At 42.0% G+C, this 144,179-nt stretch overlaps 2 protein-coding genes across 2 annotated transcripts; both read left to right on the forward strand.

The window, feature by feature from the left end:
• The first annotated feature begins 15,669 nt into the window (after positions 1–15,669).
• On the forward strand, positions 15,670–63,112 carry MRPS6 (mitochondrial ribosomal protein S6). The gene is made up of 3 exons (XM_072338872.1): positions 15,670–16,506; positions 50,575–50,714; positions 61,581–63,112. Exons 1-3 carry the CDS (start codon positions 15,670–15,672, stop codon positions 61,759–61,761), a joined length of 1,158 nt encoding a protein of 385 aa, XP_072194973.1. The 3' UTR covers positions 61,762–63,112.
• On the forward strand, positions 16,372–38,451 carry SLC5A3 (solute carrier family 5 member 3). The gene is made up of 2 exons (XM_072352356.1): positions 16,372–16,506; positions 30,458–38,451. The coding sequence occupies exon 2, from the start codon at positions 30,760–30,762 to the stop codon at positions 32,899–32,901; it is 2,142 nt and encodes a 713-aa protein (XP_072208457.1). The 5' UTR covers positions 16,372–16,506; positions 30,458–30,759; the 3' UTR covers positions 32,902–38,451.
• Positions 63,113–144,179: the final 81,067 nt, after the last annotated feature.

Genomic DNA, 144,179 nt, shown 5'->3' on the forward strand with positions numbered 1-144,179 from the left:
TTGATAATGGGATTGCTCAGCTTCAAGACTTAGAAATGCTCAGAGCCTGGGAAGTTGAGGTTAAGGCAGCAAATTTTGCTTAAGGAGTGTATATCTGAGTGCAGCTTTCCTGTGCTTTCCAGTGCGGTTGTCAAAAAGTGCACCACAGATACTTGCAAAAACAAATACTTTGCTTCTTTCAAATGGTTGCTGTTTCTTACAGATAACTGAATTTCTGTTTTGTCACTTTCCATTCTTCATCATTTCTGTGTTGTGCATTCACCCCCAGTTCTGCAGCACAGTTCTGCAGCCCACGTTCACCTGGAGCGGTGCCTGAGCAGTATCCTGTGTGCATCTCTATGGCAGGTGGGTAGTCCAGTTCCCACAGCAGTTTAAGCCACCAAAAATACATGATTATAGTGATTCTAGAAGGGCAGCTCCACTGTATTATGCTAACACTGCCACCAGAAAGTGTGGTCCTACATTTCCTCTGTGGCTCTTTCCTCCCCACATGCTTATTCCTCCCACCTCTTCTTGACAAAGTTAGCAATTATTTGTTTGTTCAGACAAATCTTGAGTTTGATCTGGTTGAAAGTTAAACAGGTTCCGTAGTTCCCCCATGAACATGTATGTGTGTACTGTACACATGTGTATGGGTTTCTTTGGAGTTGCTGAAGAGTCAGCACCATGGGCAGCAGAGACACAGGCCAGCAACCTGTAAGTGGTTTGGGCATTGTGCCTGGCCCACACCAAACCCTGGACAAATATCATTTCCATGGAAATGGCTGCAGCCAGTAACAGCGATTGCTAGGATTTGTGTCTCATAAGGTTGAAGGAAACATGGAAAGATCGCTGTAGTTACCCCAGGTAAGTGCAAACATCGTGTCTCTTAACCATTGGCTACAGCTGAGACTTTAGCCTTTATGGCACATATTCTACTGGCAGAGAAACTAAAGGAATGTTGCTGCAGGGGGCTTTCTGCCTGCAATGGCAACCCCCAGTGTGAATGCTGCCTGGAGAACCCACCAGTGTCTGCAGTGGTCTGAGACACTGTGGAGAGGTTGTTCTCACCATTGGTACCTATTTGTGTTGTTGCAGTCTGTAGTGGGAGCACTGGACAGCACACTTGCTTTGTGCTTGGTTCCCTTTTTGTGCACAGGAGCGGTCGGCTCAGGCTCAGCTGAAACCACTGTCTAAATAGGTGAGCAAACAAAGGAGGGGAGGATGTGGTGTAACTGTTCTAATTTTACACCAAGGGATGTTGGCACAGCTCTGAGCGTGAGTAGTGGTGGTGCCAATGGAAGCATGCCAGAATTGTCAGCAACAGCATTGCCAGTATTGGAGGGGAAGAGGGTGAAAAGCACTGGATGTAATTATGTGTATTACTGCACTATTAATGTGAGGTAGGTGTTCGGTACCTCCTATCTTAAAATCTTGGTTTTCCATGAGAACTGGGAACAGGACGCGTTAAAGAAGTGCCAGCTGAAAGAAATGATCTTGAGAATTACTGATTGTATCATACCCTCTGCACAATTTTGTGCAGGGAGGGAACTGTGCAGCCTTTAATGCTAAAACATAAGGAAAGGAGTTGCTGTTATATCCTGAGTTATTCTGCTGAGAATAGCACGAGTTGTTCTGCCTAGCAGGCTTGTAACATCTTATAACACAATACAGACATTCCACATCCCACAAAGCAATGATACAGTTCACTGTTTCGCGGTGTCCATTTCTTTGTATCTAATTTCATCAACGGAAATGGGAATTGCTAGAATATTTTTCGTGCATCAGCATTCACAATATCACTGAGAGGGGCTATTTGATTTCCTACTTTTCTGCAGCTGTCATCTGTTTTGCTATTTCTTCTGCATGTTGTTTTTTTTCCCCATGCACATCAGCTGCAGAAATAGTCCTGCGACTACAGCCATAACCTCTTCAACCAGAGCCTCACATTTCAGATTCACCTTATTTCTGGTGGTGCTACCAACACCACAATTGCTCTGCACACATTGAAAGCCCCAGTAAAGGTGACAGTCGCATCACCTTCCACTGAAAAAAAAAAGCATGGCTTTTTCCCAGACCCCTGTAGCTGCTGGAGCAACCCTGGAAATCCTTGTTTTAATGGGATGCACTCTTGAAGATCACCGTGGCACCCCATAATGGCAGACCCATTTCATTCTCAGTAGCTGAACAATGAAGCGTGCGCGTGTGTACATTACCTCCCTCCCTTGGGAGGGCCGCGGGCACTTCTGCCAGGCTCCATGCTTGCCCCAACTTGCTGTGCTTAGTAACTCACGTTCAATGTACTCTTGCTCCTACCAGGCTCACTGTGTTGTTAAATCGTGTGTTAAATTGCAGAACAGACCGAGTAGGGCTATAAATAGAAAGAAATCCCACTGATTTTCTCAAAAGCTAAGATGAAGGCAGAGATTTTGGACATAGGTTGGTGTTGCTAAGAATGGACGCTGCACATTATTTCAGCTGTTGCTTGTATCGTTTTTGTCTCCTTCCTTTTTCAAGTTGCTGTCCTGAGAGAGGTTTCTGAGGTTTTATTCAGCCCATCTTCTGTTTTTACACATTCTGATATTCCTGCTTGCAGTGCTGTTTTTCAAGGCTTTTGTTTTGTTACTTTATTGTGAATAATATTAATAAGAGAGAAAAAGCCGGGGCTTTTTCTCTCTTGCAGATGAGGCAGAGCTCGTAGCTGCACTGCATTCAGTTAACTCTCTGTGAACTCACTGAATGTGACGGGATAGCCGCCATGCCCCTAAGAGCATAAAAAGGACAACAAACTTTACAACTGGAAATGATGCTTATGCTATTAAAAACCACCTGCGCTGAGCTGGTGAGGCCATGCCTTATTCAGGTCTGGAGGTCAGAGTATGCTATCATTTGTAGGCAGTATTCCTGAAAACATCACTGAGATAAAAATACAGAAGTCCTGATTCCTATTCTAGGCTTTTTTTCTTCCCTTCTTTTCTTCCTTTCTTCCCATTTATTTATTTATTTATTAATATTATGGTAGAATCACTTTTAAAACTCCAAACTAATTGAAAGTTTTGGGCTCAGAAATGCAGAACCAGCCTGTAATTTTCACTTGCATGGGGCTGTACAGTTGTGCCAATCTATTCACCAAGGAATGTGGAAGATATTATGCTAAAGTTGTATTACAAGATTCATCAACTTTTTCAAAGCCGTTAAGTTCTTAACATGGATTGCTTTCAATATAGCCATGATTTATATACAGTAGATCCATGCACTGGTTTTGTTTGATGGGAATTAGATACACCATGGAGTATATTTACTATGCAGATGTTGTATTTCTTGCTATAAATCATAGAATCATAGAATTGCTCAGGTTGGAAAAGACCTTAAAGATCATCAAGTCCAACCAAAACCTAACCATACTACCCTAACTAACTCTAAGTCATTTCTCAGAATCCAGTATTTTAATTAGAAGAAATCTTAAAAATAAACTAAAAAAGAAAGCCAGCAGGTTGCTAATTCAGTACATACATTCACTATACTATGTTCCATGAAAACATTTAGTAAACCTATATCTGCTGCTTGTCTTAAGAGAACATAAATTATAATAGTAGTTGAATCAGACAGGTAAAAACAAAGTGATACAAAACCCAGGAGAACGATCACTTTGTTGTACGCTCATTGTTTAGCTAGAAAGCATCACTAACCTTTTTAGAAGAAAGAAATGCATCTCGCTGAGCACAACATATCATTCAAAATCTATCAGTGCTGAAGACAGAAAGAATATTGCCTTACTTGATCTCTCCTTTTTTTTTCCTCATTGAGTTGGTGTTTCATATTGCAACAGTAACCCACCATGGTTTTCTCCAAATGTAGTTTTCCCCAGTATCCACTCAGATGATTTAACATCTGTAATACTTTGATTTCTAGCAATCATTTGTTTTTTTTTTCCCCACCTGCCCACTCCTTCCTATCTCATCTAGTGCTTTCTGTTCTTGATTAATGTAAGAGATGAAAACAAACAAAAAACAGGCACTTTTTTTTAAGATCTGGGGCAGTTGTTTTGTCAGGCTGGATCTGCAGGGTGGAGAAGGAAGGAGTAAAGGGCTTAGAAATCAGACAGAGTCTTAATTTTTAATGGTCATGGATGATCCTCTCTATCACCAGATGGCATCTCTGAAGTTTGTTCATTTTACTAGACACATAGAATCATAGAATCATAGAATTACTCAGGTTGGAAAAGACCTTGAAGATCATAAAGTCCAACCGCAAGATCATCAAGTCCAACCGCAACATATGGCAGAAAGACCCAAGCATGAAACACTTGTTTTGTGTATAGAAACACTTTCATGTTAGAGAGTATCTTCAGCTGAGTGCTTTCACCAGGGTTATGTTTTTTCTTGCGTGACTTGAGAAGTACAGAAAGAACAAAGTTAGACAAGGGCACAGCCCCACTTTCTGCTCTTGATTGCGTGATGTGAGATTATTCTAATGATGCATAGGTAAGTGTGTAAATTGAAATGTTTGCATATTCATTAGGAGGAAGTGGAACTGTTTGTGAAACTTGGAGAAAGCATCCTCAGTGGCATGTTGCAATAGGACAAGGAATAATGGCCACAACTTGAACGCAGGAAGTTCCATACTAACATGTAGAAGAACTTCTTTATGGTAAAGGTGACAGGGCATGGAACATGCTGTTCAGAGAGATGGTGGAGTCTCCTTCTAAGGAGATATTCAAGACCCCTCTGGACACCTACCTGTGTGACCTGCTTTAGCAGAGAGGCTGGACTTAGCGATCTCCTGAGGTCCCTTCCAGCCCGTGCTTCTGTGATCCCTCAGAAAACTCAGCAACAAAAGCGATTCCAGTGAGAGATTTCCTACTTCCTTGCATTGCTTTCCACAGCAGGAGGAGCTGGAGTGCCTGAACAGTTCTTGTCCCACCATCACCGTCTTTGTCCTGCCTAACTTCAGACTGAATTATTCAGTGCTCCCTTAAGTCAGCTGCTGACCTTTTATGAGCTACCTGCCATTTCTCTGTGACCCAATTGACTATGTTTGTTGAGAAAGGAAGAGTCAAGAGATTCTCAAGGTCATTCCAGTGCAGTGTATACCAGGCAGTCTATAAATTTCCAAGACCTGGGGTTATTTTCTGTGAAAAATAGGAAACTATTCAGACATGAATCTGTAATTTTATTCCAAATCCCCAAAATCCTGTGGGAGTTCAGACAGGTATTTAAGCTTTTGCTTTCAGTTTGGAAGTCCCATTGCTGTGTGGGGTTTTGAAGCATTACTAAGAAGGCATTTTGCTAATGAATTTGCATGCAGACAGAAACGTAAATTGCCAGAAATTTCACCATCAATTTAGAAAATCTCTTACTCTTAACTCACATAATCCCCAGGTGATCTGATTGGATATCAATAGCATAACGCGCCTCTAAGTGGCCTGACCTTTGTAAGGGGTAGTACGTTTTCACAACTGTTAATTGTACAATTTGAGTAACAGCCACATTAGTCATCTATATAAACAGCATACACATCAACCGAGGGGAATGATTGTATTATCTTAAAGACTTTATTAATTCTTTAATTAAAATCATTCATATGGTGCTGAATAGCTTTCCTAGATAGGAGTAAATTCCTCTGTGGTGTAACTACAGTGAACCGGAGTTAATACTGGGAAAAATACGGGATCCTCATTGTTACAGTCATTTATAAACTGTTGTCTCGTTACAAAGAAGCCCATCATAAAGACTCATAGCAAGGCCCATTTTTCCCCATGACAATCTTTCTCGGGCTGGCAGCATGAAACAGAGAGGCAGCCTAATGAATGCTCTCTCTGTCATGCAGGAGAGAATTCCTGAATCTTGTGGAATGAATGATGTAGGATATATAGCACATCTCAAAGTGGGAGTAAAGCGTGTCACAGCTAGCTTACGTGCAGCCTGGCAAGAGGTAGATTTGCTTCCTTACCTGCTAAACATATTTGGCAGAAACTGACCATTTTTTCCCAAGTATTCCTCTTTCTTCTCAACAGATTATTACCTGCTCTGCCCTCCTTTGAAAAACAAAACAACTCTAAATATTTCTCATTTCTTCAGTACTTCTATTATTTCCACAGGGGCCTATGGAGGATACTTTGTTTTCAGGGAGATTTCTCAAGACAGTAATATATTTGCATGATATGGATAACATGTGCACTACATCTGAGGCTTTTGAAAGCACCAGACTTGCTCTGCAAGGTGGTAAAGATGGTCTATGAATGCACAGTACATCCGAAGCATTTCTGCTGCACTGGAATTCCTACACAGATATGAATTGACTCCACAATACATGCACAACAGATCTCATGCATCTTAGAAGCATCAGCCTCACTGCGCATGAAGCACAGAGGCGATTTATGGATGTGTGATAGGTGAGTAGATGATAGTGACATCTACCAGCTATGCTCTGAGTCACAATTCCAGTCAGGCTGTCTGATACCTGAAGATGCTGAAGAAATGTTTGCAATCTGCATTTTCTGCCCAGACACAGTTTTTGAATGGAGAAAGAATAAATGTCCAGAGAAGCCTGGATAAATGGTAGCCTGGAGCACAACTTACTGTCTCCAGAAGAGCGGCAGGGATATGAATGCAGACTGAATCATAGAATCACAGAATAATAGAATGGCTTGGGTTGGAAGGGATGTCAACGATCATCAAGCTCCAACCCCCCTGCTGCAGGCAGGGCCACCAATATCCTTTGCTTCAATAAACTACAGTTTGGGAACAGAACAACCAGAAGCAAGGATGCAGGGCTTCCCCCCTGAGAAACAGGAGACAGGTGAGTTCCACTGAAATGAAAGAGAACTAGAATTGCTTCTTATTTTATTTTATTTTATTTTATTTTATTTTAATTTTGCTTTTCTCATGTTTGCAGGATGATGAGAATATGTACGCATGTCAGTACCGTTAGCAGCAAAACAATTGCACGTGTTCTGCTTGTGGGATTTATAAGAGCGACAGAATCAAACCTCATCACATATCTAAATTAATCTGGGTTAGGGATTCCTCTGAGAAAAAATGTAGGTTTAAACTAGATTAAATAATTGGATCATGCTAGATTTCCTTGTTCGGGTTATTATATTTCCCCAACGCAATTTATTATCAGCAAATACCCTCACTAAGAACATGGTAAACAGCTGTAAAACTAGGGAGAGGCACTGTACATGTAGGAAGTGGCATTTTAATTGCACAGAATTACATTATCGCTTTCACAGCACTAGAAAGATGCGTTAGCAATATACATAGTCTGCAGCCACTGCCAACACACAACGCAACCTTCAGACGGGTTCACTGTGAAGGAAACTTAACTGTTAAAACAAATATTGTTACAGTATGACAGCAGCGCTAGAGAATGGATGGTGCTGGTGTCAACACCACAAAGACCCGGGTTTTACTCCCACTCATGTCATAAAAGTTTTGTGCAACTCTTGCACCTCTGCAGCTTCTCACTCCTTTTTCTTGGCTTTGCTTTCCACAATAGCAGGCCCCCAGGACAAGGACAAGGACAGCTGCCTCCCAAATATTTGCAAAGTAATGCAACAAAACAGTCTTTCAGGTTGGTGACAAAACCTTTCATTCTACTCATAAAGGAGAAATGCTAGTGCTTGTTTATCTCCCAGGCGATGGGATTTCGAGCTCCTTTGGCCAGAAATGCACACGATGTAACTAGAAAAATTTTTCCGATAAGTAAGATAATTTTTCAAATAAGGCTTAATATTTGTTTTTCACACGTAATAGGAAGCCCTTGTAGCTGTAATTCAGACATTTTGGCACAAGCTGTGTTTATTTACAACTGTAGAAGGTAGTAAGAAGCCTCAAGAAATGCTCTAGGGGTCAGCAACCTTTCCAAGTTTGCATTTAAGATCCAGTTCCTTTTTCCTTGCTTTGAGGTTCCACATGCTGGACAAAACTTAGTGACAGCTGGGAGATGCTTTTCCCAGCAATGATACTCCCATGATGCCACAACGCCAGCTCCAGATGCAACATATGCCTTTCAAATATGTGTCTGCAAGTTATTACGCTGACAAGCTCTTGCCCTTCGTTCTAGCATCTCCCTTCCTATCCACACACAACGATCCTTTAGTTGAAGACATTTCAAATCACCAGTACTAAAAACTTAATGACCTCCCCTGGCACCAATGTTTTTGTAGCCTCCTAGCTAAGAAGTTTTTCCTTACAAAAACTGTAACTGTAGATACTACATAGGCTCACTGCTTTCTTCTAAGGGTTGAGAGTTAGTGCCTTCCAGTGAGCATCTGCCTTTTACATGTTTGAAGTCTGTTATCATGTTTCTTCTCAGTCCTCTTTTCTCCAGACTAAACAAATCCAGTTCTTAGACACTGGCCTCCAAGGTCAGTCTTTTACGACTTTTGGTACTTCTTGTTGCTCCTAGGACTTTCCCTAGTTGCCTATGCTTCCCTTGAGTCCAGTGCCAAAAGCGAGTCCATTTTCTGCACTGAGACCTCACCAGTGCTGAGCAGGAATGGAGAATTTCTTTCACATCTCACCTAAACTACTTATACATTTCAGCACAAGTCTTGCTTCTCCACACAAGTATAGCACCGTTCTCAGTCAGCTCGAGATCTACCAAAACCCCCAACTTATTTTTGTGCAAATCTTTTGCCTTTCTGGCTGTTCTCCATTCAGGGGTTTACTCCTGTCTAAATGTAATCATGTTACAGCCAAACTTACCGAGCCCTTCTGTTTTCAGACCATTCCTGCAATCAGTTAAGATGCTAATCCTGCTCACAGAACTTTCTCAACAGATTTGATAACTGTACTCTCTACATCAACTTCCAAAACACAACAAAAATACTGAATGGAACAAGTCCCTAGCAGGGCATCTACAAAACTACTTTCCATAATCATTCCTTGTCAGCAATGAACAGATGATAATTCTTCTTTTTCTTTTTCTTCTAAGTAGCTGTGAGTCCACCCTATGATAATTTCGTTTTAATTCCCTTACAAGAAATCACAAGAGACTGGTGGTGCAAACCTTGTTCAAGACAAGATATGTAATATCTGTTGTCCATAAGACTTGCTACTTGTCAAAGAAGAAAATTAGCTTCATTCAGCATGATTTGTTCCTGGCAAATATTTGTTGGCCTCTACTTATCCTTTCATTACCTCCCATGTACAAAAGAAGTTTGTTGTATTTCTTGTTTCAGTTTATTTCCAGGAATTCAAGCTAGGCTGTTTTCTCTGCCTGTACTCCTCAAACTCCTTCTGTTTTTTTCTTACTATGGGTACTGTAACTGCCCATCCCCAGTCTTCTGATCTCCAGGTATTGTGGGAAATGGTCCCTAATGACTCTTGTTTTGCTTCAGCTGTTTTTTCACGGTCCCTCAGATGAAGTCTGTCCAGCTGGAAAATGACCAGCTCCAGTCTGTTCTATTCTTTCTGCTACTTAGCTTTAGGCATTATTAATAGTTACCTGACTGGTCATAGTTAATGCATTTAACTGAAAAGCCAGGGAAAAGACATTAAACACTTTGGATTCTTCTGTGTCGCCTCTTACTAGCTTTCAATCCTGGCTGAAGGGTGGATCATATTTCTGCCATTGTCTCACTCTAACTTCTAACGTATAGGAGTGCTTTCCTGTTAATCTCGCTATTTTTTGTTAATTACACTGCCTTTTTTTACCTTGGCCTTTCTGATATTATTCTTACAGGCTTCTGTTATTCTTTTATTCTTGTCCTTAGTGTGCTGCAGTGTATGACCACATCAGAGGGCTAATGAGCCACTTACTGAGATTTAAAGAAGCTGCTGCTCATATACTGGGGCACTGAAATGGATAGTATGTCTGCTGTGGCTCTGAAGCTTTCTTCCCAGGGTCTTTCCCTACCAGCTCATGCATTTATAGGTATTCCTTGTCATCTTGTCTTCCCCATTAACTACCATTTGCTGCAATTAACTTTGAACCCATATCACTGATCTGCCTAGCTTTTAATTCAAAACCTTTGCACAGTTAAGCTCCCCAAACCCATTTCTATTTTTCTTTTTTCCTGTCATTCAGCAATTCTTGAAAATTCACCTGAGCCTTCCTCACAAGTCTTCCTCCCCAGCTACACATAGATTTCCAGAGTGCCAGAGCTCCTGTCTGTTAGAAATGGTCCCTGCCAGAGCTCCTGACCCCTCCACCATAACTCGTCTCCACATAATTGTGTTTGACCTGCTCATGGTCCAGCCTGGCAGAACCATGAACACGCTTTCAGAGGAGTGGTAAAGGGTCTCTGTGTGAGGACTGGATGAGTCCCATCAGCCTTTCTGCACCTTATTGGACTTGGGCTTTTGGTAGGCAGGACACTTCCTGGGGCATCAGGCAGGACAGCAGAAAGATGCATCTTCCTCCCTTTTCTATAGAAAATAATCAGTACTACAAATTGTTACCTCTTGGGTATGATGGTTTTGGCATGGGTTAGAATTATCTGGAGTTTAATGTCTTGCAGATTCTGACAACTCAGTCTGAGACAGGTAATCAACTGATTATATCAAGGATATGTTCTGCATTCAGACCACTTTACACGCCTTGCACCAACTGAATTCAGTTTCAGCTGGGATCATTCAGGACTTCTGCAAATTAGACCACAAAAATCTCAATTCGGAGACCAAGAAAAGCAGGAGCATGAAATCTGTGGCCACCTGTGAAAAGTGTGGTTTAACTGACCTTATTCAGCACTGTACAAGAACTATGCAGCAAAGGAGGGATTGAATCCATCCCTAAGGCAGAGCTCAGCTATTCCAAGAGCTCATCCTTCTTCTTGATCCCATGGTGTCAATTAATGCATGTTTGTTCAGAAACAAACAGGGAAAAACACTTATGGACAGTGGTCTTTTCTACCATGTAGCTCCTGACACAGCTGCAGACCAGCTCCACTCTGAGAAGTAAATGTAGCATAGATCTCATGGAAAGCATAGTATGCAATTGTATTATTTGCAATTATTTGAAAATGCATATGCAAGTGAGAGGAAGGATAAAATAACCCTCATTATGTAGGGTTGATTTTGTAATCGAATCCTCATTTAAAGCAGATTTCATATGTGCAATTAGCTAGCTTTTAGAAAAAGCAAACAGTAAAAGGAAAAGAGAAACCTTTCCATTGTGTAGCATCATATTGTTGTACATGTCATAGGGGCTGGAGCCTCTAGATCTATGGCAGAGAGCCCCGCCACTCGAAACTAACAGGGAAACTGATGAGAGCAGTGTCTTTTCATCCATGGCTGGACAGGGGCAACATTAGAAATTACTTTATCAGAGACTCACAGGTATTTGCTGACCGGAGAGCATTTGCTGACCAGAGGTATTTGCTGTATGGGAGTATCCGGAGATCTGTGGTTCCATTTTAAGCTGTGAAATCCTTGATTCTCCCTGCTTTCTTATAGCACAGTTCATTCAGCTTCCTAATACCCCATCTTTCCCTGCCCTATTCTTCTTCAAGACTGCTTTCTTCTTCCTAGTCCTTTCCTATCCAGTCTTATATTTTCTTCCCCCTCCACTCTCCCTTCTGTATCACTTCATTAGATCCCACTCCCAGTTTGGGAGCATCCTATCCCAGCTTCCTCTGCATTCCTTCCTACATGTTTCAGTCATACCAGCTCTGGGATCTTTACCAAGGACTTTGTTCTTTTTCATCCTTCATTTTTCCTTCTTTCCCTTCTCAGCTGTTTCCTTTCTGTCTTCCTTGCAAGGATGACATTGCCCATGTGTCTAAGAGCCATATTGTCACAGCCACATCTGTTACTACAATCTCCTTGCCTTCAGCCTTGCTCGCTCACCTGCTCCCTTGGGATCAAACGATCTCTGGTCCAGCTCCACCCACCACCTGCTCGGGATCTGTCTGGAACACAACCACTGCCACAGCTGCAGGGCCATGCAGATATTCTCACAATAACTTCACACTAGCTAGTTCACCTCTTGCTGCCTCACGTGTACAGTGCTCAGCTGCAAACCCTACCATGAAGGTGAGTAGAGATTAAGGAGCACAGGAGTGTATCTGTATCTGTATCCCTGCCTATGTCTACAGACAAACACCAGTACAAGCAAATAAAAACAAGACACTTGTTAGTATATGAGTATATGGCAGCACTCTTTCCACAGCCTGTTTCTGTTTTCTTCTAACACTGAAAATCTGTCCAGATTTGAAAATGAAGATGTGCTACACCCTAGAACTAAACCTGTGCTAAATTCTGATTTTGGCTTGGCATTGTATGATGTATCACAGCTAGAAATTAAAGCTTTTACTAAGAGGAGAGTATTAGCTTTTCTGTGGTGCACAGAGCACTTATTAGAAAATGAAGTGTATTCCATCATAAGAAAGACCATAGAAACGCGGTATAGTTGTACTTAGAGAGGCTGTTAAAAATCATCTTGAGCTTTCAAAAGGAGAATATTTTTTTCTTCCTTTTTCCCCCCTCAATCCTATCATACAGGACTAGCTTCTTCATCAGAAGTCTATGGGACATTGCACAGCATTTTTTCACTCTCCAAAACACGTCCAAAAGCTTTTTCCCAAATTACTTTCTCATTTACATATGCACTCAGGATGCAGGAAGGCATATTTTTATCCTGTGCCCTACCAGAAACACAGAATCATGGGGCTGGAAGAGACCTCTGATAAACCAGTAAGTCCAACCCCATGCTAAAGCAGGCTCTCTACTGCAGGTCACACAGGAAAGCATCCAGATCGGTCTTCAGTATCTCCAGAGAAGGAGACTCTACCACCCTTCTGGGTGGCCTGTTCCAGAGCTCAGTCACCCTCAAAGTGAGGAAGTTCTTCCTTATGTTTAGATGGAACTTCCTATTTTCCAGTTTGTGCCCACTGCCCCTTGATTTGTCAGTGGGTACCACTGAAAAGAGCCTCATTCCAACCACTTGACTCCTATTCTTCAGATATTTAGAAGCATAGGTAAGATCCCCTCTTCTCAGTCTCCTCCATGCTGAACAGTCCCAGGTTTCTCAGCCTTTCCTCATGAGGGAGATGCTCCAGACTTCTCATCATCTTTGTGCCCCTAAGCTGGTCTCTCTCCAACAGTTCCACGTCTTTCTTGAACTGGGGAGCATAGAACTGGACACAGTTTCCAGAAGTGGTCTTACCAGAGCAGAATAGAGGAGGAGGATCACCTTCCTCAACCCGCTGGCCACACTCTTTTCAATGCATCTCAGGAAACCACTGGCCTTCTTGGCCACAAGGGCACACTGCTGGCGCAACCTGTTGTCCACCAGGATGCACAGGGCCTTCTATGCAGAGCTCCTTTCCAGAAAGGGCAAAATATACATTAGCGCTTTTTTGTGCTGCTCTCTTGTGTACGGATGGATGTGAAAGATGCTCAGATGTAGGACAGATTGCCTTTGTAGCTCCCTCCACCTCCACCATGTAAATGTCATGTCTCAGGCCTCTCAGGCCACACATTTCTGCTTACTGCTTTTTAAAAATAACGTATTAGAATGGCTTATATTTGTGAAAACAAGTTTTTAGGGCATGCTCACTACTGCTTCTCAGACCTTCCTCTACAATCCCCGTGCTTCTAAATGTTAGACTTTCCTACAGTCTTCGGATACGTCTGGGTAGTGCTTTGAGGAACAAACTTCAAGACGCAAAGTGGAAGTGAATACACTGACTTCATCAGCAATGAGAAAATCAGAAAGCATCAGGAACTCCCACAAAGATATGGGGTGTCACAGATGTGTACAGCAGCTGGCTCATGGAGTGTGCACAGCTATAGGTGGGCACTGCACACCGAACCAGAAGCCCATGTACATGCAGCATTCAGGTACAGTCATAGTCACTGTGTCTGTATTGTTGATGTGCATATCAAGAGATCCCTCAGTGCAATGATTTCACTCAGAGAATATACCCAGGAGCACAGTTGTCCTATCTCATACACAAATCTCCAGCACAGATATAACTGGACTCATGTTCAGTCTTGTTGGTGGGATCTTGAGATGAAGTACTGGAGGATGGAGATGTTTGGATGTGGTTCACAAATAAAGGAGTGGGAAGGCCTGTTGGACCCATGCAGCTATGTGTCTGTGGCAGCTGAGTGTGCCGTGTAGTTGAAAGTGCTTATGAATGGTGAATATAAATGCACACATAGCTGAGATCAAATATTAACATGTCACTAGTTCTAGAAATTTCAGTATATAGTCTTGGGGATTTGCAGGAAGTTCTGAGAAAGACTTCAGGAACTGGAACTGAATGTGCTGCTTTTGAGGGGGGAAGATGAATGTTTGAAGCAGGCACAGCAGCAGAGTGCAGTGGTTTCATTCTGTGGGATGAAAACAGTGTGGTTCATGCGCACTTACACCATCAGCAGCGGGGAGGGAAGTGCCATCCATTCCTGTCTATATGGCGGGGTTACCTGGCTTCTATCCTCTATAGGGACTGCCATTTGCAAACCACCTTGCTTTCCTCTGGAAGAACCCAGGCAGATGTTCAGAACAAGAAAGAAGCTCATTCTGCACAACGCTATACCAAAACCAAAACAAAACCAAAGCAAAACGACCAGGGAAGGTCTGCAAGAACAGGCAGTCACACCTGCCAGCTGGCAGATGGGCAATTACAGCAAGAGCACACCTGAGCTGGGGGACGTAGACTCGGAGTATACTTGTACATGGGCAATTAGTCCCGAACAGCTGACAGCTAACAGTGGGGCACAAAAAAATGGCTGCAGAAACAAAGCCTGTGTGGTTGCTGCCTCATACCACCTGCAGGGAATGACCTACAGCTCCACTTTGGCAAAGGCCTACAACATCACTACTGCTGGCTGTGCCGCAAGTTTGCTGCGGGAAGCGCTGGGGAAAGTTGTTAATTAGCAGTACTTGCATCTTGGATTCATTTTAGCAGCCACTGTATCAACACTATGCAAACAGAGAAAGCAAGCTGAGCTGATGGCAGGTTTTTTTTGTGGGTTTTTAGGTGTTTTTTTTTTGGTGGAAAAGGGTTTGGTTGTGGCTCCCGGATGAGCACTGAGGAACCTCTGGATGGAGCGGTGCTGTAGGCTGGCAGCTTGTGGTTTGAGATGAGCTCATGTTGATAAAGAGCGAGGTATGAATTCAGGTTCTGTTTTAAGGGGAGGTTAAGACTGTATGTAAAAGAGATGAAGGAGGAGGCTTTCTTTGCTGGAGGCTGTGTTGATGAGGAGACTAGAGGACTGTAGGACTTTCATCATTAAGAGCCTGTTGTGGGATGGAACAAGGGTATGCAGCAATAAATTGGGGTGCTGGGATCCTAGATATCTCATTAAAGTTCTTCAATTTTGAAGCCTACCTTCTTTCCTGCTTCCTCTTCACCCTGAGCCACAGCAAGGTGGCCCTGCCTTTCATCCCCACAGCTGCCTTTAGGCCCAAGCAAATCAGCATAGCTCGTCCACAGCAGCAACCGCATAGCAACAGCCTTTCCCAGGCAGCCTTTCCCAGGCAGTGGAGGACCCTCATGGCACCACAGCAGTGGGCTGTAGCCAGGATGGCTGGCAAGGCTCACGCTCTTGCGCTGCTGAGCTCCTGCCTCAGTGCACTGTGAGCACCTCAGGTACCACAAGAAGCCCAGGAGGTCTTCAAAACCCAGGGCAGAAACTCAGGACAAGATCAGTGTATAAATCCAGCTCCAGCACTGTATTTCTGGGACGTTGTTAGGTATGTACACCTGAGTGAAGGGTGCGCCCCACAGGGATGTGTCCATGCTGTGGAGAAATACGACCCCAACGACACGAGCAAGCCACGTCAGTGAGGCTGTCCCGGGTGAGATGCACTCCGGCCACACAATCGCCCCGGCGGGGCCGCGGAAAGTTCTGGAAGGGTGCCTGCGGGTGCCCACCTGCGGGCACCTCACCCGGCTGCGTGGGACCGGCGGCCCCGGGCAGGCGCGGGGGCTTCCCGGCACCGTCCTCTCCCCCGCCGCGTGCGGTCTCGGCTGCGCGCGTGTGCGCGGCGGGGGGGAGTAAGAGGCGGACACAGTGGAAATTTCCACTCCCTGCAGCAGCCACAGCAGCCACCACCACCGCGGCGGTGGAGAGGAGGAAGGCGGGCGCAGGCCCGGAGCCGCCGCAGGGGAGAGGCGGCTCCCTCCCCGCCGCTCGGCCTTCCCGGCTCGGAGCCCCCCTCCCCGGTGCCGGGCGTCCCCCATTCGGCCCCCCGGGGGCAGGGGCGGCGGGGCAGCCCCCGGGCGGGCGGTTGCTCGCGAGGCCGCGGCGGCGGAGGCGGTGCCTGCGGCGGGCAGGGGGCGGCGCGGCGGAGCGTGCGCAGCTGCCGGCGCCCTTTAAGCCGCGCCGCCCGCCCGCCCGCTCGGTGTGTGTGCAGCCCGGGAGTCGCGCGGGCGGGATCCGCCGCCAGCACAGCCGGAGACCCGCTTTCCTCCTTTCCTTCTCCGTTGCCCCCCCCACACCCTGTCCGGCACCGCCGCCCCCCTCTTCTTCCCTCGTGCCCCGCCAATCCCCGCTCCTCCCGCCACAGCCGAGCTCTGCGATGCCCCGCTATGAACTGGCTTTGATCCTGAAAGCCATGCAAAGGGTGAGTGAGGGAGGGGCGGAGGGCGGGAGGGGACCGGCCAGGTGGGACCGGCAGTCGGGGGGCTTTTCTCTTCCCCTACTCGACCTATCCAGCCCCTTCTCCGGGGCGAGCGGCGCCCGCCCGGCCCTCCCTCGCTTCTCGAGGCGGAGTTGCGCAGCGTGCTCCGGGCTGCCGTGTGCGCGGCTCTCGGCCCTATAGCCCTTTCCCCTTGTTTGAATCCTCCCCCGCCGGGAGCTGTCGCAGCGCGGCTCTCCCCGCAGGTAAGCAGCTGCCGGCTGAGCGCAGACTCGCCTTCGCTCTCCCGCGGCCCTCGCCGCCTCCCGGGGCTCTCTCCGCACCTGCCCCAAACGCCCCCCGCCCGCGGTGCCCCCGGGCCTCGCCTCGCAGCGCTCGGACACGGGCATCCCCGTTGCGGCCCTCTGGTGGGGGAAGGGGGGGTGGGGGGAGATCTCGGTGATAATTTTTCAATTGATTCCCTTTTCCGTTCCCACCCCCTCCCTGCCGTTGCTGCCACCAGTTGAGCCGCAGCGATATCGCCCCTTGGAAGGGCTGCCAACCGCTGCTGCTCTTCGGTGGCTCGGTGATAAAGCGGTGGTGTGAGCGAGCGGGGTGATGCGGTGCTCAGTGAGCCCCGTCGGGGCTGTGCGATACCTGCGTGTGGAAATAGCGATTAAATAACAGCATCCCGCAGTACCTGGGACCCTCTATTTGGGAAACAATAGCTCACAGCAGTCCATCCCCAGTGCCTCCTTTAGCCTTTATCTCTACCTTCAGTGCAACACGCAGGGCTGGGGTTGGCACGGAACAGCACCCATAGCCCATACCATCCCGGTTCTACCCCTTGCTGTCGCATTTCACCTTTGTTTCTATGAGCATATATATCTGCAGTAGGACACTGAGGAGCAAAGTGGCATTACTCTGTGCTTCCCGTAGTTGCGGGCGCACGTCTTCACGCATTGCATCTGCTATATATACTGGTATATTTCCATTCATTTTCCATGTAGCATCCACATGTCAGGGTTGGCTTTTTTCCTTTTTTTTTTTTAACTTGGCTTAACTGCAGGAGCTGTAGTAGACTTCTCAGGTGAGTCCCCTAGTGGAGAAGTGCAGCAAGTGGAACAAAGCTGGGGAGATCGCTGCACCCCCTCGCGGAGCAGCGCTCAGCCTGGTACCCGTGTGAGCCCTGGGTACGGGGATGGGATGCTTTATGTGACTGTGCTCTTACATGTGCCAGATGCCTCGTGCTGTGCAGGCACTGTAAAGGCAGGATGGGGCAGGAAGCATAGCAAACGTGGCGTAGTGAGGCATGGGGAAGTGCTGCTTTGAAAGGATGCTGTGTTGGGGAACAGCGTCTTTTGTACCTAGTGTTTGGCACTGAGACCCAGAGATAGGCTCTTAGTTGTAGGATGCTCCCAGTGTGCGTTAACGCACTGAAGATCTAACATCTGTAACCCTTCTCTCTTTGACCCTTGTATATTCTTTCCTAATAGATGCATCTTAATTTTTTTTCTTCTTATTTAAGCTGTGTCTGTACACCTAGTTTTAGTTCAGGAATGTTACTCTTTCTAACCTACCCATGTCATAATCCTAAAATCTAGGTAGTTAATCTCTAGGTGCTGTTTTCTTGATTGGTTTTTAATAAGTATCTTATTACTGTTGCCTTTCATGTGCAGTGTACGTTTGAAGCAAATTTCAGTACATAGTGGTTATATGCTGCACAGTACTGCTGGATCCTTACGGGTTGCTCTAATAACTCCTTAATGATGCGTAATCTGAAGCATGATGCTAACTTAAATGGATCAAAATGTGGGCACCTGATTTTGGTCTGAAATTACACAGCCCTGCAGAAGTTGGAGCAGTTGTACTCAGTGCTGAGTCAATTTCACTTCCCCTTATCAAGAGCTCTCTGATGAAGACTGCCCGGGCAGATGCTCCCTGTGCAAGATTGTCAGTCCCTCTGTGCTGTGGCTGTGAGCTCTGTGCCTGTTTCTGGCTGAGACTTGAGTGAGTGCTGGCTTGTCTCCTGCTGTCCCTGATAGCCCTTCTCACCCAGCAGCTCTCCTGCCCCATCTTCCCTATGCTTCACTGTTTAACTCCTGTGGGCTCCCCTAGCAGCTTGAGTGCAAACCTCAGCGCTGCAATCTGGTGGATTTTCACAGCTCTCTTTGGAGGCAAGTGCTGTGGTTCTGCAGGGTTCCCCCCTGCCCACAGTTGTTTTTCATAGTTGCCTTGGCTTTTGCACGGACCTAGGTAGAAAAAACTCCCCTTAAATCAATTCTGTTCTTTTAGGTTCCTTTGCTTGCTAGTACTCCCGTGTTCATGTTGGTGGTCCTTCATTCTTCTCTTGCATGTGGCTTCTGTTCCAAGTGATAGAGTGTGTGGTGCAGCAAGGCTTCTTCGTATCCAGCTGACCTCTGTGTGGCTGCGGCACTCTGCTTGTTCAGTGTGGCCCCGTGGTCCCACTCTGTTCTTCTCTGTCACTTTTGTGCTTGGCAGATGTCCTCATTCTCTTCAGCATTCCTACTGTTGCTGTAAAAACACAGTACCTGAAAGCTAAGGGGAAGGAGGAAAAACTTGAACAACTCAAGCTTTGTCACCAGCTGATGCACTGTATTTATCTGAGGGACTGTGGCTTTATTCTGAAGTTAGAGCTGAGAAGCCATTTCCTTTCCTGTCCTGTAGGTGGTGTACGGTCATGTATCAGACTTGTGGCAAAAATCGAACTTCCCCACGGGCAGTGTCCTCAATCAGCAAAGACCCCACTCTGACTCTCTAGAAACCCTAATTAATAAAAATCCCCCCAAGGGCCCCCCGAGTATATTAATTTAGGGGAAACAAACAAAACCCAGTTATTTGTGATCTCACTGTATTTGAGAAGTAGCTGCAGTGGGAGCATTTGGGTAGCGCGAGGAGGAGGAGGAGATGTTCTTGCAAAGGCAGAGTGTGAGACTGTGGAAGTGAGGTAACAGTAACTTACAGTGGAAGTAGTTAACGTTGCATGTTTCTTTTGCTTTCTACATTCAAAGTGCTAGCGAAAAGTAGGATGATAGCAGACTTGTTGCCAGTTCTTAGCAGCACGGAGATGTGTGTGTGTGTGAAGGAACTCTGCTTATACTCTGGAGCCTGAGTCAAAGGCTGCAGTTGTGTGGAAGGTAAGGATGCAGAGTAAAGGCTTAGCTCTTCATATTTTGCTACAAATAGTCAAGTTTAGAGAGTGATTTTCTAATTATTTCTGCCTTTCTCCCAGGAGAGCATTCAGCAGGGGGGGTTCTGGCATCAGGAAGGGACAGCGACCCATTGTGGATGTGCTGGAGCTCTGGCCTCTGGAGAATGAGCTGTTCTGCAGGGAGCCTCCCTTTGGCTTCCCTCCTGGTCCTGCTGCTGCTTCCTTGGGAGACTGGGGAAGGAAGGAAGTGGGGCATGGGAAGGGGAAAGGGAAGGAAGAGCTGGAAATGGCTTCCTCTTGCTCTACTGCTGTTTTGCAGACCGACCGCAGGGCGGCAATACAAGACACCCCACGTGGGAGCCGGCAGCCTGGGGAGCGTAGGACAGACAGAGCAGGCGGAATCCCCGTGCTGTGCTTGCTGCTGCCCGACTGGCAAGTTGGGACAACCCTCTGCGAAAGGACAGCGTTGTGACTGCAGCTGCAGAGAATGGGCACTTGAAAAAACTTCTAGTAGAGGATCTTGCTGAAAATGAGAAAGCGTATCAGTATTTCTGTTAGCATCATAGGATCGTTTGAGTTGGAAGAGACCTTTTTGAAAATCTTTAGATCATCTGGTCTGACTCTCCCGCAGTGGACAGGGACACTTACAGCTAGATCAGGTGCTCAGAGCTCTGTCTGACCTGACTTTGAATGTCTCTAGGTATGGGACATCCACCACCTCTCTGAGCAACCTGCTCTTTTGCTCTCCCCTACTTCGTCTGTAATGAAGTCATCGTGATTTAACACTTGGTTACCTATGACAGCCATTCCCTGAGCTAGGGAACTTGTCCACCCACCTCAGTAGCCCTACAGCACACCTGGACTCACAGTTTGACCAGCATACTCGCACAGTGTAACTGCACAGTGTAACTGGTGTTCAGCACCTGTTTGCTGTCTTCTGAGCAGCTTGCTGCTTTTCAGAAACTGCCTACCTGCTGTGGACGTCATTCTTCTTTTTTAAGAAAGCTGAAGTAATGGGCAGTAGTGTTGCTTGACATCTTGACTATTATGCTGAATTGCTACGTAGGCAGCTGCAGCAATTGGGCTTCTTTTGATATTTTAGTTGCTAGGGAAAAGAGAGGGGAGCTGGGGGGGTGAGAAGTAAGCAGGCAGATATTGTTTTTATTTTCTTTCTTTTTTTGATGAACCCACCTATTCTTACCACTGAATTACACCTTTCCTGTACACTCTTGCACTGCCACCCCTGTTCGGTTGGTTGAAATTATGAGTTTTATTCTATTTCCTTTGACTTCTGTAGTAGGCTGAAGTAGGTTCTTCTTCACGATATTATGTGTAGCAGGGAAAGGACTTGTGGGGGAGGTGCTGGAATGAAGACCAAGTTTCTGGAACCAAAAGAGTAGACTAGAAAGCTACAGGGTCTGCAATTGACTCTCCTATAAAAGTCAGCTTTTTGTTTTCTGCCTTTAGCACTACTGTCAGAATTGCTGGATTTGAACTGTGTGATGCAGACAGTATTTGAGAATGATACCCTCCTGGCTGACACTTGCCATATTTCTTTCCTAGGACCTGAGAGTAGCAAGTTTCTGCCAAGTGTGTGATATTTGCCTGGATTGGATATGGGGGAGGTGAAGGATTATTATTTTCTGTGAAGTTGTTTAAACCTTTTTATAGCAGCTAGTTTTTAGCAAGATGCGTTTGGCAAAATTGTCTGAAGTTTGTACTAAGATGATGGCAGGAACCAAGATAGTCAAAAGTCTCTTGGTTTATACAGGCTTATTCAGTGATTGAATATGTGTAACAGGATGTGTTGGTTATTCTGCAGCTCTCGTTCCCTGAGTTTTTGAGCTGCCTGAGTGTAGACGCAGGGCTGTGGGCAGGCTGTTGGAGTCAATAGACTTCAGTGGGATTTGATAAGCTGCTCTTTAGTGGGTAGACATGGCAGCTTAACATTTTAAGATAAGAATTCCCTATTTTGCTCTTGTTACCTGTTCAGTGTGTGCTGTTCTGTCTTGGCTGTGTATCTTCCCACAGTTGTTCATAGTGTGTTTGCATTTATCTGTGCACACTGGATATATATGATCAGGGAGAGACCTGTAAACTTCAACATGGGAGTAGTTTGTGTTCTATCCTTCAAAAATGAGAACCTGTTGTATTGATAAAATCACACCATTGCTTTCCATTATAAAAACCCTTAAGAGTGACTGGCTTTCTAAGATGTTTTTTATATCAGCTAGACTTGTCTGCTGAGTTAATTCAAGTATGAATCTGTGTATACACTTGCTTTCTTCTAGCACATAATATGTATTTTGTAATAATGTAAGTTCTTGCTGTCTTACATATTCTTCCAGGAAATGATTTCCTCAGATTCTCTTGTTCCAGAGCCATAACACTGGTGCTTTGGGGATTGTTGATTATTGATCAAATCACTTGTCTTGTTTTTTGTCCGATTGCAGACTGAGCAGATTGTTAATTTGGTGACCCACAGCTGCTCACGCCTGCTTTACTGCAAATCTCTGACAGGGGAAGCATTGCTGAAGTGGAAACAGCAGTTAGCATTGCTTATACTGACCCCTGTGCTGCTCAGTTGAGAGCAGCAGGAGCCTCTGGGTTATTCACTTGGAAGCTTCCTGCCTTCTGGGATGTATCTCTGGTGTGCCTCCTGTAGGAGAGCCAATAATGAGGTGGAAGGGGCAGACAATGAAAAGGATGGCAGACGGTTAAAGTATAACTAGAAGTTGGACAGAAAAGATGAGCACGAAACATACAGAAAGCAAGGCAAGATCTGTGCAAGTTAAGGGTGTCTGCCGTAGGAGCATCAGTTCAAATTCTGGAGCTGAGATGCTATGGAAATGTATTGGCCTGGCTGAGGAGGGGGAACAGAAACAAGCATGGGGGTGGCAAACTGTCATGAATGCTAAAAATGTAGTTCTTCATGTTGACACAGGAACTGCTGTTTTGCTATTTCTCACATTTTCTTTCTTTTTTATTTTTATTTATTTGTTTATTTAATCTTGGCTTATGCACTTGCAATCTAGTCTTTGTGTTTTGGTCATGAAAGCATTTAAGGAATGATAAATATAAATTAAGGTACGTGCACAACATGGATGAAGGAGGGAAATATGTTCAGTGGAGTTTGTTGAGGCTACAAGTTGGGTAGTGTTAACTACAGGTAATTAGAAAGCTCAATTTAAAATTGCGCTAGTTTTTTTTACCAAGGTAACTTTATTTAATATTCATTTTGCTGCCTTGAAATGCCTTCAGAAATCTTGCAAGAGCATCATCAGGCTGAGAAGTTTGAGGGGCCTCAGAATTGGATTCTAGCGTTAAAATTGCCTCCGAAACTTCAGTCTCAACCAACAAAGAAACTTGTGATACTTTATGATGTTGGAAAGATTGTAGACAGCCATAAATGAGATAGGAACCTGGGAAGTCCTGGATAAGCTTCAAGTATATTTTATGTGTTGTTTTTTTTTTTTTCTAGCCAGCCCCCATTCCTTTATCCTTGAAATTCTGGGAAGCGTGACTTCCTTCTCTGCCCAGTTGTGTGGTGACTCACATTTATTGATCATTTCTTTCTCTGAGTAGCTTATGAAGGTCCTGCTCTCTTAGTCAAAATTGTCTTCAACTGAGGTGAACCAGCACATTTTTCTGAGTGAGGAGTTGTGCAAGTTGTTTTAATAAACTGCTGGATGATGGTAACCACCAACTAGATTGTGTCTTTGTGCCTTGCAGATGAAGAAAAATCATCTTCAGTAGTAGAGATATACAGTGCTTTCTGATGGCTTGTGTGCTTTTGATAGATTATTGACGTTTGTCATCTACATGCAGGAAGCTTTATTTTGTGATCCCAGGTCCTCTATGGAAGTCAAATACTTGCATGTTTATCCTTTCTATTGATCTTAAGCACGAGCTACTTAATTAAACAAATTTATCCACAGGGAAATAACGCAAGAAGCAATGAAAAAGATGGTGCTTCTGAACATTGATAGGCCACTACAAGAAGGAATTTGAGTCTTCGGGTTCAGTTTTACTCTGCAACTGCTAATGTAGTACATCAGCTGACATCTTTACAGACATACCTGGCATGGTGAATTCTGCATGATTCCAGAACCTTCTCCCTTTCTGCATTGTCTGGGGGAGGCATCCCTTCTCGCTTCCCTTTAAAATTACTTTCTTTACCTGTTTGTCCTGTTGTGCTCTTGATTTTGTTATTGTTGGCCACGTGCTTTCTCTGTACTTTTCTTCCTCTTCTGCTTCTAGTTCCCGTGTAAGGAAGGTCATCTGTCTATCTGCATTTGCAAGAAAAAGCATGATTTTCTTCCTGAGGGAAGGAGCTGCTTACGGTAACCTATCTGTGGGCAGCTGAGCTTCTGGTAGCTATCTGCTGGAATTTTGGTGAAGACGCAAATCACAAAATAATAGAATGGTTTTGTTTGGATAATCTAGTTCTGCTCCCTCTCACCTGCTGTGGTCAGGGCTGCCTGGAGTCCCATCCAACCTGGCCTTGAGTGCCTACAGGGATGGGGCAGCACAGCTTCTCTGTACTTGTGCCTCACCGAGTTCTGAGGAAAGAATTTCCTCCTGATCTCAATATTCTTCCATTTCCCACACCCCCCCCCCCCCCCACCAACATATTATCTGACTGTGTAAGAAGTTGGTTTCCCTGAAGCATATAAGCACACTTGGAGTACTGCAGGAGGCCTCAGTGCAATCTCCCTGGAGCCTTCTCTTTGCCAGACTGAGCAAGCCCATCTCCCTTAGCCTTTCATCACAGTAGAGCTGTTTCAGCCTTCTGATAATCTTTGTGGCTTCTTCTGGACCTGCTTCAACTCTGTGTTGTTCCTGTACTGGGGGCCCCAGGCTTGGATGCAGTGCTCCATATGGGGCCTCATGAGGGTGGAGTGGAGAAGGGCAACTGCTTCTGTCTCCCTGCTGGCTGTCCCTCTTTTGATGTACCTTATGTTGGCTGTCTTGGCTGCAAGTGTATGATGAGCTTTACATTCACTAGGCCTCCTAAGTCCTTTTCCCAGTCTCTCTGCATATGGAATTGCCTTGCCCCAGCTGCAGCACCTTGCACTTTAACTTGAAAATCCATTGATGTTAGCAAGAATACAAACCTGCAGGGGGGAGACTATTGAATTTAAAGTGCAATGCCTTACCCCTCAGCCATCACAACCCCCATAACCCCTACTGTGTATTTGCCAGGAAAGGTTGGCCCAGTCCTTCAGAGGTGCTGAGCAGCTGTACTTATCCATCTCAGCCCTGATGTCACCCATATAAACATAGGCCAGTTCTTTTGTCTGGCAAGGAGAAGAGAAAGGGCTTACCTACTAATTTTCTTTAAACTGGTAGTCTGTTAAAAACTTAAGTTGATGAACTGGAGTTAAGATTAGCAGACTGCAGCATGTATAGGCTGGCATGAAAAGATGGTCTTTCTGTAGGCTCTTATTTTAACAGATAAGAAGGAATTTTTTTCCATCTTTCTTAAAGTTCTTCCCTGTGGGTGTGTGAAGTTTGGGAAGAACAGTAGTAGCAAGTCATCCACTATGTCTGACATAGTGCAGGAGACTTAAGAGAAAGTAAGTTATCAGAATATGGAAGTGATGGGCAGCATGAAGAGGCTTGCTGAGACACTGCTAGTAATGTAGATTTTGGAAAATACATAATCTTCCTCTTGGTTTGCAGTTCTCTAATCTGTGCTGCATGATCACTGCAATAAGGCTATATCTTCTTTCCTTTGCTTGCTTTTTTTTCCCCCTTGTGACTTGGTGAAGGACCTGGAAACGTGTGCGTGCTTTGGGGCAGGGGGACCTGTTTTTTTTAATTGTTTTTAAAACCAAACGCAAATAATTTGATCTATGATGCTGGTGCTGTCAGTTATGCTGGCCTTCAGCTTCATATGGCCTCACATTTTTCCAGTTACTGCTTCTGTAAGAGACCGTAATAGCATAACATTTCTGATAGGCAAATGCAGTTCAGTTGTGTGTGGAGAGGTGTAATTCTCTTTCTACTGAACTGCATGCTGTGAGGGTACTTATTTCTCTTCTGTCTCCTTCATCAGTCCTTTAGAATCAAGAAGAACGTGCTACAGAGCAACCTTCTTTTTCTGATGCTACTATAAAATAATGAGCAGAATTGGAGTCATTCCTGAGATCCCAGACAAAGAAGTACATTACAGGCTTGTAATAACTCCTTTGAGTGACTGACTTGAGCTTTTCACCCTGAATCAGACTTCTATGGTGGTGATGGTTTACATGTACATCTGTGGCACCTGTGTTCTCCAAGGCTGGAGTAGTGTTAATGTGGTATCACTTTGGAGCAGTGGAGTCTGTGTGGCAAACAGGCTGAGCAAGGTAGCTGTCTATTCAGATAATTCCACCATGTTGAGCTGCTGGAAGTGACATTTCAGACTTATTTATTAAATGTTACAGGTTCACTTCTGCCTCTGAATTTGCCTGCTTCCTTTGCTGTACTGTGTTGGTTTTGGGTGCTGTACTAGTCCAGCCCCTCTGGCCCAGCTCATCGTTTATGAGGGCAAGACCTGAAAGTCAGTTTGTGGATGTTTAGGGTAGTGCTGGGTGGCCCTTGCCTTCTCGAGGACATGTTTGACATAAGAAGTTGAAATGTGTCATTTGATTCAGTTGATCTATGAAGAACAATTTTGTGTGTCCCGCTCCCCCCTTCTTTTAAAAAATAAAATAAAATAAAATCTGGCATTCCGCAATAAATGGAACAGAGCCTTTTCCACTTTTTGCTCTTCCCTTAGAGATAAGTATGCTTGAGGTAGCCTGTGTTTACCATGGAAGAGCGTCCAAGTAGGAACTCACTTGCATGTCTGTAGCAGGCAGCCCACAGTGTGAATAGGTAGACAGCATGCTCAGGAGGTTGTGCAGACCGGCTCAAAACATAAAATCTTCATTCTCTTTTTTTCCTTCCCCCATCCTGCCCTCCCCCACCCTGGAGAGGAAGTGTTAATATTTTTTTGTGCAGGTATTGAGTCTGGAAGTCTGGGTATGTTCCCCTTACACAGGTGAGTTGTTCAATAGGTAAGGCACTACTAGATTGTATTAACTTGTCCGTTTGAAGAAGATAGGAGTGAAGAAATCTTACTTTCAGGAAAGACCTTCAAAACTACCTTGCGAACAAAGCTCTGTACATAATTTGCTAACGAGTCAGAGTGTAGACTACTGTGTGTCTTATGTGGCTGTGTGTATCCTCAAATTAACCCTTAAAGCGTTGGTCACTGGGACTAGCTTTTTAAGTGCAGGGGAAAGAGGAAATGAAATGGGAAGCCTCCCATCTGCAATTAAGAGAAATAGACTAAGTGCAAACCAGATAGTTGCTTTAGGGCTGGAACAGTTTGATTCTGGCACTTTTGAAGGCCCATCTTATTAGAAGAGCACTGTGGAGAAAGTGTTCCTTTAAAACAATCGTACAAATTTCTCCTACAAATCCCACCCTAAATCTGCTTCACATTATCTAGCATCTTTTCAGGGATTTTTTTTCTCCTTACGACACAGGCTGCCTGTTGGAGACATGAGCATTGTTTCACCAGAGTTGTAACCTTCTATCTTCACACAAGAGGGAAAAACATTGTTTTGTGTCTCTGATATGATCCAGCCAGAAAACAGCTCTAGGGAAAAAAATAATCACGGTCCTTGGCAGCAGGGCTGTCTTTTTTTTTCCTGTCAGTGCCACAATGTGTGCTGCTCTAATAACTTGAGATTAAACTCGCATGGAATGTCTCAAAAGTCCTTCTTAAGACTTGAGGTCATAACTTGCTGAAAGTTCAGAGGGACGTGTCTCATTTTCATAATGAAAAAAAAATATTCCAGGGTTATTTTGGAATTAGGTCTAGAATGAAACTGGTACATGAGACTACTTTAGTGCAGTAATTTAGTGACAGTGCAGCAAATTTGTGGCAGCTACTGAAAACTTCACACCTTCCTGTTCAAGTAAGCTGAACCCTGTACGTTTCAGATGCTGATTACGAAGGTGATAGTTCAAGCCTCTGTAGGCTGCTTGTTTAAAATGGATAATTTGGCTGTACCTTCCAGTGGAAAACACTCAATAAACTTCACGTATTGTTTATTTTAGTTAGAGTGAGCCTGTAGTAGTTTGGCATGTATCCCAACTGAGAAATATCACAATTTATTCAAGGGCAGCTGCATCTTCTGCTTACGCTCTTTCTAGGGGGATTGAATATGCTTGTGTAATGGTCTTGTGAGCTGGGTACCTCTTCTATCATGTAGGGGTAGTTTCACTGTATATTGTCATGATTCATACGTGTTACTATGTAGCATAACTTTACAGAGTTGTTGATTAACCTACAGGGAAAATATTGGGAAGTGAACTGAAGTTTAAGTCCAACGTTTTACAGTAACGGAATAGGACAGTAGAAGAGGCATAATATAGATTCTTGCCATTTCTTTAGCTTGCCCATTATTCCGACTCTGTATAGTTCTTGTTCCCCAGAGTGTTTGTTCTTCCACTTCCCTTAAAATATTTATACTTTTGGTGTAAGCAATATAATGTCGTAGCCCTTGAAAACTTAGGGGAATATAGTAAAAGAAACAACAGTATCAACGTGTTGCTCAGAAATGCTTAAAGCTAAGAATACTGTGTTGTAACACTGGCATGTGATGGCATCCTGTGATCTGAAGTGTTGAGAATTTTGTGTTGGATTAAACTTTTGAAGGCGCATCTCATTTAACTTGTGCTGCATTTGTGAGTGGGGGTAAACATGAATTCTTCTATGGAAGAATTTCAAATACATTTGTGGCTTGAGGCTTATGAGCTTGATAAATTTAGCACAGTACTGTAATCAGTCCATTTTGTGCCACGTCTCCATAGTCTCTTATTATTGACTATAGCTCCCGCAGGATGAATGCGTATATTCTCATGTGGGTTTGTGGTGGTGGTGGGGAACCCTTATTATCTTGATCCGATCCTGAACTCCTCTTGGAAAACAGCCAGCTTGTACAAATAACATGATTGTGATTTTCTCCTTAAGGCTGAAGTCAACGGCTTCTTGTAAGCCTTTTTTAGGATACATTTGCCTTAATGAGAGAGAGGCATACATTCTTACATCAGCACCTTTGCTGCCTTCAGTAAGGCGGGCAGGGTATGTGTGTGTTTTTAACCTTAACTACAGCTTATTGTGGTCTATTTGAGAACTGTTAATGTTTTAGTTTTGTTTTTAAGAAGTAAAATGAGTATACTGTGAGGGTGCTAAAGGGGAAACCACCCAAATATTGGTATGTTATCCATGAGTTTGTGTTAACTGAAGTTGAATTAATAGGAAAATGTGTGTTTTCAGCATGGTACCCAAGCACTTTTGCAAAGGAAGTAAAAGGAAGAGTGATTAGAACTGATGTTTGTAGGCCTCCTAAGGCTGATAGACCTTACGTTCAGAACAGCAATCAGTGATTTGTGTGCTTGCCTTTATTTGTAGATGGGAACGAGGAATGGTGTCATTCCCTGTTCTTTACTTCTCTGTAATAAGCTTGAATTCCAAAGCTGTGCTTGTTTACTACAGGGAGCAGCTTAGCTTTGTGTCCAGTCCTTCCATAAGCCATTAAATGATTTTGGGCGGGTAGGCAAATGACACTTTCTATGGCAGAATCAGGAGGAAGGAGCATCCTGCCTCCGTAACAGAGATAGGAATCATTGTGCAGCTCTTTAATGCCCCCTTTCTTTCCCATCTTTTCAGTTACCTGGACAGCAAATCTTTTTTATTATCCCCTAGCTTCCACTTTGAGCGCTTCAATCCTGGGTGTTTAAATGAATTCTCATGTTCACTGGTGTGCTTTAGTAGAACAGGGTATGATCTGGGGGTTCAGGAATAGAACAGCAGGATATACTTTGCCTTCAAACCTGTCTCTGGTTTTAATGCGATCCTTTTCATGCTTGAGTACAGATGGGTGGTACTGGGAACTGGAAGCTACCAGAAGCCATCCAGTTTTTCCTCGCAGTATGTGGAATGCTTCCAGAGGATGTTGGAGCCGCATGGGTGCAGACGTCAAAAAGCACATGGAAGATAGAGATACCCTAAAGCTGGATGTGAAACGTAGTTTTGCTTTTGCCATCTGGATGAACGGGACTTTTTCTGCACTCAGAGGATGTGTGATACATATGAAGAGCTTTCAGGGTGAAATGTAACCCTATCGTAATCTGTACCTTAGGCAGGTGTAAGCTCTCTTAAAACCTGTGGAATAAACTTGATTCTCCAGGTGATGATAAACTTATATTGTTTCTTGACAGCATTATGTCTTTGTAGCTCTAGTATCCAGCTTGCGTCTTGAGTGCATGCATACGACATCTGAAGATTTGTAGGGCGCAGTGCTAGGGCAATATGGGAGATGACTAGCCAGGTTAAAGTTCCTTCGTGTTTTTTCTTTTTTTTTCTAAGATTGTCTGCAAGAGGAAGGCCTTTTTAGTGGTTTGAGAAATAGAATTGAGAGACTGTAAAGTAAAGATGAATGAAAATGTATTTCTGTTTCTTGCCTTGTTTGGGGAAACTTGGGTGACTTAATAGCCCAGAATTGTTGTGTATCTTAAGGTGCTTGTTAAAGCTGACTTACAAAAGGCATAACTTCTTAGTTTTACAAGTACAGAATTTGTGTGTATTATGGATTGCTTAAATACAATATGGATTGCAGGAAATGTAAGGGGGAAAGTCTGTGGTGTTCAGTTATTGTTTTACTAGACTTCAAATTTTTTCTCATTACTTCATGAAATTCTCCTCTAATTCAATCTTTGTCTTTTGTCTTTGCTGCCTTGCAGGGTTGGTACAGTAGGCCTCACTAAACTTAGCTGCAACTAAGAATTTCTCCTACATCAACTGAGTTAAGGCTGATGCTCTTGTGGAATGTGGATTAAAAGTGCGTGCTAAGTTCCAAATTTCCATTTGAGAAGCGGAGAAACTAAATGTACCACAACCACCAGCATCAGGACAGCAAACCAAGGGACAAAGAATTTGATCCGCAGTGTTGATACATGTTAACTGGTTCACGTGTTGCTTAAGAGACGTTTGCTGGGGGGCGAGAAGTGGACGTCAGCTGTGCGAAGTCATTTTGTTTACAAAAATGAGGGCTTCTTTGGAAACAGCAGACATTGCCATTGTGGCGCTGTACTTCGTGCTTGTAATGTGCATAGGTTTTTTTGCCATGTGGAAATACAATCGGAGCACCGTAAGTGGCTACTTCTTGGCAGGGCGTTCTATGACCTGGGTAGCGATTGGTGCATCTTTATTTGTGAGCAATATTGGAAGTGAACATTTCATTGGGCTCGCAGGATCTGGAGCGGCAAGTGGATTTGCAGTAGGTGCATGGGAATTCAACGCCTTAATGCTTTTGCAGCTTTTAGGATGGGTCTTTGTCCCCGTCTACATCCGGTCAGGAGTGTACACCATGCCGGAATACTTGTCCAAGCGTTTTGGAGGGCATAGAATCCAAATCTATTTTGCAGCATTGTCTCTAATTCTTTATATCTTCACCAAACTTTCAGTTGACTTGTATTCAGGGGCACTTTTTATTCAAGAATCGCTAGGTTGGAATCTCTATTTGTCAGTAATCCTCCTTATTGGAATGACTGCACTGTTGACTGTGACCGGAGGTCTTGTGGCTGTCATCTACACAGACACCCTTCAAGCTCTGCTTATGATTATTGGTGCCCTCACACTTATGATCATAAGTATTATGGAGGTTGGTGGGTTTGAAGAAGTTAAAAGAAGGTATATGTTAGCATCACCTAATATTACGTCTATCTTGTTAACCTACAACATTTCCAATACCAATTCCTGCAATGTGGACCCAAAGCCCGACGCTCTTAAAATGTTGCGTGAGCCAACAGATGAAGATATTCCCTGGCCTGGATTTCTGTTGGGACAGACTCCGGCATCTGTCTGGTACTGGTGTGCTGACCAAGTCATAGTGCAGAGAGTTTTAGCTGCAAAAAACATTGCTCATGCCAAAGGATCCACTCTGATGGCAGGCTTCTTAAAGTTACTGCCAATGTTTATTATAGTTGTCCCGGGGATGATTTCACGAATACTGTTTGCAGATGATATCGCCTGCATTAATCCAGAACACTGTTTTCAAGTCTGCGGGAGCAGAGCCGGATGCTCTAACATTGCCTACCCACGTTTGGTGATGAAACTTGTGCCGGTTGGTCTTCGGGGACTGATGATGGCTGTGATGATTGCTGCACTGATGAGTGACCTGGACTCTATATTCAACAGTGCCAGCACCATATTCACGCTTGATGTCTACAAACTCATTCGGAAGAGTGCAACATCTAGAGAACTGATGATTGTAGGAAGAGTCTTTGTGGCATTCATGGTAGTTATAAGCATTGCTTGGGTACCCATAATTGTTGAAATGCAAGGTGGTCAGATGTACCTTTATATACAAGAGGTAGCAGACTATCTGACCCCACCGGTGGCTGCTCTGTTTCTTATGGGTATATTTTGGAAGCGTTGCAATGAACAGGGAGCGTTCTATGGCGGAATGGCTGGGTTTATCCTTGGAGCGATACGGTTGATACTGGCATTTATCTATCGCGCTCCGGAGTGTAACCAGCCAGATACTAGGCCAAGCTTTATCAAAAACATCCATTACATGTATGTTGCTACAGCCCTGTTCTGGATCACTGGAATTGTGACTTTTATAGTGAGTCTTCTTACACCTCCACCTACGAAGGAACAGGTTCGAACAACCACTTTCTGGGCTGTGAGAAACAGGAATGTAAAAGAGAATACCGCAAAGGGGGAGCGGTACAAAATACAAGAAAAGAACATCTTGAGGTGCAATGAAAATGCTAATCATATCATTCCAAACGGCAAATCTGAAGAAAACATTAAAAATATTAAGCCTGAGGATATCAATCTTCTGGTTACTTGCAGAGATGACAGCAACCCGGTGATTTCTGTAAGTCACTCTGAAGTCGAGACACCGGTTGATTGCTATTCGAATGGACAAGCGGCTTTGATGGGTGAGAAAAAGCATGAGGAAGAAACTGATGATAGAGAGAGACATTTGAAATTCATAGATTGGTTCTGTGGCTTTAAAAGTAAAAACATGAACAAGAGAGCTGTTCGGGAGATGGAGGAAGAGACTGTTTGTTTACAAATGCTGGAAGAGACTCCAAAAGTTAAACTATTACTAAATACTGGACTGGTCTGTGTCTGTTCGCTCGGAATATTCATGTTTGTCTATTTCTCTTTGTGAGTGAATAGTGAACTTTTAAGGGTATGGCTATACATACAGAAGTTGATACAGGTCTCTGGAGATTTTTTTTTTCTTAATTATTTTTATTGTTTTTCCAAATAGCATAACTGCAACCCAGGCATTGTTTACGCTATAATTGTAAAATCAGCTCAACTTTAACCTATTTAGAGACCATTTGAGACATGTTGTCCTATCTGCTGAATGCAGGATGTGTTATGTGGTGTCTCTCTCCCTTTTTCTTCCCCCCTCTCCCCTCGTTTGCAGTACTAATCTTTTCTTTTTTTCCCCACGTACATATGTGTAAATATACCAAAGGCAGGCAGGTGGCTGTGTTTGAAGTCAGGCAGTTCTAGAGTTCAGTCAACATTAAGATGAAGATAACAAGTGATCATTTACCTTTGTGTAAAATCTAAAGTGATTAAAGCTATGTCGAAAGATTTTTTTTTAAATGCAGAGTTGTGATGCACATCGTTCTATCATTGTTCTCTGTAACATAGCTGTGTTTTCTTGGCCAACATAATACTTATGAATTTTGCTCATTACTTCCAGTGTTTTCAGCTTCTCAGTTCTCTTAGGGTAACAACAGAATGGTATTTTTCTTGTAGTAATTTATAATGTGATATCTGTTAGTAGCTTTCTGTCGTTCTTCCCTGTAAGGAAATGTTTATCTTTTGATCTTTATCCTTTGTAAATTGCAGTACTGAAAAGCTGTTATATTTAAGCAAAGAAACCCTGGAGATGACAAACTGGCAGTGGAAGAGAGAGGAAAGGGGGGGGGAGGGGGAGGGTGAAAAAGGGTTCTTTTCATTGTGATTTTATAGTATATTATATTATTGAAGTGGAAGAACATGCATTCAGTGTTGACAGTCCACAAAACTTTAGCCTTATATTGTCACTGACATAATTAGGGTTTACCTCTTTTTAGAGAAAAACCTATACATAGCCTCTACCAGATGGGAGAAAGTGAAATGTGAGACTTCACGTGTCTTAAGTTAAGTAAATGCACTAAAATATAACTCTTTATTTTTTTTTCCCCTTCGTGATGTGTGTCTAAAGGGAACGCTCCACAGCCTTACCGCTGCTGTACGCTGAGTCTGAAATGGGGGGGGGGGGGGGGAAGAGAGAGAGAGGAGGGAAAGAGGTGGAAGGTCCCTGTTTTCCAGAGACATATCCAGGCTGCCTTTGGACCTAACTCCTGCAGCAGTCTTTGCTCCTGAGCTTGTCTGGGGAGTTGTTTGGGAAACTCTAACTGGCCAGGCTGAGGCAGTGCGGTGCCATGCCGACAATATGCAGTGTGCTTTAAGGGTCCAGAAGTGTTTCCTCTACACAGTCAAATTTCTTAATAAACTTGAGAACAAATAGTTCTGTAGAAATTAATATTGGGTTAATCTTGCCATTGACTGTTGGAGACGGTTTGTTTTCCAGTACAGTGGTACTGCAGGCTGGTTAAATAGCTGTTAGCAATATGATATATGATGTGTATTTTCAGGTAAACCAATTAACGTTGGGTTTTGTGGAGGATTATTTGTTTGTTTTGAAATCAGTTGATTCCTGTTAGCTCTGAGACTACAGTCAGTGGGTGAGATGTCTCACCTTTCTCCGCTTTATTTAGTTGTTGCCACTGTGAAGTAGGATACTCTAATTGGCAATACGGTAGCGTCGGAACCCTGGTGGAATATATCTAAGACAGGAGAGTTACCATACCTGAGTCTTGGTGTAAATACACACTTTCTTGCAGTTTGTGGTTCACTTCATTTAGAAAAAAAAATATTTTAAATCTTTTTTAATGGTAAAATTCTAGTTGGTGAAGCATGTTAAAGGAATCTCAAGCTAGTTCATCAGGGGGATGAGTTGGGAATAATGATACTGTATGTAAAAGACATAAAACATCATCAGTTGTTTCTATGCGGGATAAAATAATCTAGGACTCGCCTGATGTTAGCAGAGTGAAAAATGTCTTGTAAGATGAGAATAAGCCTCAGACTATCAATATTTTCTTGAAAAGCCTAGGTTCTAGTGTGCCAGATTTGGCACAGGGGAAGAGAGATTCATGTGCCAGGCACTGTCCCTACTAACTTGGCTTGTCTTTCTATCAGCAGCTGGTACTTGGGTTTTCCAGAGCAGTCTTTTTGGCTCTGATACTAACAAATACATTACCACCTAACCTTTGCAGTTAGGTTAGCTCAGGGACCCTTCTGCTTGGCTGCCCTTGCTTCGTCCTTGCTTACTTTTTTTCCAGGGTGCCTTATGTAGTTATGAAGCTGAAGGCATGGCTTTTAGTGCCACCTAAATAGCAATTTGCTTATAATGTGTTTTCCCAGGTTGTTTTTCCCTCCTCTTTCCCCAAGTCATTTGCTGTTTAAACAGAACGGAGTTCTGTTTAAATAGTCAATACATGGGATGCATGTATCCTGGTTGGTATAACTGCAGTCAGATCCATAGTGAAATTGATCCTTTGAACATCATATGGAGTTAGAATCTTTCCCAAATGTACAGTGCAGCCTTTGACTGTTGAGTCTGAGATACTCAATATTCCAGTTAATACATTCTTACTTTTGTTGAACTAACAAGTTGCCAAATCAATATAATTGATAATTGGCAGGCAGTTAGAATCTTCATGAAGTAACACTCTCCCCAATTAAGCTGTCATTGTGAAGAAGCTTTTAAGCAAATCGTTTATCTGGTGTGTTTTTTTTTTTCTCTCAAGTAATTTACAAACATTTCTACGGTACTCTCTGCCTAATGTCAGCCTCTTCAGTCATGTTCTGTTTCCATGTCTTAGAGGTCATAGAACTTGCCCGATACTTTTAGCTACATGTAACCACTTAATAAAATCCCTTTATTAACCCTCCCCCCCTCCCCAATCAAATTTAAGGCTTCAAGCAATCTGTTGGTGAGCCTGACCCAGTGTTGGAGACTATAGTGTTAGAAGTTGCTTGAGGTTTGTTCATTTGTTTTTGTTTTGTTTTTTATAGCGTAAACATGCCTTTTGCTAAATCTTCTGGTTATGATCTACCTACAATCCTGGTTAATACGTTTAGGTCCAAACACCAACTTTATGGTCTGGTAGAACTGCAGTTCATTATGGAATGGACAGTTGGTTCCATATACTTTAATGACTGGCCTCCTCTGAGGTGGGACTGGCTAGCTGCACAGGGCAGAGCCAGAGCCAGAGCTTGGCTTCCTTCTCTGCAGCAAGGGGTTTATTTATTGCCTTGAACTTAGAATGACAGTCTTGAAGAAGTCGTTTTGGAACTACACCTTTTTTTTGTTGTTATTACCCTTAACTTATTTTTCTGTTAAGATATCTGAATCTTCTCCCAGAAATCCGTTAGACTAGCTAAGAAGGATGAGGCTTCCTGAGAGCTTAATAGTACATTCTGGGAGACTATTCTTATTTAATTTTTTTTGTTTGTTTTAATGAATGATTTGATACTGTTCTCTACCAAAGTTATTTTTTTAATAATTTTTTTTTTTTATTATTATTACTGTTATCGTGTCTTTTTTTTTTTTTTTTTTTTTTTTCTTGTTAGCTTTTGCTAATACCTGAAAGGAAATGGTGAGAGTTTTTGTTTCACTTCTCCAAATCTGTGCTTCATCCTTATCCCGGAAGGGCCAGCATGAGACTTCTGATGCGAATCATAAGAGTACTGTAACATAGTAGTGAAAAGGATTTCCCACAAGGTTACGGTGAATGGGCAGAGCCATCAGCGGATCTCTGCAGGAACACTTAAAGCAGAAGCTGCTTACAACTTTAAAACGTACAGCTTTATTTTTTTTAAATATATATTTTTTTAAATCCTGAGGTAAAGGAGGTGATGGGAAACGTTCCCTTTTAGAGAACAGGATGCACGAGAGAGGCTGGAGCTGATGTGCTCTAACACTTTTGAGGAAATCTTTGGATTTAGCATGTAGAGCAAAGCAAAAAAAAAAAAGCAGCAAGCTCACCTGTTAATTTGGTATTCTGTATGTTCTGTGCCCTTAAATGTAATTGTTTTGAAAATAAAACTAACCTTGTTACGTGATGTTAAAAAGCAAACTTGTGTGCAATGTTTTAATTTTTTTTTTTTTTTTTAAAGAAAATGTTTGTATATAATTAAATGGTTTAATGTGCTTTAATTGGCCTAAGGTAAAGAGTAGTCCTAGAATGTAAACATATATAATTAGAATTTCTGATTTCACTGTGAGATCTCTGAACTCTCTTGTTTTGCGAAGTGGTTTGTTTTGTTTACAAAACACTTTCAATTATTTCTTTTATGGTGTTGGTTCAAAGGCATTTGCTTCACTTCTGTTCTAATATTGAATTCATGGTATAGTGACATCTGGTGACACTTAGCATTATCAGTTTCACTGTGTAAAGTCAGACACTTTGAGCAAAAATGGTAATGATATGACAATTCTCTGTGTCTATGAATACACGTTTTTAAATGAGGTGGTTATAAAAATAGTTGCTGTGCAAAATGTTAGTAGTCTTCTTCAAGAAGAAAGCAAATTTTCTAATATCACTAGAGCAGTCTCTTCATTCGTCTTCTTATTTTTGAAGCACAGTGTCAAAGTGATGCTGCTTTACCTTGTATTTCTGATATCATGTGTTGGTTTATTTTTTTTTTAGATATCTGTGAGGTATTTTTGTTCTTTTGTTGCTATTGTATTTTTTCTGCAGATTTTATATAAAATACCAGTTTAATGAACTGCCTTTTTTTTTAAAAAAAAAACAAAACAAAAACAACAAGCTATTCAACTAAAATACATTTCAGACCAAAACCAAATGATATGATCTATAGCATTTGAAATCTGCCTTTTTCCTTGTCCCTTGGTTTTTTTTGTTTGTTTTTTTTTCTCTTTATTTTTTCATTTCTTTGTTTGTTTTGAAATAAGCCAAATGGGCATGTAGATAAGATCGCTATAACGGATCCAGGTCTCTTTTGGTAAAGTGTTATTTAAAGGTCTGTTAAGATCTTATAAGACAATATACTGATACAAATTATTGTAGTAGGAATATAGTTTTAGAAGTGTTAATGAGATTAATACAGCTTAATTATACTTGTAAGTTGCTACTGTCCATAATGACAAGCTTTTTGTCATAGAAACAATGTATGATAAATTAATTTTGGTCTAGTGTATAGAATTATCATATTGCTATAAATCTTTGAAGTAAATCTGATGCAAAATTTTCATAGTTAGCATTGCTGGCCCTGTGTATACTGTTCTTTGTATACTGTATGCATATTATTTTGCCTACTGCATTAGTCTTCAAACTAAAACTCTTATTAGAGAGTATTTGGATACTTCAGACTGTGTTTCTTGCAGTTTACATTCCTTTACCATGGCATTTTGTCCTGTCTAAAAGTATTGTATGGAAATGTTTAAAACTTCTGTACAAAGTTTCAATAAAAATAGAGGAAAAACAAGAATAGATATCTGTGAAGCTATTTTGGAGAATCTCTACGTAATTGTCTCATGTATTCTTGCTTGTAATGAGCCTTATGTCCCCGTATATAAAGAATACCTCCTATTTTGCACCTGTTAATAAAGGCAAATCTCTTGAAGCAGGGCATGGGCATTTTCTTAGCAGAGTTTTAAAAAAAAAACAACAAGATATTATCACCAACAAACAAAAGAACAAAGCAGAACTTTGAAACTGCAAGAAGAACTTAAGGATCCAAACTGTAGTTGCAGAGTTTGGCTGTGGAACTGAGGGCCAATTCATGGGGAGGTGGGCCTATGGGTGAGACCTATGGGTGGTGTGGGCTGCTCCTTCTACAACCTGAAGGTCAGGATGCCAGTAGGGGAAGGCTTAGCTACCAGATGTGCCCTGCAGAACAGCTGCTTGCTTAAAACAGAAGCCCTTAGTTAGCAATGCAGGCACCGTCTGAACGCGGTGTAAAACTGCATTTTTGTTTTCTTTTATATGTCAACTGCTGCTTCATTAACCAGTTTGTGAATGAGATGGGCATCTTCTTTCCTAATTCTGGAGTATCCCTAAATACCTGCAGTTGTGCTTTGGCATCCTTTTGGGACCATTGTAGCCTGTAAGCCTTGCAGTGTCTGCTGTTTAATTCTAGCTGCAGTCTGAAAATTGGTCCTAGTGCCCAAGTCCCACATGGAGCCCCTGTTTGTAGTCATGCTGTGGGAACGATGAGTGTGATGCTGTCTTCTGCCTCATAGGAAGCAGTTATGGCTTGGAATAGTCATTGCTAAGATCCTTGGCTGTAGAGTGGGAAGGAAACTTAGGATGCTTACTTGAAAAAGATTAAAATATCAACAGTTCTAGAAGAGGAGGTCAAATATGAGTCTTCACCTTCCTTCTATTCTTGTCTCCCATAAGGATGTATTGGAGCTAATAGCTATAGAAAGTGTGGTGTTAGTCATGGTTTCTTTGTTGGCCAGTGGAGAAAGTTGAACAAGGAGTGGGGCAGGTCTGTGGATTAGACACCTACGGAACTGTGACAGTAGAGTAGGAGCAAATTATGGGAAGGACATGAAACAGCTTTTCAGCTGAAGGAAAATGTTGTATTCATTAAATATTTTCTCGATATACTCTTGCTGCTGCGTTTCTAAAGCAGAGCAGAAGATTAGCTGATGTTTGAAGAAATGGGTCCAAAACATCTTTGGAGATAGAGGCTTGGACTCAGCATACAAAATAAGCAGACTTATTTTGTCATGCCTGCTGACTTAGCATGGATTTGTGACTTACGGGATGGAGGGGCACTCATGCTTTCATTAGCTGTTAATTAATTAGCTATCTAATTGTCTATAGGGTGATCACCTAGTGAGCAGCTTTCCATTTCACTGATTTTTAAAAGAAGATCAAGAAGTATTTTTGTCACCTACTGGTTCTGTTTGTGTTAATTAGCAAAGATTCCCAATACCCGCTTTTCTCAGACCTTCATGTTTCCCTGGGTGTGGATTCCTGGCCCAGGCAAGTTGTGGGCAGGCTCTGTAAATGCTGCAGCAGCATTTATTTTGAGGGTTCGCTGGAAAAACTCAAGGAGAGGGTGGTAATAAGTACTTCTGCCTACTGGCGCTAAAGTGAATTCTCCTTCCTTGGATGTGGTCGCCCTAGTTTGCGCTATGCCTATGTTGTGCCAGGAAAGTGAGCAAGCCAGAAAGTTTGAATTCTGGGCTTATTTAATTGGTTTGAGCTTTGTGATTTATTTCATGCTTTTTGAGGAGTACGTAGATGGATAAGAATAAGGTGGTGATTTGACTTCATGACTGTGATGCTTATAGCACTTGAACTAGCTAACTAGTCTTAATACTTGACTCGACCACTCGATCATGAAACTAGTTTTGTAAATTAGGTTTGAATATCCATGTGTATCTATGTGTGTAAATATAAATATATATGTACAAGGTCTGCTATGAAAGTAATGCCGCCTATTTTATTCGATTGGCTCATGACATCAGAGGCGGATGTTGCTGGTTTAGCAGTAGAGATTGAACCTTCCCACCAATATCCCGTCACATTTTGTTGTGGTATGACAGATGGCAGGAGAGGGGCAGTCTGAGAGAGTGGCATCTGATATAGAAGCTTGTATAAAGCAAAGGTGTGGAATTGAAATTGAATTCATCCATGAAGGAAAAAAAGGCACCCATTGATGTTCATCGATGCTTGCTGAACATTTCTGGAGACCAAACAGTGCATGGGAGCACAGTGAGGCTGTGAGTAGTTTATTTCAACAATAGCAACAGTGAAAGAAAAGAAAAACCATGTTCTGGGTAGCTGTGCACAGCTGTCACCACAAAATGAAGAGCATCTTGACCAGCACATTCATGCAAATAATTGGATACTACTAGGGAGCTGTGCATAGAGCTGAATATTGTGCCAGGGGTTCCCACATATATTCACACAGGAACGGAGGGAATACCATATGCAAGTTTGTCAGGACCTATTGAACAAATACCATGTGATCCAGGAAACTGTTAACTTCAGCCTCATTACCAGAGATGAGATGTGATGTCACCCTTATGAGCCAGAGTCAAAACAGCAGTCCATGGAGTGATGATGTGAATGAATTCACCGTGAAAGAAAAATGTTTGAGACGCAGAAGCTAAAGTGATGTGCATTGTGTTTTGAGATAGGAAAGGGTGATCATTCTGTGTTTCTTGGACAAACCATCAACTCTGACCACTACTTTGCAATACTGACTGAGCTGAAGGTACAAACTACCAGAGTCAGGCAAAGAAGATGACAGCCTTTCTCATGCAGCATGATAGTGCCAGGCCTCAAACCAGTTTGCATACCATGGAGCATGTTGCCAATCTTGGGTGGACGGTCCTATCACACTCACCGTATCATCCAGATTTGGCACCTTCTGACTTTCATCTGTTTGGCCAGTGAAAGATGAACTGTGTGGGCAGTGTTTTCCTAGCAATGAAGCTGTCATAGGAGCTGTGAAACAGTTGGTCACTTCCACTGGTGCAAATCATTATGAGCACGGCATGCAGACTTTTGTTCATTGCTGGCAAAAATGCATAGCTGATGGTGGTGACTATGCTGAAAGATAGCATTTTGCAGCTTGGAATTTGCTCTACCAAATAGTGTTATTGTGTTCTTTCTTGTCGTTTCCATGGAAATCAATAGGAGGCATTACTTTCAAGGTAACCTATGTATAGGAAAATTTGACCAAGAAGTTGTCAAGGTTCAGGTTCACTTCTGTATGCCAATATAATGAAAATAGTGTGATTTCCATCCTACATGCTCTTTTAGTTCAGAGTTGAGGTCAGTTAATCTTTTGCAAAAGCGGGAGGATTTTAAAATTATGACCACAGTCCTCACACAAAATCTTTGTGGTTTGTTACTTACTATGTTCATTTTTTTTGTGGTCCTGACTCTCGTTATTCAACACTAATGGTAACTGTGATGAGTATAACAGCTAATATTAGGAATTAGATCTCCAGTTCTAGTACTTTAAATATTTCTCTCATTCAGTGCCTTAGACTAGTCTAGTGCTAGTTGTACACTCGATGTCTGGATTATGCGGATCTTTGCTGGAATATGTTCCAAGACTCAGTGACTGCTGTGAATGTTTTTTTGGGGGGTGGATGTGCATTGTCCAAAGACTGGAACTCTTAGGGCCTGGGGAATGTTGAAATTAACATTCTATGCACTTTGCAGCTTGTGGCTCTCGACCAAAGTAGTGTTTGTCTTGTGGAAGACATGCAGTGCCAGCTTCCTTCCACACCTCACAGCTTTTCCCCAATCACAGAAGTGTGAAAGCTGACTTGAAAAATACCTAGCATGCAGAATGTGTCCAGAGTAATTACAGTGAAAGAATCTCTGCGGGTTTTGAGCTGCCAGTGTGTGTGCCCTGTCAGACAGCGATCTGTTCCCTGCAGGGAGAAGTACCAGACTTGCTATCACCTATTCAGGGTTGGACAGGGAGGCAGCTTGCATTTTAAATCCTTGTGATGCTGCGTGCTCTTTGCCAAACAGCAAAGCTCTTCTTTGTCTTAGTACTAATAGCTTTGTCCCTGAAGCATCTAGGAAGGCAAACAGTGTCAGTAACAGCGTAACAGTGTTTTGATTTGTGTCCCTTCCCCAACTTGTGCAGAAGCTAGTGAATTGAGGTGATAGGCGCCTGAAGGAGTAAGCTCTGCCTTTGGGCATCTTATTCCTTTAGAATGCTGACAGCAAGGGAAATGATTGGCTTTGGCTTCACGTGGAGCAGCAGCCATTACTTTTGGAGCCCTTCTGTCCATATGTTTTTTATAGTGATGTTAAATTTGTGGGTGAATATAGATGGGGAATTAAAATTGGGCTAGTCTTTGGTCATTGGATAATACAGGTGATGTTCTTAAGAGGTACTTAGGATTCAACTTAAGTCTATAGTTGAATGGTTCAGTCATATGAATTGCCAGTTGTTTTAGCAGCAGCAGCCTGTTTTCATAGGGGTTGCATCATACTAAACATCTTAATAGGTAAAAGTGCACCAGAGTTCCTCTTAATCCAGAGAAGCTATAAATAGCTTTCTCAAGAAACTAGTAAACTGTAGCTGCAGTGTGTGAAGATGGGGAAGAGAACAGAGCAAACTTTTGCTCTCTGTGGTGTTTAAGATCACCATTATATCTAAATACGTCATACATGGGATTTCTGTTATATACACATCTAGCGATGACTTGACTAAAATCTTGAGTAGGCTAGACTGCACGGTGTAGCGTGGTTTTACATCTTGTTCATCTTGTAGCTCTTTTTAAGGTGGGTCTTCAATGCTGGGCACTTCCAGATCAAATGCTTGAAGGAGAGGGAAAGTTCTTGAAGTCGAGAGAAGTTTCAGGGTTTTTTAATATTGTCAGCTGACTGCTTTGGGGGCAGTTGCTGACCTGATTTGGCAAACTGTACAGTCACTTATTCACTCTTTATATACACAGGTAGAAGTTTAGCAATGAGAAATGCTGAGATAGTAAAAGAAGCCTCTTAAATGTGGTTCCAGGCTTCTGTATGACAACACTGTCGAAAGTTTTCTTTGACTTCCCGATTTTCTGTTCTTCCTGTTATCTTTTTGTTCTGTTTGTTGGAATGCACTTTTTAATCTTAAACCTGACATATGTGGAGAGAATGAGAGTTAGGCAAGAGTAGGGAGTTGTAAGTGTGCATGTGATGCAAACATGGGGCAGAAAAGATGTTTGGAAATAACTCCCACTGTTGGTTGCTTTTTTTTCCTTCTTTTTTTTTTTTTTCTTTTCTATTTGAATCTGTTTGAGCTTAATAAATATATAAAGTAAGTTTGATAAAATGTACTGCCTACTTTTGTACTTGTGGTTTCTGGTAAGCTCTGTCTGAGTGTGTTTCTGGTAAGTAGACTTTATCTTACTATGGGTGTTAGATTTGAGTCCACGTAGTTCATTGGGGTCGAAAAGAAGATGGTAATTTTCGAAATGACATTTTAAGGAAGATGTTTAATTGTCTCTCAGGTAGTATCTACCTATTAACAGGTAGTATCTACCTATTAAATCAATTATTTCTAACAATAAACCACTGAAATGGCCTTGAATCACAGAAGATTTGGTTACAGTTGGTGGTGTTATTAAGCTGAGACGCAGAAGACAACGTCCAGAGTTCTTAGGTATTATCAGAGTTGATACTTTTTAAAATGAACTAAATGTAAGTAGGTTCATTGTTGAGATCAATGCTTTAAATGATCTGAAACCTGATATTTATCTGGTATTGGTATTGCTTGGGTTTAAATTCAGTTTTGTAGATTCAGTAATTTCCCTTGATCTTAAACACCGGGGTTAAAAAAGATGTTGTGGAATTTAGATTCTTTGAAGAAGAAAGGTGAATTTGGGGACAGAAAAGAGATTAGCAGTACTTTGACTTGAAATGTTGCTTCGTTTGCATACGGGCCTCCTGCTTCACATTCTCATTGGGTGAAGTTGCTAATTCCTTGGCTTAGCTTCCATTAAAATGCTAATTAAAGAGCTGTTCTGAGGATGTGGTGTTATATTAAATTCAGACTGAGTCAATTTTGATCACTCCCCCATACTTTATTTATAGTGACTTGCCATCTAAAACTTCATAACTATTTTCCAAAACCATTTCTAGCATAAGTGTCTTTTCATCTTGGCCAATAATTGTTTGATGGAAATACAAACTAAGATTCTGCCATTTGTTCCTTATTCCATACCTAGTAAATTATACTGCCACAGTTACAGAGAACTGTTCCTATCTGGTTCTGCTGTACGTCCAACTTTCCCTGGACAGTTATCTCCCATCCCCTGCCTGGCTTTGAACATCCAACCAGTTGTCCTGACTCCTCAAATTTTTGTTGCTTACTTTCCCGGAAGCCTTCTTACATTCAGAAGTCACATGCAATTGATTTTTTGTCACGGGTGCAGCATGGCTAGAACATTTACTTTTCACTTGATCTACACTTTTAGCTTTATTTTGATCTTTTCTGAGTACTGCATGTCTATCACTGGTTGTACTCAACAGCTACTGTTCCATGTTGTTTATGCTTTTATGGTGATTGCAGCTTCATGTTTTGCCCCAGGAGTTCAAGCTTGTTCCTTAGACAGATACAGGACAGCTAGGGACATCATTGCTCTTCATGCCTGGCTACAGTTTTTACTGATATTAACAATACTTTTTTTTTCTTTGTTCCCCATTCTTAATCTGCTGTTTGTTTTTTCATCTTGTATACTAAAGCAGGGTGTTACAGTTAAATGATTCTCTCCAGTTTCCTGTCATTTCTCATTGTAAAACTCATTTTCTTTCTTAAGCCAATACTGATCTTGACAAGTTTACCAATGTGTGTTTTTATCATTTTCAGTAATAAGTTTTTAGTGTTTAATTACATACGCAGTAATATTAAGGAGGGTTTTTCCTAGTTTTACTGCTTTTGAATTGCAGCTTTCTTCTCATCATATTTTTACATTTTTTGATTTCCACCTCAGTAGGGAATCCCAGGAGAATCTTTTGTAACTGCTCATCAGCCAAAAAAAGACATAACTTTATGCTACTGTTTCTACATTGAAGGGAATTTGAAGGCAGTCATGCTAATTATGATGAAATTCTTTTTGTTTAGGAGGGATGTCAACTGCTTTTGAATGCTTTGTATTAACTGATGAGTAGTTAGAAGAACTTGAATGTAGTCCTAACTAACCCTTAAAACTGAGTATTTGGTGTCCATTTTACTTTTTTTCTCCAGTCTCTTCTTGGACAAGAGTTTTGGTGGCTTGAGAGGGCTTCTTTTTCAGCCAGTTCTTTTTATTTCTGTTCTTTTGACTTTGTCATCTCATGAGCTCCTTCTGGCCAGCTAAATAGATGGAACATTGGATAGTGCACAGTCTTTTTAGATGGCTCTAATTTCAACCACAGAATTGCCCTTTCCTTTAAGACTGGGTGCATGTCTCCTTAGTTTTTCAGAGATGTCTGCTTTGCCCAGGCTCTCTTTCAAGCTCTTGCCAAGTTTCTGTCCTGTCTGAGGAATGCATACTGTAGCTTCAGCTCGTGAGCTCACATCCATTTAGCCTCCAGTAGGACAAAAGATACTTTGCCTTCTGCATGTTGCTAATTTTTTGAATACACTTGCTTGGTGCCATCTGAATTCTTTACAACTGATAAAAACTGTAATAGATAAAAACTTTACCCATGCTGGTGGTGTATCATTGATTCCCCTCACAAAGAGGTTGTTGGAGCTGTGTTTCAGTTCTTACTGGCTATTACTATGCATTTGTGGTTTTGTTCTTGCGCAACAATTGACTGTGTACCCCTCATCTGTTCCTATTTTTACAATCAGTTGAGATTCTGAAGAAGTCTGTGCATTAAATAACTCCCTGCTCACTCATATGGTATTTATGGTACACTGAAATGAGCCACAAAAGGACATATCCGCACTGTCACTTTAGGACTTCTACTGATCTTTGACTCAAGGAGGCTTTGGAGTGAAAGAAGGGGTACAGCATAGACAGGCCTGATTGAGTGATAAGCTCAAGTTTGCATGGAGGCTGTCTGCATTTGCAGGCTATGGTGGTAGTAGGCCCATAGGAATGGGTATTTGTGGAAAGGCACTTGGTTATCTTGACATATGTAGCTACTGCAGTGTTGGTGGCAGCAGCACGAAGTACTCTTTGCTAAATGTGACCACATTGTTCCTCATCCATGGAGAAAGCCAGCCATAGACAGAAAGTGTCTTTTGCGATGTACCTCTCTTCTGTTTGACAACAGGCTACACAGTTAACATGCTAATTAGCACATTTTCACTTAGGCAGCTGTAAGTTTCAAAAGCATGGAGTAGAGGATTGAGGAAGTTTGATCTGTAGATAACAGTCCATTGGTTTTCCCGAGGCAGTTTTCCAAGTACGCATTTTCCAAGCAAAAGCATTTGGAAAGTCTGCAGTGACTTCCCCCTCTTCCTTCTACAGCTATAATGGGGTCACTAGATCTGCATCTCCTGGAGAATGAGTTAAATACCTTATTCAGCCAAATGGTGAATGGAGTTCACTGATGAAGTTCACCAAGTTCACTAAGGGTGAACCCAGTTGAAAGGGTCCTGGCTTAATTATGCACCCAGGAGGATGAACAAAGGCTAGAATTGCATACCATGGCTTACATGTTCTTTCTAACGCTTCCTGATCTCCAGCGTGGGTATTCTGGCACTGGCTGCCATTTGCTCCTGTTTTTTTTTTTTTTTTTTTTTTTTTCTTCAGTTTATTTTATTTTATTTTTATTTTTTTTTCTTTTCCCTCCTTGCTTCCCCACAGTTGTGGTACTAGAATAACTGCTGGCTGTTTAGGAAAAAATGTTGTGGCTTCTGGGTTGGGAGCCAGGCAGTACCATTTCCTATGTCCTCAACTGGTCTGGCTCTGAGGCAAGCCAAGGAACCTGTGTCTGTGGATATTATGGTTAGCACAAGCTAGCCTATATATAGTTTGGTTGATGGCTTTAGGCAAGCTATGGTGAACCATGATCTTTTTTGGAGAGGAGGAATGAGAGGGATTGCAGTGACAAGCTTTCAAAACCAACAATTAGTTTATGTTTTCAAAGTACTTCCACAAATGGAGAGGTTGCACAAAAGCGTAACATTTTACAATTCTGAATGTAGAAATCTGTGGCTTTCTTTTCTTGTTCTTTTTGTTTTGTTTTGTCTTTAAATACATAGGACATAGTCTTAGATTTCATCGTGTTTGGAAACAGCACTTCATGTTGGACATGCTGCCACTCAAGGAAAATGCTGATTTGTTGGCAAGTATAAAAGATACAGAAAGCCAAAGTGTCGCTTGAGGGTACGAGGGATGCAGAAGAATAAGCTTATCCAATACATTTAACTTAAGTACGCATAGTTGTTATAGAAGGGTATATCATACATGTCCGCATCTGGACATGCTGCTGATTGTCTAAAGGTCTCAGTCAATCACGGTCTCTTTTTAACAGAGCTCTGTTTATGGATCAGAGTTTTTCGTCTGGCAAACCATATTTCTTTCTAAGTGTATGTTTTCCAGACTGGTGTTGGAAGCACTACAGGTGTGCTGCAGTGCACAAAATACTAAAGCTATTAGATTAACTACCCTTTCTTTCCTAAAGCAACTTATTTTTGTCATTATTAATACGAGTAAGTAAAATCCTAGTGGTCATTGTCATATTTTGAAGTCAGAAACTCGTAGGGAATGAAACTTATATCAGTGCTTTTGTTTCACAAAAGCAGTAGTTGTTATTTTTCTCTTCTTTCTTGAAGCCAGATTTCTGGTACGGTTCTTGCAGCATGAACTTATGGATGTTGTTAACAGTTTTGTCACCCTACTTTTCAGATTGTCTGTGCAACGCTGTGATGCAGCCACTGTTACAAAGGTGTTTCACCTGCAGCTCCTGATTTAGATGAGTTTTGAGTGCTGAGATCATGTGTTAATGGAAGTAGCATAAAAACGTATCTAGAGTTTGAGCCAGATTCTCACATCTTTGTGTCTTTTAAGTTGTGTCCAAGAGCTATACAGAGTTTGAGAAAATAGTTGTTCATGGAAAAAGTATTGAGAGGAGTCCCAGCTCTGCTCTTACTCCATTGTGTTAGAACATGGAGGATAGGATCAGGTAAAGCCAAGTTACCTTTCTCTGGATACTACTTACACTTCTCCAGTAGCAGAAATTTGAACAAATGTTTTTCATTATGATAAAAGAGCATGTGGGTGTGTTGGAGTTATTGTGAAAATGCCGCTTGGTCTACTTGGCTTTCCAGATGGCATGATTTATATGTGGACTTCTACTTCATGTGAGGGCTGTATAGTTTACCTGTCCGTCCACCAGTCTCTCATTCATAAGTTTTGAACACACTAGTTTTGTTGCAGGTAAGCTTGAAGGAAAAGACTGAAGTCAAATTTAGACACCTGAAATGTTTGTGAGAACAGCTTGATTTGTGGCAGAAAGGCAAAAAGACATCCTAAGTCAGCAGAAAAATAATTTTCCTATTTTTGAGTGAAAATATGATTTAAGTTAATATAGTGTTATCCATAAGCTCTTTTAACAATGCTTTCACCTTAATTTTTTGTACTGTGACAAGAGATACCTTTAGTATTTGTCTGTTGTGAGAAACGTTAGTTTTAATGCATGGGAGAACTTTGGCAAGGTAGTGACATTTCTTCATGTCTGGACTTACTCGTCTGGTTGCTGTGATGGTTTTACAACACAACCTAAACATACATTGAAAATAAATCCCAGTCATTTTTGCTTAGGCTTTTTGTGTTGGAAATAAATTTCCCAAACAGTTCATGTAGAGGGTGAGGAGGAAATAACATTTCTGACCAATGGTTAGGAGCAGTAGGTGCATACTCTTGACTTTCACAGGTCAGTTAACCCACAGAAACAAGAAATCATTTCAGAATATCTGTGCTCCAGGTTTTTCGAAGAGCAGTCAGCGTTGCAAAACATTCTGTGTCGAACACCTTTACTCTGCATTTGGAAGCTCCTTCTTATCACCCTTCATCCTCTGCAGAATGAAAGAGAAGTTCTGTATGCCAAGGCATGGACTATACCATATTCATACTATAACGTTATGGTACTACCTTCTTCACCAGTTTCCATTAAGAGATTCAGGTGCTAAACAGCTCTTCTTTCTAGAGTCACAAGACTTACTTTGAGTAATTTTCTTCATTAAATGATTAAGTATCATATAAGTTGTTGGGTTTGGTTTTTTTGCTGCCTGAGAAAGAGCAGTACTTTGAAAACCAGTTCTTTCATTACTTCATCATTTCCAGCTGTTGCCATTTCTACAGACAGGTAGACTTGAGAATATACATTGATGTTAAAGTTTGCAGAAAGCTGGGAATAACCCTTTGTGGTTCGTTTTGTGTTCAGTTTGATGTCCACTTATTTTCCTTTCCCTGCAGGCGATTGGTTTCTTAAAATACTTGTCACTGGGAGTGTACCAAATTTGCAGTTGTTTTCAAAACCTTATAATTTATACTTCATTAACATTTCCATAGATATTACTCAGCGTTGCTGCTGAAATCATTGCAGTAAGCAAGAAAGTGTTGCTTCTGTTTCACCTACTGTTTTTTGGCTGCCCATTCCTCATAGTTATTTTTCTGAGGAGTGAAATCTCTGCATGTTAGGCTAATTACTGCATGCCGGTTCTTTTATTCTTAAAAAGGCTTGGATGTCAGCTACACAAATGTAATGAGACACGCAGCAGTTTAGGCAAGGGTCCAGTTGTCTATTACACATGTGCTGTTGAAGTGATGGTGCAAAGTGAATGTAGTGCTAATTGTTATATCTGGCAAGCCACAGATTGGTGTTCCCCATGATGTTCACTTTAAATATTTTGATGAGTAGCATTAACTAGCATCAGTGGGCCAGAAGTCTTTCAAACTGTTGTCAGGTTGTAGTTGCTTTTTGCCATACGTATTTGCTTAGACCTCTGCAAGGATCTGCCAAGGTGATACCAGGTGAGTTAAATCCACTGACTGTTGCCTTTTTGATGGTGATGGTGCTGCCTGCCTCTGAAATCTGTAGAAACTTTACCATTGCCACAAATCACAGAGGAAATGGCTGTTGGTTGTGTAAGAAAAATTGTCTTTCTTAAAGGAAGTACTTCCATGTTATGTTCTCAGGTTACTACACATTGCCTTCCAGTACTTAGCCATACAAATGCATGTGTTGATTGTAATAACATAATAAGAATAACCAGATTTGTGTACATTTCCTGCTCTCTCTCTCTCTTTTTTTTTCTCTCTTAAAAGCCTGAGACTGCAGCTGTGCTGAAGCGCACTGTAGAGGCTCTCATGGAGAGAGGAGCCATTGTGAGGAACCTCGAAAACCTGGGAGAAAGGGCTTTGCCGTATAAAATCTCCAAGCACAACCATCGCCACAGAAGAGGAGGGTATGCATGTTGGTTTTTTTCTTAAATGTCTTTCAGAGCTCCTATAAAATATACATATGTAACTGTCATCATCTGGTCTTCCTTGTCCTTTTGGGGAGTAGATATGCGATGTCTGTCACCTCAGCAAGGCTTTGTGGGCCTCTTTGTGCATGTGTTGCCCTGTTATGTGCCTCTTTGTTTTGCATGGCGTTGGCTTCTTGTTCGTTTGTAGATGTCATGTTGTGTGTGGCCCAAGTTCAGGCCTTCAGAACTGCTTTCCCTAGTGTACACAATGTTATTTTGTTAGGGCGTTTTTACGTAACTGTTTTCCAAGCCAGTCAGGCTGTTTACTGATAAAAGTCTTACTTAATCTGCTGGTTGCTAATTGGCAAGATTGATTCTTTTTCTCTAATGCATCTGTACTAAATGTTAATCACCATATGTATCCCGTAGGACTTGTGTTTGTGGTACAATTGTTAAAGATGACCATGTAAGTACAGCTTGCCTAGAGAATAAATGGTTCCAGTTGTCCCCAGAGATGGTTCTCAGCTGGCCCATCAGGTGTCAGGCTTCTCTGGGGCTGGCTGGGTGGGTGCTGTGGGTTTCACCCCGATCACTCGTGTTGGTGTTTGTTGCTCCTTGGACTACCTCCGACATGGAAATGGAGGCTGGCTCCTCCACTAAGGTTGAGAAATGTTGCTAGGCAACCTGTGCTGTGTGGCGCCAGGCCTGCCTGCAGTAATCCAAATAACAATTAGCTGCACACTTTCCCCATCCTTCCAGTGCAGCCAGCTGTCATCAGGTGGCTGACCAGCACGTGTGCCACCTTCCTTGGTGGTCTTTTGGTACCAGAGAAAGTGAAGTGACTCCAGAGGTGAGCTTTTTATGAAGCCCTCCTTAGATCATTTCCTGGGGCAGGCTTCTGCTCCCTCTGCTGAAGACCTCTCCCTTCTCCTGTGAAGGGGAGCACAGCAGGCTGACAGAAAGGATTGGGAGGGAAACCTCCATGGTGTGCCAGTTCCTTACCCAAAAGCAATGGCACTGTGGCCATGGATTTCTTGCACTTTTGCTCCATGTTGCTGTGATGGTCTGCATTCAAAATGTGTCTTGATCCTGTATGTTTTGCATTTTAGTCTTGTTGTCTCCACACAGGAGCTAATCAAAGCCTTGTCTCAAGATAGAATTATTAATTACCTTATTCTTTTCAGAGTGATTAAGCAAAATGAGGATCTGGTATAACATATTTCATTATAGATGGGAACTAAGACTGTAGCTGAGACTTCCGTATTTTCTTTTAGGGTACTTAACACCTTGAAACACTTCACCACTTTGCATCACAGTTTTCCTTCGGCTTGAGAAGCAACACTTTGGAGATCAGATGTTGGTTTCTTTGTCAGGGAGACGGAAAGAGAAGAAGGAGAACACAGTAGCCAGACAGAATTGTGTAACAGAACTGAATAGAAAGCATATCACAGAATCACATGGGTTGGAAGGGACCTCAAGAGATCTTCAAGTCCAACCCCCTGCTAAAGCCAGTTCCCTATGATAGGTTGCATCAGTAAGCATTCAGATGGGTCTTTGATATTTCCATAGAAGGACAATCCACCATATCTCTGGGCAACCTGCTCCAGTGCTGTCATCCTTACCATAAAGTTCTTCCACATGTTCATCTTCCTGAACTTCCTGTGTTCAGGCTATTACTTTATTTTACCATGTTTATAGATTATTTTTCCTCGCCCTATTGCTATGCACCCACTGAGAAGAGCCTGGTCTCATCTGTTTGCCTCCCACCTCCTGTTAGATATTTATAAACATTAATCCTTTCTCCAAAGGATCTTTCAGATTATGTAAGCTAGTTTAACTTGTTTACTACAACATGTTATCTGTTTAATAGGGAGAAGGAGGAGATCAGTATACTGTAACCCTCTTCTTTGCAGTCCTTAGAGCAGATAGATTTTCTGTTTGAGGTTGGGTTTTAGTAACAAATAATTACCATGGTTTAAATCATGGTCATGAAGCTGTCAGATTAATATGACCGTTGCTGTTCTTCCTCCACCTCCCTGTTCAAGTATCTCTAAATAATTAGCCTTCATTCTGCTTGCTGTGGATTTGGACTCTCAGTATTTGAATATGGCAGTTCCCTGCTCTAAATTGTCTGGCTTCTTGAAAGGGAGAGGTGATTAAAAGTGTGTACTACATGAAAGAATAATGTTATTTGGATCATTTAAATTCAGGAGAAACAAGATATTATAATGGGAAGCAGCAGCAGTTTCTGGACCTAGTAATGTGAGAGAATGCATCTGTGTTATAGATGCCAGGGAGGTTGCAGTTTCCTGTACAAGGGTGGTGGTTTCTTAATACACTGATATTTTATATGGTCTGAAGGATAACTTACTCAGGATATTAAACATAGTATGAGAACAGAAAGTGAAAAGTCAGTTATTTGTTCAGCTCATAAAATCAGTCTGTTCTACTTTACAGCACCCATAATTTTAATTTTAATTTTATTTTTCCTAACGGGAAAGAGAACTTTTCTAGCTCAAGCTAAATATACATACCTGTACCCACTAAGAAATCTAAGATCTTTGTTCCTTAATAACAAGATAATTCTGCATGTATCCCATTCCATACAAAGTTGGTATTGAGCGCTAGATTAAACAGCATATTAATCAGTGTAGTTATTCTGGGCTTATTCTGAAGTGACTCAAAGGGCTTCTGTGGTAGTGCAAGTGATGCTGTGTTTCTGCAGGAAGAGTGGTGGAACTTTTGAAAGCTTTTCGTTTTTGAGGAGTAGAATTGTTTATTTAGTTTCGTGGTTTTCAGCAGAGCTCTTCAGGTAGCGTGTTTGCTGAGAGCATGTGGATGTCGTGGGCTCAGGATGCGCACCGAATCCATTACTTCCTTTGACCTCCTGCCTGGTTTTACTCTGTGAAAATTAGTGCGATACAATATTCATAGCATTGGTTGCAGCTTCATAGAGAGCGTATCTTAGAGACAGCCCTAGTGACCTCTGCACGAACCATCTTCCTGTCACTCAGAGTGGCACAGAGCCCCCTCAGCTGCATGGAGTATTTACTGGGAAGACAAAATGATTTTCCTCAACATCCCGGTTCCCTTATAAACAGCCATTGTTACCCAAGCTGTTCCCTTATCTTGACTCAAGGACCATCAGCATGGCACTGCCAGCTGCTCACAGCTCTGCTGAGACGTGCTCTGCAGCATGTCGAGAGGCCATCCTTCCCGCAGCCTTTTGCTGTATGAATGAAACCTAAAATGCATGGTCACTGGTCATGAGGTAGGTGTCGTGGGTTAGCCTAAAATCTACCTGCACCCATGACAGGGGGGCAGTCGGCCCGCAGGCCGCTGGCCCAGAAGGAAAAGAATCCTGAATTCTCAGTGCAGCTTTTTTCCCTCTCAGTTCTGCAATGCTTCAGCATCATCTATCTCAGCTATACAGCATTACAGGTGCATTACGAATTTAAGAATATCCAGGAGACTTTGTGGAGAGTGAGAATTTTGCTGCCAATTGATCTATAAAGCTGCAATTTTTCAAAGGTTGCCACAGGGGATAGTGGCCCACAGCTATCACTGGAATGAAAGGTTTTACTCCACTGGCAGCTTTGAAGACCTCAGATCACATGTATAACTGGCTTGTTTTTTTTCCCTCTGGAAACAATATTCACTGAGCAGGTGGTCCCTGTGCACTGAGTGTATATTAAAAGAAATTCTGGTCTTTCTGTTAAGTGCATCTCTTCTGACAGAAAACACCTTCTGTTTTTCAGAGACCTAATACTGACAGGCTTTGAATTTAAGGAATTACAAAAAGAATATCCTTCAGGAACTGTATGGGTACATCAGGAGAATAAGGCTTGTAGATTGTTAGTGTACGGGTATTTTAAAATGAAGTTAAGTTAAAGTGACTGCTAATTAATGGTGTTAATTGCTGTAGCAGAGCATTATTTTGTTTTTAAACTATTTAAGGGTATGATTCAAGTATATTCTGTAGGGTAACACAAAAATTGTTAACAAATACTGTTCACCTTACAGATGAATGAAGCGTGACACAGGCATGCTTTGGTTCCATTGTGGGTTAGGTGTATAAGTGTACTGGGCACTGAGCCTGAATGACTTGCCCATGGCCATCATGTCTCTGAAAAAAAACCAACAATGGGAGAGTGTAAATAAGGTTTCTTGACTGTATTTCCTAATGGATTATAGGTTTGTGCCAAGTATTTGTTCTGCTAGCTATGACTTAACCGCTTTTGATATATTGTACTTGAATTGCTTTTAGTAGAGTGGTATATATATATTTTTAATACTATATCATATATATCGGGATGTATTTATTTCTGGAACAAACAGAAGCAAACTGATTTAAATTAAGTGTATGAATTCGTGGAATGTTAAACTCTAGATGTGTGTTTGCTGTTTAAAATGATACAGGAACAATGAATCTCTCAAAGCTGCTTTCAAATGAAGGGTCTAGACTATGGCTTGCTGATGACACTACAGAGCCATTGCTGCCTATGTGGTCAGTGCTGAACTGAGGGATATTGCAACTGCTTGTAAAATGATAGATCTCAGTAGTACAGTCTGTGGGTTTGCACTTTGTGGCATACCTGTTTTCTTTGGCCTTGCCAGACTATGCCTTAATCATATGCTTGTGACACTTCATGCTTCAAGGCATCAGATTAAGGAGCTGGTTTGGGGGAGGTGGTTGGTATGCAGGATATTTTTACTTCAGGGAAGCTGGTACAAGGGAGGCTGCAAAACAGATCTTTAAAAAATAGGTTTGAGGCACTCCTTTGGGAAGGTAGTGGCTCAGACGTTTTGCAAACCAGGGTTCTGTTACACTGGAAGGAGCTATGGCAGGGGCTTTAGGGAAAAGAAAGTGGCCAGGCGTAATTGGAGTCTGCGTATTGCCGCCTTCTGGATATCTTGATATGCTCTAGAGATTTGTTGTTAAAGATTTTTATTTTTTTTTTTAAATGTTACTTCTATTTATATTTTTTGTTATTTCTGTTGTAGAAAACATGCTGTTCATCAGCCTAATCTGTGCTCAGATTTGGTACCATTTGTAAATCAGTACAGCACTGTGGTCTTTCCCTTCCGTTTTGCTCAGTGTCAGTGTGCTTCCCCTCACTTAATCTACCTCTAACATAGTAATGTTTTTAGACCTTTCTCACATCTTTTGCATTTTCATTCTCTTTATTTGTAAGCTGTCTAGCTAAACTGTGCATGATTCTGGTTTTTCATAACAACTTGCATGTTCTGTTTGCCAACCTTTTCATTTCTTTGGTTTGTTGTTTCTTTTCCCCCTTGAAAATCTGATTTTGAATAGATGGCAGTACTTGTTTGTTATTTGCTTACTTGTCTCTTGTTGTTTTTGTTTTGCTCTTCACTCCCCATTACCTCATCAACCCACTTGTTCTCTGAAATAGCAAGCTCAGGTCTTACTATTGTTCACGGCGAGTTGGGCTTTGCAAGGCTGTCTTAACACGTGCTTGGGTAATTGTCTTTTGGAGTTGCACAGGGAGACCCGAGTGGTGCTGGAATATGTTGAGTAGCACAGGTACCTTCCTTGGAGGCTGTCCTGGCTTTGTCACAAATTTCTCCCAGCTCCCCTTAGTGGTTTAGGATCTGAAGAAGTTTCTCCTTTTTGTGGAAGAACCTTGTGTTTTGCTTTTATGTGGCTCATGACTTCACGATTCACTGCCAAAACGTGGGCTTACGGAAGAAGAGGCATGTGAGTCTGCCTCATTTCTTAGTGCCATGGTAGCTAATATACAAGGAATAGATAATTATCAAGAGGAGTATTTCAGTAATTGGGTTTGATGTTCTTTAAGAGACTGAGTATTTTGTAAGCTTAGCTATGTGAATTATGTTACGTGTTTAAACTTCTTTCCTACAATATAGGAACTGTACTTACACAACTTATTTTTAAGCAAGCAGCTTGTGTGGAATATTGTTCCCTGAGGACAAGAGATGCTAAGTTGCCGTCCAGCAACCTGTGCTACCTGGATTTTTAAGGGTGAAATAATAGTTTTCCACCAGAGGTATCCTCAGGATTGTTTTCAGGTTTTCCCAGCCCCTTCTCATAAAATAGAAGCGATATGTGATTGAAGGACATCTTGCGGGTAATTCACCTTCTCGTTCCCTCAGGTAGATTCCCTTGATTTTTATGGCTTCCGAGGGCCAAATTGGAGAAAAGAAGAACAGATGAAAGACCTTGCAAACTTTCTTAGTACCACCAGATCGAATGTATAGTTAATGTACAGCCCGGGCTGTTTGGTTTGTTCAGATCTGAGAACATCTTACATCTCGGTCTGTTTCAGAAGAAAGGAGTTCTGAATCTGCATTGTACTGGGGTGAGAATGAAACCAGTTTGAATACTTGAGTATTAGGCACGTATGTAGTACTTTCTACAAAACTGATTGTCTTCTTCCACTAGATGGGGCTTTCTCCATTGATGAGTTGAACCATTACTTTCCCTTTAAATGCTTTTGTTCACGTGCATTGTGTAAGTGTTCACGTACCTCAGGTACCAAAGCCCCGAAATACTGTTTTCTTTCTCACCTTACCTTTGAGACTGCAGTTTGCAGTCTTCACAGTGCAATCATTTGAGATGTTGCTAGGCGTCATTTTTTGGTGCACTGAATTCTGTATCATCTTTGTGCGAGCATGCTGATTACAATGTAACGGCCACTCCCAAACAGTAATCCTTTCAGCTGTCTTCCTGACAAATTTGCTGACTTTTCAAATACTGCCCAGTGAGCATGGCTTCTAAAATACTCTGAATAGGTCAGGCATGTTTCTGTTTTGCAGAGAAATAGTATTGTTCTATTTCTCTTCAACACTGCAAAATATCTTTCCATTATTGCATTAGCTTAATAACAGGCATCTATGTATAGCTTTGGCAAATGAAATTTCTGAAGACTGCAGACAATTAAAAATTAATTAATTAGTTTTCCCCAGCATACTGGTTTATCATGGATTATTTGCATCCCTGCTATGGCACAGTTTTATTACTAAGATACCAGCTTTCGGTTTTGATATGGAATTTCCCAGTCGCTGTCCTAGTGATTTTAAAGGGACTCCCATCTATTCCATGCATGTTTGTTAAAAGCTAGAAGTAACAAGTGTGCTAATCCTTCCAGTTCCAAAATGATTATCCTTCTAAGCAGAAGCTCGCCTGCCTGCCCCACTGAGAACAAGTAGCTGCAAGAATCGAGGAAAAAAGCAAACTGTGGCTCTTCAAGAACAATTCAGTGGTTCCAGAGATGAAGTGGGCATTCATGTAGCAAAGCAATTTGGTTAGCAGGGGATCACCATGGTAAAAATGAATGTCCAGCTATTCTCATGAGAGTACCGCAGCTTGCTTTCCTCTTGACAGTTTCTTGTTCCTTTCTTGGGTGCTTCAGTTGTACGTTTTCTTGCCTTATCTTCCACTTTCCCATTAGGGAAGCTTACTTAGACTCACTGTTGCTGTGTAAAGGAAAATTTTAAAGGCAAGATAGCTAATGGAGCTTGAGCTTTAGGCATACAAATGTTTTTGGGCACAACTGTGGACCACGCAGCCTTTTCCAAGTCTACCGTATGTGTGCTTTTTCCATTGCTCCCTCGGCATATTGCACATAGCCTTGTAGTCACGTTCCAGGAGGATTTACAAGTGAGTTTTGATCCAGGTGTCATTCAGGGTTCTTTGAAACCATATACTGTCCATTTGAAAGCCAGATATTTGTGCATCTTTAGGACTCAATGTTCAAACCCTTTTTGGCTTGGATATATTAAAAAGGATAAATGGAACCTGGTGGGTTTCTTTCTTTTTTCTTCCTTTATTTTTTTTTTTTTTGTTCTTTTTTATTTATTTTAGTTTTTTTTTCAATTTAAGCATTGTTCAGTTATGTTTCACTGGGTACTCTGCTCTCCTGTATTTACATCATCCTTCTGTTTACAGTCGAGCAAGATGACAAAAATAACTGTGGTCTCGTATTGAATCAATGGAATTTTCCTGCATTTCTCCCCTGGTGACTCCTAGACAGCCTAAATGCTTTTGCATTTCTGCTTGCACGAATGAGGTAGTTCCTCTCCTGTATTTTTCCCCATCTTTAAGTCTCACTGGGATTTGCTCTCGCTTACTACACAAACAGCAGACAGCGTGGTGGATCGGGTCATAGATCGCTGGCTGAAATTGAGGCATGCCTTATTAGAGTGGGTGAAAAAAGCCCATAACCTCGTGACGGCTGATTTAAATGCTTGTATTTGGACGGAAGGTGTTCCAGATCTCTGCAGGAATTGCATTGTCAATTACATTTGCTTATTCTTTTTGCAGCTGTTATTTTCTTCTCTTCCTTTAATGAAAGAATAACATTTCTTACGCTGGCCCCTCCTTCGCTCTTTTTTACACAGGGATTCAGTTTGCTGCTTGTTACCTTGAAGACTGGTTGCTGTTCTTTACAAAGAAAAAAAAAGGCTTTGTCCCCAATTACTGCAGTTTTGTGTCCTCAGATAAAATACCTATTCTGCGAGGAGCCATAAAGATATGCTGCAACAGCTCATCCTCCCATCCCCCACTTCTCCTTCAGTTATCAACAGTGCGTCAGTGGAAATTTCCACCGTTTGCTAATGTGAGAGAAAGCACAAAGTTGCAAAGCAGCCTTTTGAAGGGAAAAAAAAAACCAACCACCCAACGCCGCAAAACCACCACCACCACCACCAAATCTACTGCCGTTTTAGAAGCACAATGAAAAGCAGCATACCACTTGCAAACAGAAATGAAATCAGCTTCGGGAGAAGTGGGATTAACACGGTGTGTCAGAGGGCACGGTTTGCAAAATGAATGAATGCTCATGCAAACCTAAAGCTAGGGGAATTGGGCATGGGAGTGATGGCATGGTGTCAGCTGAGATTTTTCAGCCCGTCCTCCCTTATGTTAGTCACAAGTGTGAGAGGACTGGGAAGGGTTCCTCCATTGGAGAAGATCTAGGTGGCATTTGTTAAATTTACCAATGACTTTTAATGGCTTTAACAGAAAAAAGACTTTCCCTTTTCAAGGGGGTGTGCATCCTTCAGGATTGTTATGCCACAATTCTAATGACTTCTCCAAGCTTCACACTCATTCTCTTCCCTAAACTTTTAACCAGGTGGCATCTCCCATTCTCTGATATTCAGAAAATTGGAGGCAGATCATTTTTCCAAACAAATTAAGCTGAAGCCCGTTCCCTTTGTGGAGATATGCAAGGAGGAATGAGCCACCCGTAACCCTCCAAGCCCTCTTTAAGGCGAGCTGTCCCTGCTGCAGTCACCATAGCTGACGTGAGCTGGCGCTGGTCCCCACTCCTCTGATGCGGAGCAAAGGCCTACACCAGCTGGGCACCTGTTCTGGAGGAGGGGCTTCTTCAGTGCAGGCTGCAAGGAGATTTCTTGCCATCAGGCTACTCACCTCGCCTGGGGGGAACTTGGTGCTTCCATCTGCTTTTTCTGAAAAAGTCTTCAGTCCTAAGTTGTGACTGTTAATACAGATGCCAGCGTAAGAGGTTCAGGATGAGGATGTCTGGCTGAGAAGAATCTTCTTTGCAGTGTTTTCTATGTATGAATTCCACCTCTCTGCAGCAGTCCAGCACATTTTTCTGGATTTCATTTCTGGCCTAACGGGTCTCCTGTGTGTGTACTGTTTCTTGGTGTTAATTGTGTGAGGCATTTAGTTAGGTATAAAGAGCTCTACTGCAGGACAGCAACATGGATGTGCATCTGTCTGTTTTTGGAGACTGCACCTGTATTTCCCATTCAGCCTCCAATTCCAGCTGCTGTTTTTGGGGTCTTATCCTCCAAAATTGTGTCTATGGAAGTGTTGTTCACCTTGATAAGAGCCCACATCTCCTGCAGAACGCAATCCTGTTAGGTAGTTTTAAAATCCAACTGGGATGTTTGATCCTGCTTTGGTGTGTGGTTCTTGACAAATGCATAGTATAACTTTGTTTAAGGGACACTACTTTCAGGGTATACTGATGCTTCATGGGGAGGTGCAGTCAAGGTATTTACTGTGCTAGTATGCGTGTTATATGTTATACTAATTCAAGATACTAACCAGAGGAGTGATGTTCTCCTTTCCGTAGGTAGGCAGCTGGGTTTGTTTTGCAGATGTCAAAGGTAGTTATGTGGTGGAGACAAAGTGCTTACCTGGAGCAGTGTATTTTGTACTTTATGTGCATGTGTGGAAGGATGGCCTTTTCACTGTTGCCAAGGTCAGCAAGTCAGCACGCTTCTCAAGTGCCGACTGTGCAAATTGGCATTTCCCGAATGCAGCTTCAGCTCCTGCCCCCACATTGATGATTTAAGCTCTCTTCACATTGGAGAGGCGCCTAATTTAGGATAAGTCCTTCTATTTGGGTTTACTTTATTGTTTGTGCTCGTTTCTTTTGTTTTTCCTTTTTGTTTGCTTTAGTTTTGTTTTTTTAAATTACGTTCAGCTCCAAAGCAGAACTTTGAAGAAATACGCTTATGTGTACGTAAGCTTGAGATGTTTTGCACTGACATCTGTTTCCCATTGAAACAATGCTGTGAATTCAAAGGAGTATGCATGTTGTAAGCAAATATGCAACCATGCCATTTCTTTTTAAGGAAAAAAACCCAACATACTATTCACATCAAGGTATGGAGACTAACAGAGCAGGTACAAGAAGATTAAAATCTCTTTAATGTGCTGTGCAACCAAGAAGAGTTTAGGCTGAGCCTGCCCAAGTTGAACTTTTCATATTTGAAATCAAAATAGCACTGAGCTTTTATTTAAAAGAGTTCTGGTAGGAAGTTTCATCTGAGATATCTCACTGTTATTTGAAGTTGTAGTACAGGTATTCTGTTTTATTGTATGTGTGTTTCTCATTGCAGGTATTTTTTGGTAGACTTAGAGGGCCCACCTTCAATTGTATCGACCATGATGGATCATTTAGGACGTGATATTGACGTAATTAGACGTGCTTTTATAAAGTATCCTGTGCCAAAGATGGAAGAATGCAGTGGCATGGTCCCTGTCAACTATGAAGACAAACTAATGCCCAAGAAGAAATGAATGCTCTAAATCACGTTTGAAACTTTTAAGAGATTTTTTTAGTCCTACTTTTGCATACAATTTTGATAAGTAATGTCCATCAAAAATCATCAGTTTTCGCAATGTTACGGTTATTGTCATGTTTGAGGTTTCTTTTGAAATTGTTTAAAATAACTTGAGTAGAATTAATCTGTATGCTTATCTTGATGTTTGACAGCTCTGAAAATGGATTTTCTTTTCTCTTAGAATATTACATTGATAAGATTTATCCATCATCACAACACTCAAAATAGCATTCTTTTCCAAAGACAGATTACTTCATAATATGCATATTTACATTAGAGGTTAAGAAGTCTATAGTGTAAATATAGCATAACAGTATGGGTTTTGTTTGAGGAATTTTTTTTTGCTTGATTTTGGAAAAAAAGGTAATAAAAGTGTGATTAAAAATAAAACTTGGCTCATTTTTTAAGACCAGAAAAGGTACAAGAAACGACTCACCCTGACAAAAGACGTGCCGAACTTTTCTTTGTGGTCATGTGAGAGCTGTGTTCAAAGTACAGGTAAAGAGTTACTCTGCATACGAAAGCCAAGTGGTGTTTGAGAGGATGACCATGATGTTGAGTGAAAGAAGAATAAATGATGTTTTGTTTTACTGTTGGCTAGACCCAGCCTGGATGTTGGAATGGAGGAAAATACTTGTAGGATGGACCTTTCTTCCACACAGGTGTGAGCTTAGCTGGGAGGAGCCGTGGGGTTGTAAGTCTGTGCTATGGGGTCGGATCCGTGTGCTGCCCTTTTTGCTGACCTGCTGAGAATTGAGGCTAATGGCACATGAAGCACAAAATACCAATAGGAAAATACATGAAAATGTGGTTTACTCAAGTTTCTCAGAAGTTTTTCTTAATGGAGCATGAGCAGAAACCTGTAGCCTAAAGAAACCAAGATTCCCATCATCTTTCGTGGTTTCAGCCTTCTGAGAAATGAGTGCTTGACTGTATTTGGTCACCTACCTATTCACAGAACAAATAGGCAGTCCATGTGTAAAACAAGGCAAGGTTCTCCCTTGTGTTACTACCCATGCAAGCTATTCACCTACACCATTTTTTTGTTGTTTTGCTTATGTGCACAAAAAGGGTATTTATTTGTTACTTGAGTTTGCTTATCTTTAAGAAAAAATGCTTTCAAATCTAGCTTAAAACAGTTATATTCTGGCTTGGAGATTTCATTTCAATAGAAAGGAGAATATATAAGCTTTCAGCTTCATTATAAATAAAGATTGAAAACAGACTGTATGTAACACAAATACTGTATGCTTGTCTTTATTCAGTTCTCTTTAGCATCATATTAAATCTGGCATTTAATTTGTTTCAGTTTTGATGTTGATGCCTGTGTTCGGAAGGAAAATTGTACATGTTCATTGAGGATGAGCTGTCAGCTTATTATCTGTGAAACACGTGATGGTATTTGTTATGAATCAGGACCTGAGGTGAGACGGACTGTCGTGTCCCTGTGTTCTGTGGGCCCTGTTTGAGCAGAGCATGGTGGATGCCAAGGATAGAGAACTTAGGCTCCTGAGTCTAGCTTATCCCAAGAGTGGATCAGCAGTAGTGAATCTCTCAGAGCCTCAGCTGATCCCAAACAAAAGTAGCAGCAGTACCAACTCTGAGAGATGGTGGTCTCCAGAAGGCCAGAAAACAAAGCGTGTAAGGAGATGCTACCGATCCAGTTTTCTCACGCTATGAAGCATTGTATGTGCACAGGGGAGGGACTGAAAATCTCTGCCTTTGGGACAGACATAGTGCCCACTGAAGCCAGTGGCCACAGGCACAGCAGCACTTGCAGGCCTGCTACGTGGTTACACAAGCACTCGTGCTTCCTCAGCAGCAGGATTTATTTATAAAAGGTCTGCTGAATAGCTGTCTCTTAACTGGATGTACTATTTTCTTCATAATTGATAGTTTCTAATATGAACATTTTATTTTATTTATTTATTTATTTTTCAATAGGGGTTGGGTGGGGGAGGATGAGGAAGGAGCCCTGGGTTGCAATTTGTTTAGCCCAGTCAGCCACTCAGACTGGTAGTTAGCTATTTCAGGAAAGTAATGCAGAACAGTGCTCACATTCTCTCAGCAGCTATAAATGCTGGAATGGGCATTGGATTATATCTGATGATTTGAGTGGTTCTGGTTTTGGGCAGCCTGAGCTGTGCTACGGAAGAAAGCTAGGAGCTATACCTTGGGCGGTCACAGATTCTTCCAACAGAGAGAAGGAAAATCTCAGCGTGTCTTTGCAGTGTGCTGGGGTTTTTTGTTAGTTAAGAGTTGATGTGTCCCACTGGATTCTTGATATCCATGAATAAAACTTCAGGATGCTGTATGGTGTCAGTGCAGAGCTGAAAGAGTCTGTGCAGTGGAAGTGTGGCCAAATAATCAAACGTCAGACTCCACAGGTATTCCCAGAGGCCTAAACACTTCGTGTACCAGTACTTCAAATATTGTTTACCAAGTAGTCTGACAATGAAGCTCTTCCTTAGATTATGTTAGGTGCTGTGGTGCTCCATCCCTGGAGGCACTCAAGGCCAGGTTGGATGGGGGCCTGGGCAGCCTGAGCTGGTGGGGGGCAGCCCTGCCCATGGCAGGGGTTGAGGCTGGGTGCGCCTTGAGGTCCTTTCCAACACAAAACGTTCTGTGATCCTATGTTCACTAGTATATGAAATAAATAATTTTACATTCCTACATACCCAATAGATCGTGGAGATGCACGGAGTTAGATAAGATTAACACCAACTGGCAGTTCTCCTGGCTCAGAAATGCTTTCTCTTCTCTATCCTACTTCTGGCGAACAAATAAACACAAGACATTTTGTTGTGAAGATCTAAGGTATGTTTTCAATCACACATTTTTCCCAACTTGATCTCTCTCACTCAGCTCAATACTGACTGTGCTGTGGTTTCTCAGCAGGCTGAGGGCAATGCACCCTCAGAGCACGTAGCACTGTGCTTGCAAAGCACTTGGTGTGGCCTGACCCAGGAAATTTGTGCACGCGGTGATGTGCTCCTACTGATCCAGTGGCTGTACACCTTCCGTACATCTCAATAGTCTGTTGATGGTGTGAACTTAAAGGAGTTCAGGATCCTCGGTGTCAGTAGAATATGTAAGTGTTTTAATGAGTCTCTCCAAAATTCACCTTTCCACTGGATTTTTTAGGAGTAGGTTGCTGGAGCAGAGGGCTGAGCCAGGTACAACAAACTCGTGGAGAGGCATCAATAATTACAAGGGCAGCTCTCCAATAACTCACGGGCTCTGACCGCAGAAACCCATCACTTTTCTCTTAATGAAATCAGTTTCTGTTTAGTAAGGTGCTGACTTGTTCGAAGCAGTTGGAGTCACGGCGTTTTTTTTCTTGGGCTTAATCAGTCTGCCACATATTATTCCTTCTCAAGAATAGCTTTTGGGATCTGAACAGCACTGCCAGTGTCTCCAGCAAGTGTTTGAGAATCACGAGAAACTCCTCAAGATAATCTGAACTCGTGGCATGTAATCATAGCTTAAAAATAATGAATACTGTTTAAAATGCGAGGTCCTTTTTATTGATCTTTCAGATTTTTGAGCTTTTGTGGTTTACTTTTTTCAGTCCTAGTTGGCTGGCATGGTTTCATGTAACGTCTGACTGAAGAGCTTTCAGAGAAACAGCCATAGCAAATGAGATTCTTGATAAACTCATCGGGACTGGCGCTGTGTCCCTACGCCCACTGAGACAGAACAAGGGAAATTAAAATGGAATTATTATTTTGGCCTTCCTAGAACTCTGAGCTTCAGATACCACATAAGTGAGAATTGATGCGGAGCCAAAACATGCATTTTCCCAAGTGCTGCACGAAGGGAAGATTAAAAATGTGTTATTTTCTGTGACCTGTGTGATGCGTTGCTTTCTTAGTGCTGCTTTGGCAGACCTTTAGAAACACACAGGCTGCAGCTGGTGGACTACCTTAGGCTAATGGTGCTCCTCTTTGCACTGCTATTCGTGCAGCGCTGCGGAGGAGTGGGAGAGTCACCGCTTATTGAATGCTGGTTAAGAGGGGGAGTGATGTATTGACAGGTTCCATTGCTGGAGTATTCAAGGTTGCCTTCCAAAAGCATTCTTAAGTGAAGGTAATGTTCACTGTAAACCTGGGAGAATTTTCATCCCTGTTATTTCTGCATTGTTCCTGGGCTGCCAAGTCAATCTCATTTGAAGAGTGCTAACTTGCACCCAAAATCTGGCTTACTACAGTCTTCAGTGTGTTGATGTCGGGGATACTTTTGGGGGAGTAGCTCAGTTCCACTGAATGAGTTTGGGGGCTCTCTCTGAGTTCTACAGGAACAGTTGCATCCTGACACTAAGATTTACTTCTCTGAAGGGCAAGCCAACTTGGCGGGGCTGGGAGAATCTAGGACATGATTACTGATTCCCAGAATTCATGAGAAACTTCTGTGCAAGGGTTCGTGGCTACACCTTGGAGAATGACTAACACTTGCTGGGCTCTCACAGAGCTGCTGGCTGTGTTAATGAAGTAAGTTCTGCCCAATTTTCTGCAGCGGGCTGACTTGAATGTTACACACAGAAGCCTTTAGTTTTGAATTTCCCTTCACGATTCACCTTGAACATAGCAGCTGGTGAGGCAGGGTGGAGAAAGCTTTTGTGGCGTATTCTGATCTCTCAGACTGTCTACTGCACCATTTTCTGTGTGTGACAGGAGGAAAGAAAATGTCATATATAATCTGTATCATATGTATGTGTTTGTACCTGAGAGAGATGACTGATGAAAATATAAAGAGCAGAATGTTTGCTATCTTATTAATGCATGAGCATCGTTCCCATTCTCTTACTCAGTGAGTGGGAATGTTGTGAAAGAAATAATCACTCCTCAAATGTCAAGTAACTTGGAAAAGCTATGATCCGTACTACTGGAATGGAGGGGTGAATGAGGTTGAATATCTCAGTCAAAAATAGGTGACACACCTGGTGAAAAGTGTGCTGGAGGAAGGTGGCAGTGGAGCAAAGGATCTGCATGGAGAAGATGAAGAAGGGTCACAGAATCATAGAATGAGTTGGGTTGTAAGGGACCTCAAAGCCCACCCAGTCCCAAATCCCTCCAATGGGTAGGGCTGCCACCCACCAGATCAGGCTGCCCAGGGCCCCATCCTCGGCTGAATGTAATCCAGCAAGGTGTACAAGTGGCCAAGAAGGACAGTGGCATTCTGGCTTTTGTCAGGAATAGCACATCCAGCAGGAACAGGGAGGTGATGGTTCTTCTGTACTTGGCATCGGTGAGGCTGCATCTTGAATACTGTGTTTGGTTTTGGGCCCCTCAATACAAGAAAGACTCTGTGGCACTGGAGTGTGGGCAGTGAAGCTGTGAGGGGTCTGGAGCACAGGTTTGATGGTGAGCTGCTGAGGGAGCTGGGGTTCTTCAGTCTGGAGAAAAGGATGCTCGGGAGATCTCATCACTCTACAGCCATCTGAAAGGAGGTTGAGATGGGGTGGGAATTGGCCTCTTCATCCAGGTTACAGTGATAGGATGAGAGGTAATGGCCACAAATTGTGCCAGGAAAAGTTCAATTTGGGCATTAGGAAACATTTCTTCTCAGCAAGAGCGATGAGGCAGTGGCAAGGCTGCCCAAGGGGGTATGAAGTCACCGTCCCTGGAGGTGTTCAAGAAAAGGGTAAGTGCAGTACTTAGGAACATGGTTTAGTATACAATATCAGTGGTAGATGGATGGTCAGACTCGGTAATAGACATCTTTTCTAGTCTTGATGGTTCTGTGATTCTATCCAACCTGGCCTTAAGCACCTCCAGGGATGGGGCACCACAGCTTCTCTGGGCAGCCATGCCAGCGCCTCACCACCCCCTCTGTGAAAAATTTATCTCTGACATCTAAACTAAATCTCTCCTCTTTTAATTTAAAGCCACCCCCCCTTGTCCTTTCACTATCAGACTGTGTAAAGTTTTTCCCCTTCCTGTAATGAAACCTTAACATACTGGGAAGTCTTCTCAGAGCCTTCTCATCTCCAGATTGAACAGGCCCAGCTCCCTCCGCCTGTCTTCACAGGAGAGGTGCTTCAGCCCTCTGATCATCTTTGTGCCCTTGTTTGGACCTGCCCCAGAAGCTTCATATCCCTCCAGTACTGCAGGCCCACCCCTCTTGTGATGCAGCCCAGAAGACCAAATGCGTTCTGGGCTGTGAGCACACATTGCTGGCTCATGTTTAGCTTTTTGTTCACCAGAATTTCCAAATCCTCTTCTGCATTGCTGTTCTCAGTGAGTTCTCCCAGTCTGTATATGTATCTGGGATTGCCACAACCAAAGGGCAGCACCTTGCCCTTGGCCTTGATGACCCCCTTAGTGGGTCTCTCACTAAGTACAGGCCACGAAGGAATGCAGGAATGCTGGGGGAAGAAAACACAAGCGCATCCCTCCCTCCTGCCCTGAAGTAGTCTGTATGTTTGCACAGAGGAGTGCTGGAAGCAGCTGGTGGGTATGGGCTTGTGTCCAGCTAGCTCAAAGTGTAGACACAAGATTTGTGCTGCATCAGCACACTGGAGGAGAATCAAACCAAAATTGTTTGATCCTCCAACTTGCTAACTATGAGGCAGGGTAGGATATTGCAAGTTGTACCAGCCACTGGAAAGTGCAAATGGTTTGCTTTAGTAATCCCTGTAATCTCCTATAAATAATGCCCTCCCCTATATTGATGAAAAAAATTACATAACAGCTACACCCAGCCAAAGGGAAAAAAACAAAACAAAAAATCATCCAGTACTCTCATGATGCTGGTCAGATTCATCTGAGCCGCATTAGCCGGGCTTAGTACTGCAGTCCGAGAAAGGAGGACTGCCATCCGGAAGGAATATCTGTGTAATCTTAGGCTCATAAAGTAGTTTTCAAGAAACTCCAGACCCTGAATCTTCGTTTGGGATTAAGGATGTAGGCTGAGATGGAAGGTGGGGGGTTGGTATGCTGGATCACATTCAAACTGCTCATTCATAGGGACTTTCCCCCTTCCAGTTCCCACTCTGGCCTTCAAGTCAGCAGTGGCTGCACAAGCTGTGGTGAGGTAGCTCTTCCATCTGAATAGAGGTGGATAGCACATGGAAAAGTCACTGCAGGCTTGCGCTGGCACCCTTGTTAAGTTTTGCTAAAGGGTGACTTGGTGGCTCAGGAAGCAGAGCTGCAAAGGGTTTCTCTCCCTGGGCTGTACTGTACTGTCAGAGCTGCTGGGAGATATGTGATGCGGTTGAAAGAAACTGTTCTTGGGTTAGAAAACTGCAAAGGGACTGTCAATTGCTGGCTGTTAAGCCCAAGATTTAGCTTTAAAAGGTGCATGCATATGTGAGCAAAGTACACTTAGAAGCACTGGGTTGTCCTGAGTTCTTACGTTGTTTCAGGCTATGGTTTAGGCTGCAGACCGCAGGAGTGGCCTGTGCTTGATAAGAGTTGATGGTCATGCCCATTTGATAGTCCTTAAATTTGCCAGAAGGAAATTTATGGAGTGCTTATAGAGACAGTGCCAGCAAGAGCTGGGGCTACACATGCCTTTCAGGTCTGGAGGCTAAGGAAAGGGACACCGATAAGGAGGTATAAATGCAGCACATCCTTCCAGCTGAGGAAGGCTGAGGAGTGTTTCTGTAAAGGCTTTATGTGCAAGGAGGGGTGAATCACTACTGAAGAGTGCAGCAGTCCTTGTGTAGGTCTGTGCTGCTGGCTGCGCCAGCACTGAGTAATCGCTGAGACGAGTGGGGCTGATGACTGTGAAGATGACTGTAAATCACAGCACCGTGATCGCTCCTGCACGTGACATTCCTCTCGACCTCTGGGAACTCTAAAAACAGCTGTGGTCTAAAACCCCCAGTAAATTGCACTGTGAAAATGACCTGGTAAGAGCAAGAGCCCCCTCTGAGTGTTATTATGATTTGAATTACATGGTCCTTAAATGCTGGCATTTGAAAAAGTACAATAGTGGTCTTCCTCATGTGAGAATCCACAGAAATGTTATGGGTTCTTTTAATGGTAAATGTGGGCAACCCGCTGAAGCCAGTTGGAGTCCATGGTATATGGCTCTACCAAAAGTATTTGCTAAGGTATTTTTGTGAGAATGAAAGTTAAGAAATCCGGATGGTCGGCAAGGTATCTCATTCCTGGAAACACATTCACGTGTTTCACTTTATTCTTATGTCATTGATTTTTTTTTTTTCTTGGATCTGGGGAGAACATCTATTTACTTTGTCTTCCACCATTGATTGCAGCCTGACTGCTTCCTTGCACAAAGCTAAGCATGTGCATCAATGTAAGATCAGCAACTGACTTTATGGCATGCAGGTCTGAAAATCAGAGCTTACTGAGGAGTTGATCCTAAAAGATTTCTAACAAGCATTTGTTGGAAAAGATATATTTTTACAGATTATTATTTTTTAATTTCAATCCTGGAGATGAAGTCTAGCAGTTCACTGCAGGCCAGTTAAATCCTCATTCAGATGTCAGTTTTTCCTTAGACCGAGATCAAAGTAAAAATCTTCGAAGATCTCACTGCGAGTTCATCTGTTTTGACATCAGTGCTTTCAGCGGAGTAGTTCTTTCGAAAAATAAAGAAAGAAACTTGGCATAGAGAAGACTCTCGGGGTGGGCCAATTAAGTTTAATGAGTTTCTCTTCTTTGCTATGAACGTCCATGATATGAAAATACCTTGTGGGGTTCATTTGAGAGCCTTCTGGCAGCTTTTGAAAGCCTGCTGGCTTCTCCGGGCTTGCGTTTTTGTAGACACACTTAAGGAAAAGATGAAGACTATTTCTGACATCTAGTAAACGGATACCGTTTGTTTCTGACGTCTTTCAAAGTTCTGTCCATTACTTGGGGGTCAGAATGAATTTCAGTTGGAAAGATCTGAATCCCGTTTTTTCCCCTCGTTTAGTTCTTTGTAGGTTTTCTACATTATTTTTTACCATAAATATGTTCATTTAATTTATGCTTCATTGTCAGGAAACAAACTGTTTCAAACAGGATATATCAGTCCTTTTACAGTTGTAGGAAACTCTGCGATTTAAAGTACTCACATTTACTTGATTTTCAAGCTGTTCCAGGTGCCTTTCTATAATTAGATTAATTTACACATATTCTTCTACACTTCCCTCATCTCTTCTTCAGTGCATTACTAAATCAATGTATTCTCTTCTGACTTCTTCTAATTGAGCTCTTCTATCATCATCCATGACCAGTGAACTGTTTGAGGAACTTTCTTTCTTTGGATTGCTAAAATGCGCCCTGTAGAAATAATGGAGAATCAGGTGAGGGGCACATTAAGTCTTGAAGCATTTCTTTAGAACTGTTCTCTACTGGCCTTACAGCATCATACACAGTTCAGGGGCCAGAAAATGCCTGAGATCATTTAGTTTAATTTACTGGTTATCACAGGATCTAGTTATTGCCATACTCCAAACAATTTTGAGTTGGCCTAACAAGTTCAGCTTGGCATAGATTTTCTCTCTGAAGGGCAGCCAGATTTGAAATGAAGATTTCAAGCTAAAGCTAATCTCTTCCCTCCCCTGGTGAGCCTCTTCCATTGGTTAATCACTCTCACTGTGAAACAGGAGAGTTGTTCCTGCTTAGCTTTCTACAACTTGCCATCTGTTTGAAAGAGACAGATTCTCACTTTTAGGTGCAGGGCTTTCCAGGTCTGCCCACTGTTTTCTAATACATTCCCTACCATCTCTGCTGTTGTTTTTGTAGACAAGCTTCACATCATCCTCTGGTAAGAGGAAGCATGAAGTGGCATGGCTAAGTCCATACATTCCAAGAGTCTTTCCTTGGAGTTTCAGTAGGAGACAAAATATCTCATTTAAGAAGAGAATATTTGGAAGTAAAAGAAAAAATACAAAGCATGGACTAAGGGAATCGACATTTTTCAATTAAAAACAAACAAACAAACAAAGAAAATAATGAAATATTTTGACTGAACAATTAACTAGAACTACCAAGTGATCTAAGCAAGGAAAAGAAAATTCAAGAGAGTCTGAGGAAAGAAAGAAATGATAGAAAACAATCATCCAAATTCTGGCCTTCATCACTCTTCAATTTGATTTCCTAAGGTGACTATACATTGTTTGGGATCAGAAAGCATAAAAATGTAACATCCAGTTACTTCAGGCCTTGTCTTTACTCATATTTGAGCCTGAACTCCCTGTTCACACTCTCTGTGTGTTGACTTTCTCTGTCCCTTCTGGCAGCAGTTTCCTCTCAAGGCAAAAAGGAGAGATGCAGGAGGGTGTAGCTTACACTCAGGCTCTGCTTCCACAGGCATTTCTCCAAGTTCAGGTCTGGACTTCAGGCCTGGCATGTTTACAGCATGGATGAAGTTGAGGTGACCAGAGATACACAGTGAGAGGTGTGCCTGAATAAGGGTATCCCTGTGTGATCCGCAACTTTCAGTTCACTGACAGAGAGCTTCGTCATCCTCAGGGGCTGAGGATTGTGTTTGGGCTGGTGTGGCCAAGAAAACCCCATCCTCTGCAGATGGAGATGTTGCAGGTTGGACTACAGAAGGTAAGAACCACCTAACATGGGGTTTTGTTTTTACTGCCAGACGTAGGCTCTGACCTCAGCCCACTGCAGAGTTTATCTGGAACAGGCTCTCTACATCCAATCTCCAGCACAGCAGGGAGCTGCTGCTTGTGATGAAGCTATTTTCTCTCCTCTGCACTTCATTAGAAGAATTTATTTTGTTTATGCAAATAGGCTTCCTACCATCTCAGGCTCTCTGAAAAAAGGAGAAGGAATGAAAATGAGCACCCAACCAACTCAAACTTGCTTACTGACAGCACCCTCCGCCATTTGTGTAAGAGTAAAGGACAGCAACAACCACATCTAAAAACTTCATGTTCTCTCTACAGCAGGGCTGGGCAGGATGGGGTCCTGGGCATGTGGTTGTTTCAGAGTGCACAGAGAGGCAGTGGAAAGGGGCCATGATGTGAGCAAGGCCTGGCTGTGGCAGGGCCTGAGGGCCAGGTGGGGCTTGGTGGTCCCTGGGGATAGAATGGCTGCTGTGTGCAACTGCCCATGCTGCAAATGGTGAATGCTGAGATCTTGCACAGAAACCTGGACCTATTTGAAGCCCAATTAACTCATCACAGAATCACAGAACAGTTTGCGTTGGAAGGGAGCTCAAAGCCCACCCAGCTCCAACCCCTGCTGTGTGGGGCTGCTCCCCATCAGCTCAGGCTGCCCAAGGCCCCATCCAACCTGGCCTTGAGCACCTCCAGGGATGGTGCACCACAGCTTCTATGGGCAGCTGTGCCAGCGCCTCACCGCCCTTTGAGTGGAAATATTCCCCCTGACATCTAACCTAAATATCCCCTTCTTTCAGTACAAAGCAATTCCCCCTTGTCCTATCATTTTGTGCATTTTAATGTGCAGGTGCAAATTACTCAGGCATTATCCCAGTATATTCCAGGTCACTTGAAAGTTATTAGTGAAAATGTAGAGATAAGGTGTGACTGTTAGCAGCAACACAAAAGTGGTGGGGTTTTTTTGTTTGTTTTTTTAAGAGAAAATTGATTTAAAACGTCTTTTTAAATTTCTTCCTTCTCTTAGAGAAAGACAATTTTTGAGCCAATATTTTTTGCTACTCTCATAGAAATGATCCTACTCAATTTCAGAGAAAAACGCTTTTATCAGTAAGATGGAGCCAGATCTGGTTTCACAAACTGCAGCATAATGAAATGGATTGCTACTTTCTTCCTCCCATTCCACATCTTGTTTTGTAAGATAACACAGTTCTGTATTATTTTAATGCTGTACATATATACACATGCATACATATATATTTAATTTTGAAGTGTTTTCATTCTGTTTCATTTTCTATTTGTCATTGTCTTAAACTATTTCTAGCTATGGTATGTGCTGTTAGCATTGATGTCTCACATACTTCATGACATGCAGCTCAGACATTCTATCACTTAAATTTTATTTTTTTGATTTTATTTTAAACGCAATTTAGTGTAGCTTCTCCTCGGTGCTGACTGAAATATTTTATCTTCTTTTCTTTCTGTGTCAAAGCATTACGCTATCCTGTGAGAGAAAAAAAAAAGGCTGTTTTGATCAGTACTAGGCAGCAACTTAGTGGTTTTAAAAATAACCCTTTTTGGTAGAAGGATATTGAAGTTGTGATATGTCATATTGTGACATGCCAGTATTAGTCAGTGCATAATTCTATTGATTAGTCATAGAGTATCAGGAAAACAAGAAGTGAGAAAACTTCCATTAAATAGAATGTGTTTTAAAATGAAAATTCCAAGTTGTGAAACTGGAAACAACATCTCACCCTTTCTTTTTCCTCTAGATTGACCATTTATTGAAAAATTATTGAAATATTTGGTTTCATACTTGGATTAAAACCAAATTTCAGAATGTCTCACTTCAGTGTGAAAGGGAGTTGCGAGTTTCTATCAGCTCTGAAATGAATGTGTTGTTGGAACTACAGTCATAATATAATCTCGAGTGAATTCCGTTTTCTTGTTTGCTTTTTATTACTCTATACTGCTACACAGGCATTGCATAATATTAATACACGGAGAATTTGACCTGTTGGAGACTTGGAGAGATTTTATGAGTACAGTTTCATTTACGGTAGAATTTAAAAACCACTACAAAGTTCTATTCAGCATCTGAGGTACCAAGTCACTTTTAAGCATATGTCTGGTTTCTTCAGACAGGGAGAGAGCTCAGACATGAGGCTACATACAAGAAGCCGATAATGTTGAAAGGACAACCACATCCCTCTGCCCTTTCCTTTCAGTTGAGATACTCATGATGTTATTGCCAGCATAGTTGCGCACTGTGCCAAGCTGATCAGTCTGAAAAACAACCTGACAAGAAGGAAGATCTGTTTGGACATAAGTCAGTTCCCTGATCCAGGTTGCTGTTTGGCTGCTTGCATTCTTGGTGCATGAAGGCACCGTGTAGAGAGAGCAGGAGTGTGCTGATGTGCTGTAGGTAAAGGCAAGAGCCAAGCCCCAGTCAGTGGCAGCATGGACTTGTATTAGATTAGAGTAACCATGTAAGCACAGCCTAAGCCTTCAAGCTTTGTTTACTTGTCTGCATAAGACTGTTTGGGCATACTGGTTCCTGGCTAAAAGAACAAGTACATACAACGCTGTGTGAGAGCGATGGTTACAGATAAACATATAAACATAACACCCATTTCCTCCACTCCCAAACAAACAATTCCAATGTACATATCCTTTTGTGGCCAAAAACTGAGAGCACTGAGAATGGAAGATTTGGGGTGTCATGTGATAGGACAGCCAATGTCTATCTACCTTTAACTCTTTCTCCATCTTTCTCCCGTGGCACTGCCTGGCGAATTAAAACTGCCCTGTGCCTGTATAATAGATAGTGCCTCGTGCAGCTTAAATGAATGGAGAACGCTGACATACCCAGGTGCTCTGTATACATGGGAAATGAGCTGTTAATCTGAACAGGTAACACCTTACAGCTGCTGAAGTAACCAGAAAGACTGCTTAGTTTCACCTCTGAGTACTGGGACCATTACCTGTCAACTGCAGATTGGTGAGGGGAAGAGAAAGTGAGTGTCATCTCAGTAGATGTTAACTTTGGCTGCATTTTGGAGTTTCTAGTGACTGCCAACATTTTACCCTCAGGTTATTTACAGCTGGGACAAGTCACAAATGTCTTGCAGAATGTCCAAGAAGAGATTTCAATGTGAACACTCTCTCAGTTTACTCTTCTGGATCCTCTTGGCTTAGCATTTACCACAGTAGGCCTGGAAATATTGTTTCATAAGACCAGAACTCAAAATATTTTGTCCACCATCACACTGGAATGCATTAAAGGCACTTAGAGTTATTGGTGTTAGATAACTGAGTAGCCATGCTGGAAATGGATTGCAGTTTTGGGTACAGTCAATCCATCCTGTTTCTGGTACTTCACCCCTCCCCACTCCTCCAGCCTTTTCCCCAGTTATTTCTCACAGCTTCACTAAGAAGTTATTCTGTCTCTGGTTTGATGCCATAATTGCCTGTGTGAATATTCCTTAACCTGTTCCAATCAAAATGAGTTTGCTGTGGCAGCAAAACTGGACTGTATAAACTGTTTAAATTAACTCAGTTTGTTTTGATTGAGTTTGGCAGATGGAAGAGGACAACAGGAGGGCAGTGACCACAGTGGCTTCTATGATGCTGACTTTGAAATGAGGTGATTAGAGCTTTTTCCCAGCTGTGCTCGTACCTCTGCTTAGGTAGGAAGCTGGAATTATAATGTGTCTATATTGTTTTGCAGGGCATTTCTTCTGCAGTCGGAGCATCTTAGTGTTTTGACTGCACTCAAGCCATGAGTCAGGGTAGTGTGGATGTGGTACGCATAACCTTTTTCTGAGCTGATGCAGTTCTGGCAGTGTTCTGCGATGAAGAAAGACAGTTATCCCTGCATTGTGCATTATTTATGAGCATTAACTTTTCTTGGCATCATATAGCTATTGTCCATCCTTTTGGAAAATGCCTGACTAATCTAGATGACTGTATATTGTTTGGAAATGTTGCTGCCTCCTTGCATAATTCTCTTTCCAGGTCACCAATGCTTATATTTAAAGACAGCACACTTAGTGTGGCACTGGAGGAGCCTCATTGCCAACTCTGACCTTGAGGAAAATTGACTATTGACTTTCATGTTATCGTTTCCTGACTTTCAGATATTTTTTGCTGCATGGGAGTACCTGGTCTTACAGCCTAGGATCATTTTCTGACTGCAGACCATAGACACCTGAGTGAAAATCATTGTTTCACAATGCAGCAAGGCCTCTTGGCAGGTCTGCTAAAGTACTACCTCATAGAGCTACAGTGACTCAACCACATCTGCCCGACACTGGTGGTGAGTTCAGCAGGACCTCTGTTGGTCAGTCGTTCAAATATCAGAAAAGCTTGTCAGGCAGTTCTGCAGTGTCTTTGCCTGGAAAGAGACAACAAATGATTTTTGTGGGACGGAAATAAATTTTGTTAGAAATGATCATGTCTGAGAGAGCTTCCTGCGGACATCTCGTTCTCTTTTTACATTACTTTAAGCTGTAAGACTTTGTGGTCTTTAACTCGGCTTAAAAGGTATAGTCCTGTGCTGTTTTTGCAGCTGTTGAAGGGATATTTTCAATGAGCTTACTAAGTTTCCCCTAGGCTTCCTCCAGAAGTTAAACATAAAAAGTGCATCCTTTTTAAACCCATTCTCGTGCCCTAGCACAAGTCACTGTTGTTGACACATTCATTGCCTTGTCACCTGGAACTGGAGTTGGAAAATGCAGATTTTACATAGGTGCCTATTTATCTCCTCAGCATCTCTAGAGCTAAAGATTTCTGCAAAGGAATCTCTTAGCTTTTTGGAAATGTAGCATCCATCTGGACTGTTTCCCTAAGGGCTCACCAATATAGCTAGTGCCAAGGTTACTTCACACATTTCTTGATTCAGATTTCATTCCAGAATCTCATTTCAAGATTCAGAGATACTATGGTAATATATATGTTAACGCAAAGTGATGCCCCAGAGGGAGCAGGCCTGCAAAACAGAACAGGTGATGCTGCTGAAAAAGCAGAATCCACAGCATTCAGGAGCATTTTATTTTGGATTTGATGTGGCCTGGTCCCATTAAGTGACCACCACCCAGTGACTGGAGCACATTAAGGGCACTGCTGGCGTATGTTTTCTGGTTTAGTTTCATTCAAGAAAAACCTTGTTTGTCTGCTCTGAGGTATGAATAAAACATATTGAGCAAAGACTATGAGATTTGCTTAAAAGGCATGCTCCTGATCTGAACTGAAGCACTAATGTAGGCAAAGCCTGGAAGGACCTCTAGCTGATTTGTTTTAATACCTCAGGCTATCTGTTTTTCAAATTCAGTTTTGGCTGTCCTGATTTCCCTCATTTTTTTTGCTCATAGTCATTTATCATTATGAGTGTTTCCAAATAAGAAACTGCATGTTGGTCAGGCCTGAAAAGCTTCTCGAATCTTCCCACTTAGCCATGTATTGTTTCCTTGGAACCTTTTATTAATGAACTACTCTTGGCAGCTATTCTGTGTTGTCTCCAGGTGGCTCGTTACTTTTCACTTTCTAATTCCAGTGATTTGTGAGTTTGAACACAGTACCTCTCCAGTTCCACCCCCACCCCCTTGTACTTCATGTAGCACTTATACATTTATGAATGCGTTTGTCATAGTTGGTTATCTAGGACTTACAACATGCTTGTTTCACAAGTGTCATTTCAATGGTATTGTTCCTTAGGTCCTTGTTCTCATTTGTTTGGAAGCAAGACAGAACAAGCAATTAATGTCAGCTGCTTTACAACTGAAATGAGGTGACTGGCTTTCTGAACTATTTGAGGAGATGAAGCAGAGCTAGAGTACTCACCTTGATGAAGAACCGTACTGAAGGTTTGCATTTTATATGTGGTATCACAACACTGTGAAGGATGCTTATAGGGAAGGCAATTTGGTAGCTAGGAAAAGTCACCTCAAAGTCAAATAGCCAGAAGTGGATTGAGAACTTTTTAACTGAGTGCCATTTATTCTAATAATAAGGTCATAGAAGAGATTTGGAACTAGACCTTACTGGCTCTCTGTCACCACAGCGCTTTTAAAGTTCACTTTAGAGATTGCACATATTCATTCTGTGGGTATGTTTGTATATTCTGGCCTGGCAGTTGCACACACAATTAGATGGATGATTGTATATGAACAACTCACTGAGTTACTGTCTCATTTGTGCTCAGAAAATAGGAAACAGCAGACAAGTAGTATTAAAAGAACTGGATTCTTTACTGAAAAATTATTTTAGTCCTGTCATCTTTTGTAGTCTGTGAAATCAAGAAGCACATCCGCTGTCTAAAAGAAGCCTAAATTTTTATTCCCATGTTCAGCCATGCTTAATATCAGATAAAACTGTTGAATTATTATGTCAGATTAACTTGCTCTAAAGAGTGGCTTAGCTGAAGTCCTTCTGGTGTACATGAAAACATCTGTGAGCGTGTGTGACTTGCTTCTCATGGATGCTGTGCTCCACTCAGAAAGAGTCCCTTCCTCAGATCTTTCCCCCACTCTGCGTGCTGTCACTGATGTCAGGGTGAAATGCTTTCTGCAGCTTTGTGGCAGAGCTGAGCCTTGCTCCTGTAGGGTTGTTTGTGTATCAAGCACAGGGGGCTGCAGGGTGAAGTGAGTAATTCAGGCTCCCTCTGTTCTTTCTTTGCCCTCTGTATGTACCAGTGCATCTTTTGATCTGATTCCTGGTAGTGCTGTCTGAGATAACTGATCCCAGCTTTGTTGAACATGCTCATCTGCTACTTATGGCTCAGCAGGCAGAGAGATATAGAGCAGATAAGGCGTGCCTTGTTTACTCCTTAACCAAATGGCTGTACCTAAAGGAAGTGATGCTACTTCAGGTTCTGCAAGCTGCTCCTCAGATCGTGAGCTTCACAGGGTCATCCATCTTGGCTGAACATTACAAGGGCTTCAATAGGAAACCTATGATGGCCTCAGATTTCCTTTACAACTGAGCTATTACTAAGGCAAAATTGAACGTCTGTTCATTGCTTCTTTATGTCCTGATAAATAGCTCTTGTGGCAAATGGATTATGGCTTGCTAATGTTGGATTATTTCTTTTCTTCTTATTATTCCTTTTTTTTTATTGTGTGAAATTTCAGGCCTTATATCCCCTCTGTTAGCTGGAGGGTTTCCTAAATGAATGAGGTATCACTCGAGGGTGAAACCTAAACTACTTCTCCCCTCCCTTACCCCCAAGGAGGGGGGACTAGCTGGATTAAGCTAATCCTCTTGACTTGAAACCTCATTGACTTGGATATTAAAGGACATTCCAGATGGGACCACACTAGGAGCTCTGTGTTCTGTTTTGGGCGTTTCAATACCAGAATGGGCCTCTTCTCACTTCAATTTTTTCTTGTAATGTGGGCTGTACAGTGCTGTAGGGCAATGTTTGACCTAAAAATGAAGGAATTATTTTCATATGTCCCCAAGAGTGGCACTTTCAGCCATTGGTGAAGTAGTGTCATCTTAAAACAATTGATTAGAAGAAGAGGTGGCATCTTTCCCAGAAACTGTACTCCCTGGCATGAAACCATAGGATGTTTCCTTGATGTAATAGTCTGCATGTGGGAACTGTGAGGGTACAGTGGGTAAGTTGAGTTTGGATGGCTTTCAACTATCTGAACCTAGGAAATTAGCTGGGAACTGCCCGCATCTGAGTCAATCAATGCCGACAGTGAGTAGAAATGAATGGAGGTGGACTACAAACGTGCTGTTTTACTATTATTATGACTATAATTTTTAATATTAATTATTTATTTATAATGCTTCCCTGAGCTAACTGAGTCATATGCTCTGGACATCCCTCCAACCAGGTGACTTACTCATCAGGTAGACAAGCAAGAAAGAGCTATGAGGGTTTTAGTTCTCTGGTTTGTTTGCATGGCCTAGGGCAACCTTAAGGCTGTAAAGTGTGAGGTGTGCAGGGCAGGGCTGTGGGCTGAAACTGCATCTACTGAACACCAGTAGTTCTATGGTTGAAACCAGCACTGTTCTGCTGCCTTGTGATGGGTTCTTCCTCCAACAGAGAAGCAGACCTTCCCTTGCTTCACAGAGTATTATCCACATTTATGTTGTCAGGCAAATAATGTAGAACAGCCCTTTGAGGTGTTTTCATGGACTTGTGAGTAATGGAAGAGCTGCAGGCGGACAACACAATTATTCTTCTCTCTGCACCCACCACAAGTTGGTATGAACTGATGCCAGTGTATCTGGGCCACCGTGAAGCAGGGGTGATGTTTTTTGGCTGGGACGACGTGGCATGTGTAATCTTATTTTAAGTTTTACTCTGCTAAACATTCAGATTCCCTTATTGGGACTGTTGAGAAAACAGAAGCTTAATCTCCAGGGAAGCACATTTCCACAAGGCTGAGCCACCTTCCTTCGCTCCCTCCTTCCCTCTTTGCTCCCTCCTCCCTCGTCTGCCTCGCAGCATGCAGCAGAGCAAGTTCAAAAGCACACACTGCGCAGAGAAAGTGAAACTGTCAGTGCTTCAAAACGGGTAGCCCAGTGTAGTAAAACGTGGTAAAGTCTAGCTGCAGGCAGCAAGGCAGGGAGTTAGCCTCGTGCTGCTGAGAAATAGATGTGTTTTCCAACAAAAAGAAAATTGTAAATCTCCGTGACATGACAAGAATCCTCTCTGGGATAGAAATACATTTATTAGGGCTGCACAGCATCTTTCCCTCTTTGGCCTCTGCTCGTGCTTACGTTGCAGTGATTGGATCAGGTTGTGAAAAGCATATGTGGAGTGGAAGTGCTGTTTGGTTCTGAGGGGTTGCAGCTGCCTTTCTGGGGGTACAGCTCCCCGCTGAGCTGTTTGTTTGCTTTGACTCCACATGGTGGGGCAGCTGAGAGAGGAGAGTTTGGGCATCTGTGTTTAGGGATCTGTGTTTGGGGAGTGAGGCTGACTTTGATATTCTGCCTGGATGCAGTGCTCAGTTTGGGGTTGGCACATCTCTGATGGTCTATACGGAGTGTGTTGTGGTAGTCATCTTGCAGGTGCTGAAGTGAAGGTGTGCAAATGCAACACTTTTTAACCTTCTCTTGCTCCTCCTTTTGCCTGGCCAAAGCTGGCCTTCTCTCCTAGATGAGCTGGGTTCAACCCTGCCCCTCCAGTCAGAGCAACATCAGTTATGAACAGCAATGTTGAACTGGCTGACGCTTCCTAATCCAGACTTGACTCATTGGATTTGGGGTAATACCGTGTTCAGAGGTTTTCTTTTAAAGCTGTTTTCATGCCATTACAGCCCAAGAAAGCACCAAGCTTACAAGATGGATGATTCCATAAGATTTAACATTGACTTGAACTCTCATCTGACTGCTTATGGGATTTGCAATCCCTGAACTCCATAAATACTTCATTCTGATTCACTTTTGACCTAAACCTTATCTAGAGGCCTGAATCCTCCCCTATGCGAGCTCTCTGCCAAACTCAAGCAATGGAAACTTTAGGTTACTTGGAGACATGGCTGTGGATTCACCATAGTAGCACTTTATTCCTGGATCTGCCTCTTTTCATTGAAGGCTGCAAACAAGACTGAAAAAATAAGGCTGTCCTTGGAAAGGATGTGTGTTTCTATTTATTTGTCCTTATCTTCACTAGCATAGCTGCCTGATGTCCAGAGAATGATCTCGTTCTTTTCAAAAAGATGCTTGTGCTTTCTTTCACAATGGCTTTCTGTTGCAGAAAATTCCCCAGACTGGCTCTGGAGCTCTTTGAGAATCACTTCCTTTTGCTAGTTCCAAATCTATGGAACTGTAATCTCATCAAGTGTGTGCTTGTTGCTCTTGTGTGGTATTACGGTGCTCGGTAACATGGGTATTAATGTGGGTATTATTGTCTTCTGATCAGCAACAAAGCACAAATCTGTTGAGTAGCGAATTATTTTCTCCATTTGAATGGAGTTTTTCAATCTTTCTGTAATCCCTGTTCTAAATCTCATCAACCAGAAAAACATTTTTTTTTTCATTTTATTTTTTATTTTTTATTTTATTTTTTATTTTATTTTTAATTATCATTTTTATCTCGAAAATTGAAACCTAGAAAATAACAGTTTTCTTCAGGAAAAGTGGTGACAAAAATGCCAACAAGCTGCAATAGTGAAGTGGGACCAATGTCATCTTACACACTTGTGCATACTCATGCCTCACTTCTCAAACAAAGTATCAGAATGGATGTCCTTAATTAATTTGCTCTTGATTAAAGTTGCAGCTAAATCTGTTTCTGATCAAACTGCATGGGCTAGAGGCAAGCTGCCTGGAATGCTTTGCACTTCAAAAAGGCCATAAAGAGCAAATCTCAATTTTTGATGCAATTGGATGTGAAATTAAACGGTAGGTTCAGCTCATTGCAATGTCATTTTAATGGGGAATAGGTCATCATAGTATCATAGTATCATAGTATCGTGCGAGTTGGAAGGGACCTTAGAGATCATCGAGTCCAACTCCCGGGTTTCGAGCCCTCCGTGTAGTGAAGCAGCACTTCTTCCCCCTGCGCCACAAGGTCAAACAAAGAAAGATCTTCTGAACCCAAAGGCTTAAGCTAGGTTTCTGTTCAGTCAGAGAGCTTGTTCTTCCCTGTTTGTACACTAGAATTGTTGGCTTAGATGTGTCACATAAAATAACTGTGAAAAAGCTATCCTGACATCTAGATCAGTTATGCACACGGCTCCTCTGCTGACTGAGAACAGCTCCTGGGTAATTTCAACCATGGTGTAAATTTCATGTCAGCAGTGAGTAGAAGCTGGCAAAACTGTCATAGTGAGCATGATCCACTGATTTTTCTTACCCTATTCTATGACCTTCCACTGGTCGTTTCTGTTTTAACTCAATCCTTTCATCTTTACAATACAGTAATTATAACCAGTTAGGGGTTATAGCATAAACTCCATCATATCTGTGGTCTCAGGCCCTGAAATCATGATGATGAGCTGCTTCAAGAGCTGGATCTAGGATTTATCAAAACAGTGCTCTCTTTAGCCTGGCATATTGCCTCTAGCAGCTCAGCAGCCATTGAAAATGCACGTAGGGATGGATTATTCATCAAACCTTCCATGTGCAATGACAGTGGCAGTGCCTGAATCTCAGATAGCTTCTTTCACCATAGTTCTCAAAATGCTTCACAAGTGATGTCAAAATTAATGTCCTTTTTCCTCAAAAATGGAAAGGGAGACTTGGGGGAGTAGACAGCTTATCTGCACTTGACATGATGGTATGGATGGCAACAGAACCAGGCTTCACTTCACTCAGAAGTTAGGCATGGCCTGATTCAGTGTTGCTGACATGCCTATCTTCTGCAAATATACAGTGCCATACAGCGGCATCCTGCAGAGTTTTTGAACAGAACATAGTCTGTAGGGTAGGATTAATTCTCCAGAGGTGAATCATGCTGTAGTGAAGGAGACTGCTGCATGGAATGGAATGGATTGGGCTGAAAGGGACCTCAAAGCCAACCCAGCCCCACCCCCTGCTGTGGGCAGGGCTGCCCCCCACCAGCTCGGGCTGCCCAGGGCTCCATCCAACCTGGCCTTGAGCACCTCCAGGGATGGGGCACCACAGCTTCTATGGGCAGCTGTGCCAGTGCCTCACCGCCCTCTGGGGAAAGACTTTCCTCAAAACACCTAACCTAAATTTCCCCTCTTTTAGTTTAAAATCATTCCTCCTTGTCCCATTGCTATCAGACCATTTTAAATGTCAGTCCCCCTCCTGTTTATAAGCTCCCTTTAAGTACTGGAAAGCCACAGTGAGGTCTCCCTGGAGTCTTCTCTTCTCCACACTGAACAAGCACAGCTCCCTCAGCCTATCTTTGTAGGAGAGATGCCCCAGCCCTCTGATCATCTTCATGGCTTCTCTGGATCATCTCCAACAGCTCCACATCTTTCTTGTTCCTTCGCTTGTTACTGTGTGGGAATACCAGGTGGTGGGCAGCTGCTTGTATAGAAAAGCCTCACAGTGGCGTGCCCTAGTGCATGCTGTTGCCTATGTTCCCTGCCACAGAGCCTCCATGTGATCCTGGGACAATCATTCATGCAGCAATAGGTGGTCATGAATGGCGCTTTCCTTATTTCCTGAATTACTGGCAAGCCTCGGGGCTCATTTGAGACGCATGCAGAACTGCTGCCAATAGTACGCTACAGAAAGCACATCCTGCCTATTTCAAATTGGGTACCCATTCTGACCAGACACTTTCATTACTTCAATTTCCTAACGAAGGAATAATATTGTCTGCCCTACCCTCCGGGAAGTGTTGTGAAAATAAATAAATTGATGTTGTGCAAGCACAGAAAGGCAATTTTTCAAAGGTGTTTATTCAAATACAGACAAATATTTAGGGCAGTATACCAAACACTCCCAGCAATACTGGTCCTAATTATTTAAAACTCTATTTAAGCATCTGTCTGCATTCTTGAGCTCCTGAAAAAGCTATGGAGTCTTTAGGCCTTGGAAATGCTAACACTGTGAGTGCCACAGAAAAGGAAATGAGTAAGGAAGTGAATGGGGATATGTTTAAGGATGTAAGCTGAAGGAAATTACAGTGAGATAATGACTTTTCGTAGGCAATTTGAATTGAGTGTAGTGGATAATGTCTGACAGTGCAGTTTCATGAAAACAAACTATTGAACAGATATATATATAGGTATAATTACATATGCACTAAGAAAGTGAAGTGAAGAAGTGAGAATAGCATGTGACTGTGTCATTAAAAGTTGTGTTCGGGCCCAGAGATGGAAGAAGGGTGAATGATGGTTCTGCAACAATGAGTTGCAGGTTCTAAACGTAGTAATTTCATCTACAAATACTGTGGTACCTTAGAAAAAAAAAAGAGGGAAAGTAATCTTGTTTCAAGTCCTCTGAATACTAGGACCAGGTATTTTTCCAGCATGAACACCTAGACTAACAAAGAGTAGAAGCCAGCTGCTGCTTCCCATAAAGGCCAACAACAATGTGCTTCACAGGTGCATGGAAAAGGCAGTTGTGAGCACCTTCAGTTCTGTTCAGTGCTCAGCTACGTGGCAGTCCTTTCATAGAATCTTTCAGAGAGTCATAGAATGGTTTGGATTGGAAAGGAGCTCAACCCTGGGCAGGGCTGCCCCCCACCAGCTCAGGCTGCCCAGGGCCCCATCCAACCTGGCCTTGAGCACTTTCAGGGATGGGGCACCACAGCTTCTTTCCTCCCCTTCAGCTGTTTCTCTGTCTTTCAGTGGCTCCAGCTCCTGCCCTTACCAGACCCAGCTCCTCTCCCTCTCAGCCTTGTGGCTGTATCACACACTCTTTGCCCTGTGGTCCCAGCTCTCTCCCTTCCCACCTTGTCTCCAGCACCTAATCCAAAGGAATTTGATTGATCTTTTCTTGATGTGCTTCAGTCCATCCATAGAATCATAGACTGCCAGAAACATCAGCTGGCCAAGTGGAGGAAGCCTCTCCTAGGAGTGTGTGAACTGCAGTTTCTCTTAAGATTGATGATTAGTCCAAATCCACTTGGACTTTTATGGCAGAAGGTGCAGCCATAACACAAATGGGCTACATTTTGTCTTCTGCTAAATTTTAACCTTCTCTCCAAAGAATAATAAATCTCTTCAGTGGGAAGTTTATTAGATTACTATTATTTTTTAGATTTTTATTATTTTTTCTTTAGGCAGTGAGATAGTTTACCACCTCTAAATCTCATCCTGGGAAGGAACACAATGATTTTAGCTCAGCATTTTAAATAGGCAGCAGACAGAATCTCACCTTTGCTTAGCGTTCGTTGTAGACAGTTCATTCCAACTTTTTAAAGTTGGTCTAAGTGTTCTGTATACAAAAGCAAGGTGTTCCCTTGGCTGTGTTTTGCTGAATCACTAGCTGGCAGTTCCTGCTAACCTCAGCTGAAAGCTGTTAATATTGTTTCATTTTTTAGCTTTCCCCTTTGCAAAACGAGTAACATTGGAATTGCATTTTAGAATTTGGCCTTCAAAAATCGTGGCACCAAATAGTACTGGCTGCCTACCAGGCGATGTGTGTGAGATTTTCTTTCTTTCTTTTTTTTTTTTTATCCTGTTTGGAATTTGGTAACTTTATAAGATCTCCCCACACCCTTTCTCTGCAGGAGTCACTTAATTTCTTTGTGAGCTTTGCTGCTAAACTGTGCATAATTTGGGGTTTTCATTGTTCTTACCCTGCTTTTGAAGTTGCTTTGTGATTTTTGAAAAGATGTTAATTTTCCTTTTGTTGTTTTCTGTTGGCCACTTAATCCTTTCCCATTCTAATTGTTATTCTTATTGGTCTCCTCAAACTTTTCTGTTGTTTGAAATGTCTGTCATCTAAAACTTGCCTTTGTTCTTCCAACAATGATTTTGGGAGCCTCCCTGCTGAGTTGCATTCCAAATGTGTGTGTGGCAATGGATGGGGGGATTTTGGCCTTCCTTGCTCTTTGACGCCTCTCTTTCCTATATCTGGGCTATCAACAAATGCAAGCGAATGCTCCAGTTCTGCTTCCTTGGACACTGATTTCCAGAGAGCACGGAATCACAGAAAGCCAAATGTCACTTTCCAACATCCGTTGCTATTGGGTTAGATTCTACTTTGGTGTATTTATCAGATCTGTCCATTTCAACATTTGAGAGCAGATGAGTCTGACTGCAACTTAACTCAGACAATCCTGTTAGAAAATGAATTTCTTTTTAAGCCTCTTGAGCCTCCCAGATGCTGCTCAGCAGCTCTGCAAACATTTAAGAGCAAAGCACTTATCCTTGCTATGAAGTGGAAGCAAATCAAAATTATGAATAATTTATTTCAAAAGTAGTTTAATGACATAGAATACCTGAAGATGTCCCTGGAGTTTGCTGAAGGGGTTAGTGTCTGGCTGGCTACTGGCCTAGGGCAATGTTTGCTGGGCTCAGTGAGCTTTACAGGACAGAAAATACTGTCATGATGGCCAGGTGGCATACACAATTGAAATTTCAGTCCAAAATGTTTTATCTCCTGAGCAGAAAGTCCTGGGATTGACTAGGAGGTTCTGTAAGTATATGTCTTTCAACCAAAACATCTTGGACAGGAAAAATCCTAACCCTGAAGGAATTCTGCAGAACATCAAACATTTCATTCGGGGTCACTCTGAATATGGCTTGATTTAATTGTATTGCTATGTATTAAATGAACAAGCTTCTCTCCCACACTAAGGGCAATCAATCTTGGGAGAAACCCAGGGTAATTATGTCAGCAGTTGGTCTTGCTGGGATATGGGAGTTCACATCTCCTGACCATTTCAACGGAACGATGGCATAGTCAACTTAGTCATACCCCAGCGCTTCCCACATCTTCACAACTAGCAGGTAAATGGAAATCTACCCCATCCTATCTGCCACAGAGAGAGGTCATCTTGTTCTCTGTAAGTGTGCCAGTTTTTTAATGAATTGCCCAGTCCCAGTTTGGGCAACGGTCTGCTTTCAGTTCCAGGTAAGGACTGAAGGTTTGTCTTCCCTATGTGATAGATAATCTGACATCTTTTTTAACATGATAGAGTCTCTTGAGCTGGTGACGAATGGTGCTTTCATGGAGACCAACTAGTAAATTCTCAGCAAAGCTGGTTTGATTGGAGCTGATTTGCCCAGAACATGTTGCTAGGAATCAGTAAACTGCTCTATTTCAGTAGTCCATCATTGTCAGATATGATCTTTACTTCAGTAAATTCATTAGCCTTACAGGGCTGCAATAACACAAAGACTCCTTTTTGACAATTAGGACCACAGGGGAGGGCTTGGGGAGATGATTGCTCCCTCCTGGGAAGAGATGAAAGACTACAGTTGCAAAGAGAAGAGATTTTTCATTATAGATCTTAAGATTAAACCTGAGGGACTGCTTGTACTGGAAGCCTGCCTTATGTTTTGTATCAATAAGTTAATTTCAAATGCTTGGCTCCTGGTCATGTTTTTAGGTAATGGTTTTCTAGTTTAGCTCACTCTGATTTCTTGGAGGTGGATTAGTACATAATTAAATATGTGGCACAGTGTAACGAAAAACATGATTCTATCAAAGCAAATTAATTGCCAGGTCTGGTTTTGAACTTAGAATCACTACAAACAGTGATCTTCTCCATCTTCCCTAAGTACTTTCCCACTGCTCTTTTTACTTTAGAGTCCTTGGTACTTACTGCAAGCAAACATACTAGTAATAAATTTCTTGGGGGGGTGGAGGGAAGAGAAGGGGTTGGGGGAGATCAGCCTCTAATGTGTATTAAAGCTTCTGTGTCATCTGACGGGTACAGGTTGGTTATAAATTATATTTAAGCCCCTGATAGGCAACTATGGAGGTATATAACGGAGCCTTCTTGGTCTTGAAAACCAAGTCATTTATCATCTGTTTCATTTATAAACAGAGGGGATTTTTTTTTTCTCAGATGGCAAAGAAACCACCAGGGCTGGTCTAATCATCACAGAATATTTGCTTTCATGATAAGTATTTCATGTGGAGATGGAAATTAAGCAGAAATCTCAGCCAGAGTATGAGTCTTTTTGGTCTGCAGTTCTATGGGCAACTTCGTGCTAAACCTGGCACTTTTCAGGCTTGCAAAAAGGGAAGGAAATGCTGCCACTTTTCAGTACAGGGCAGGGAAGGGTATCTGCTAAAGGCATAGTTTTAAACAGGAGAAAAGCTGAAACTTCAAGCAATGACTATATTTGGTTTTTATGCTAAGAGGCTGACTTGAAGGTAGGTGAGTCTCCATCTGATTGGTATTCTGATTGGTACATCTTACACAAAGGCTGAAGAATAAAGAGAACAGAAAAGAGGATCTGGCTTCTCTCTTCCTGTGATTGCTGGGATTATGTGTATACTTATGTACAGTTTTTAAGTGTGAGGTGTTTGTAATATATTAGTGCACTTCCTTGCATTTGGTTTAATTCTTGACTACAACAATGTGAGCCCTGTAACAGGTCTGTTTAATCCCCTATACCTTGTGCATCAGTGCTGTGAACAAGAAGGGGCAGTGAGCCATCCTCCTTGGTTGCTGCTGCTATTTGACAGTTCTTGGCATGGCTGGCTTTCCCAGAGGAGCAGCAGCCCAACTATTTACACTGTGGTTGAGTCTACAGTAGCATATTTGAGGAAATCTCCCATCGTTAGACTTCTGGCAAAGACAAGTAGCAGTGGGAGAGCTATCATTGGCAGGGTATTGGAGCTTTTAACCATATAACTGACTAATCCTCTGGCTATTCTTTATGCCTCTCTAAGTGAAAACTAGGGCAAGCAATCCAATCCAGTCCTGAATGTGGCTTTGCTTTTCTCGACTTGTTTGCTGGGTCCACTTCACAGGTTCAAAGTACATAAATCTTACTGAATTCTGAAGGTTTTCTGTTGCTTCATTCAAAAAGAGATTTTTCTCCTGAATTCTGTGAGAGCAGAATTAGACTTTGATATTGAAATATTAGCTATTTAGAAGGGCAGAATCGAATTCTATTGATTATTTGCCCTTTGGTATATCCTTCATGTATGCTAGAAGTGCAGACAGTTGTTTAACCCACTTTACAGAGCTATGTCCTCCAGCATGGAAAGGAGCAGTACTGCAGTGGTAACTTTTCAGCTTCTGGATGGAGTCTGTTGTTTTTCTGCTCTCTGAAAGGCTGAGGAAGTGAGGAGCTAAAAGCACGGCAACTTACGAGAGAGATTCAGACATTAAATCAGTCTTATTCGAGATGTTAAATCACAGCTTTTCCATTCATTTGTCTGATGTTTCTGGCTTGATGATATTTTCTTAATAGTTTATAAGTTTAGAAACCAACTTGTTCTTCAGTAATATCTGGAAGGAATTGAAAAGCTCCTTGGATGGAAATAAGAGCTCTTTGTCCCAGGATGTCTTAGTTTCAACTAACACGAGTCGCTTCAAAGCCTCTCAGTCTGAACTGCAGGTGCAGATGGGCACCTTTGGATACATACTCACCATCCTGCTCCTTTAGACCCCTTTGGAATGGTTGTGTTCATGCAGGCTGTATTCAGCACCATTTTTTTTAATATTTTCTGTAGTACATCTCTCTGTCTCAGTCTAGCCTTCCTTACTGTCTAGCTGTATCTAGGCCCTTCTTCCTCATCCTCCCTATCCCTGTCTATATCTAGACATCCACTTTCCAATGACTCCATCTGTGCTGTTCCTCCTTCCTGCCTCTCTTCAGAAGACATCTTCCTGGACAGCCATTTGCTGATCCTGATGCTTTATTCTACATTCAGCTGAGTGTCTGTAGAAAAGCCACGCAGATGAAAAAAGAACCCTCCTAAACACAGATTTCATCAGGCAGCCCACCTTGTGGAAGCATGATTTCTGGGGTCAGAGTCCCATGTGTCAGATTTTCTTCACAGTTTGTTGTATAAAATATATCTGGAATGATACCCTGCATTTGGAAGCCTTCCAGATTTGGTAAATGCCCCTGCAATATATTTCAAGAAATTTCTTCTATTCGATGCCAACCTCCTGGTTTTGATGGATTCTTTCTTTCTTTGCTTTTTCAAGGTTTCTTAATTCACCTATTTTACTGTGAGTGGATCTCTTCAGTCTAAATCTCAGATGTGGCTGGTATTTTTGGTCACCCCCCCTGAGGTACCTTCAAGTCTAATTTTCATAGAATCAGAGAATGATAGAATGGTTTAGGTTGGAAGGAACCTTAGAGATCAACTAGTTTCAATTCCTTGCCATGGTCATGGCCACCTTCCACTAGATCAGTTTGCCTGAGGACACATGTGGCCTGATCTTGAACATTGCTATGGATGGGGCAATCACAGCTTCTCTGGGCAGCTTGTGCCTCAGCACCTTGTCATGCTTTCATGATTTTTGGTTACTGGTATTCCACATCGTAACATGCAGTTCACTGGGAGTTAAAGTGTTAATGTTCCAGTTCCAGGTACCTGTCAGGAAGAGAAGAAGAACCTACATTACCCAAGGGGCTTTGCAGTCAGAGAGGAGATATAACTCCTGGCAAGGTCACCTGATGGGGCTTGATGAGTCTCACTAGAAAGGGAGAACTGTCCATAGATCTCTTGTTGAGAGCTCCATCTGTTCCTCATGGTGGTTGAGATGTCAATAGGACCCAATGCAAGAAAAAGATAATTTAGCCCTACTCTTTTGGAAGGAAAATACTGAGGTGCTTCAGTTCAGACGAATCAAGAGTGGAACAGCATGAAGGCAAGTACATCATACAGCCCAGAATAAGGCAGCTGAGCCTTGAGGTAGATGTAGGATGTGAATGTATGTCTTTGGCTCTTCCTCTGAGCCATCTAGAGCATCTGTTATCCATTGAATGAACTCTTGTGAATCCTTTTGTAAGGGAAGATCCTTAGGCACCCTCTAAAGAGCCTGGTTGCCTAGTTCAATGCTGGGAATCCTACTGTGGAGACTGGCACCCAAATATTAAACAGCTGCAGTATTGAGTGCTGTAGGTCCAGTTCCCTTTGTAATTAGACACCATGTTAGCAATCTAATTAAGAGAAGTGTAAGACTTCCATTGACATCAGGTTGATTTGGGAGTCTTCAGGATATCTTAGCTTACCAGATTATATACATCCACAGCCCTAACTACATTGTAATTGTATAGTTATATGGGATATGTTGCTGCCTAGGATTAAATGAGAATGCAACTGTCGTACATGGAAGATCTTTTTGCAACATCCTAAAACCTCTGTGCTAATTTTAACAAATTGCAGAGACCAGCTCTGAAATACTTTCTCCTCCAAGCTAGACTGCCTGTCATAGTCATACACTGTGTGATATACAACAAAACCGAGAATAGGGCTAACGTGTCTAAAATATACCTTAAACCAAGTAGTTACCCAGCTTTTATTATTTCAGAACTAATGTTACAGTTGCTGAAACTTTGCCTATTTACATGTGCATGATGTTCCTAGTAACTAAAAGCTAAAAGCTTAGTAGCTCTACTCAGACTCAAAACATCTTTACTGATGAAAATGATGTATGTTAGCCTAATTTGGTCTCCCATCGTGACAGAAGAATTATTTTCCACCAATGACTTGGTTATGAATACTCATTGCAAAGCAATTAATCTACCTTCTTAATGCTCTCCAAATGTTAGTTGCATTTGTCTATCCAGTAAACTAAACATGCATTTTTTACAGAAGGCTCCTCCTTCATTCAGCAGATTAATCTGTCTTGAGAAAGTGTGTCACTGAAAGATCACATAAATCTATGCTTATTGTTTTCTTAGGTCCTAAAAAAGATTCAGCATCTTAGATGAGCAACTAGCTGCCAGAAGAGCCAGCCTGAACATGTCAAATTGGCAGTTTCCAAGGACAACAAATGCAAAGGTGTTTCTGCCAGGACTTTTTACATTTTGATTTTCTAGTGTAACTACAATGTTCTGCAGTGTATGTTCTCTGCAGAACTGCTTGTATGGACAGAGTTTGCTATTGCTTAACTACATTGCCAAATCAAAGCATCTATTTATTCATCTCCTGTCCAGTCTAGGTGTTTGTACTGCACCACTGCCTGCAGCAGAAACCTCTTTAGAGTGTCTTTTCAGTGCAATTTTTAAGTTGAAAAGTTTTTTTATTTTTGTTTTTGTTTTTAATATGAAAACTGTCATGTTGGCCAAAATGGAAATTTCCTTGGTAAAAATATCTGGGTTTAATTATATTTTCGTGTCTTCCATTGGAATACTGAGAAATAAATTGTTCATGTGTCTGGCAACGTGAACTTAAAAAAATTGCCGAGCTGTCTTTTGACTAGATGAATTTTTGGAGCTATATTTTTGATTGCAGAAAACTGGAAAATATTTTGCTAAGTGGGGTGAAAGTCTGAAAAAAATTGTGGAAGAATGTAAATGAATTATGATATTTGTATTTAGCAAGTATAGACTTCTTTCTGCGTGAAACCCACCTGAACTTTCAGTGTGTTCTGAAAGCCATCACTTTCTTTGCTCTGTTGAACTAATGAACATAAATTCATACTTGCAATGATTTTATGTATATAATTCAAAAAGCTTGGTCCTAAGCTGTCTGTGTAACAAAGCGAGGAAACCTGCTCTGCCGTATGACTCCGGACATGTAAATTGGACTTTTGCTCTTAATTTCCTCTTGCAGGAACCTTTCTCTGCTCCTTGACCCTATGGTATGGCCAGGGAGAACAGTTTCAAAGTCGGGTGCTCTAAGATAACCTTTGTTGGTATCACCTTCTGACTAAAAATGGGTTTGATAAAGAACAGTCTTAATGTATTTTCTAGGAGTGTTGTGATTGGTGGAATTAGCTGCATGTTTTTATTAACATGATTAGACTGGATAAAATTGTTGTGTATGCACTATATATTTGTATATGTGTGTGTGTGAGAGAAAGAGTGAGAAACTGTGTGAATAGCTAAATAAGGTTTCTAAACATATTCCCTCCCCAGGAATGTATGTCTGTTGGCTGTCTTTCCCTACCCATCCTCTTGAACTCATTTCTGGAATTTTTGTCCCTCGCAAGCAATCCTCCCACAGCACCATCACTCCTCCTTTAGCCCCTCTTCCTTTTGTCTCAGAGCTCAGTGCATCCCTTGACATAGTCTGAATTTCTCCATCTCACTTTTATTGTGTCTTTCTCCACTTCTCTTCAAACCCTCATAGTGTCTTTCACCACTTCCCTTCTTTTTCACTTTCCCCCCTCCTTCTTTTCAAGACTTTTTTCACTAGTTCCCAGCATCCTTGCTGCAGAAACAAAGCTATGTAAGGACCTAAAAGGCTGTTTGTCTGCTAACTCAGCTGCTTACCTGGCCATGGTCTATTGCTGAGAGTAACCTGAGCCAGTGCAAAGTGAAGAGGGACAAAGATCATTCCATGTGGATGATAAAATAATTTGCTATAGAAAGTAAAAATGCCTCCATTGCAATAGAGAATAAAACAAAAGAATCATAGAAAAGGTGGGTATCTTGAACAGCATCTTGAGAGGTCTTTTAGCCTCTTCTCTGTCCTGAAACAGGGGATGTAAAAATAGTTGTATTCTCATCAGATCTTTCACATTCTGCCATCCTTCTAGAATGGGTCTTGTTCAATACAACCGTTGGATGGCCTGCAGCAAACAGTTCAAGCCCCTGTAGTATGTGGAGCCTGTTCCTAACTCTTAAGGAGCCCTCCTTTAATATTACCTCTGCTGTGCTTTCAGTTTAAAATAAAAGAATGTTTCCATGGGGTAAGAGTTGGGAAACTGTGGATTTCGAAAGCATCTCTTAGTGGGTTTGCTTTTAGCATTATAGCATGCAGCAGGCAGATTTCTCATGCTCTTTCACAGCCTGTGCCATGATAAGATTCAGAAGGGGCATGATGTTTCCTCTCCAGCAGACAGACCCAGAGTTGGACGTAATCCATACCATCTTTGCTTGGTATCCAGTGGCTAAACGATGCCTTTAATAAAAGACATAATGTCTCTGAATCCATTGGGTCTATTGTCCTTTCTAAGGAGAAATTACGTTAGTTTAACAGAATTTGTTCTCAACAAATAATTATTTGTTATCATCATCTAGGTACTTAAAAATGGTAGTTTTACTTACTAGGTTGTTCTTGATTTCAGAGAACCCTGTTTTGCTGACTGGCATATAATTAATACATCGTTTTTGGAGAGAAATACAGTGTTTTCCATCTACCAGTCATGCAAGGTGATCACAAAAGCTCTCAGATTACCACAGCTAGTTCCTTATTGTATGAGAGGAGAGTTCCTCAGACCTCAATGATTTGAATATGCTTAATTTGTCATTTTGAAAAATGTTTTCTATACTGTAATCCTCCTTGACATTTCCTTGTCAATACTAAATCACAGTTATAATTTTTATGATTACTGAAAGAAGGATTTAATCATATATTTTACTTCTTTGTGGGCTCTTCTCTTTTCCTGCTTGGAAAAACACTACTTTTTCTCTTCTGATTTGTTTCTTGTTGCCTTTATATCCTTTATAACTTGACATTCATTTTCATTCCTGTGTGCTTCATGCCGTTCCACTTCACTCATCTTCAGTTATGTGCTTTTACTTTCTTTATTTGTGCAAGATCTCTTTGATATTCTGGTAACTGAGGAACTCAGCACTACAGGCTCAGAGATGGGATCAAGGCATTGCTCTTGAATCTTGTGATTTGTCACAGCACATTCAGTACAGAATCCTTTGCTAACTCACAGATATCCTCAATTATCTTCCTTAGAAGTCTCTACCAGCCACCTTCTTGGATAGTGAGATCTGCTCTCCTGAGAGGTATGATTCATTTTTTGCTGCTCTCATGTTTCCTTCTCTTTTAAATACTGAACTCTGTCACTTCATTCAAGTTATCTCTCAGTTTGTCATGTGTTGGTCATAGAATCATCATGGAATGGCTTGGGTTGGAAGGGATCTCAAGGATCAGGGATACCTGTAGTTAGATCACGTTGCTCAGAGCCCTGTCCTGATCTTGGATGTCTCCAAGGACAGGACATCCATTTCTTCTAAGGGCCTCCTTAAGGATCAACAGGTGCAGTCAACTGTGGCAATTTTGCCATTGCTGCCAGAAGGAGCTGATTAGGATCTCTATTCATTTGGGAATAGAGACTCCTACAGTGGCAGGAATATTTAGATTCTTCACAACTTTTCCCTTCTTGGAGATATGAAGAGATGCCCCATGTATGTGCTTGAAATCTAAAGAGTGTAGGTGGATCTACCCGGAAGGAAGAGAAATACACATAATAGACAACATTGTCTACGGCATCATGAAGATTTCCTCTTTCAGTGTGGAGGCAGAGTTTGGTAACTGTATGTGTAAAAAAGAAGCATGATAGCTACCACTAATCCATGTAAGAACTAAGGTGAACAAAAAATTCCGAGTTCAGAAGGCCAGCACTCGCAAGTAATGAACTCAAAGCAAGATTGAAAGTTCTGACTTCACTCTGTGTCCTACTTAGGACCTTTCAAATGTAGTCCAATTTGGTATTCCTTGTTTCACATGCTCTTAAAGGAAATTTCAATTGTAAACATGGAGGCATTACCCGTGCTCTTTAGAGATAACCCAGCATCTGTCCTGGCAGGCTTTGGACATAATAATGGTTCTTGTTGAATGCTGTGTTGCGAGACTGTCTAGAGCTGGTGTGCTAGGCATCATACAAACACTTCAGAGGTAGTAGTCCCTCTCTGAAGGTAAACATGGTCCAAATTGCCTAGGCTATTTGGGGAATTATTTCCTCAGCTCTACAATTTGGTAGTCATGATGGGGACAGAGTGTTGTTCTACATGCTTTAGGAAGACTTGAGGTCTGTGCTGAAGAGTGGCAATGTTTTTGATCTACCAGCCTTTGGAGTAGCATATCTGGGAAAAAAACATCTGCAAAAGGAGAGTTTCCTCTTCCACCATTCTCCTGCATGCTCACAACAAGGAATCACAGCATAGCCTATTTAATACGTGGGTAATCTTCTGTAAAGATCATAGCAACACTGTAGTTCTTTACCTAGTGTAGACCTCATCATGTGGTGTTCTGTGGCTCCCCTATGTAGTGAGGCACACATTGTAAGTTGTGAGAATATTTCTACAATCAACAACAGTTTCATTGTATGCTAACAGTTATATATTCACACCAGTTTGCTAACACCCAGAAGGCTCCTTTCTTTGTAGTGGCTTGTATCTCATGAAGAATTCTGCTGTGAGCCATAAGACATCAAAGTTGGTTGTTTTTTTGATTCCTAGTTCTTTCCCAGAAACCATCTATGATGTAGACTTTCTTAAAATAGAGCTGCCTTCAGGGCCCTACACGTTCATTATAAAGTATTGGTAGATGAAAGAACAAAATATATTATCTGCTATATTATCTGATTATGCATCTATTTTTTTTTCCAATCTAAATTTTAAGGGGAAATAAGTAATGGTCAAACACAAATATGCTAAGGATTACTTGTTTCAATGCCCGTAGTTCTCTAGTCTTTTCACTCCTAGTCTGGTTCAGATCACTCTGTTTATATTCTGGAGCAAAGGTATCAACATGAGAAATTTTTCTTTGGTTTCTCTGGACTTTGGGCTGGGATACAGGTATCAAGCCTACAGAGGCCAAAACAAGTGGCAAAGCACTGCACCGTGATAGAGTTAAGAAAGTAGTCTTAAACCTTAAGCTACTTCTAGTTTCTGAAACCATGGGGGTATCCAGGGTTCAGAACATGATATTAAAAATGACTACTGCAGCTATATGGAACTATGCAACTATATGGTCTATGTCTGCATCTATATGAGAAAGATACAGATTTATTGTCTCAGCAAAGGCTAACAGAAAATATGGGAAGCTGCTGTCTGATAGACATTTGTAGAGAAAGAAGGGAGTATCCTTGAGACTGACTTGAGAAATCTTTCCCAGCTCTGCAGTTCCTAAGTGCAATCTTGATTCATGTCTGTGTGTATCTTGATGATGCTGTGGGCCCAAGACTTGTGTGCAGGCATAGCATGATGGTTTTTTGAGTTCTTTGGGGGTACGTGGAATTTTTAAACCAGACTATTGGAAAGAAAGTGAATAGGAAACTATCAAAATCATCTGGAGAAGAACCACTAAACAAAGAAAGAGCCGTATCCCTCATGGGCAGCAGTAAAATCCATTGTCAAACTTTATGATACAAGACAAACATTTTGCAAAGAACTAAATCCGTTTGTAATTCTCAGTGGGGTTTGCCTCAGTGTGCCATCGCAGCAGCTGTGTGGATGAGTGTTGGCCACCTGCAGCATGCATTGCCGCCATATTATGTGCTTCAGCAGCTAATGTAATGGCAGAGCTTCACTGCTTCTTCTTCTAGGGTCTCCAGGAGGATCAACAGTTGCAGCATGAGAAGGAGAAGATTAAGGCCTCTAAATGTGCACATTTTTATATATAGTATCCAGTGCTATTTGGTCTGGCAAACATTTGAAGCAAGTGTGGTTCCACGTGGCTCCTCCCACTGTGTCACAGAAGAGGGTTCTTCGTGTGCTTGTGAATATCGCAGATGTTGTGTGTTGGACAAATTTAGCACTCAAAATGGGTTGTGGCACCAGAGCACGTACACAGGGCTTTCCTGGAGGGGAATGGAGAAGCTTTGGCTATACTTGAAAGTGTAGGTTGCTACGTAATCCATTTCACTTGGTTTTGTGCTGTGAGAAATATTCCTTTTTGCATGACCTCCACAGTGGTCATGACAGTGAAGCAGGAGTACACAACATCTATATTTGGCAGAGCCCATAAAAACAAATTGCATTTTGTTTGACAGATGTCCACTGAGATGGGAAAGAACTTTTGCCTGCTCCTGAGGCTAGCTGGGGAATTCAGCAAGTCTCCTCCCAGGGAATCCTGGTGTTCTTCTCCACTACTAACCTCTGGTTGTTGTATTTTGATTCTGTGTTGAGAATTTGAGCAGTTTTTCCAAGCATTCAAGCAATGTCTTCATGCTTTCATCATCATCATCATTATTATTATTATTATTATTACTGTTATGTTTTTAATATGAGAGCTAATAATGGAGATCCTATCTTAGCAATCTACCAAACTCGTCCCTTTGAAGTTGCACCTGGCATTTTTGAGTCATTAAAGTAATGAAGGCTTAAGCTGGGAAAGAGCTGGAATGTAAATCTAATTAGATTAATGTGAATGTCTGTGTATACTGTGAAGAGGAATGGGCAGGAGACAGTGGAGAGATATCCTTTTGAGACCATGTGGGTAACCAACAGTGGAATCTGACTTAGAATCATTGTATTGTCTATGTTGGAAAAGACCTTCAAGATTATGAAGCAAGCTACCAACCTGAGCTTGGGAGTCCCACCACTGAATCATGTCTCTTAGTGTCTCATCCATGTATTTCTTAAATGCCTCTAGGGATGGAGGCTTCACCACTTCCCTGGACAGCCCATTACTGAGTTTCACCACTCTCTTTGTGAAGAAATTCTTTCTGATATCCGATCCAAACCTACCCTAGTGCAACTTGTGACCATTTCATCTTGTCAATTCACTTGTTACGAGACAAAAGATTCTGACACTCTCCTCATTGTAAACCTCTACTTGTTTCTGTATTAGTAAAGTAAGGACTAGAGGGGGCTTGATACAGGTGCTGTAACTTAATTGAACCTGATCTTGAATTATTAATAATAGATCCTAAGGTGGTAGTTGCAGGGGGCAGTCAGTGTTTGCCTAAACATTGCAGCACATGGAATTAGCTCCCTCAGTGCAAGGACCATTCCCTACAGAGAGTTAGAATGCATCCACCCTGATTTGTAGGCTATGATAATTTGATAGAACACGTGGCCAATCTGTTCCAGCTGACCTCTTGGTCAGTATGTGAATCCTGCCTGTATGCAGTTTACTAGTATGAGTGTAGCCAGAGATGCTGTGACAGTTTCTGTAGGTGACATCAAGATACTGAGCCTATCGGTTGCTGTAATCATGAGGCTTTTCAGGCTTTTTTCATGACTGCCTCCTCCATCCCAGTATGGTTGTCTACCCCTGCCTTCAGCTGACCAGCTTACCTGGCACTATAGAAAACACTGCTGGTGGTTACTACTGCATAAGATCCCTTTCTACCTCAGAGAACCAAGAATGTGCAGATTTTGCAGCATATGACTTTTCAGTTCAGCAAGACTTATTTTCCAAGCAGCATAGAGAGAGCTTTATACAGACAAGCCAGTTACTTCAGGGCTGCAATGGTACTTCCCCATCTTGGGTTATGCTTCTATACTCACTGAAAGCAACAATGACTTCAGCAGTTCATGACTGGACCTCACTTCTGGGATCGTCTAAGATGAAAGACACTCCACGTGAGTAGTTATTATTTGTTATTATCCTCTCACTGATCCACTTTGGAAGACAGATGTGCATTCTCTCTCCCCCTGAGAACCGATGAAACATGAAAATCACTTCTTAGATAAGAAACCCCCACAAAGTCAACACGATACATTGTGAGTTATTTGGTTTCTAATCTCTGAAATTGAGCCAGGTCAAACAGACACAGCTCCTCTGATAAATTGTTATTCTTAGAGATTTCATCCTTCCATGGAAAAGTACTGAGCTGGCTCTCTGATCTCCTCTTACACTGTCATCAGCATACAGCCGTGGGCCAGTGGAAAATTGGAGAAAACCAGCTGCATGTAGAGTGTTAAGGGCATTATTTTTAGATGCTTCGTTTCTTTCTGACTACACATACTTCCCTGTGGAAAACAAGGCTGTCTATCCTAGTGACTTATTGGCAGCTGCTACATTATGCACGTTGAAGATGCTCTTTAGAAATGGGATACTAAAAAAAAAATAAATGGAAGAAAAAAGAGATACGTACATTTGTGTACAGCATGAGAGTTGAGGGAGATTTGAGGGTGAATCCAGGGGAGTCTTTGGAAAGCATGCAAGTCCTCCTTTCAATGGAGAAACGAATTTGAGGGAGTAATTCTCTTTCAGTTTCCCTTTTTCTATGTCTGGGGAATTTCCTTTCTTATTTTCATGAGCTGTTTTGACATTTTAGCAAGTACCAACATTGAATACTGGCTTTCCTCACAAATACCGATCTGCTATCATAACAGAGTTGCTAAAAAGATGAATCTCCAGTCCATATCCACTGAAAACTGTGATAACCAAATGCACGAGGACCCCTGTACAGATGAAACACTTGCACATGGGTTGCTCCACTGCTTCTTGCTGGCTGTCTGCTCATTGTCCTGGAAAGGCAATTTGCCAGGTAAGCTGGATGCAGTTAGATATACAATTGTTCAGCATGCTGAAAGGCTCATTCTCACCCCTTCTTCTGGCCCTGTGTGATCTCAATTGTGTGCAAGAAAGAGGCATCTCAGGGAGTGCCACAGAACTTGCACATCCAAGCACCAGATCATCCTCTATATACCAAGATCAACACCTTGCATGAAAAAAGGGCAAATATGAATCTGCAGGAGGAGAGCAGCAGTGACAAGCTCTCTCCAAATCAAAGTGTATATCTTAACAACTCACACTAGTTGTACCTGTTATAAATCTTTGCTCTTTCAGATTCCTTAAGGGAAAAGGGAAAGAAGAGTGTAAAGTGGACTCCACAGGCATGCAGCTGTGGTGGCTACAGGGCTGGATTTGTGGGGCACCATACAGATTCTTGAGAGGAGTACAAAAAGCTCCGTGATTCTGTGATTTCACTTGTGCATATCTTGAACGTGGTTGGATACAGCTAAGATGATAGCTTGTCAGGGGCCTATTGTTAATTACGGTGCCCGGGAGATTTTTGGTACAAGGCAATGTGTTCCCTTTGCCCCAGAAACAGTTATTTGTCCTAGAGAAAAATGTAACATTTTTGTCTGACTTTAAAGAATGCCAACAGTGTGTTAAACCTCTTTGTTTCTTCAGACAGCCCTTCCTCCTACTGTTTGAGCTTCTTCATCTACTTCTAAATTGTGGGCATTGGCAGTTTGTCTTACCTCTGTTCACATATCTTTGTGAGCATCCTGACAGCAAGTGGACATGAAATCTGGATGTGCTCCAGCCTTTCTTGCTACCCCAGGAATCAGTTCTGATGTGAAACAAGCTAGAGGAAAAACCAAATTGGTGCCAGAGCAGAATGATACCTGTTACTGAAGAGTTAATTATTCTCTCCTGTGGTGCCTTGTGTGTGTGCATATCTATAGCACAGGTAGATCTCCTAGCATGTTCCAAAGTTTAGACCTACCTATGTTTCGCTTTGCTTTACCAGTCTTGAACCATTTTAGTAGGCATTTCCTGGGTCAAGTATACGCTTCAGGTTAATGAATTTGTGACAGACTTTTCTAGATAAACTCAGTCATTTCCAAAAAATAGAGATAGAGAACACTGTTGTTCTGTCCATGCTGCAGTAGAGAAAACGTCTTCCTGAGATTTTAGTAAGAAACTGGTTTTTCCATGCTTAAGATTTCGCAATGGAATGCCATAGTGTCAGGGGCATGCCTTCTCCTCTTTTTACAAGATAAATTGACTTTCTTTGGCCTGCTTAGCAACTCTTGAAATTTGACAGTCGCAAGTAGTCAGTAGAGATATTTAGAAAACTTGGCACTAAGGCGTGCTTAAGACTTGGACTCTAGAAGCAGTGCATAACATTATAGGTAACTGCTTGGTCATGCTGTAGTGCTAGGCACAGAGGCTGAGAGCAGCAAGACTGTTCTGTGGGCTCTTGGTGCTCCAGAAAACATGCCAAAGGACAAAATGGAGAAGTTTTTCTGTATTAGTACAAAGAGAATATGTGGGGTGGAGGAAAAGGAAGAGGCTGTATCAGTGAAGCTCACCAAATAGTGGAGATCTTTTTTCAAAGTATGTACAGACTACAATAAGCTACAATAGCCAGCCCCAGCATGGAAGATGGTGAGTATTAAAGATAAGAAGGCAACTTAAGTTTAATACCTTTATGGGAGCATTGCTGAGCACTTGTATTTATATGGGCTGTTCGAACATGCTCACCTTCCCCAGGACTCAGGCTCCTGGTTGAACAGGAGTTGTGCACAGACCAAGACTGGTTTTGGCTGCAGCTTTGCTTGGAGAGCTGGGGAGTTAGGGACATTCATTGCCAGTGATGCAAAGGGTAGGGGGCAAAGAAAAAACAGTCTGGATCTCACTAGATGAATGTTGGCTTGGCAATGTAAATTCTCTCCCTGCCTCTTGAGCAAAGTGGCCAACATCCACAAAATGATGCTTTTGGCTGGAAGAATGTAACACTGGAAGCATTTTAGTCTACTATCGGTCAAAGCCACTGACCTTGGTGACAGCAGCCAGCAGGACCCACTCATTATTTCCATCTCACTTTATGCGCAACAAACCCATTCTATGCCCAGCTCCCTTTCTCAACCTGCAGCAGGTGGAATCGATGAGTGGATAGAACTAGAATTCCAGTAGGGGGAGAATCTTGGAACTTAGGGCAGACTTGACCAAAACACACTGTGAGCAGAGTTTAATCACTCCACAGTTGATCACTCATTTGACACTCTAGGCCACACTGAACATACTGGGACGTGTGGAAGCAGTAAGCAGGAGGGGTAACAGATCCTATAAATTCATGGATAAACACAGATAATTCTTTTTTGTTTTGTTTTGTTTTGTTTTGTTTTGTTTTCCCGTTTCCTTCTTGTATGGGCCTTCTTTTATTCAATTTTTCATCTGTACATGGGTCTGGAATGGAAGTCTTTGCATGCACAAGGAAACATTACACACTTCTTGTCCCTCAGTGACTAAACAGTGACCTGGAAGTTATTCTCAAACCAGTTAAAAGCGTTCTTCCTCTACAGTGCCCTGTGGTCATCATCTTGAGCTTGGAGAGGACAAAAACTCCATTCAGATCTCTATGGGAAAAAAGTAAAAAGCATCTTATTTATTCAGATGTGATATCATGCCCTAGTATCTTAGATAGTGTTTTGTCCAACTAGAAAAAAGGTTTTGGAGCTCTCCACCTCTGAAGAAGATTCAAGAAGTTCAATACAAAGCAAATCAGTTAATGAAGCTGAGGGATAGAAGAGATTGGTTTTATTTTTGATCTTATAGTGTCAGAGAGATTAAGCCTGTGCAATGTTTTTGCAGTTGTATCTCCGTGATAAACACTGAGAACTGCTCTTGCTGATAGAATATCTGGAAGACACTTTATTGTTGAGGTGCCTTAGGTGTTCATTTCATTATTTATGGCTTTGCAAGTGGAATATGGAAAGGTGAGAACCTGAGAAAGATCAGGGAGGCCTGCATGCCTCAAGGTTGTTCTGATTTGTTTAGTCCTCAGTATTATACATACTGGGAACTGATCACATTTCCCTCCCCTTTTTGGCTATTTTTTTGTTCCTTCATCAAATCTCAGGAGCCTCTACCATTGTGTCCTAAGGGCAGCCTCCTGCCAAGAATCTGTTTATTGTGCATGTGTCATTATTTACAGGCCTAGTGTCTGCCTAATATGTCTAAGGCCTGATTTATACTTCCAACTAATGCAAATTTACAGCCCAGTCTTGTTTAATCTTCTCCTGCCAGGCTCACACGATTGTCTGTGTAGCCACAGAACAAATTTCTCTCTGTTTGATTACAATTTCTCTCCAAATTCAGAGCTCTGCAGTGTTCAGCACTTTCTAACTGCAAAAGCCAGAGAGCTGGTTGGATAGGTAGGTGCTAAACTGTTGGATCTCATGATTTGGAAACTTGTTTGGTTTATAATTCTGGGTCTGTCCAGCAGCCTGCTGAGTATAATCTCATGTGAAGCCTCTGCTAATCAACAGGCAGCAATGTGATTTAGCAATAGAGGGCACTGTACGTGGGAGAAAGTGATGGGTTGTGTCCTCTCAGGAGATGATATAACTTGGGAGCTCTGTTTAAATGTTCCCTTTCTTCCTGTGATGGAATTTTTGCCTGTACAGCCCAGACAGAGCTGCCATTACCGTATTTATGTTTCATTTCTCAAGATGTACTGGGAAGAACAAGCAATAATAATGCTTATTTGGTGTGAATTGCCTCTGCAGATCCTCACTCTTGGGAACATGCTTCAGCACAGTCTGGCGCAGTGGTGGGGATTGATTCATGCATATTTATCATGCACTTAGATATCTTTCAAGCAAAGGTGCGAGGCGTGCATTATGTTATTTTTAAAATCTGGTGAATACACTGCTGGTATCAGTGCACATTGCTAGGCTGGGCTTTGATAGCCCATGGACTCAAAGCAGGTGGTAACAGGCAGTGCTCAGAGGCTTTGGAAACTCACTAGGCAGAGCAGAGTCCTGGCCATGCACATGTGTAGGCCTCCACGTGCACATCCATCAGCAGAGTACTCTTGGTGTCACTCATCTCTAGTATTTGCAGGGTCACCTGAAAGGAAATATGTGGCTATTTCTCTTCCTTCCTTCCTTCACATTGTTAGGAAAATGCCATCTCAGTCACTGGGAAAGAGCTAGTAATGAATAACTTCCTCTGGACACAAGTGGTGACTGTGACCATATCTAGATCAGTGGCACTGTTTGTAAAGCTGGATGTGCGAATGGAGTTGGCCCTTCTCTGACTCTTGAGCTGTGGAAAACCTAAGCTCACCACTTGGTTGCTAGTGCTGACAGAAGAGGCTGGGAATTGAGACTCTGTGGGGAAGGGGAAAGACTTGGGCCTGGATTTAGATTGTATTGCTAAAGTTCTCCTACTGAATTTTTAGTGGGATACGGTCCAATAGTTCAAGTGGTATGCTCTAACTTTTCCCTCATTTGATCATAGAATGGCCTGGGTTGAAAAGGACCACAATGATCATTCAGTTTCAACCCCCTGCTATGTGCAGGGTCGCGAACTACCAGACCAGGCTGCCCAGAGCCACATCCAGCCTGGCCTTGAATGCCTCCAGGGATGGGGCATCCACAGCCTCCTTGGGCAACCTGTTCCAGTGCATCACCACCCTCTGAGTGAAAAACTTCCTCCTAATATCAAATCTAAACCTCTCCTATCAGTTTAAAACCATTCCCTCTTGTCCTATCACTATCAACCCTTGGAAACACTTGTTAAGCATGTTCTGTAATGTCTAACTAAGCAAACTGATGCTTAATTACCCCCACCTGGAATAAAATGAAAAAAAAAAACACCACAAAATCAAACACTGAAAATGATATGTCACTGCACAGATGATTTTTGCAAAATTATATATGTGAGTATATACAGATATATATGTATATAAATATGTATGTAGCATACGTATATATTTATGTACGCACAAACTTAAAAAAAGAAGTGGGATGGCGATTACAATTGTAAATTGCTTTCTTAGTTACATTTACTCTATATTTATAGTAGTACTGTTACAAGTACTTTTGGGTTTTAGTAACGGGAGGACACAATGTCTAGAAAATCTTTTCCAAGAATTTGGAAGCACGTGTTGGTGATATGTTGCTTGGTCTATCTAGGTCATGCACCACAGACCTGACAGCCACCCCATCTTTGCTGCTGTAGAGCGCCTCAAGCTTATGCTAAATTTAGGCAGCTGGAGGAAGAGTTAATACCTGGGCAGCTCATTTGCGCTTTGACACTGGTGAAGTTTGTCTGGTCTGTTGGTCTCTGAGTTTAGTGTTACTTGTTACTGCTTTTTGTTGCACTCTTTATACTGTTTTAGGACTAACAAGGAACTGAAGATAGGAAAATTCAGGGCAGTGCTTCAAGAAAAAGGTTTTGAGCAGAGAGCACAAGCACTTGTTTAGCTCAAGGGTCAAACTGGAATGCTGGTAGGCTACTTCTCCACCTCATGGTTTGACAAAGGTCCGTCTCTTTTTCTAGTTTTCCAAATGAAAGTACTCCAGAAGGCAGGGCTGTTCAGCTCAGTCCAGACCCCAGTCAACATCTCTGGGGTGATGTGCTGGTGATACTAAAGATACGGTTATGGGCAAGTAGTGAAAGAGGTGAAGAGACATGCTCTATGCTCCCATCTGAGCTTGCTCTGGCTAAGGCATGAGGCATAAACTTGCATTTGACTGTGTGCCTGATGAGAAGCTGTTGTACCAAATTGGTGATTAAGTGATAGTGGCAAAGCAATATTGTCACTCCTCATCGACACAGGAGTTTTACAAAGAAAGATATGGGGAGGACTGTACTTGTGCTTTGAAACAGGCACCGATGAAAGCAAATTGACTTATCTTATTAATGGAAAGCTAATATATTGGTGATATCACAGTTCTAGATACCTACATAAGTAAAACACCTGAAAACAGGAGTACCCTAATCAGAAGAGTGGCAAATTCACACTAGAAATAAGGTGCTCATTTTCTACAGTGACACTAGTGCTTCAGTTTTACTATCGTTTTACATTAACAAAAACAAGCAAGTGAAACAGCTGCACACTTGTACTATTTCACTGCTTATTTCAGTTCCCAGGCTACTCCTCTCTTGGAGACATTGGCCCAAGTATTTTCAAGGCCATAAAGGGAACAGTGCTGGAAATTGTTTTAAGCTTGTCTCTCTCTCAGAGAGGAAAGATGAGTGTGCTCATTTGATTCATCATGATATCTCAAGCACTTGGGATGATGGGAGGAAGTGAGCAGCATATGACAAGAAAGAGTAGCTGGAGGCTGAGGCAAGAATTCTTTTTTATGATCCATTTTGTCTGACACTCGTGGTAAAGCAACAGCATAATCCCATCCTGATTCCATCACTTCTCTTGAACTCAGAGGAAAATCTCTATGTCCTATCTCAACCTGGTTGGGCAAGCTGGTGGCAATCATTGTGTTTCTGCGGTATCCAATGACAAGACTCATACTTGTTTCAAAGAGGTGCCACTCCCAGTGGGTTGATGTGTGATTCCCAAGCAGAAAACCAACAGCTGACAGTGACAGTTTCCACCTCATCCCACGGAAGAGGCTTGCAGGTAAGAGATCACTTTTTCCCATGATGGATAGAGGAAGCCATTCTGGTATGAGACATTTAAAGTAATCCAAGGAAGGTGCCTGAGAATTTACCATCTTCTGCCAAACAGTGTAACAGGACATTAGCACTCCGTATTTCTCTGATAGTCTGAGGAATGACTTCTGACATATTTATTTGAAGATAAATGCAAATGCTCATGTAGTCTGGCTTTTACCCTCCTCCACCCCCCCCCCCCCTTTTTTTTTTTATTTTCCATTGGATTACTTTTTTAGGAACAGAGAAGGATATTGCTTACAAAACAAATACAAAACGAAGTTAAGCCCCTTAAACAAACAAACAAAAATGTAATCTTCTGCAAACTAGGAGTTTTTCAATAATACTTTTATGCTCACCAACAATGAACTAAGATTTTAAGAGGTTGGGAAATCGATGTTCTCTGTGCTTACTTGAGATGAAGTCAATTGTTAAAATAGAAAAAAAAAAAAAAAAAGAAGAAGAAGAAAGAAAGAGTGCTTGGGTAATGAATGGTAAGTTATTCATGACTTTTTTGAAGAAGAAATAACAATGTGCCTTCTGTGAATATTAAGTAAAAGTAACCTTAGGGGGATGGGTTGGGCAGTGTGAGTCATACTCAGGTTTTGAATTATTGATGTTCTGTGATTGTCAGCCTTTACAAGCTTGCACTCTTTATATCTTAATTCCTCTGAGGCAGGTGGAATAAGTTCCTGCAGATCCATATATGTTTCCACAATAAGGTACTATGACAGCACATGAAGGAATTTATAGTTGTGCTCAATTTTGAACTACCTCTCTGCAAAGCACAGCCTCTCTTGCAACACAGCATGTAACCATGCTTTTCCCAGGGGCAATGCGGGCATGCTTTGTGTGCTCCAGCCCAGTACATTTCCGTGAACTACTTCCCATGCGCCTATTTTGAAAACTGTGATTGCTTTAGAAGTGCAGTTTCATTAGCTGTTCCTGAGAGCTGAGTTTGATGAAGCTAATGTTGGTGGTTGACAAGTCTCTGCTCTATCACTTTATTGGTATTTTCAATCTAAGAAACCAAAAAATCTGAAGACTGGGACATGAAACACTCAAAAGTTATAAAGAGGAAGAATTAAATTGCTCATGTGTTATCCATTCCAGCTGCTTGTGTGTATGCAGTGTGATATGGCTTCCAATTATACACTTGTGTGCTCTATTTTCTGTGACACGATGTCCCCTTTTAGTGTGCTGGCTGTCTGGTGCACATTGATTGGGTTGCAATTCGTTATTACTGGTTCATTCTCAGCATTCATTGCGTGGCCACATGCCTTATTTACTGCAAACCATCTAAATCCTGCAGAGAGTTCACTGTAATGGATTTCCTCAGCTCCACTTTGACTTAATTTGTGCCACTATACAGTATGTAATCACTAGAGATAAAATTCAGCCTTTGCAATCAGTGGAAAAAGCTAATGTTCTCTCAATGGGAAAGAGCTCTCTAAAGGGAGATGGAGAGTAAGTCCAGTGGGCTATAGTCCTTGGCCAACTTCATCCCTGTGTTCTTTGGATTGCAGGATTGGGCTGGCATCATTGGGCTTTGGCCATTCTTGGGGGAATCAGTGGGACTGCCTGATGTGTGGTGGCAGAGGTCCTGGAGGTCGTTTTGGCCTTGTGGCTGGTGGTCAGAGAGGCCCATCCATTGCATGTCAAGTCCTCCAGCAGAAATGCTTCTGTTGCTGCCAGGGTCTGTGCTGGACATCAGCATCGGGACATGCAGGTGTGGATGGGGTGGAGGGAGAAAGCAGAGGAAGTTGTTATCCTACTGTGCATGCATGAGTCAATTTATACACAAATAGGTATGGTTTCATATAATTGTAATTGTCTTAGTAGTGAGGCTATATTCAGGATTTGGCATGAGGTGCTATAAGAAGTAACATGCTCATATAATTACAATTAGAGACAAATTAGGGTAAGAATAAGAGTAGTAATTTAGTGCAGATGAATAGCTAATACGGGCAGCATGTGTCAGCATAGCACTGGATATGCAAAGCAGAGGTTAGGTGATCAGGAAATATCAGAGGTACAGAAAAGGGCAATTGCTGGGCTCTTTTTGGTTGTGCTCAGTGGCAGGACAAGGTACAATGGGTACAAACTGGAACACAGGAATTTTTATCTCATCATGAGAAAGAACTTCTTTGAGAGTGACAGAAAACTGGAACAGGCTGCCCAGAGAGGTTGTGAAGTCTACTTCATTAGAGGTACTCAAGACCTCCTGGGTGCTTTCCTGTGTGACCTGCTGTAGGAAACCTGATTTAGCAGGGGGTTCTAACTGGTGTTCTCCGGAGGTCCCTTCCAAGCCCATATGATTCTGTCATTCTGTGATCAGATTGGGAGTAAGATGTTTCTGTAGCCCACCACCTCCCTCCAGAGTTCTGTAGCCAGGATCTTTCTGTTCTCTGCCTTGTTCCCCTCATCCTCTTGGTGACAAGCAGTGCTGATGCTCATCTGGGACCAACTGGAATGACTGGGAGACAGTGTGGCAGGCAGAGAAGCTCTTCCATCTCTTGTCCTCCTCAGCCAGGCTGCCAGCTACATGGAAACAGTGTGGGTATTCTGAGGAAGAAATTGTTCAGCATGCCACAGGAAATGACCTGAGAGGAGCTGGCGGTCAGTACTCCCCAGCTATTAGCAAGAGTGGAGACAGCTTCTAATAGTCTGGACACTCAAGAACATTGATAGTCCGCCTAAAATAGAGTGGCAGGGAGTTTTATGACAATCCTGTAGTCTCCTGGGAGACTCTCACGAAGCAAATGGTTCAATGCAAATCAAAACAGACAAGTCAGGAAGAAGCTTTTCAAGCATAAAATACCAGGCCCAGAAATATCAACAGAAAAATGTGCAAACTTTTTTTTTAATACAAAATCTGTACAAAATTGGCTTTGCCACTTGTAACCGTTTCCTCAGCCCCCACACAGTAGTATTTGCTGCTATGTTTTGTTTAGATTCAAAGCTTTAATGGACTGCAATATATCTGCTTTGTGTGTCTATAAAGCTACATATACATCTTGGGATTTGTTGTAACAGTAATATTAAGTAAAGTGTGGGTAATTTGGGCTGAAATGATGCCAAATGTATACTTCAGAGTCTTGTAAGGTGCTTAGTTAGGTACGCATTTGATTTGAGAATGCCTGTGTGTGTGAAATCAGATAACAAAGGTCCAGGTGGGATCCCAGAATGGAAGTCAGAGGTATTGTGAAGCTGGTTCTATTCCTATTAAACCCCTGGTGTGCTCTGAAGGGCTAATCTTTTCTAGACTTCTATGGTGCAAGCCTGGAGTTTTCAATAAAAGTACAGATCGAAGTGTCTACTTTTTGCTGAGGTCAATGACAGTTGTTGATAAACTGGGTCAGCTAAAAAATGTCTAGAGGTGGGATTCATGGTACTGAACTTTAGAAGTCTGGGGGTATATATCTACATTAAAGCTGCTCCCTAGGGCCTTTCTTGCCCTAATTTAGTTACCTGCTTGAGAGTGGGATGAATCATGCCCTGCAAAGCACCCCACCTGGCTGACTACAAAGGAAGCCATGCTCAGTGACTGGAAACTGCATTGGGGGAAGCCTATTTGGGGCAGATGAATCCCAAGTTGGAGGATTTTATGCACAATTTGATTGATATTGTAAAGGAAAGGTTTGTTTTCTTTTACCTTTCACAGCATGATGAAGGTGATTGCTGCTCTGAGAAATACAGTATCTTGTGTTTTCCTAGGATCCTTTTACCTTTCTGAGAAATCATAAGGAAAACTGCAACATATATATTTTTTTTTTTCAGGGTTATATTTGAGTTATCATAAAACTTGTCAGAAGAAATTTTTATATGGGCAGGTACAGGCTAACTTTTACCCAGAAGTCAAATAGTAAGCATGCCTAGACAAAAAGCCATCCTGGAGAGCACAGAAGACTCGAGGTCTGTCTGTACATGTTACGATATTTAGATTGACTTGTCTAGTGTTCTTTCTTTCATAAATACATGGAGCCATTAGATTTTTGAGTTGTGCTCATGGAAGTGATGGAGTTGTGGAGATGTTCTAGAGCCGTGTGGTTGTGTCAGTGACATGGTCAGTGGGCATGTTGGAGATGGGCTGACAGTTGGACTAGGTCATCTTAAAGGTCTTCTTCAGCCTTAATGAGATTCTTCAGTTCTATGATTCTGTGCTGACACATGCACAGTCTGAAGTGATTGTCTGAGAAGGACAGCAAAAACTTACCACTGCAACTGAGAAAGGTCTGGATCCAGCTTCTCTGAGGTACATACAATAGGTTACTCACAGTGAAATGCTGGGCAACTACAAGGGCCCTTCAGGTAGCCTGAGCAGTTATGTTACAGGAAGTAAGGGAGTAGTTAAGGATAAGAGAGCTGTGGAAATAGCAGAGAAGCAATCTTGGAGAAGCTGTCACGAGTTGTAATAGCTGGACATTACAGGGTAGCCAGAGTCAGGGCAGTCCAAAGAGGTGCAAAGCCAGCATCTAGCTCCCAGTCTCTCTGCTGGCATTTCACTGTCGTTGGAAAAAGCAAGTGGGGAGCTGAGCATGAAGCACTCTGGGACTCTCCTGGCAGCTTGTCTGTGGCACAAAATCACTGTTGTGTGATTGAGCTGACCGTTCAGAGCCTGCCCACACAACCAGGCATTCAGCTGTCTACGTGACCTGGCAGTGCAGAGCTTTCACATGACTGGGGGATGAACTATGGCCTCAGAAGATGCAAAGAGAATATAGCATGTGACATTGAGCTGTTTATAGCAAGGTGTTACTGGTTGCCTTAAAGCAAAACCTTTGCTCCACGATAAGGTCCTTGCACAGTGAGATGAGGAGAAAAATAGATGAGGCCGATTCAGAAGTGAAAAAAGGAGAGCTGAGATATTCTCTAATTGCTAAATGGAAGGTCTACAGTCACAGGCAGTCACTGAACACGTGAGAAAAAGAAAGCCAGCTGTTATGTGTGTCATCATGAGAAAAAGCAGAACTGACAGAAGAGGGAGACTTAGTAACTGTGAGCAAGAAAATATTCTGCTGTCCTTTGTTTTTACATTTTTTTTTTTTTTTTCTGGGAAACAAGACTTTGTGGGCATACTTTGTAAATAAGATCTCATCAAAGAATATCTCTGATTCTTTCTTTATTTTTTTCTTCCTTCCATAAACAATCCTAATAGAATCTAGCTCTGATAATATGGTAAAATGTGCCCTCAGGAAAAAAAAAAGACAAGTTGCTCGAAGAGAAAAATCTCAGAAATATGATTTGCAGCAGAGCTTTTATTTAGATCCGGATGTAGAATAAGATATATCCATATTTGGCTCAAATTCTTGACATGAGATTTAGAAAAGAAAAAAAAAGAGGCCCCATCTGAACCGAGGACCTGAGAAAACTTACGTTCCAGGCACAGCCACATGAGACTTTCCAAGATAAATTAGCAGTGGGCCAATTTGTAGATGTTCAGCTGGACTTAGCTCTACAGACTGAGATGTGAAAGGAGAAGAAGAACACTTCACACAGCTGTGGAATTTGCCAGGAAAACTGAACCTTCATTTGTAGCAGCCCAACAGAAGAAGACAAACAGAAAGGTAGAATTCAATTGCTAGAAACCCTCTTAGCCAAGACTTGCTTCTGGTAGACATCAAAGACAAAAAGCAATTGCAGCTCAGTCTATGAGATTTTTCATCCCTGGGAAACATTATTGAATTTAATTTAGAAAGCAGAAAATTCAGGGAGGCTGTTCATATAATTGCTGCTGTGGTGATCAAGACATACTGTCTCGAGGATAGTTGCTCTCACTCTAAAGCTGGCCAGGAGAGAGAATCACAGCAGCCTGGAACCAAGATGTTCCTTGGAACCAAGATGTTGAAGTTCATCAATTTTGTCTAGTTCATCACTCATGTCTAAAGATCATAGAATCTTAGAATGGCTTGGGTTGGAAGAGGCTTTGAAAATCACTGAACTCCACAACTCCCTCATTAGCAGGGCTGCCCCCCACCAGCTCAGGCTGCCCAGGGCCCCATCCAAATTGGCCTTGAGTGCCTCCAGGGATGGGGCACCACAGCTTCTCCAGGGACTGTATGCTTCTGCTTTGGGTCTGGGAGTAGCAAGAAAAGTTGGACGTTTGTCTATTGGATGGGCAGTAAGACTGTGAAATGCAGGGTGATGATAGACAACAATCAGATTGCAGTATTTTCTAGAGCTTTCCTAGAGTCCAAGAGAGCAATGTTCCTCAAGGCCTTGAGTTTCTGCTGTGTCTTAGACTGCAAGTGACAACACAGTCAGTGTGAAAGATGGGGAAAGGTGTTTAGACTTTCATGATAAAGCTTTAGGCTGCAAAAGCTTTTTATTGATCTATTATTCCCTGTGCTTGTTATAGGCACACTGTTGAAACACATAAGATTTGGTGGGGCAGGAGTAATCCTGAAAGCTCTGATTTCTCCAGGGTATGCAGATCATTTCTGCACATAATTGAAAATTGACCATGACATCTGCTGTATCTGTCAGACACCAGCACAGATACTGGCAATTAGCAAGCTTTCTTATGCAGTAGCTGAACACTCTGTCACCACAGAAGAGATTAGAACCAGGAACCACGTGCACTAGAGTAAGAAATCCACCACTGTATGATGTATGAAACAAGAGAAGTCTTCCTTCTAACCTTGCCAGTTCTCAGCTCGCAGAAGATAAACTTGAGCTATTTTCTCACATTCTGAAATCCTGATGTTCTTGTAGGAAGTGGGAGGTCTAGGCAAATGAAAGATTTTAGGCACTCCTATTTGGGGAACACCCGAGGGAAGGACTGTTAGAGTGATTTGTTTGCACAGTGCCTAAAATAAAGGGTCCCGATCCGTAGCGTTAGGGGAATAGGAATAACAACAACAGTAGTCTTTCCCTTTTCAGTGGGGACTCCTTACAGGATGGATGAAGAGCACAGTGGGCTGGGATCTGACCTATGGCAGACTTGTAATGTTTTGGGTATATTTTTTTTTTTTTGTAAAGTTCTGTGTGGATAGGCCTTTTTTGACATCTGAATATGACTCATGCTCTATCAATGTGACAAGTGATGAGGAGCTGCGAGAGTCAGCTCTGTCTTTGAGTATAGGCAGATAGGTTTCCATTGAAGATGAAGGGTTGGACATATGTGTCCAAGCATGGAATTTGGAGAAACAAAATTACATCTTGTAAATTCTGCACACATAGTGAGCTGTTAGGATCTTCTTCTTTTCCTTATTTTTTCTTTAATTTTTTACCCCAATGTAACTATATAGAAAAGTAAATGAGTGCTTTCAAACTGAGCATCCTCTCACTCCTCAGTAATGGTGATGCTGTTATGTGTGCTGAAGTCTTTTCCCCTTTCATCCATGCTATGGTGGAAGCTTCTCCCTGCTGAATTCCTCTTGACAGACAGCTGCTCTTCACGGGGGGGGGAGGGAGGGGTCACCAGAAGTAGAATCTGTCAAAGTGAGCCGGACCTATCAGGGTTACAAGTTGTTTTTGGCATGTAGTTCTGATCATATAATCATAGGATTATACAATCATTAGGGTTGGAAAAGACCTTTAAAGTCATCTGGTCCAACTGTCACCCATTACCACCATGCCCACTGACTGTGTCCCTCAGTTCCACATCTCCATCATCTCCTCATGCAACAGAGTTCCTGAGTAATGGTTTCATAAACACCTCACCTCGGGGTCTTACAGAGACCAGTCTCATCTCTTAAGGTAGGCAGTAGTAGTACTGTGGACTAATGCTGAGATAAGATGCTCAGCTAACAAGTTGGGAAGGTCAGTGCTGCCTTCAGCAAGGAAAAGTATCCTGATATTTGCTGTACTCTGATCCTTGCTGTTTTACCCTGCAGCTCACTGAGCACTAATTCCACAGAGGACATTTTTTGCCTCTTTTTTTTCTGATTGCTCTGTCACTGAATTATGTAATTAATGACTTTAATATGGCAATCAAAACGTGAGGCAGTAACAGAGACACTCTGGCAACCAAAACAAGTGAAAACCCCTGTAAGATTAATGCTCTTGTTCTTTCTCCCATGGTAAAATGTCAGTATTTTAGGAGAAAAAATGTTTTCAGCTGTGCACAGAAGGGTTTTTATTTAAGTGACCACAATTTCAGACGTTCCATTGTGTTCTCCTTCTCCCCCTCTCTTTCTTTATGAACAAACTAGTATCATTTATTTAAAATTCTCCCTGTTTTCATTGGAATGTAGTTAATTGACTTGGAAGGAGCATAATCTCTTGAAGAAAAACATGCTTACCATGTAAACAGCTCTTTCTCAAAAGGTTTGCAAAAAAGCAGATTATGTACAAATTCTTAGAATGCTCCTCTGTGCCAAATGCTGTTGAATTTTTCTTGTGTTGGTCAAGTCCTAGCATCAAAACATGACATCTGTATGATTATTTATCCTGTTTATTAACTTATGTATAGCTATGATAATCTGATTGCTAATGATCTTAGTATGGCCATATAAGCTGTTCACAGCAATAGCACAAACCGCATGCAATTTGGCTAGTTTTGAGTTTAAGCAGGAAAGTAAAAATTACTGGGTTTCATGCAAAACTGTTTGGCCCATGAACCTTTCATCAAATCTGCAAGAATAACTTATTTGTTTTTGGTTCCCTCCTGCCTCTTCTCTCTACACACACCCCTATATTATGGAAAAGCTTAAATGAATGTTGTGTTTTTGTTATGTAACTTCAGGCCAGTGTCTGAAAATCAGGCATATGATAGGTTTTCTGGTTACTGATCGACGAAAATTAGTGTCTTTGTGTATACATGGGCATACCAATGTATCTCACTGCTGTGGCCTGTTCTTAATGAAATGTTGATAAAATCCTTGATGCTATAAGCTTAACAACCAGACCAAGCTCAACTGGGCAGCCCAGGTGGAACACATCTGCCTGAATTTCAGTGTAAATGTTTGGATTCAAAATGTACCTCCCCTACTAAGTTGCCACATGGGCAGCTGAAGTCTTGAGTTCATCTGCATCTCTGATAAGAGAGCAGTTAAGATGCTATTTTTGAGAGTTATGGCAGTAATACTTACCTGCTGGGGCTTCTATCTCACACCCAGCCTCCCTGAAGTTCATGTTGTCACCAAGCTGGTTGTACTAAGCCAGACTCATGAGGCATTTCTGTGTTGGATAAGAGCTGTGTCGGCGGTAAGGAGACTTGCTCTACTCTTGGATGTGTGAGGGAGGACCAGTCCTGTGATCAGTGGTGGCATGGGGCTGAGACTTCTACAGGCTTGCACACTCCTGGCATAGGCAGAGTTGGCATACAGTCACTCACTATGTCTGACAGTACAGACACGCTGCAAGACCCTAGCTCAGCTCTTCAGGCAATAGTTAGAGGAGAGGAGCCTGACTACACACTGCAGCGTTATTACTATATGTATATTGAATAGGAAGACCAGGCACAGGCAGCTGTTGGAGGCATTTGGGGCAGCAGTGTATCTGGGAGGAAGGAAAGAGCAAAGTTGCCCCGCTGTTCTTTTTGTCAGCTTCAGAAAGACTGGGCAGGATGCTACTGCTCTTAGGAAGGAGTCTGATTGTCTGGGACTGCAACAATTCTGCCGGCAAGAAGCACTGCCCATTTTTCTTCCTCAATAGCAAGACCAGCAAATCCTGGATTTCCAGTCTCTGTACCTGATTCTCCATCTAGCACTGCCCCTTTGTCTGCCCCTTCCCTAATGCTCCTTAGCTTTGGGGCAGCAAATTTCAGTTTTGCTGACACAGCTGAGAAGGATTCAGCTGGCTTTGCCAGGGAGAGGGCTTTTCTGAAAACTGCTGATGGCATCTAAGTCCTGGAGAGGGTCAAGATTGAGACATACGCATGTTTTTGGCACTCCCGTGGCTGGCTCAGCAACCTGCACTTTGTGGCTCTTGCTTGAAGGCATGCTGCTCTCATGCCTCTTTGTGGGAACTGAGGCTCCCATATTTTGGATGCTGAGAAATCCCCATGGCAACCCAGCATCTGAAAATTAGGCATGGCCTTACAAAGTGTAGCAATACCCTGGAAAGACTCACTCTAAGTCAAAGAATAATGGACAAAAGCAAGTCGGGGGAAGAAATTCGTGATGTTGGACTTACTAGGCTTTGACAGATACATGGTCTTTCCAGTTTTTTGCTCTCTGTTCCTTCATAAAAGGTTTGCTCTACCATACTTAGGACATTTCATTACTTTTAAGGAGCAACGTGGCCTCAGGGAAATGAGTGGATGGCTCAGAAGGGGAAGTTCATTCAAAGAGATGTCTGAGGGGGGAAATGAGAGCATTTGTGCTTAGTTTCTCACAGATCAGAGATGTATTAAGCTGAATTCTGCAGCTCCGCTGTACAAAAGTACACAAACAAACATGTTTTATTCACACACAGAATAACTGAGTTTTGTTTTTTTTGTGCAGTTCGGGAGGGAGACGGGCAGGGAGTGGCTGGACAGAGAAGGGCTTTTTGTTCTCGTTTTGCCTTTGGCAAATGCTCTGACTCCAGCAGTGCTTGGAGAAGGGTTGAGATTCTCTGCTGAAAGGTGTGGAGGAGTGCTGGGCACTGCAGCCCGTTCTGCTGGCACAACACCCATACGTGTGCAGAGTGGTCCTAGCTGTACAACAGGCAGACTATCAGTGCTTTCTGCCTAAAGTGGGGCTGTCTGAAAAGAAAAACAGTGACATTTTTAAACAAATCAATTTTAACTGGCTCAAGATAAAGCAAATTAATTCTACATGTTCTCAGTCCATTGCTTTCTGCCATCCATCATTCAGGATAATGATAGATTTTCAGTTTATAACTCAGTCAGTGTTTGTTGACAATTTTCTCTAATTAGTTTGAAATACTTCCTGGATCTTTGATTCTTTGCAGTTGCTCAGCACAGGGGAAAGGAGGGCAGTGCAATTTGGAAGCTTAGGAGAGACAGAAAGCCATTGCAGATACATCTGGTAGCCATACAAACTTCTGCTTCAGAAGAGGTTTTATCCACCATTTACCAGCCATGGGTGCAAGCCACCTCCAGCCTCCTGTGCTGGAGTTTTCATGCTGTTCCAGTGTTTAGATCCCTGAAACTGCAATGGAATTGCCTATCTGCAAGTGTGGCATAGGGCATGTAAATCGTCCTTTAGCAGATCCCCTTTAAGATAGGGAGGAATGCTTCTTGTTCACTGACAAACCTTTCAACAGTGTCTGCAAAGCAAAGTTTGAGAGCTGCTGCCTGTGCCAGACCCACTCCAAAAGCTGTCAGAGTGCAGTGTGTCACAGAACGGCGTCATGTTTGGCCAAGTGGGCCATGAGCGTTCTCAATTTCTGCAGTATCAGGAGTTCAGTATGGTAAAAAGCACAGCAACAGGTTGTCCACAGTGATGGTGGATTCCCCATCCCTGGAGATACTCAAGATCAGGCTGGACAGGACTCTGAGCACCTGGGCTGAACCAGTTGGCATTTAAAGGTCCCTTCTAACTCAAATGATTCTGTGATTCTATGAAAAATACCCAGATTGTATGAGAAGGGGACAGCCATTGCTGGGACAGAGGAACAGAGAACAAACATAATACTTTTCAGGGAGAAGATTCCTTACTGACCTCAAGTCTAGGGACACAGAACAGATGTGCTAGGTACACCAACCAGGCTTCTCTGAGATGGATTGTGCCTGTCATGGTGCATGAGCAGGTCACTTTGAGGATGGGCTGAGTGGACAGAGGGGAGCATCTGAGATAGAAGCAAAAGGATAAATGGCGGAACAGAAGGAATTAGGGATTTAGGGTATAAGGATGTGTTCTATTAAAGAGCAGTGGGAAATAGTACCAGGGAGAAGGATGGAGATAGCTGAGCCAGCCAGGTTGTTATGAGGACTGTAAGGCTGCTATGGAGGAAGAGCTTGAGAGAACTCCTGGGACCTCAGTTTGAGTTCAGAAATATGCCTAAGATTATTTATTAGAAGTAATACAGGTGTGCCCTGGAGTCGTAGGCTGGGTCCGAGACTCCTGTGTGCTGGCTGCTGTCTTTTGCTTGCAGATTTAGCATATCATGAGGGCCGCCTTTTCTATTGCACACTGCCTCTCTCCCCTTCAAAATTCAGTTTATGTGTGAATCGTTTTGAATGTAACTAATGTTTTATTGTTAGGTATTTTGGAAACAGAAACAGCAAAATCTTGACTTGGCTTTTCTCTTAATGAGCAACTGAGAACTTGAATAATATTTGCTGTTGATGTACAGCAGTGTTCTGGGAGTCTGTGTTGTCTGACTAAATAAGTAATTTATTGTGAAGGTTCATGGCATGCTGGAGGAAGAGGAGGTCAGGCGGGAGGAAGAAGGACACTGGCCAGGCAACTGCCAGCAAGACCTGAGGTTTTCAGGAGAGGAAGTATGTTAGCATGAGTGCAGCTCCATCCTTGGACTGCGGATTCCTGGCTTTTGTAACAGGATCCTCTTGATAGGTGATAAAACACAGATTTTATTAGGAGTGTGAATGAACTTTCACAGCTGTGGTTTCCAGCTCACTGTGTGCTCTTCAGCTTCCTGACTTCTCCAGATGGTCCCCTCCCTGGGAGTCACCTGTGTGCTGCTGCATGGAGATGTGGGACCACCACCCCCAGTGGGAAAGCAATGGGCAGGCCAGACAGTGGAGAGTGCCTGATTTGTCCTTGTCCAGCAATAAATCTTTCTTGGGATGTCTTCTGCCAGCCACTCCTTGGTAAGAGCTTTTCTGTGGAAAGGAAGCAGTGGGTCTAGACAATTTATTCTGAATAAAGGACACAAAGTTCTCTAAGAAGTATAGGCAAGAGAAAGTATTTACCCTACAGCTTACACTACAAGGACAAAGTTGGGAATAGTGCTCTCTGAGAACATTCCAGGTGGACACTAATGAACAGCAAATGGAGATTGCATGCTGCCACAAGCCTTGACAGGCATCAGAAAGTGATGAAACAAATCGGTAAAAGAAAAACTTTTTGGGTCCATAAGGAATCACACAGAATCACACACAGAATCACAGAATCACCAAGGTTGGAAAAGACCTACAAGATCATCCGGTCCAACCACCCACCCATCACCAATAATTCTCACTAAAGCATGTTCCTCAACACAGTGTCCAAACGTTCCTTGAACACCTCCAGGGTCTGTGACTCCATCACCTCCCTGGGCAGCTCATTCCACTGACCACTCTTTCAGAGAAGTAGTACTTCCTAATGTCCAGCCTGGACCTCCCCTGGCGCAGCTTGAAGCCATTCCCTCTACTCCTATCGCCAGTTACATGAGAGAAGAGGCTGACCCCCAGCTCACTACAACCTCCCTTCAGGTAGTTATAGAGAGCAATAACAACAAAACTATCCCCTGCCTAACTCATGTGTAACTTGCTAAAGGCTGAAAGCACATCAAGGAATTATATAATATATACTTCTCTTGTTTTTGTAGTTCTGTCTGGATTTATCCTGTTGGATGTTTCCAGTGCAAGACATTAAAATAGATGGATTTGTGCTCTGAGCCGGTGTGGGCTGTTCTTTGGTTCTTTCATGATCTCAAATTTCTACTGCACTTTTAAGTACAGTACTGCATCAAATCTTTATTAATCGCATCAAATCTTTATGAATCATTAAAATAGAGTAGAAAAGCCTGTGAAAGAATCTAGTTATTACTATCATAGTGGCAGAGCTCTGAGACACCAGTGTCAGTCAGTTCCTGCTTTGCTAGCCTCTATTTGAGCATATATATGTGGCTTGCACTAAAAAAAAGAAAAAATAAAAAAAGAGAGAGAGAAAAACTCAACCAGATATTGTTTTTAGTGTGCAATGGATGCTGAGGGCAGCTTGATGACTAAGGATTGGGATAAGGCTGAAGTACTGAATGCCTTCTTTGCCTCAGTCTTTAACAGGAAGACTTGTTACTCCCTGGGAATGCAGGCCCCTGCACTGGTAGATAGGGATGGGCAATAGAATAGGCCTTGCATGGTCCACAATGAGATTGTTTCAGACCTGCTCTGAAAGCTGGATGCTCACAAGTCCATGGGACTGGATGGATTGTCCCCCACATCATCCTTGTGGAGAAGCTGGCTGCCCATGGTTTGGGTGTACATCTGCTGGGGAAAACTGGCTGGATGACTGGGCCCAAAGAGTTGTGGTCAATGGAGTTAAATTCAGTTGGCAGTCAGTCATGAGCGGTATCCCAGGGCTTGGTACTAGGGCTGCTTCTATTTAACATCTTTATTAATGATCTTGATGAGGGGATTGAGTGCACCCTCAGTAAGTTTGCAGACAACACCAAGCTGGGAGGGAGTGTTGATCTGCCTGAGGGGAGAAGAGCACTACAGAGGGGCCTGGATAGACTGGATGGATGGGCCAGGGCAAACTGTATGAGTTTCAGTAGGGCCAAGTGTTGGGTCCTGTATTTTGATCACAACAACCCCAGGCAACCCTATGGGATTGAGGAAGAGTGGCTGGAAGGCTGCCTGATGGAAATGGACCTTGGTGTGCTGATGGAAAGTCAGCTGAATATAAGTCAGCAGTGTGTCCAGGTGGCCAAGAAGACCAATGGCATTCTGGCTTGTATCAGGAATGGTGTGGTGAGCAGGACTAGGAAAGTCATCCTGCCCCTGTACTCGGCATTGGTGAGGTCTCCCCTCAAGTACTGTATTCAGTTTTGCTCACCTCAGTACAGAAAGAACACTGAGGTGCTGGAGCAGGTTGAAAGAAGGGCAAGGCTTGTGAAGGGCTAGGAAAACAGCCCTATGAGGAGAGACTGAAGGAACTGGGGCTGTTTAGTCTGGGGAAAAAGGAGGCTCAGGGGAGACCTTATTGCTCTCTTCTAATATCTGAAAGGTGCTTACAGCAAGAGCAGGATTGGTCTCTTTTCACTGGTGACAGGTGACAGGATGAGGGGAAATAGCTTTAAGCTGCACCACGGTAAGTTTAGTTTGGATATCAGGAAAAACTTCTTTACAGAAAGGGTTGTTAAGCACTGGAATGGGCTCCCCAAGAAGGTGGTTGAGTCACCATCCCAGGATGTGTTTAAAAACCATTTGGATGTGGTGCTTGGGGACATGATTTAGCAGAGGGTTGTTAGTTAGGGTAGTATAGTTGGGTCATGGTTAGACTTGATGATCTTTAAGATCTTTTCCAACTCGAGAAATTCTATGATTCTATGGAAATTTCATGTGATTCAAAACTTATGGATCTGGAAGTGGCTTCCCTTAGCTGCTCTGATGTTCAACTGGGTGAGAAGGATGGAGCATCTCACAGGGTTGCATGGATCCTCTAAGGACCCCAGGTTCACTGTGCTCCGATGCTTGCTTGGAAATAGACTGTCTTACTACTCCTGTGGAACCTCCTGTGGCCGCTTGGTCCTGGGGGAAAGCTTGCAGCCAGGAGCTGTGTGGGGCTGCTGCAAACTACTACAGCAGGTGGTGAGCAGCCACTGGAGAGTGTGCCTGGGCACTGGGGGGCTGCAGTGATGCCAGTATAGAGTTCCATAGGGATTAATTTAGTCAGCAGAGTAAGCAGCCACCTGGGTGGGTGAAGACAGATGGGTGAAGAAGCAGCAAAATGGCTATTTTCTGCTGTCTATGCCTGTACCAGAGCCCCAGGGAGGTGAGGCAGGAGCTGAGTTATGTGGAGGATGTGGGTCCTGCTGGAGAGCAGGAGGTGGAGAAACGGGGAGCATGTGAAGGCCCTCCTCTGGCAATGGCAGATCTCATCCCTTTGACAGCAGCAGGAAGAATTCATTGGAGATATAGAGCTCTCTTGTCCTTGCCAGGATTGCTAAGTCCTTATGCCTACAGCCTGAGTGTTTGTCCACCCTGTCACACAGGAAAGACAGAGGTTCTTCTTTCTCTCCTGAACAAGTCTGCATTCCAACAGGTGCAGCATACATTCACTTTTGCCTACTGCAGTGGGGGTCCTTGAGTATTTAATGACCAGAAGGGCATTTCTATATTGCAAAGAACTTGTTCTACCTGAGAACAGTTTGTGAGATCTGTAGACCTTCTGCTGAGCACTAATGCCATAAACGTATTGGTCAGGAAATGGCATTTTTTTTCTTGCAAGGTATGTGCTTTGTCCCTCGCAGTGTGAAGATTTAAAGCTCCATAATTTCTTGATTAGGACTAATGCAATAGGGCAGGCTGAGCTCTTGAAGCATGTATGTGATTCCCCAGAAAGGTAATGGAAAGTATATACAAGTTTAGTAGTTGGCTTAGCTTCTGAAGTCAGCTTTTTCATACCAGGACGAGTATTGCTGAATTTCTTGCTGAATGGTTTGTAAAGTACAAGCATGCTTAGCTTCACTCAAAAAAAAAAGACTGTCCCCAAATTATGATTTATAATAATCTAGATTTATTTCATTTCATCTTTAAATTCATGTCAAATCAGAGGAGGGTGGTAGTAAAAAACAAACATTTTTCTGAAACAATAACAAGGACATCGTTATGATAATTGCAACATAATTTACTCCATCAATCACATAGTTGTGTGGGTTTTCTTCTTTTCTAAAAAACAGAGGAGGATAAATGGTTAGAAAACCATGCAAAAACAAAACAAAACAAACAAACAAACAAAAAAAAACCTCATGAATTTTTAGCCAAATGTTTGTCTGTTGTTAATTATAAGAATCTGAATTTGCTGGCTGACTTATGGCCATCTTTCCACAGAGACTAGCAAACCATATGCCCCTTAACTAGTACTAACCTGCCAAAGTTATGTTTTTTGCTGAAAGCAATCTGGAGTGGCTGGTGCACTCACTGCATCTGTTTTGCAGATTAAGAGAGAGGAGCACAAAGAAAACGATTGTGCTTCTGCTTTTTTTTTGCTGGCATGTCATGTAACAGCCGGGAGGAATATCACAATGGTTAAAAACTAAGATGAAAGCGATGCAAACCTAGGAAGACTGCTTTTGTTAAGTTTACTGATTATAAGCCTATTAAAGCCAACACAAAGATCAGGAAGGTGTGGGACTCTTACATTCCTTTCAGTGTTTTCTCCAGTTGGATTCTGTACTTTGATGAAATTCCTGCAAAATTCTGTAAACACACACAATTTGATATACAGTGAGTGCCAGCCCTTGAATCTGTGGTCCTTAACAAAGGCCAAGAGCATAGTTTTTTCAAGTTTGGTTGCTTTATTAGCTCCTTCACTGTCTTGTATTAAGCTATGGGCTTGACTTTTAATCTGTAACAAAATTCTTGCAAGAAATTTTACTGTCTCACTAAGAAATATTTCTTAGTCTGTTAAATTTGACCAAGGGGGAAATTGCAACATTGCTTAAAAAAATAAAATCTGTTAACTTCATTTTATAAAACTGCTGCTAAGCATCATCAGTTCATGACAACTGAAAGAGAATAGTCCTGGAAGCTAAGCATGCAACTTTATTCATGTGAATGATTGTTCCTCATGTACTAACGGGACAGCGGAGCTCTGATTAGTTGAACGGTGAGATCTGCAGGGCTGAGTTTGAGTCCCCGCTCTTACACTGGAGCATTCTTCACTTACATAAGGAGCTCCATGAAAACCAACAGTCTCTTCATATAAGTGAGCTCTTCGTAGATATGAGGGGCTGTACCTTTGGTGCAGACATACCCTATATGAAGGTGCCTTCACTTCTTCTAACTCAAATTTCATCACTCAGTAACATTTTGCTAAAAACTGAGTTCCACCCTTGATTAGTAGTCAGTCTTTCTTGTTTTGTAGGCAGTCAGCAATGGCTTGCTTCTAAGATTTTTTCATCTTGGACTCTTCTGTCGTCCCATGTATGTTATCCTTTTGTCTACTTTAAGCATTCTGACATGGTGATCCTTACAGCTTGTGGTAATGTGCATGGCTGTATGGTTTTCTCATGCTTATGTTAGTGAAAGGAGAGGGAAAGCTAGATTTTGCTTGAAAGGATTCAAACAAAGGCAAGCTCTTTGGCTCTAGGCATTTTCTTTATTTTAGTGTCATCTTTCCAAGATTTTTGTGGACCTTCTTGTATTGATACTTAAATGCTGCTTGAATTATATAATTGAGCACAAGGCAACAGAATAAAAAGAGCTTTTTCTACTTTTTAATCTCCACTGGGACAAGTAAGAAGACCGGAGATGTGCTCTTGAAAAGCTCTTTTAATTTTAGTGAAGAGCTTTTTTCCTGTTACATGCCTCTGGATGGCAGATCCTGCCTCCAGGTTTTCTTCACACTTTTCTGTATAATCACCTCCAACCATTAAGAAGTCACAGACACACTGAATCATAGAATCCTTAAGGTTGGAAAGACCAACGAGATCATTTAGTCCAACCATCAGCACGTGCCTGTGACTGCTCTAGACCATGTCACTCAGTGAAACATCTACCTTTCTCTTAAACACCTCCAGGGATGGTGACTCCACCACCTCCATGGGTAGTCTATTCCAATGCCTCATCTCTCTTGCTGAGAAGATATTTTGCCTGATATCCAACCTGAACCTGAACTGGTCTGCATGTCTCAGCTCCAAACAGACTTCTGACTGAAGAAAGGTGATATCTGTCTTCATCTGATGTGCTGCATCTAGCTCACAGCCTGCCTCTGTGGTCTGCCATGGCCTTCCACCTCTGGTTTCTCTCACAGAACTTCCTCTGTCCTGCAAATACCATGTTTTGTTATTGAGAAGGATATAGCGGGAAAAGATTAGTTGTGCTGTTGGTATCATTAGCTGGTGAGCATCTTCTCAAGGACCAACATCTCCAAATACAAACACAGACACCCCACCAAGCCTAACAGGAAGCCCTCTTCTCCCAGTTTGTTAATGCATTAAAGCAATGCTAGAAACTCCACGTGGAAACGGGAATGACCCATCAAAGCTCAAGGCTGCACTGAGGTGCTATTAAACAATGTTAAGGGTGGATGCCCTTTGAACATATTGGTTGTTCTTAGCAGCCTGACTAAATCAGATGCACAACACCTGTGCTCAGAAAGTTCACAAGCTGTTATGTTAGTTTACCTGTTAAGAGCTCATCATATTCACAGACTCCCACTGGGGAGGTGTCCTTAAACGCCACTTGAGAAGATTCCCATCATTATGATAAGCATGCCAGCTGCCGAAACTCCCTTGTGTCTTAATCAAGGGCTTCTTAGCTCTGATTTTTTATTTCTGTTTCTTAAACAGGATTTATTCCACTGACCTGTGCAGGGAGCAAACCAAGTCCAAAGAAAGGAGAACAGTGGGACTGCAAGTAGTAAGGAGGTGGCCTAGTGGAGAGGGTAACTTGTGCCATCCCAGTATTTACTCAACTCCTGTGGTCTGATGGGAATCATTTCCTTCTCGCTCTGAGAGAAAGATGGAAATACCCTGATACATTGTTGGTGGAGCACAGTGATGTACTTTTTAGAGTCAAACATACACACGGGAGCTAGGGAATGATTCTCTGTTAAAAAAAGAAAAAAAAGACAAAACTATGGAGGGACACAAACAAGTGGTTATTTGACATACTAGACACATGAAGAACTGTTTTCTCTGAGGCATGGTTTTGTGTGTGTGGTTTCTCTGTTGTCTAATACTACCTTGAAGTAATTTGCATTATGAGTCCTTCACTAGTCTGCCTGTATTCATGAGATACTGGCGGAATGTATTATGTCCAAAGCTTCTGTCAAGTTCTGTGAATCGGTCAACAGCTTCAAAGGACATCAGTAAGAATGGGTAGTTTGTGTGAATACAGAAACCTGATTTTCCTAAGAAAATCAAGATAAAATCCTCACAGGAAAAAAAAGAATTAAGTAGTACCTTCAGCAGAGCAATTGCAGCTAGGATGATTTAGCAGTTAAGATAAACATGGTGTTTTATGGTTGATGCACTAACCACACTTCTCTAAAAGGCTTTTCTCCTGTCCCGAGTTCCTAGCATAATTTTTCTTAGCTGATAGATGTAGTCATCCGAAGAAAATATAATGACAGTTTATGAAGCAAGGTGACATTTACAGCAAGTTTTATAAATTTAAGATACATCTTGGATTTTTCCCAAAGGAAAAAAAGAAGAAGAGTAGTCTAAGAAATTTGCTAAGTCACAAACTTGATGTTTGCCTTGTCTTTGCAAAATGTCTCAATTGTTTTGAGTATAAGCCAGATGGTCTCAACCTCTACTTGAAAATAGCTTGCAGCAACATTTCATCCAGAAAATAAATCATTAGAAAGATGTATTTTAAAAGACTTTTTTGAAGGTGAGGAATGATCAGGTTTAAAAATATGTTGTTTTTTCTTTTAATCGAATCAACTGATTCAACTTATTCCAGTTAATACTCATCACGGGTAGCAAATAAATGCTTTGTGTTTGTGTAGATTACGAGTAGCTCTTCTAAATCATAGTTCAGCAGGATATATACACAACTATGTCTACCTCTAAGCAAGTGCCAGTTTCTAGTGAAGTCATTTATATGCAGAAAGGTCAACTCATGGTGCTGATTTTTATCTATTTTTTTCTACTGGATCTTGGTAATTACCAAAAGGCTCACAAAGAACTGTGATAATCTTGGTAGCAGCCATGTTATAGGAGTTAGCCAATAAATAGCTGAACTGAGCAATACATTACTTAAGTCAACTTGATCTTCATCTTCTTCATTTCCTTACTGTGGTAGTGTGTGATTTTACAAATGCTTCGGACTGTAGAATTAGGATCTGTCTTCCAAAGTTTGACTTAAGTCCTAGAACAACTGCTTTCTGTTTACTTACTGCTCACATCTTGCATTTCACCTTATTATTTAAGTGGGAATTGTGACCATCCAGTTTCTAGGACTGTAGTGACAAACACTCATATAAGCAAAGATTGTTATTAGAGAAATTTTTTACTTCTTTTTTTTGTTTTGTTTTGTTTTGTTTTGTTTATTTAGGGGTTCAATTTTTGCCTGTCAGACTATACATTTTGCAACTTTTGTGACATTCTCTTTATTCTCTAGAACAGAGAACATCATTCTCTCCTGAATGACAGAACCAGCTGTGAGCGAATGCTGTGTGGGTGTAGGTCTGTGTGATGGATGAGTCTTGGTCTTACTTTTAAGCAATTTACTTGAGTCAGCATGATTTGTGTCGCTGCTGAGCTGACAGTGCTTTGGATGCTACATTTCCATACCAAGAAGGACACTTTAGAGATTGAAATTAATTCACCTTTTATAACACAAATGCTTTTCATTTCATACAGCAGTACTGGTATGATGACCTTGCTGAGGCCCACCTGGCCAGCTGTCCCACATCTGGCTCAAATCTTAAAAGAGAAGTAGAAATTTGGTGTATACCTATGTGAAAAAACCAAAACAGATGGGAACACAGAAGGATCATTAGGTTTTACACAAAATAATGAGCTTAATCTGGCCTGTCACTTAGAAGTACAGATGTAACTGGGTGTTGAACTAATGGTGAAGTAATGCACAGTGCAAATGAAAGCTCATAATGCTGGGCCTGGTAAAACCCAGAAAGGCAGTAAGCAGAAGGACTGATTACACTTTGAGAGATGTGGATCCTGTAGACAGCTCGTTGCCTTGCATTACACCACTGTGCAGAACCAGGTGCTTGAAGATAAACACTGTGCTGAGTAGGGACAAGGGACTCGCTGTCACATGATACCTTCATCTATCATAACCCTGGGGCTGTAGTTATAAGGCCAGAGCTTGATGGCATGTTTTGCACAGATCTTCAGGCTGTACTATTCTTTTTTTTTCTTTTTTTAACTTAATTCTCACAAGTTATATTTGACAAAGAAAAAGGATTAGCTCTACTTAAAGCCAGAGGACTGTTAAAAATCCCCATCATTGTCTGCTGGAGTTTTGTAACTTCAAATGCATCTGAGTACCCCTAGTAATAAGATCCTAAAAGCTTGTTGAGAGCAAAGGGGATATTTCTGGATGAGCGTGGAAAGGTGGATGTGTTTATTGAGAATTTGAAGAGAGTTAATGATAATCAAGAACTACACCATGCTTGTGTGCATTTATTTGTATATTTATGTGTGTTTTTAAATATATCATAGAATCATTATAGAGTAATTTGAATTGGAAGGGACTATTAAAAGTCATTTGGTCCTACTTTCCTACAACGAACAGGGATGCCTACAGCTGGATCAAGTTGCTCAGAGCTCTGAGCCAGCCTGACTTTGAATTTTTAAATATATTGGGCAAACAATCTTCCATCATGCCAAAAAAAATAGAAGAGAATAAAGATGTCCTTCTATAACATGAATGGGAAAGTTATAATGGTGTGAGGAATATTGCTTTGCACGTAATGAAGACAAAACCTAATGGAGTTAAAACAAAACAAACAAAGAAACAAACAAAAAAACCCTCAACAAACAGGTTATTTTGCATGTAATTATGTTTCTGCAGCTGACATTTGAGAGTCACAGGAGATGGATCTTTTCCTGATGAAGAGGGCAGAGGGCTTCAGTAGCATAAGCCTGAGTACAGGGCGGAGATAATCCCATTGCGGCATGAGTAGCCTACTGCACACTTTTCTTTATTTCTGTTAGTACAAAAGTATAGCTGTGTCATATTTACTGTGCCTCTCTTGAGAAATGGAAGTGGACAGTCACCAAGCAGGGACAAAATCTGTATGAACCATATCTGAAAGAAGTTCACTAAAGTATGTGCTGCTGTGTTATTAACACCAGAAGAGCTATGGTGTGTTTTAGCTTTAGGCTGTGGTTTCTCAGCAAGACTTCCTACTAGTTCAAATTAAAAAAAACCAACAACACAGGTTCATCCAGTATAGTTACAAAGAAAGAAGATAAAATCATTGGCCTCATAATTTTTGGCTCCGTTCCCTTCCTTTTTCTGCCTCTTCCCAATTCTCAGATGTGTTTCTGGTCACTGTCCAGCAATTCATTCTTTCTTTGCATCTGTTCATTGTTCATTTACACTCCTGGTCATTTTGCATTCACTTGTCTTTCCTTATAGTCTTACATTCCTTTCCTTTTTTGGTTTTGCTCATTTTTTTCCTCCTTGCTTTCTAATTTTGCTTATGTTTAATTACCTTTCTGCCTCTGTATTCCTCCTTCACTTTTTTCTAATCTTGGTCCTGGTCTCTCCCTCTGATTTCCTTATGTGTTAACTTGAAAGTGGAGTCTCAGATGGTGTAAGTTGTCAAATCTGCCCTTCCTCTGACAGAAATCTTTGTGCTCCCTGCCTGAGAAGTCAGCTATTCACATTTCTTAGAAACTGCTATGATATGCTTACTGATGTGTTCAAGCACCTCATGGGAAAATGTAACCTCACATCATTTGTTGGATTCAATGGAAATCCAGCACTTCATACTCACAAAGAATACCTCATACTTCATGAGATTATGAATCACTGTTTAGCAATGAATGATGTTGGAGGTTCCAGTTCTGATTCTACTCTGTGTTTTGGAGAAAGAAAATCAAGCAGCAGGCCCAGAGGGTCATTTGCACCAGTTTCTTGGTCTGTGAGAGACTAGCAGCATAAAGTCTGTTAAGTTTATGGGAACATTTTGCTTCCACAGTTTGCTTTGCCAATCTCTGTAGCTGTCTCAAAGACAAAAAATTGTGCAGTACTTCAGGTAGTGTTTATCTCACTACTGCATCATCATTTAAATGTTAGCTACGTAGCCTAAGCTAGTTGATTAGAAACTCTCTGGGGGTCAATAGAGAGAGATAACTCAGTCCTTGGATGTGTTTGGCTGCCTTTTGGACTGCTTTCTTTCTGTACAAATTGCACAGGAACATAGCTTAGCCTACATCACAGTTTTACTTCTTGTAAATTACTCAAGTGATGTAAGATGAATCTCACTGTTTCCAAGTTGTCTCCAGCCCAATTTCCTGCTCACTCAATACAATTAAGATTGCTTTTATCTAATTATTATTTTTTTAACATCCTATTGATCAACTGCTCCTCAGTTCTTGAAATAAATGACATCTGAAGAACAAACAAACCTGTGTCAGAAAAGAGTTTGGTGTTACGTTAACCTTGAATTGGGCTTACAGTCCTTTCAGTTTTACAGTGCTTTCCAGTTGCATAGTTATATTTCTCAAAAGATAATATACATAGTTAACAAAGTCATTGCTGATATCAGCTGGATTTGGGGCTCATTGTTCTTTCCCAGGCCAGTTTCTTGAAGGAATTTTTTCTGGGGCAAAATAATAGTTCTTCTGGTAGGTCTGTTCTTGGATGGTAGAAAAACTGCAGGAATACCCTTTGCTTTTTTCACTGGTCTCACAAACAGCTCCCGGAGTGTCTGAGCAGGTCTGAAAAAAGCATCAACTCAGATAAACTTCTTGAATAAAAACAAAGCCAACTTAGCAAGGAATTACACGGGAAGGCAATTGTTCTGTGCAGTATTGACAATCAGCTTCTCCATATTTCTTTCACCGGAACTTAAAGTTAATGGCATATTGTACAATGGTGAATTCACATAATGATATCACCAAGCTTTCTTGCAATTAATCACATACTTTTCCAAACACACTTCAATGTAATTCTAGTACAAGTTTTGGAAAAGTTCTGGTCATTGTCTGAAAAGCCATTCTGCTGTCATGCCTGCTAATTGTAGGGCAGCCTCCTGGCTGCTGTCCCACCTGGGGAGACCGGCATGGCTGACTTTGGGCAGCTCCCTGCAGCAGTGAGGCTGAGCTGCTTTTATTGGGGCACTCTCCGCTGCAATGATTTGTCCCTTTTAGTTTTGAAAGCTGGTGTTTGGCAATAGCTAAGGTTTTTTTCCCGTTTTTATGTCTTGGGAGTCTGCTAGATTGTAATGCTCCATTCATTCAGAGCTCCTCTCCACATCTGTACCCATGTTCAACAACAATTGTAAGCCATGCTTACCTGCTCAAGGCTCAGTCTACACCAATCTTCCTTTTATTTATAAATCAGCGGAACTTAAACTCTGAGAGGAAATGGCTGGCATACAAGTAGGTGCAGCTATCCCAATGGATGCAAACTAAAAATGCCTTGACAAAGGCACACTGCTTGCCTGAAACAAGAAATGCCTGTGTTTAGGGAAAAGCCCGAGCCTCAGTCTGTTCCAGTAGAGTTATCTTGAGGATGAGCGGTCTGGAAGAGGAACTGAATACAGACTAAGAGTTTGCCTTCCCATTGTCTGTCATGGGAACATCCCTTGGTGCTTCCCAAGGATAACACATTGAAGGTCTATTGCTCTGACCCAAAGTCTTGTCATTTGAATCACATCTCTGCCTCCAATGATTGCACATTATACAGACCAAATACGATACTTCCTGCAAATAAGTAAAAGCTCATGTGAATGTCATCAAATGCATAAGTTATATTATATTTGCCGTCACCAGGAAAAAAGTGCCCTGAATACTGATGCATCAGTCTCTTTGGCAGGGAGTGGTTTATCAGACCTAGTCAGTCTAAGTTTTTTTCTGCAAAACAACAGACATTGTCCTGTCACTGTGTGTTTCCTTTTGATTTTATTGTTCTGGAGGATGGGCTTCTAATTTATAATTAATGAAAATCTGCCTGTGTCATTGTTGAAATGAAGAAAGTTTTTGGAAATGAAGAAAGTTTTTGTTGAATTCAGGTTGTGCCAATTAAGACTGTAGAGGTTTTCCATTTGTTTCCTGTTCACACCATCTGAGCAAGGGAATATAAATTTCTTTAGCTGATGTATCTGAAGGCTTTTTGAAGCATAGATGAACCAGGACTGGCTCTCACTTTTTCCTTGGTGCCCTTAGCCTTGCTGAAGTTAATGGGATTACTCTTGTGTAACCCAGAGCAGAATTTGGCCTTGCAGATGGGCGTAACTGCCTTATAAATTAGGGCATGATACAATACATAACCATGACAAATGCTCTATTAGGAGACCAGACCAGAGTTTGGTGCCAAAGTGGTAATAATTTACCATCTGGCTGGTCACCTCAGGCTTCTTTGCAGCAAATTAAAAAAATAAAAATTGTACATTTAATGCTAAGTGCTGGCCTGCTCTATTTGCATAGAAGTGCGTGTGCTGGGCTAACTGCAATCTGACTGACAGCTGGAGCCTTGCTCTATAAACATCAACACAACATTTTCTCAGTGCTTCTATTCCACAGCTGAGGGGAAAGAATAGCCTTGCAACTATAAAGTCTATTTTAAAGCCGTTTCCTTACCCGCTGACCATTCCTTCTTCTGGGATGGGAGAGGTGTCTTTAGTGAAGGATGCACTTCAGGAGAGCAAAGCTCCTGTTTCTGCTGTTCGGGCTTTGAAAACCATCCCTATTTGGTCTGGAGGATCTTCTTAGGAATCCCAGACTATCAGTGCCAAACAGATCTTCTCTCCATGGGCACACTGGGAATGGATCTACCCCACTGACAATACAAATGATTTGTTTTTCATTGTCGGTTCAACTGATTACGACAGCTCATTTGCTGTAAGAGAGAGAGGTGACGGTGAATATCCTAAAGTGGACTCGTGTTCCCTGAAAAACTGAGAACTTTTGAAAGAGATTAGGGAGATGATAAAAAAAATACTTTTGGCAAATAAAAAGACAAAATAACCCAAGCATTGCAGGTGTCCTGATTAAAGTTCTCCTGGCATTCCCATCTAAGTCTAAAGGAATTGCTGAGCTCCGTCCCACAGCTACAGCAGGAGCCAGGGTACTTCCAAAGGTAAGAATTATTATTTTATGCAAAAGCACTACACATTTTCCACATAGAGAATGAAGCCTCGGCAGTTTTAGCTGTGTGTTCCAGGTTCTTGCTTCTAACCTTATGCAACGTTAGAACAGTATGTGCATACAGGAGAAAGGGGAAAAAAAGAAAAAAAGAAGGAACAAAAAAAGAAAGTTTGGAGAAATGGCCAGCATGAAACTTCTTGCTGATTTTAAACTGCTCTGTGATGAAGAGATGGCTTCTGTGGTGACAGCATACCTACTTAAAGTGACTTTTCTTGCAGAGAAGCACAAAGTACCCAAAACATTCTCCTCAAGGTGGCAAGTAACATTTTGTTCACATCCTTGATGCCATGCCTGTATTCTCAAAGGCGATGGGGCACCACGATTTCCTTTACATCATCAGGGCATTGCTCTGCTTTGCGATGTATACTGACTCTTGTTCTACGTGTTTTTTTGATGGATTTTTTTTCTCTCTCTGTGTGTGTATTCATTTAAAAAGTATTAAGAGCAACTTGGCAAAGTGATTTGGCTCAGCTAACAGCTACAATAGCTTAATCCAGGTTTTATTATACTGAGGCTTCATTATATGAAGTGAGTCACTTTGCAGCAAGAAAGTGAACCTCGAGGAGTTTGAGGTTTTGTAAATCACAGACTGGTTTGGGATTAGTGAATAGTGAGCCTTTTACCACTGCAGTATCCATCCATTACTTTCTGCAAGGGAGTGGTGAATTAAAAACCCTGTGGCTAAAGCAAACTCAATGTGTGAGGGAGAAAACACTTCCTCATGGCTATGCTTTCAGAAACACCCTATGTATGGTAGGTACATGGCAGTTTTAGATGAGAAGTTCTCTCTTGCTTCCTCACCTTTTTTTCTTTCCTATTCAAAAATGACACAGACCATAGAGGGCCCAAGGGAGGTCTGCAAAGATGATCAAAGGGCTGGAGAACCTGCCCTTTAAGGAAAGACTGAAGGAGTTGAGTCTTTTCACTCTGGAAAAGGGAAGTCTCAGCAGAACCTTACGACAGTTCTCTAGTGTTAAAAGACTGACTCCAAAGTGGATAGAGGCTTTTTATTTTTTCTCTCAAGGAGCCACATGAAGAGCACAAGGGGCAATAGATATAAGCTGCAGTGGGAGTGGTTTCATCTTGACGTAAGAAGGACACTTTTTGCAATCACAGCTTTCCTAAGGAAGTGAGGGAGTCCTTATCTCTGGAGAATTTCAAAGCACAACTGGACAGGGTGCTAGACAGTCTCATCTAAACTCTCTTTTCCACAAAAGGTTGGACCTAATGATGGTCTTTCAAGGTCCATCTTCCAACCTGGGCTGTTCTGTGATTCTCATTCTGTGTGTACTGACATTTGCTATACCCCCTTCTTTGTCTTTTTTTTTTTTTTTTCTTTTTTACCTTTCCATGCTTTCTTCCAGCCAAACACCAGCTCAGTAACATTCAAACTTATTCCATCTTATTGCGTACTACTAGTGTGCCCACATGGATTACAGCTGAAGGAAAGTGTCTGAGATGAGAGGAAGGACACGACATAGGATTCAGTTCAGTGAAGCAGTTATGTATATACACATGACTCATGGCTACAGGAACAATCCCAGGATAGAAACTGGACTGAAGTTGAAATACATTCCCCAAACATGCAACCACTTTTAACCAGGAGTAAGCCCACAAAGCAGCAGCAGCATTCCATCCTTTCTTTTGCAAGGGTTGCACCAGCATGGAAAAAAGGATACTGATGAATCTGGGATCTTAGCGGAGTGACACCAACATGCAGGTTGGAGCAGCCTTATCACCAGGGCTGAATATGAGCTGTTGGGGAGCATGGGGCTCCCCAAGTTCTAGGTCTCTCTGGGTGCTGCTGTGTGTCTCGCTTCTTTCCAAACCACTCCTGATCATCTTGGTCCATCTCCCAGCCACTGGATGTTGCTGCAACTTTGTTGATAGGGATTAAAAATGCTGGCTGTTTTCTATGGCCTATCCATCTTCTGTTCCTGTGAGTTGGATAGCATGAGATCTCTAAGACTGCCACTGCAAGAGTTATTTGCCAACTGCTGGATCATTCTCAGGCCTTCTTTTTTACTTCTGTTTAGCGTTCCCACATCTCTCATGAAGTGTCATGTCAAATTCACCCAATTCCTTTAGCCAAAAACACAAACCCCAAATAGGAAAAAAAACAACAGCAACAACTAAAAAAACCATTTTGCTTCTACTCCTAAACTGAAACATTCCCATATTTGCAATTCAGAGCAACAAATAGTTCATAGTGTGCTTGAATTTTATTTAAAAGAAAATGGTGATGTTTCTCTTTTGGTTAAATTAAACATCTCCCTCGGCACATAATGTTTTCTTTCCTCAGTCTTTAGGTTTACTACAAATAAATATAAGACAAAATTACTATTTCAAATTGATTTGAAATGATAAGAGGATTTTATTATGATCTGCTAGTTAAATGAAGTGTCAGAAATACACTGCCATTCTTGCTTGAAATTCTGGAGGACAGGGCTGTGCTGTATTTGCAAGATGGAACAAAAGTCTCCCTTATTCCCATCAGTTGCTAAAGCAGCCCAGTGTGCCTAGTCATCCTTACAGTATCACTCTAAGTTTACAGATAATATGTTTTATTTTCTGCATTGCTGCCAAATGACCTTCCATTTCTGCTTTTCACTGATTTACCCGTCTGAGTTCAGTAAAAAGCTAATAACTATCCCTGCAGAGCAGAGCTGCTTCTGCTATTGCCAGTAGTTCTATGAAGTTCACATAGTATGGAATAATTGACGAAATGCTTTCAAGTTTCCACATGAGAGAGGAAGCCATAGGGCACTGGTCAGTCATATGTTTTGGTACTTTCTTTATTTTTAGAAACCCTCATAAAGCAAATTATTAATAAATAGAGGAAAGACAGACACCACTTTTCTTGTTTTTGTTACTTTTTATCACAGTGGGATTCACATACCATGTCTACCCTGCAGGGATAGAAGACACTGGGGCTTGGTGTATCCTTTTGTGGAAGGTTTTCTTTCTCAAGTCCAATTCATAAAAGATATCCCAGCCTTGGTTACGCACTGCCCAGATCCTTGAGAACTCTCATTCCAGATCTGCATGAGGATGGATTGTTCTCTACAGTGTTAATTCCTACAGTTTTGTCTCATCTGATTTTAAATATTTCAATCAGTAGGAACTCATGCTAATCCTTCTCAGTGTTTACTCATGAAATCAATGGCGGTGTTTTCTTCCTTGTAGGCAATAAACAGCTTGGCATCTTCTCTTATGACCTTGCATAGAGGAGAGAATTCTCAGTAGTTGCCGCATCTTCATGATATAGAAAGGCCTCCAAGCATAACTGCAGTTACTTAAGTTCAGTGACTACTGGCTGTGCCAATAGCTGAACATATGTGCGAGTGTTTTACTGTGTTGTGGGCTTATTGCTGGCAATTTGAGGAAGGCAATGTAAGTGGGAGGTAAGGTAGTACCAGTTTGAGTTCCTCATTTGTGATTTCTCTTTCCAGGTCATGATTAAAAAGTGTTAAGTAAGTTTTGTTATGCAAACCTTCAGAAGCGATCTGAATTTATATAGAGAGAGAATAAATAGCTCCCTCCCTCCCTCCCTTTCTCCATCCTGAATTTCATCTCCAGACAATGAAAATATCCACACAGAGCAATGTATTTCTGGTACATTTCACACAGTATTATAAGGAGAGAGAAGGAAAGATCTAAATGCTTCAAAATGAAATACTCTGTTAAGCAGCACATGGTCTAACACTGATGTCAGGCATTGCTAGCCCCATGGTTTACATGATGCTAGCTAGTATTTTTCTTTCCTATCTAGAAGTTCTGATACTGAAATAATTTACTGCCAAGAAACACAATTATTTTCATTACATTTTTATGGGAAAAAGAACCAAAACCATATATTTTATTCACTCTGGAACAAATGTTTTACTGTGAGGCTAATGTAGTTGTAATGCATGTATTGCTTTGTGTCTTCTTACAGGCATTTCTTTTTCTTGTGTCAAAAAAGGCAGTCATATCTTTTTTTAATGAATTTATTGTGCCATGTATTTCTCAATAGTTTGTTATTTTCCAGATGTTCAGTAATTTATTTTTCTTAATATTTGCTCCATTACTGCTAGATTCAGCAGTCAGACTTACAAGGGGATAATTTTGGGGACCATTCAATTTGTTGTTAATTGCTAGTAATTTTTGTTGTTTTTATTTTTAAAGCATCTAAATGCACCACCATGATCAGAACCCATTGTGGAAAGCACAATATGTACATTTAGGAGGAGACATGATCAAGCTGCCCAGTGTACTAATAGAACCTCCCCTTTTATTGAAAATCTGCATTTTGCTTTCCTCTAGCACTCCAGTTCCTCCAGACCCTCACAAATTATTGGCATGACCAATTCATTGAGTAACTCCCTTGATACATTAGCATGAACACCACATAGCGAAGAAAATGAGTTTGTATCTCGCTTAATCTCTCTCACATTCTTTTACAATAGCTTTTACAGCTTGATGAGCACATAAATGGATTTTCTTACCATTTCTAGTTAAACGTGAATGTAAGAAAGGAGATTAGCACCTTTTAGCTTGTTTATGAATTCAGATCTACCTCTCAGCTGTTGGTACATAGATATATTTTCTGTAGTATTTTCTTACCTCTCCCAGGTTGCCTGCTTGTTTGCATCTGACTTGGCTAGCTTCACTGCATAGCGAGGGGATCTTGTTTCTGACTCCTTATTCAAAGCTATCAAAGAGCTTGAAATGGAGAGCACTGAAGAATATGGTTGTCCTAGTTGTGAGCCACAGGGTGATCATAAAAAATGGATGGCAGTGAAACACCAAAGTTAGTTCTGGTTGAGCTGTGTTCTACCTGGCCTACAACCTGTTTGTTCAGGGTCATTCAAACATCACCGTAGCTGTTTGTGATCTGCAGGGCAGGAACACTCTTTGTCTCTAACACCTCTCTTTAATTTTGCCTTTGTTTTAACCTGAGGAATATTCCCAGGTTACCACAACTGAGACCTAAGCTAGACACTGAGTGAATTTCATTGCCTTATAAAAGTGGGGTGTGACTTTCAATTCCCTAATTTAGAGCTAGAATCCAGAGATCCTGTAGGAGCCCTTTGGAGTAAAGATGGTGCTGTCTTCCTCCTTTTGAAGCTATGAACCATTCCAAGATGCAAAGGAAGGAGCTTGGAACTGTGCTTCCCAGTCAACCACACAATAAGAGATGCCAGTTTGCCCGGACTTGTCCTGAACACCAAGTGAAACACATGAGATTCATACTCGGTCCTTTTGATCAGTGCTCTTTTAGCTCTAACCATGGATCCCGACCTTCAGCCTGGCAGGCTGCAATAACCTTAACCACTCAGTAAGTTATAGCTTGCAATAGCCAAAGCAGTTCTTCAGACTCATGGACAATTCTTGGGCTGCTTCTATATTACTCAGCCCATGCATCCAGGCACGTCCATGTGTCCCTAAAAGCATCCAGGAAAAGTAGGAAGCTGACATGAAATTGCTACTTTGGTCTATTTCTGCTGGAGCAGACTGCGAGAAGTATTCTCATGGCAGAGGTCTGTGTTGGCTTCCCTTTTTCTCTTGGGAACCTCTTGGAGTCAGCAACCGGGTGCATTGTAAGCCAGATGAATTCCTCTGGCAGTGGTGGTAGCCCAAGGGATTTCCTAGAGGCTCTGTATCCAATGTGTCCCCAGTAAGATGCAGTGGGAGAGGCTAGTAAATACCCCAGGAAGGAGCCATGTGAATCTCCCAGGAGCTGGCTGCAAATATTAAGAATTGTTCTGGCAGGCCATAGATCTTCATATTCTTCTACTGATAGCCTCGGTTGCCTTGGATTTCAAACCTGTAATGCCAACAATGTGGGCGAAAAAATACTCCTCCTGGATAAATTTGGTGTGTGTTGACTATTGCTTGGCAATGTACTTGCAAGTGGGACTGTCACCAAAACTGAATGCCTGTCTCAGTATCTCAGTTCTGAGGCTATTTCCTCAGAGGCAATGTAACAGACTCTTTCAGTAAAGGGTCTCACTCCATGTCTGACCCATCATTAAGCCCACTCTGGCCTGGTACCGGAGAGTCTTTTTGACTTGAAATTATGATTAGTCTCTATATTAGCCATGTTAAATGGCAAATGGTTTCTTTTTCTTTCTAAGGTTTCTTTTTCTGAAAGAAACCCAGTACTGAAGAGTTTCTTGTGGTCCCAAGAACACATTTTCCAAATCTATAATTTTCACACAAAACGTGGAGAAGTCATGTAGCAGCACAAGTTTTGTTCCCCACAAGTTCTCAGTGGTGGTTTTACATCCATAATTAAGATGTCTGTTCTTACCACATAACTTGTTATATTATCTGCTAATGACCCAAATGTTTCATTTTTCTGACATGGAACACAAGGATATCAGCATTATTATCTATAGAAAGCAGGAAACCACATGTGAGGCCTCAGAAATAGATGGGGCTTTTTTCTCAGTTAGGTCTATATTCAAAAGATAAGGGAAAAAATGATTTCTTGTGTTGTTGTCAGGACCATAAATTAGAGTGACTAAATCACAGGGTTGGGAAAAGCTGCTGTTCCTTATTGACCCAAGTGTGTGGTAGCTTGAGATTTGGGAGAAACTGACCGAAAAGATGCTCTTTTTGGTGTGAACAGATTAATGATGCCCATGAGCAGCAGAGACAAATCTGAGTTACCAATGATGGAAAAGGACAGCAGAAAATACTAAAACTAACAAACTTGCAAATATGTATTCCTTTGTCTATTTATTTCAGGACCTGGAAGTATTTATGACAAAGCAATATGTGCATGTAACTTTTCAAAGGGGCCTTGCTTTCTGCTGTATAACCTCTGATACGACCAGTGAGCATTTAGGCCCCATTCCTGCCATACTGTTGAGAGTGTGATCTGCTCTCAGGGTTACCTCTTGCACCTTCAAGAATCTGCTGAAGGTTTTCTCTGGGAAATGCATCTAGCAGCCTGGGATCCTTTCAGCTAATCCACTCTGTGTAGTAGGTATTTTTCTTCCTTGGAGATCTGGAAATGCACTCAAGTGTATGTTCCTTGTTTTGTAGCACAATACTCAGTGCCAAATTCTGCGTGCTTTACTTGCCTCAAGCTGTTACATGTTGCTCTCTAAGGGTTTGGACTAATGTTACTTTTTAATTCCCCCTTTTTTTTTGTTCTTTCTTTCCCTCTCTTTTTTTTTTTTTTTTTTAGTTTTTCTTTTTTTCCCAACCTGGTTTGGAAGAAAAACAGCCACAGCGCTTAGAAGTATTGAATACCTTTTGTTGTTGTTGTTTAGTTACGCAGTCTCTGCACACACTGTTTTAATACAAAATATTTTCAAATAATCAGTGATTAACTCAAGAGCTTATTTATACTTTTAGCCACCTGGGCTAGATATTGGCAGCAGCAGCTAATTGAGAGATTGCAAGGATATGACAAATACTATGGAGAGGTCATCTGTCTACTGAAATCAACTCAAATTATAGTAACAGCATGTAATTAAATTGCAGCTTGCTTTCTTGACATGAATCCCTCTCTGGCTTGGTATTCATCTACTGTTTGCCTGGCTTTATACTTTCAATGGTTTGTAACCTTGCTTTTCCTTCCGGCAATCACCTACTATTTTTCCAAGACTCTAAAAGCCACCAAAGCTGTAAGGAGTTGTTTTTGTTTCTCTGTTACATATTTACACTTGTCTGACTGTAGCGGAAGAACCCAGAGTCAGCCTTTTTTCTCTGGGATGCTACAAACCTTTGGTGAGAGCTTTTGTAGGTCGTTCAATCCAAGAACATGGATAAGTTAATTACTTACAGTTCTACTAAAGTAGAGCAACTCCTGAAGCCCTGACCAGGTGTGCTTTCTCAACCTGATAAACCTGAGACCTTATTGTGGCCTTCTAGTACTAGGAGTGAACTTACAAGCTGGAAGGGAACCAATTTTTTACATGATCTGATAAGGATAGGAGAAGGGAGAATGGTTTAAACTAAAAGAGGTTAGATTTAGGGAGAAACTTTTCACTCAGAGGGTGGTGAGGCACTGGCACAGCTGCCCAGAGAAGCTGTGGTGCCCCATCCCTGGAGGTGCTCAAAGTCAGGTTGGATGGGGCCCTGGGCAGAGAGTTTGGGCTGGATAGGCTTTAAGGTACCCTCTTACCCAAACCATTCTATGATAAAGACATGTGGTTTTCCTGTTTTTCATTGGAGATGGGTTCAGCTAACCCATGCTGTTTATGGGAACAGCTCACCATGTGTGCATAAGCCATCACCAAAGAGCAGATGAGCAGTTAGAAATACACACCTGGGTCTACATCTTGGTGACCATTCCTGTGTATGTCTCCCTAGGTAATTTTGGGACCATGATTTTTTCCTTTTTCCCACTCCTCTTCCCTACACAGGCCTCATGTGGCTGGGATCAGTATCTTGGCCAGATGTGGAGATCTGTTTTTGGGCTGAGCCTTTCCTCTTTCCACCCCCTCTCCTCTTCACCAGCACCTCATCTGTGTTGACATCCTCAGTCTTTTCTGTCTCCTGTGTCCGAGGCAGCTGACTTTCCTTGGTTTCCTTCCCACTCAAACCACTGGCTACCTTCCTTGCCTCCCCTGCAGTGCAGTGTTGTTGTATTTCTTCTGATGTCTGTCTTCCTCCCTGCCTAGGAGAGTGGGTGTTCTCTGAGGGACCATATGGGATGTCCTGATCCAGACTGGACCCTGCCTTAGTGCCTTACCTCCATGGTACTGCCAACTTGGGAAAATACATGCATCACTCTGTCTCCTTTCTTTGTTCAAGGGCTTTTCTTTAACAGCCATCCTGACAGAAAAGCAACAACTTTTTCTGTGTTGTAAAGTTACTGAACTAGCTATAACTCCTTTATAGCTTTGCTGCCCTTGCTGTTAACATAGAAGTGTTAAGTATCTGTATATTCTCACTTGGCTACTGGCCATCCTTTCAATTTCTGGTGCAGTTTTTATCCTGACATCAGACCTGTTCATTGTAAAAACAGACCAGGTATGTTGTGAGCTTTGGGATAAGCTTAAATGCTACAATCACTGTACAAAGATACTCCAGCCTTGTGTTAATGGACTTACTGTTTCTTTCCATTGTAACTGTCTCCCTTTAGTACCCGCCAGTTGCTGATCAGCTCTATGCAACTCTCCATCTCCAGCAGGAATTTGTTAGGTATTTCCTGCAAAGGGCTGAGAAGAAGCAAGAACAGGGGTGACAAGAGAGACAGACAGGATGAAAGGGACAGTCAATATGAAAGGGAAAGGCGAGAGAACCTGAATCTGTGGGTGGCCTGGAAGCTGCCTCTGAAGACATCAGAGCCAAGCGTGGGAGAGAAAGTGTTTTACTTGATTGTTTGTCTCTGCTGCCTGCTGACATTTTGGACATGCCTGTGGATATCTTCTCATGGTGGCAGTATGGTATGTGGGACTTTATGCTGCAGAATACAGGGAGGCAACTAACCTTTAAAATTAAGATCAGCCAGTGAAGGAAAAACACCGCTAGTGTAATGTCTCCTAGCATCAACATAGAACTTCATTTTTGCCTCAAAAGTGACCTTGTTTGGCTACTCTGATGCTGAGTAAGGCTGGGAAGTTGTGATCAACAATCTTGTAGAATCAACAGAGGAAAGGATCTGCTAGTATACTGAATACAGCATTGTCCATACCCTCTTCTTTTACCCACCATACAGGGAGCCTGCAGCAAAACAAGTACAAAGTCAGTACTGGTGGGTGCCCTGTGTCTCACTGGGATGAGTCAAAGCCCCTCAGTGCTGCTCTGGAGGGGCTGCTGCAAGACTTCAGCTGCTCTTACTAGAAGAGGTTGGGTGAATTAGTGCTAGATTTTCACTAGCCAGCCAGCTTGTGAATCATTTATAGCTTTTTGTTTCTTTTGTGTATTAGCTGATCTGGCAGATAAGCAGGAAATAAATGAATAGTGACACTCCCTTATGCAAAGCATTGGTATATCTGTCCCATTCAACA

This window comes from Excalfactoria chinensis, chromosome 1 (genome assembly GCF_039878825.1).
Source record: "Excalfactoria chinensis isolate bCotChi1 chromosome 1, bCotChi1.hap2, whole genome shotgun sequence".
Classification (NCBI taxonomy): Eukaryota; Metazoa; Chordata; class Aves; order Galliformes; family Phasianidae; genus Excalfactoria; species Excalfactoria chinensis.

Coding starts and splice junctions, on each gene's coding strand:
- MRPS6 (XM_072338872.1), top strand. CDS start 15,670: ATGTGTCCATGCTGTGGAGAAATACGACCCCAACGACACGAGCAAGCC. Junction 16,507..50,574: donor TCCTGAAAGCCATGCAAAGG/GTGAGTGAGGGA, acceptor CTCTCTTAAAAG/CCTGAGACTGCAGCTGTGCT. Junction 50,715..61,580: donor CATCGCCACAGAAGAGGAGG/GTATGCATGTTG, acceptor TTCTCATTGCAG/GTATTTTTTGGTAGACTTAG.
- SLC5A3 (XM_072352356.1), top strand. CDS start 30,760: ATGAGGGCTTCTTTGGAAACAGCAGACATTGCCATTGTGGCGCTGTAC.